The sequence below is a fragment of the Falco cherrug genome, chromosome 1, assembly GCF_023634085.1.
Source record: "Falco cherrug isolate bFalChe1 chromosome 1, bFalChe1.pri, whole genome shotgun sequence".
NCBI lineage: Eukaryota > Metazoa > Chordata > Aves > Falconiformes > Falconidae > Falco > Falco cherrug.
Genome location: NC_073697.1, coordinates 618,879 through 740,774, shown reverse-complemented (window position 1 = coordinate 740,774; position 121,896 = coordinate 618,879). Strand labels below are relative to the sequence as shown.

The following is a 121,896-nucleotide window of genomic DNA, read 5'->3' as shown; positions in this document are numbered from 1 at the left end:
ACAGTGTTGATTATCTCAAAAAATGTCCTAAATATTTAGAGTACTGCTTGTCTTCTGCAAACCCATTAAAAAAGTATTAATACCTAGTGTTTAGGATTATTAATTTCTTGTTTGTTAATCATCTCCACATGGAGGAGCTGTAGAGTTAGAAATGGTCCAAGAAAAACATGAAGTTTTGAAAGATCGCTATAGTCAGAGACACTGACTCTTGGTTAACTCTTGGTTAACTAAACAAACCCCAGATCTGTCATAGATGCTGAGGGATGTGTGTCCTTTCAGCTTTTGCCAACCGTAATGAGTTGCACTACAACTTGATGGGTCAAGAAACCTTTTTCTTTGTTAATGGTTTCTAGTCACTGTATACCTAAACATGCTCATCTCAGTAAAATGAAAACGGCAGATAAGATTTGTCCATTCCCTTTGCCCTTTCTCTGTGCCTTCAGAGACTTATGTCATGTGTGAAAATGCTGAGAGCTACCAGCCCAAACAGTAGCTATGAAATGCTGACCTTTATAGTAATTCTTCTGACTTGATGAGCTTTCAGCAAGTGAGCTGAAACATGTGAGCTCTTGAGCCTTACAGCCCAAGTGCATTTAAAGGATGCTTATACTATGTTTCAAGGATAACCCCAAGATTGTGGCCTTTCCTGGCAGTGCGTAAGTCAGGCTATGGTGGCTGACATGACTTGTGGAGGCGTAGCTTGTGTTGGCCCAAGGCCACTTTTTCCATGTAGCTGAAGTAGTTTTGTCAAATGTAGTCACCTAAATCAGCAAAGGAATTGTCACAACTGTGGCTGTGTGTTCTTGTTGTGTTTGCTGTGATAAATGTTGTGGGTTAGAAGCATGGAGCCAAGGCGGTATCAGCATAGCTTAGCCACTGGTACTTTTAGCAAAAGGGAAGTTCTGCACACAGACTGAAATCTGTGTTGGTTTCTTTCCAACTAGAATCCACTGAAATAAAAATTTCTGTTAGTTATTTGCAGGATTGAAGTCTTTGTGGTAGGCTGAGTCCAAACAGCAATGAAACACCCACCAGCCACTCGCTCCTCCTCCCCAGTGGGATGGAGGAGAGAACTGGAAGAGCAAAAGAGTTAAAAAAAGTGGGTTGAGATAAAGACAGCTTAATAAGTGAAGGGAAGAGGGGGGGAAAAATCACCAGGTGGTGCAGACATTCACTCTTCACCTCTCACAAGCAGGCTGATGCCCAGCCAGTCTCCAAGCAATAGCTACTTTAGAAAAATTACCCTGTTTTATTGCTGTGTGCAACACCGTATGGTATGGAATATCCCTTAGGTCCCTTTGGTCAGCCAGGGTCAGCTGTCCTGGCTGTGTCCCTTCCCAATCTCTTACACACCCTCAGCATGCTTGCTGGAGAGGGGGCAGAGTGAGAAAGAGAAAAAGCCTTGATGCTAAAAGATCCATGTGTTATTAGCACTGTTCTAGTCACTAATTTAAAACAGAGCACCATATGGGCTGCTATAAAAAATTAATTCCATCCCAGCCAGACTCAGCCCAGTCTCCTACACCATGAAGTCCCTGGTTTTCCATTCCTGGTTCATTATTCCTTTTTCCTGGAACAATTTCTTGGTTCCTGTTTCCATTTTCCCACGATATTTAAAAAGCGTACTTGAAATGAATGTTTATTCCATAGAATGGAATGCTAAAACAGATGCTAGAAATGTCTTGCTGTGCTTGGAACCAGTGCTAAAACCCACAAAATTGCCAGGCACTAATAAACTCGCAAGAGTTTACACAATACACTTTCTTAGTCAGGGTAGATACATATATTCTTCTCTCTCCACACATATATATGCACCCCTTACTTAAAAAGATATACAAATAAACCGACTAATATTAATGAACTGTAATGGAAGGGAGAAAACTATTCAATGCTTACTGTATTGTATATAAATCTGTGTATATATGCACATGTATATTTATTGGTACAGCTTTAAGCTTTCTGGAAAGGATCCTGAGAACAGACAAAGACCAGAGATATCACTGATATCAAAACCAGACTTTTGAAAGTCCATCTATTCTGACCAGAGCTACATCAGAGGTGAACTAGAAAGGAAATGTAATTTGCTTTGATTTTTTAACATAAAAGGCAGAAAAGATAATTGCCGCACCTTCTGTAAAAAAAAACAACTGTTGATTATATCAGTTCAGATTAGATGTGTTTTACAGAAGCCCAGACACAACTCCAAAAAAAGTGGCCAGCAGCTAGGAAAGAATGTCTTTCTAATGCACCACATCCTGGCTGTACATACTCTGTCTTCAACTCCGTTCATGTTCATCCTGTATCACTCTGCTACTGCATCAAGGTGTGAAAGAATTTCACCACTAGTCTAGTCAATATTTGAAATGTTCCGAACCTTCAGCTGATCTTTGTTACCTTCACTTACGCAGGATCCATTAGTGTTTTTGCTGCCTGTAAAGGAAGTAATTCAGTGGAGACCACTGTGTATACATCAGAAAAATACAAGTGCCTCAGTCATCTAGAATTCCCACCAAGAAAAAAAAATCTTACCTTTATGAGAAGGTGGATTAGAACTAGAAGAGGGCTGAACCACATTTCTTACCCTCGTCCAGCTGTAGTAACTCCACCAGTATTGCCTTAATGCAAAGACTTTTTTAAGCTATTCATCTGAATAAGCATGTGGGGAATTTTTTACTGTAATGCTTTAGCAAGAGACATGACAGCCAAAAGAATATTTTGATTGGAGTGTTCAGTGCTTATGGCAAACAGCAGTGCCCATAAAACGGTCCCTTGTGTTCTAGCAATAGGTGTTTGATGATTTTGTGTAATGTGTTAGATTATTCCTCCTCATAGATATGACTTGCCGTTACCCTGAATAGACTCCAGTCTAACAGCAGGCGGCAATTTACAATGGCATCTTTCTATTATTTTATAATTTTATCTTTCCCAAAGAGAGCAATCTTTTTGTCTGCATTTCTGAAGCTTTTCTGGTCAGACAGACAGGCTCTTGAATTGCTCTAAGCTATGAAAGTCTTAGCAGACTAAGATGGCAATTAGTTAATAGTTGTTTTCCCTGGCTGCCAAAACAACTTGAGTACGCTCTAAATATAGTGAATCTGTGCTAACAGATCAAGCAGCCAGCCTGCTAAAACAAAACCACAGGACAACGAAATGATTGTGCTTAGAGAATTTTTAGCTGTGATTGAGATAGAGAAGTGATAACTCCCATTATAACCAAAATTAAATGACAATATGTAAAATTCAGATTTTGAGGTGAAGTTCTTCCTGACTTTGGAAAAGTCAGTATGAAACACACGTTTCAGTGTAGTATCCCTCTATTTTACATGGGTTTTTTTCTGGGAAGAAATTTTTCTCTTTTTAAAATATAGCCTTTGCATTCTGTGTGAGCTAAATCCTGAAGAAGAAGGGGAAAAATTTTATTTTTTTTTTTTAATCTATCAAATCCTATCTCTTGTTTGGTGATCCTGTAGCATTATCTAATGCAAATAGGTAGGGAGCAAAGTCTTCAGATCTCCACCAACTCTTGTATAGTAACAATTATCTTTATCGTGGTATCAGCATTCAATCCTGTATAGAAGGCGGCAATCATGTTTCATTAGCAACGGCAATTATTTATACTTCTTTGTCCTTGATTTTTTTCAAAATCAAGGCAAACTTTCTTTAAGGTTGGTTCAACATACTTTCACAATAAGATTAAGAGAGAGGAGGCATCTCAAATTTTCCTGTCCTTGTTTGAATTCAAAAGGACTCCTCCTGCCAAGGCAAAACACTCTGTAAACTCCATTTGGCATCAAAGTTTTCTGTCTCCTCTATACAAGTGGTCCACAGAATTTTCCTGTGTATTGTCTAATGAAATAAGAGGAATTTCCTCATCATTTCAGAAACACATTCCTAATGGTCATGCTCCACCACTGGCTTGGATCTCCTTTGGTTAATTAAAACCACTTGTATTTTTCTAAAAACACTGCTGTCCTTGCCTACCAAGATAAAGCAATACTCTTGTGTTCAGTAAGCAGCCAGGTAACAGATTAACAGCTGCTGGCTGGCTGGGAGCCAAGAGGGTTATAACCCCTGCTGAAAAGACACTACATCTTGGCAGTAAATGATTATCAGGATATTTTAATCAAAATGTTGCCAACATAATGCGGCAAGTAAATGAAGAATAACACTACACGTAAAAACTACTGAGCTCATAGATGAGGCAGGTATTCAGTAATACTAGGGCTACAAATGATGGATAAAATTTTAAGCTGTTAGTTTCACTCACAGATAACTGGTGTGTGAAGGAGCAGTCTTCATTTACTAGTGTTTCAGGAATTTATTTCTTAATGGCAATGGCTGAGCATCTGGAAATGGGAACCTCAACATGAACTGCAGTTTGCTATAAAGAAACCTCACCATTTAGTCTTGTAAGGTGGTCTTCTTTTTGTTGGCTTATAATTAGTGTACAGCAGTCATACGGGTTCTGTTGTTCTGGGATTAACTTAAAGTTAACACTTGTTTGAATTAGCTTTCTTATTTGGGTTTCATGATATTGGTTTTCACTTGGATGCTGTTCTGCCAAATTCAGTTGTCAGTTTTGGCCAGTTTGTGAAATAATTGGACACGTTAAAGACTCAATAAAGAAAGAATCTGGTGCTTTTTTATAATATTTATTTAACTAATATGAATTTAATTCCAGGTCAGAGGTTACTAAAAATTATTGTTAAGTGATGGGTTTTCTTCAACCTTTCTTCAAGTTATTATGTTTCAATGTAAAATAGTTAGTGAACAGATCTCATTGCACTGAAACCATCAGCGCATTTTAAATTAACTAGCCTCTTCCAGAGAAACATCAGTAGGCTATGGATATCTTCTGAAGTCTTTGGCACAGGCAATTAGAATACAGAAAAGTTGGCATTGATGCCATTGCCCTTGTGGCAACTTTAAAAATGTTACATTAAAGGGCTTGAACATTTAGGGCTCTCAGCTTATTGTCTTTTGTAGATACCAGATTCAAAGAATCAAGAAGGAAATGAAGTTATGAGTTCCTTGCTTGAAGCTTTTTTACCTAGGGATGGAAGTGAGGTGCCAGAGAACAGCTGATCACCACAGTAAAAAGAGTATTGCACTTGGAGGTGAGGGTATAGCTGCCACATTTGTTAACATACTTAAGTCTTTCAGCAGGTATTTTCAGCAAAATGTTGTACACCTACAGCCTGTACATAATTATATTTCATTAGTGAACAGTACATGAACAGGCTCGTCTGTTTTAATTGTAGTAAGAGTTGCACATTAACAGTGTGTATCTATGCACTGAAACTGCCTGTTTGAATGCTAGTCACATTAAAAGCAAATGAAAAAAAAAACTCACAACCCCTCTGCTCCCTGCCCCTGAAAGTACCTGCAGCTTGACATCATCCATTTATTCAGACTGGTAATTTTTAAAGGAACTCTAGATGTAGAATGCTGAATATCATTCTTTCTTCAGGTCTTGCAGCAAATATGTATTCACTTCTAGTAACAGTATAGTAGAAAGTATATAGAAAAGTAGAAAGTGAGGTTTATAGTACATACACCTGATCCTGTTCCTTTAACAATGTTTGCAAACTCACTCCAGAGAACTGGTGAGGTATGGTGTGCCAGGTGACATGGTTTTCAAGGAAGCCTATGTGCAAACTGTTTAAACGAAGAGGAATGTTTTGACAGAGGGACTGATTCTACACATGTCCCTGGAGTCCCATTAAGATCAAGTCCTCCTTTTATATCCTTGGAACATTACCTGCTGCAGTGGGTCACTCCCCATAATCATGACTGCTTGAATGGGTCAGGATGGTACTCATTGACATTAATTTGAAATGCAGCTGTTCACTGATGCTGGATCTGTTTTAATTTGCTCTGCCTGAGCATTTGCACAGAGAACATCGTTTTGGTGTCTATGCATATGACTGACAAATTGCTGATATTCTTACATGGAGCTGTATTTGTAGGTGGTCAAGGAAACTAACTGATGAATTTCTACTTGTAAATTAAATTAACTTCTTACTGTTTGTATATAAAATGAACTTTTTATTCTGGGTGGGAAAAACTATAAATGAACAGGAGCCTTACAATGTCACATAGATGATACCACAAGCAAGCTGCAGTTTGCAAATAATGCACCAATGCAACTAATAGTTTAAATGATAATAATTTTATATATATATATATATATATCTGTGGATAATATAAGCAGCAATTAGTGTTAACTTAGAAAATACTGCACTTCTTCCACATCAATGAATCATAGTTAGCAATAAGGATAAAACTTCTCCTCTCTTTGCTTGAACAACAGAAAGACATCAGCTAGGTTTAGTTATAACAGTTCTAATGAAAATTTTCAAGTGCTGATTAACTGCCTCAAGTTTCAGTCAAAAGGCTTAAGATTTTCAATACACAACTCACATTGAGATTTGGGTGTCCATGTTTGTAATTCTCAGTGATTACTTTGATTTGCTAGTGTTTCCAAATGTTTTCTGTGCCTTTCTATTTTAATAACGAAATAGCTCCCCATAAATTTGACCTTGCCAAATTAGCTGTTCAGGTTTGCCATATGTTGCATAGATCAAATTGTCTTTCGATTATTAGTTTGCACTGTTTGTTCTGCAGCAAAACTATGCCTGCAGTTTACAAGTGAACAGTGTTTTCGCTCAGCAAAGGGCAAGACTAAGGTATATTTTAAAATGTGCATCACAAAAATAAAAAAACAACAACAGCAAAAAACCCCCACCAAAACCTCAACTTTCTTGGAAATTATATTTTTAAAAGTTTTTGCAGCATTTTTTTGTTGACAGTTAGGTACTAATTAAACACCTAAGAAATGGAGGTCCTACTTTAATTTTGTTTACTGTCTCTTCAAGATGATAACCAATGTTCTGATCACTTGATGAGGCAGCTCCCAGCAGGATTATTAGGGTACAGTATGAATATGCACCATATGCCCAGGTAGGTAAAAGGCATCCATAAAAAGTCAGTGCATGTCTACTTAAAGCAAAACAGAACAGAAAGATATTCTTGGGGCATAGCAACAAACTGCAGAGTATCCAGGCCAACTTCCATAGACTGTGACTATATTTTATGTACCTAAGTAAGTACATCTTGATTTACTTGGATTTTGAAATCATCTAAGCAGGTTAAGCAAGAGTTCCAGCTGGCTCAAGACAGATCATCTGAAAGATGTAATTGCCCATGCCAACAAGCACTCAGCTGCAGAATTCTCTACGGAAGTTTCGGCATGCTCAAGATGGGAAGAGCTAATGTGGGTCCAGCCTGCCATGACCTCAGGGAAGGAATATCAAAGCAGCAGAAAGGCAGATCTCTTGGGCAGCCTTTTCTCTCCCCATCCTCCCCCATTTTTATGAAGTAGGAAGACTAAGTTGCTATGTCCCATTGGCAATGGGGCAGCTGAACTGAGGCTGGCACTGAAACCTATTTTGCTAGACAAAGTTGTCAAAATAGGCAATTTTGGAAGTGATAGATGGTGGGGGGCTTAAATATTTTCAGTGCATTGTGGTTAGTTTCACCAGTATATGGTATTTGGTAAACACCAACAAAAAAAAATCATTGCAACATAATCTACAAGGATATTCCCTTTGCAGGTAAAGAACATCTCGCATCTCCTGGTGAATACCTCCGAGACTCTGTGGCAGAGCTGGGACAGGAATGTTTAGTTCCTGACTGTAAACCTTGTGCTTGGTCCCACTGCCCATGTTTCTTTACATACTTTGTAATCTTCCTCTCCTCCCTATTTGTAGACGTTGTTCAGACACAGTAGGGAGGAGTGCAGTGGTGGTTTGGTGGCTTTGGGGTTTTTGGTTGTTTGGGGTTTTTTGTGACATGCCTGAATGAACCCCCTAATCTGTCACACAAAGACCAATTTATAGTATGCGTACACAAGGCAATGAGGCATGATAAAGCCATACCTGACTTAGTGCCAGAACCTGAGGTAGTGTAGCTGCTTTGGCTTGATGCTGTCCCCAAAGTAATTAGCCCTGCTGAGAGACTCATTAGGTAGGGCACATAGCCACACTAATGCAGCTGCTTAGGTTTGAGGATCCTTGCTAAATACTAATACTCCAGATGATACTGTGCATACTATGTAGTGTTAGTTTAGGATTCCTGAGCAAGAGTCCCTTAATTATCTCTTACATTGTCTTCTTTCTCTCATTCCCATCCAACCTGACACATCGTGAAAGGTTTTCTGATCCCTGAGTCATCCTTACCTCTATTCATTAGCCCTTGCCAGTGCTAACCAAAATCTTTCACATTTAATGGACTGTTGTACACAGCTTCATACAAACTCATTCCAATCGAAGGTGCACAAGGCAGATCTGGTGGCTGAACTCAACTGGAAAGCATCAAAGGGAGCTGAACATACACAGGTTGGGAGATAGTCCTGGCACACAGATCAGACCCTTAGCATCTCAAGTAAATGAATCCCTTTCCCCACATTTCTGTCCTGCACTCACTGCAGAATTACACTTTTTCTTTCTTTTTTGGCTTCTGCTTTTTTTACAGAAAGTTAGCAGTCGTGTCATCACCAAACCAAACCAGACAATGCCTTGCCTATAGCTTTGTCCCTTTGTCTCATTCCATTTATGTCTGATGTGAAAGAGTCAAAGCCTGTATCTTACACCATTTTCTACTTTATCTCTGCTTGCATCCCACCTTTTATTCTTCTAAGTAGTTCCCAAGCATATATAACAAATGTCCCACTTACTTTTCTCCAGTAAAACCACCTGAAGCAACCGAGCTACAAAGGCACTAGCTGCTCTATCTATTCTTTAAGAGACAATTATTCCCAACTCTGAACACATTTTTGGATTTGTCTAATGCTTGTTCTTTCACTGTCATAATCTTTTTCTGGTTAATATGCATTAGATGTGGTCCCGTAATGAAATCTCACAGTGTACCCCACTTCTTTACATACACAAAAGCTGCATGCAAAAGCTGCAGAGGGCGGAGCGTAGAGCAGTGCTGTGCAGCTGATCCGAGCTCTCAGACCCCACACAGCCACTGATTCTGAGGGAGCCTGACCTTGTGTCGGAGCTTTGGGCTCAGAAACATGTGAATGAATGCTGTCCTTCATGCAGAATTATTAGTTATTTTGATTTTTAAATGTTTTCCAATACATTTTTATGACAGGAGGTAGTGAAATGCTCAAAAGGTAACTTTAAATTGCTTTGTGGAATTATTTTTGTTTCCCAAAGAATCACTGAATACTACTACCCAAATTTTGCTAAACACAATGGTAATGCAGCTTGTTGAGGGTGTTGCAGGATATGTCCCTCAATGGCTGGGAGAAGCTCTTTTAGAGAAGCTCATGACCTAATAAAGTTCTTAATGCTGTTCGTGAAGAGGGAAGGACTTGGCTAAAGTAGTATCTAATTTAGACAAACACACCTTGTCACCCCACCATAGCTGGCTTTGGTTGGTTGTTTTTCGGGTGGTTGGTTGGGGTTTTTTTGTGCTAAGAATGAGAACTGGCGCTTTTCCAAGGAGGTGTGTCAGAGGTGTAAATGAACATGGCACTGAAGTACCCTATTGTGTTGTAATAGTCTTGCTGGAGACCTGAAGGTGTGTCTCTGCCTTTATAAATACCACGCTGCTTTTACAACTGGCTCTGATTCTTTTGAAAGAGACGAGTTGCAGCAGGAGTTGCGTTTGGGTGTCCCCAAGCCCTATGCAAGGTATGTCTTTTAGTTATCTTACTTTCGCGCTGTTCCACTTGCAACAGGTTACTGTTACATCATTATTCATTTTAGTGTTATTAGTTGCTGTATTTGCAACAGATCTGTAGATACTACATGATGTTCTCTAAAGAGGGTTTTATGGAGTGAAAAATCTCTGCAGAGCAAAAGGCATGAAGCCAGTCAAGTATAAAAATCTCTGTGTATGGTGTAAGGCTTGAAGCAAGTCAAGTAAGAACTATGCAAAAGTAGAACCTGCTCACATCTCCTGCTACCTGTGTATTCTAGATTCTAAGTTTATGCAGCTAAAGATATTTGCAGGTCGTTTAATGTTGAAATAGGTTCCTTGTTAGCGTGCCTACACATGAATTTCTGCTTTCTAACATGGAAACCTGGCTACAGAAATGGCTGTGATGGGAACATCTGAAAAATACATTTAGGGATTTAATTAACTAAATGCTAGTTTTAAACCCTTTACTATTATGGTATGCTCTGATCCTAAAAGCTGCTTCATAACGAGAAAGACCTACTGAAATAAATGTGCTCTGTGCAGACACAGGGAGTGGCTTGGCAATAATTTGCTAACTAGCTACACATCAAAACTGAAGTTGCATATTTATCCCTTGAATTTGGTAGCTTTAGACACAGTGCAGTACACTGCAGGTGTCTTCAAAAACAGAAAGGTAGTTCTGTTTGTTTAGCAGTCAAGGCAGCAAAGAATGCATCAATAGTTACTTTTTGGTTTCTGGAAAGACTACTCTCATATTTCTTTTCAACAGAAAACTGAAATACTGGCATGACCAGCGAATTAAGGCAATTAAGAAATAATTTTGCTCAACTTGAACCAAATGGTTTCCTTTCTGTCTGGTGTATTTCTGAAAAATAGCTGGAGGCTAGAGTCAAAATTTCTTACATGCCATTTAGAAAATGGGAGACCATGGGAATAACTGCTTACTTGTTAGAACTTATAACTCGTAAACTTATAAACTCAGATATCCATCTGAGATTGACAAATCCCAAGTTCAAATTCCTTCTTTGACTGCAGAAGAGATTTTAATTAAGGTACTCAGTCACTGGGCAGTAGCATGTCCTGGGAGTGACTCTTTTCTGTTCCACATTGCATAGTTCATTAATTGGATCAGAAGGACTTGATAGCCATCTACCGTTCCCAAGGATAATACATAATGGTTCTAGAAACCAGGTATTATTCACACAAAGGACAAAGGATTTGGCTGGCAACATCATTTTAAAAGGTATCAAAGAGCAGTGCAGTACCATGTCTGAAATACTGCAACTGTCAAATGGATTCCAGCATTAAACGAAAATATTTTTACATTTTTGCTTGTTTGTTTGTTTTGAAGGCAGATAACAAGCAAAACAGAGACCATGAAGATCAAAAGCTTTGGACTTCTTTGTGTGTTGATTCTGGTTGCCCAGATGCTACTAGCCAACTGTGAAAGACAGAAGGAAAGAAAAAAGGGAAGACAAGGCATAGAAGACAGTGGGAAAAAACAAACTGAATCTAACGAAGGCAGTGAAAAAGGGCGGAAGTCAAAAGGAGGAAAATCATCTCCTAAAGGCAAGTTTAAAACCAAAGAAAATGCTGAGTGCACCTGGGCAGTGACTGACACGAATGCTGCTGCTGTGCACATAGAGTGCAAGCATGGGGACAGCAAATTCTGGTGTGAATTCTCTGGAGACCCTTCCACCTGTGCACAGTACGCAGCAAACCAGAAATCCTACTGGAAACAAGTCTCCCGATCCCTCGGGAAGCAGAAGCAGATCTGTCAAGACCCCAAAAGTGTCCTAAAATCTAAAGTATGTAGGAAAGGCCCACGAAGTGCTCATCTCAAGCTGACCCACTCAAGCCTGCTAACATCAGTGGGTCCTGCAGAAGGGACAATTCATCATGCAAAAGAAGTTGTTCAGACTCCAGCAGCTGCCTCAGTGACTGAAAAAAAGCTAGAACACAGTCGTCAAGACTGTGTTGAAGATATAGATTATATTGATCAGAAAAAGGTGGCTGAGGAATACTGTCCAGAAAGCTTGCTTTCTTTCTGCAACTTTTTTATCACAATGGTCCAAGACAAAAAATGCTGAGGAAGTGTTTCTAAAGCTCTGTATCATCGAAGTCCGGTCTCATCCAAGTTAAAGCACGCTATTCCAGATTTTATTCTTATGTTATATAGTGTATATAAGAAAAAAAAGGAATATATTTTTCTGGTTTTGTATATACACAGCAGACTACACTCGACATAGTTGAAGATGTTATTGATTTTATTTGCACATACACTGCTACACAGATGTTACCAATGGATGTTACATACTCTACAGAGAAGTGTATAAGTAGTCTCCTCGCCCCTTTTTGAGCTGTGCTAGCCAAAATGAATTTAGCACTATGCACTTCTTGGTTATGTACAATAATTTTGACCTAAAGATTATTAAGAAAAATAAACTTCAAAATATATTCAAAATATTATCTATCTCTCTCCCTCTCTCTCTCTTTAACTAGATTTTTCTGTAAGTGCTAAGCCTTTGTCTTAACACTTTCACAGGATCTAGCCAAAGTGTTGCTTAGAAAGCAGTTTTTAAAAAACTTCTACAGCTTTGCAGGCTTCAGGTTTCTCAGCCAGTGCAAGCAACATTTCGGCAGGGAATTACATTACCTTTATTTTTTTCATCATCGTGATAATGAAGGGCAACAAGATTTTCAGATTTTTCCATAATTTTGCAAAACTTCAGTTTTCCAATTTCATCAAAGGATGTCAGAAAAGTATGCAGACTTCATTCTTTCTTTTCTCCTATAGTATGAAGCACATTATAATCATTTTCTGGCAGGTAAACAGAGATGCAGAGATAAAAACACTTGTAAAATTTCGCACATAGGCCCAAGACTGGACTCTTACTCAAGCAGCTAAAGCACTTGTGCTCCACTGCCTGTATGTTCCTTTGAAGTTCTATTGCCTGTTATTTTGTGTATGGACAACACTAATAAATACTTTTTTATTCATTAAACTTCATCTGTATTTTAAAATAAAAAAATCCAAAATCTACAAGACTAGAGATTTTAGAAAATGTAAAGCTAAATAATGACTATTGACCTTTGATAGTTTTTGAAACTCCAGCTGGAAGAAATAGAATATACAAGTTATATTTTTCCAGTGGCTCTGGGTTAGGAAGGGTGGTCTTCTAGCACAGTCGCCCACTTGGAGCAACTTGAACTTTCATGAGCATTTCTAGCAAATTAAACTAATACTTGTTTCTTGCGAAAATATAGGCTGTTCCCTTCTGCAATTATCTCATTGTTAGGTTATTTGAGAGGATATTCTTAAGATGGGTAGTTATGAGTAACTCACCATCTGCCACTTCTCTTTTCCTTCATTGTCACATATACTCACTTTTTATTTAAATGAGTATGTCTGGGGAGAGCATTTTAATACTAGTCTGTCTTGTTGGTACAGCAATAAAGGCCCTTGCCATTATTTAATATAATTATTTTATTTGCAATGAAGAATTAACTTAGCAAAAATGCTTAAATGTAGATGGAAGTCCTCGATAAGAGGAACATATGCTACTAAACACACAGCTTTTTTTTTTTTTTTCTTTTAGTAAGTGTCAAGTCTTCTTACACAGGGTTGAAATTATTTTGGCAGAGTCAGTAAGAAGGTATGGTGCCAGCTCAGGCATTAGCCACAGTATTTTAAAGAGTATAGTATTCTGACAGCTCTCATAAGTACTTCATATGATATTTGTTTACTTTTTTTTTCTACTTACAATATTGTGAACTCTATGTGACTAATAAAATCCTCAGTGTGGGATGTAGCTATTAGTCCGGCAAACTGTGTTTGAGAAGGATTCAGCTGTATTTTACCAAGTCCGAATGGCAAAAAAGAAGGAGATTCTTCTTTCTGAAGTTCCAGCCTCTGCACGCCCTATGGAAACACTGGGAGTCACCAGGCTGCACAGAGTAAATTCTGTTGGACTAATGCCCACTCCAGAAAAAAGGGGCATCAGCACTAACTCCTGTGGAAGCTGGAAAACACAGCCATTCTGATGCCAAGCAGGGTGGAAGCAGGGTGCCAAGCTGCCAGCTCCCGGCTGTTAAGGCAGATAGATAAATACTGAAAGTGCAAGTGAGTTCCAGCTGCTAGACACCTTCTGTGTTGGCCTATACCACTTGGCATTAGGAGGTCACCGAGATAAGACAGTCAAAAGATGCAGAGGAAGGATAAGCAGTGCACATTTGGCTCAAGCAATCAATGTAGCAATTAATTATTAGTATCTAATCTTGTATACAGACACCTGTATTGTAGTCCCAGATCACAACCAGAGCACTGGGCAGGCCTGGTTTAAAAGGCTCAGTTGCTCCAGATGTTTTGGAAAATGTCCAATCCTAGCTACCCTTAGCTGCTGTTACCCTCACAAGTACTATGTTAAGTACTTTGTTGCCTGGAGTGTGAGTTGCCACAGGGCATAGCTCTCCTTGTGGCTGCCGGCCAGCCAGGAACACCCAACCAGTTACATATCCCAGAACAAATTCCAGCCTGGGATTCCAGAGTTGGGAGTTACATCTCCATGTGCAGGACTGTCAGCACCTGGATCCACATGTTAGAGCTGCATGCTCCTTTCCAGGGATGCATTATATTTCTGCTGCCTCATCATCTTGGGGTTTTTTTCAGCACTGACTTTTCTCTTCATGCATGGCTCTTTGCAGGACGAAAACATGCTCAATCTCAACAGTTCCTGGGTGCATTTCACCTGCGATGCACACCGTTGAGCCGGTATCCTGCAAGAACAGTGTGGAGATCTCTGAGCAGCCTTTTTTTGGAAGGTGGACTAATGTGAGAGTGCCGATCTCAAAACTATCTCAGCTAAACAATGGGATTTTTAACTTCCATGAGTACATAGTTTTGGCTGTTCTTCAGAAGGGCACATTTCAGAATACAGGGTCTGAGGCAAATACCTCTGGAGTCTAACTTCATTAACAGCTCTTTCCATAACTGCACAGACTACATGTGTACAGCTAAGTGCATCTAAGTTCTCATTGCATTTATGAAACCTTGTGTTTCTGTCCTATATCTACAAAAAAATTACTTGACAGCAATTTTTCTTTCTGGGCATTTACAGAGCCAGTTAGGTCAGCATAACTTTGGTATTTCTGGAGTCAAGCTGGTTAGGATAAATAAAACATTTCCTGGCATTCTTCGTCTTAGTATCTGTGGTCATTATGAGACAGGTCACAGCTGAGGTCTGTCCTGTGCCTCTTTTCCCCAGGTGCACCAGTTGTCAGAAAGTCACGTTGGCTTAACTTGGAATAATGGTGGTAGTGACTTTTCTAACACTTTCTATAGCAGGGCAAGCAGGAGCACAGTGCAGGGAAACAATAACAAATTATTTCTGTGCAGCCCAAGTCCTCTGTCCCACCATTTTGAAAACATAAGGATCTCAGCTTTCTTAGCATCAACCTGAGTTATGGAAAAACCAGCCCCTTTTTACACCTGGGGAAATTAGGTATAGAAAGACCAGATGACCTTGACAGTCATGGAGAAAAAAGCAGTATCTGAATCAGGAACCAAATAGAGATTTTCAAATTTCCAGTGGTCTCCTTCTTGTGCCTTGTGATTAGATCATTCTGCACAAGAACTACATGTGTGTTCTTGAAAATATCCAGCTAACTTCTAGCTATTTTAAAATTATTAGGAATATTCTTGGGAAAAAGTAGCTTACTTTGTAGGCAATACAGTTTGTTTCTCCAGATACTCTGGCTATTATAGTTTGAATATTTACTTAGAAAGAAGGATGGGGCTTTTGAAGATAAGAAATTCATTGTAGCTTCAGAGATAAAGAAGTTTCAGGGAGTTTCCCTGCTCTTGCAATATGGAATAAAGATACATTTGGTAACTGCTTTGGGCTATGGATGATCTTTTTAGATGGACCCAACCTTCACACACTCCACAAACTCTCCAAACTTTGGAGAGTAAAAAAATGGATTTTTTTAAAAAGAGGAGAGAAAAATTTGGAAGATGAGAGGTTTTCTAGTTATCTCCTAATATATGACAGTCTTATCTAGAAAATTTTACATGTATCTTTGTATTCACTAGGAAATGGAGCGACATTGCTAAAACCCAGCAAATAGCTCTGCTAATGCAGTACTACTTTAAAAATCTCTAAAATTTCAGCTCCTTTAACTGTGAAGTTTTATTCTTCTGTCATTTTCTGTAGTGTGTTTTCAACTCACTTTCACACACAAATTCCTTTGAATGAGTTTCCATTCCTTTTGCAACCTCGTTTATTCATTTACCACTTTAGCAACAGTCCAGATTACTTATCTAATCTCCTTTGTTGCATGACTACTTGTAGGAGAATAGAGTTGAGTGACTCAACCTTCCTGCTTCCAGGAGTGCCTCACCCTCCTCCTCCCCCGAGGGGGCCAATGAGTACCTACCGCCCCATATCACCTCACCTGAGTTTGGCCAACCGTAGTGGAGAGCGAGTGTTCAGACAAGACATATTTTATACTGCCGTGCTCAATCCATTTAGACGTAGCTGAACCTAGATAATAAATTCCACTCCCTTACCCACCTTTACCTTATTTTTTTTTCTGATGCTGCCCTGAGCAAGGCAGCTCAATACTTGTTGGGAGCTGCTTCACCTCACCTGTGCCTTTGCCTGGTTTTCATTCCATTTCAATATAGTACATTTTTTGTTCCTTTAGGCTATTTCCAAGAGTTATACAACACTGGGAATTGATCAAATGGAAAAATCCAGCTTCAATATGAGAAATTCAGCAGGTTCCAGCCTGCAGAGGTTCCTTGCAAACTTGTCACTAGGGTGGTAGTATCATCCCATCCCTGGCTGGAGGATGCATGGCTTCTGCTTGTCAGCACCATAAATGGTATAACATATCCTATGGATCTCAAGACCGCTGTAGGTATTACTGTGTTCTAACATCTTTGAGCTTCTTTCTGCTCCCTCCCTTGAAAGAGCAGGGGGACTTTGAACCCCAGCTGCAGTCATCATCTCTCTTCAAAGAGCCAGAGAGAAGGCAGAGTGCAAGAACCCTAGCAGGGTTAGAACTAGCGGTCACCGAACCCCTAGAGGTTTCTAAAGGGTATCCAGGTGCCTCGCTTGCTCCTTCCATTGACATTACTGCAGTGAGACTCTACAGGGTCACACATAAAGAGAGGGCACTGGCCACGTCACAAAGATTTTTACCTGCTTATAAAGTTAATCTTAGCAGAAAAGGATGCATTAGGGCCCAGCTTATCTCTTTAATGAGTATTCTTATAGATTTCTCCAGAAACATGCTCCTATCTATGTAAAGTACATGTTTTACTCAACAGCTAGAACTTCATTCAAAATTGCTTATTGATCCCACTGGAAATAGCTGGCCTAAGACAAAGAAATGATAATGAGTAGGTGGAAGAACTGTGAGGACTTTCCCACCAAGTTGTTGCTTCCTGACCGCCTCACTCACTAATCATACCAGGCCCCATGTAGAAAGGGTATTCTTAATTAATCTGAAGCTTTCAGTGGACCATGGAAGTCTCACACTGATTTCCAAGCAACAAAGAGACACATCAAAGGGACTTTGTTATGTAATGAGAGCCTGCAACATGTTCAAAACTGTCTGCGAGTGTGCACATATGAGCACTCTGTGGTGCTTTGGGTATGCCAAGGAAGAGGAGAGTTGTTCCAGTCAGCCAGAACGTTTGATGTTAAAATGAATCTTAAAATCCAGGAATTACAATATAAACTGTAACAGGAATGTATTCTATATATCCATAATACATGCACAAATTATATGTAATGAATGTGCTTAGATAATAGAATTTTATTTAAATAATGCAAGATACCTTTACATCTGTTGCCTGAAGGTGCTGCGGTTTCTAGAGTCACTCTAGAGGTGGTATGATTCCCTGGAAAATCTTAAGACTGCTGTTGGGCTGCTCCACAGCAGCTGAATCCCTACAGATGTATGCGCCGTGGCAGCTCTGTTCCTACTCCTTGTTCCAAAGGGCTCTCCAAAGGATAGCTGCAGTTCCTCCCTGCAGTGCAAGCTTCCGGGGAATTTTGTATCTTGCCTCTTGTGCCTGCAGGCACGAACATGGTTTTTATGCTATATGTGCAGCAGCCTATAGTCCTTACTGTCCTATAGGGAGGACTCTAGTTAAGTGTTGATCTCATAGACTGTATTCCTCATTTACATGTGCAAATGACACAGAAGTGAGCTAAAGAGGTCAGTTTGTGGATAGAGAAAAGTTGGGACATTGAGGATGCTGGTTTGTGTGTGATTTTAGATGAAATCTTGTCTCCAAAAAAATCCTCATGCAAAGAATTAGGGTCTGCATGTGCTGCTGCAGATGGGGTGTTTGGGTTAACAACACTCTGCTTGGGTTAATGATCAGGTTGCTGGTTGTACAGGGTCATTAGAGCTCTCAGGTCACTACCATTGTAAGAGTGAAGATGTTAGCTGATGAAGTCCTGGCCAATGTCCAGCTAGGTAATTACACTCTGCTGCCCAAACTCTTCTCAGAATTTCAATCAGATGCAGCTTTCTTCACCATCTTGAACCGCTTTGTGCTCTGCCCGCACAGATATTTCAGTGTGCCGGATTTTACTTCAGCAGGAGGCTGGAAAAGTATTTACTGAAGTCCCCCAAGACTGAAGGAAGACCAGTTGTTAGGGCAATTTCCAACTGTAATTTAGAGAGAAGGTGAAAGAAAAATTAGAAGTGAGGCTGTAAAAACAAAAGCAGGAAAACACTGATTTCAGAGGCAGAGTTAATGTTAACAACTAGAATCAAAGTCTTCGCATCCAGCGTTTTTATCTTTAACATCCTTGTGCTTGATGTTTCTTTTATGCTATCCTATGAAATCCTATGAATCCTATGAAAAAGTATCTTGGCCTCCCCAGTATGAGTAAGGCTTAAAAAAACCCTCCACATCAGCAGTTCAAAAGCCAAATACCAAATACAAAGAGACCCCTACTTATTTACTCCCTTAATTGCATTCTAACCTAACCTCATAAGGGTGACCCATAACTTTGGAGTGTTTCAAATTGGTAAAAAGGAGGGAGAGGTTCCAGGCAATGAAATGGGAGCAGCATTAATAGAAATTACATTTGTAAAGTTGACTTCTTTTTCAAACTGAAAGGAGAGAAAATGTACACGTAAAAGAAATACTAAGAAATAATCCCATTAAATTCTGTAGCTGTGATGCTTAGCGATGATTAAAAATATAATTCACAGAAAACAGACACTGGTAATTTACGTCTACTTTTATTTCAGTGTATTTTATTCAGAGTATAAGGAAGGCTCATTAAAAAAAATTATGTCCCCACAATTAAAAGGCTTTGAAGAATAGACTGTTGCTATGTTATGCAGAAGAAAAAAGAGGAAAGACCTATTTTAATGTACAATAATTTTACTACCAAAAGTAGAACAAAGCCCAGTCATGGTATTAAAAACTCTTCTCAGAACCTGAGTATGTAGGTTTTCCTCATCCAGCTGGAGTATATTGCCAAGCATTCCGGTGGGGTTTGCCTTTTCAAAAGCTGGCAATGTTTAGCTGGATGCCTTTGCTACCTTTTATATATCTTCCTTGACATTGTGAGCCTACCCCTTATCTTCAAGTGGATTTTCAAGTACCAACTTGTTTTACAGGCTTTTGTGGTGATGAAAGAACAGAAGAAGACATACACAAACCAGGATCATTCCAGAAGCACATCACACAAATTTATGTCTCCTTCCTCTCCAAGAAGAACAGATTAAGTACAAGTCAGGGACGAATGAAAAACAAAAAAAAACCAAACCCAAAGCAGAAGTGTATTAGAGCAGGTTTAGTGAGGTTTGATGAGTCATGACAAACTCCTGAACTGGCAGGTGCTCGTTGGCTGTTTGAGCCCTTCCCCTTAAAAATTGTAGGCTTTTTTTTTTTTTTTTTTTTTTTTTTTCCCTCTAGCATTGCAGCACAAAGGTTACCTTAATGCCTGAATTTAGGCTGTTATTAGGAGCTGATGATACCAGATCATGCCTGCATGGCTCATCTGAATTTGCCCCATGCTTCCTGCTGGAGACAGTTCTGGCAAGAGTATGGCTGACATTTCTGTTAGTATATTGGGCGCAGTCTTTGGAAGCAGGGCGAGATTTATTTAGAGATGAAAACTAACTCACCTCCCTACAGAGCACCAGTCTTCATATCACCTTTCCTCTCTCTTGCCAAATGAATGTTGAATTTGGCTTCTCTGCATTTGAAAGCTTTGTATTTGTATTACCTGAGAGGCCCAGTGGTTTCCCCCTGAGATGCACCCCTTTACACAAGAACACTGTTTTCAGGGACATATGTCTATTCAATACTAATGGAGCTCCTCTAGACTCACGTAAGTATTACTCAGAAGTAAATTTGGCTTATACCCTGCTATTAGGATTAATTTTACTCTTTGAAATAGCTATTGTAATTCACTATTGACCAGTAAGTCAGAAGCAGCCAAATAATTAACTGCTTGCAAATAGAATTAATTGAACAACTGAAAACCAGACTGAAGGAGAAAGCAGCGAAGGCACAAGCGATGTCTACCAACAGCTCTCTCTTTCCACACTCCTTTAGGTCATGTCTTTTAGGCCACGTCTTTTAGGCTTCTTCATGAATACAAGACACAAATGCCGCACGAGTTCAGCAAACACTTCAGTCAATATGACCCCTCCGATAGCCAGAGGTGATGTATCTGACCTAACAGATATGAAAGTTCTTCAGTTTCTAAAAATATGCAGATCAAGTCTCCTCATGGTGGCTACCATCATACTCAGCAGTGCTTCTAGGCAGTACATCTACTTTGATAACGGGGTATCAAATCATGATTGATTTTTAGTATACCTTTCTCCCTTACATTTACGTGAAATACCCAGTTCAAGAGGATTGCTGAACCATGCAGCACAAAGCACTGACTTCCTAACATTGTCTTGTTAGATAGTTGTGTGACACAAGGAGTTGCTCTCAGCTCTTCACCCAGACAGCTCATGGAATTAATGCAGAATAGTATTTGTACAGTCGCTAGCTTTGTTCTGCTGAGATAAATAGCACACTTACTTTTCCTGGCAATAATTGTGCCAGGAAATTTTAGAGAAAGGTAGAGGCTCTGTCTTTATGAATTCAAATAGCATGATGAGAGGAGAAAGAGAAAACGGGCATTGCTGCAGGAACAATAGAAACTTCCCTATTGCTCAAGTTTGGACAATGGGAACCATTTGGGAGCTTTCATTGGGGAAGCAGGGAGGAAAGCAGACTCAAGAGAACTGACCAATATCCTCTTTTTAATGTCTTCTGATTACAGAACTACAAGTTTTGAGAAAGTTGTAAGCTCTTCAGGATGTGATATAAGCAACGGACAAGATCAAAACCCTGGAAAGCAGGTGAAGCCATCACATCACGTATGTGGTGTTGTCCTTGGAGGTTCTAATTGCCTTTCATGATTTGTCTAGAGCTGAAATAGGTTCTGCTACATATCGCAGGAAGATTTACTTTCTTAGAACATGCTAAACAAAAAATAATCATGTTCCATACATTTGCATATATGTCATCGTCACTTGTAATAACCACTTCAGATTTTATCTACCAATTGCAGGTGTGCAAGAGACTACAAATAAGTGCTCTTTGTCAGAAATGTCTTTGCGACTAGACAATCTTATGGTCCTATTTTCTGTCCTTTATTTGGGATGATAAGTGTTTCCAAATGCCTCTGGTCCTCAGAAGTCAATCAACAGGATCTAAAACTTGACCTCTGAATGTCGTAAGAAAAGATACTTCCATGGAATCTGGGAGTCTTTGGATTTGATCCATCAGCTGATGAGTTAGAGGTAGCTGAATTAAGCTTCAGAGCTCTGAGGGAGGATGTGTAGTGCTCTTTCTACTGTGTGCCATGTTGTCATGTGGTACTAAATCACCAAACACACATACTGCTGATGCACAGGGAACAGTGAATAGTGGGCCAAATCTAAGCAGGGCATTGCGGTGCAGACTGTTCAGGGGCCTCAGGAGCTCCAGACTGGTGGTATTAAAGAAATCTCATTTGAAAATCATTGTAGAAAAATAATTACCAGTGTTCATCTTCTACCAAGTTGATTTATTACACATTGGATATGGATCTGTCTGGCAACAAACAGCACACATAAGCAATGCTTTCTTTGCTCTTTCCAGAAACCAGCTTGCTTCCCCAAGATTTGAGGAGACCTCACACTGCGATGCTAGTATGCACTGAAGTCTGTCTGATGAAGGCATCATTACCGGTGAGCTGTCAGGTGAGATTTAGCTTGGAAAAAGAATTCAAAAAACATCCTTTTTCAACCATGAGGAAATCCATGTGCCTCTTTTGTGGACAGGATTTCATAAGCTATGAACAATGGATGTAGCAAATGAAACAAGCTGGCAATCCCAGTCACCATTGTGTGCAGACTTTTAAAATGCACATGCAGTGACTCCCATTTTCTGTACAATTTGAAAAGTTTAATGTCTTCATGTCGTCTACATCCACGTTTAAATCACTTAAATCTGTATGTTGCACTAAAGAAATAACTTCCTTGGCCCCCACCTTTGCTTTAGATTTCTAGACCATGCTGACAGCTGAGCAGGTTTGCAGTATCCATCCTGCCTTAGAGACAAAAGAGCACGCTCCAAGGAAGCTCCCATAGATGGAGGTGAATCCCCCTCATATGCCTTGTAGCTGAACTTCACTCATGCTTGCCACTGTAGGGAAAACATGAACTCAGGTAAAATGCTGTTGGAATACTCCACAGTTATCAGAAAGGTGCACAAAGGAAAAAATCAGCCTTTGCCCAAAATTTTGGAAGCTCAAAGGGCAGTAATAATATAACTGTAATGCTGCTAGACATTTTCTTTAATGGCCATTGTTATGAAGAGGTGGACCAAATGTGGAATGAAATATTCAAACAGTCATGCCTATAACTTCAGTTTATTCAAAAGCCTACAATTATTCATTATTCATCCATTATATATCATCTGGTAATGAAGAAAGGTCAAGTGCCTCAGGATACAGAAGGGATGTGTTTGACTGCATGTAGTGTACTAACCAGATCTCAGCAGTGCTTAGTTACAAGCAGCAGTGCAGAGTACCCTGATGAGGAAAGCTGTTGGCATTGTGCATCAGCAGCGTCAAGACCTTGGACAGGAATAAGGTGAGAAATAAGCAGCTGCAGAGCAACAGTAATGGTCATGCTGAGCAGTGTTGCAGAAGGTATGGGTTGGGTTTAGCTCACCAGCAACCCTGCACAGTCATTCTCAACCACAAGGGCTGCATGGCGATGGTGAAGACCGTGTTTGCCAGTAACAGAGCAGAAACCTGTTATAATAAGTACTATGAAGCCAGGGGGAAAGAGGAACGTGTTGCAGCTTTGCAACACATTTTTTCCTCTGGGGAAATAAACTTTAAGAGCAATGTGCTTGGCCTTGGCCGGACTTCATCTCTTTTTTTCATCAGGAAGTGTTGTCCTGGACTTCTCTGAGGATTTCAGGTATTTACCTAGGATTCTGGACATGTAGTAGTTTACACAGAGCCAAAAGAAAGCAGCACACACATTGTATGTTAATAAATTCTGGACATACTGATGTCATTTCACATGCCATCTGCAACCAGAGTCAAGTACAGTGGTTTTATTAGAGGAAACAGAGAGAGCAGTGACAAGTCTGCACCAGCTCTAGGGATCTGTGACACTGATGCTGATCTTACCCCTGCTACGTGCAACTTAGACACATGCCTTTGATGTGTGCTGTTGTCCAAGGGCCTGCAGGTCACAGACTGAGTTTCTGTTATGCCTGTGTTATGTCCACAAATGACTTATCCAAAACACATAAAATAACCCCATGGTTTACAAGCAGCATATTGTCCACAGAACCTGCTGATGTTGATCCCGTCTGCAGAAAGTTAAAAAGTTAAAGCTGAAGCTGACAGGTGAAAATCTAACATTACTCAGCCTTTACTTCCTCAGTAGTATTGCCAGAAAATAGCTGGTAGTATTTGCTGGAAAAGAGCCTTTACCCAGGGCTATCTGGTGAATTTTACAGGCAGAAGCATCCCAAGAAACAATGTTTTCTATAGGGAACAGTTTGTTCTGTTTCAGTTGGTAACAAGAGCCGTAGTTTTGTTGAGGCCTGTGCTGAGACAGGGAAAATTATAATTACAATAATACAAGCTCTTTATATTTTTGTTATGCTATTCTGGCATCATAATTAGTAATACATGAATATTACCAATAAATTTGTATTATTTCATTTAAACACTGGATTTGTATTTGAATTCCCTGCATCTGCTGAACATCACAAAAATGTGGGTGTTTGGAGAGCATTGCTGTGTGCTGAATGAGAAAGCAGTCAGAGAAGCTAAGCCCACCCTTCTCTGGCTGCCGTTTTGACTGCAGCATACACAGTGAAACCTTCGAGGGATTACCTACTTTTTTCCAAGCACTGACCTTTTCTAAGGCTTATGTATTCTTAGGGGTAACCAAAAATCTTGCTAATCACACACCAGGAAGAAAATTTCACCACTGCCCATGACGCATCATATTTCTTCGTTCCTCCTCCAGCTTTTTATTTTTGGGAAATGTTGGCTTTCTGGAAACAGAGCTCCCATCCAGCTCCCAGGGGATTTTTTCCTGCAGTGGTTTTCCTTTCTCAGGTCTGAGGAGGCCCAAGGAATGGCTAACATTCTCCTTCTCTGGGTAGTGTTGCACTGCCAGCACGACTTTTGGAAACGGTGTCCCTGCTGCATGTGTGCCATGGGCTGGGCTGCTGTGGCACAGTTACTGCACTGAGGGTGCTGCTCCATCCACCGCAGCGGGGCTGGACTGTTCGCTGGTGGGCACCAAACTGGGGACAAAGCAGCGCAAAAGGCTGGGTTCTGCCTCAGTAATGATCAGCTGGAATATCCTTGTCAATACTAAGTAGAGATTTAACCAAATTCAGGTCATAGTAATAACAACATTCTTATCTCTGGCTAGGGACATTTTGCAATGGGCTCTGCCATGGGTTTATTGACCGGCCGGTGCCTATCAGCTCAGGAGACAGTCCAGGCACTTCCTACTTTTGCTGCCATCTAGTACAACTCATCCGCTGCTGAAAATAGTACAGGAGGAGATATATAAATTATTTCCTATCCATTTTTAATTTACTACATCAAACTTTTATCATGCCAAGCCTTGGCCACAGTAACCTTTTGTGAGATAACTGAACATAATGTCAATGAAAAGAGTGAAAATTTTAGAAATGCAGACTGGTATATTTCTGCCGTGGGACTGTATAATTTTTGACATTGTAATTAAAGAGCAATTACTTTTGCACTGATGCAATTTGTCATGCTGTACATTCCCAGATCAAAATCAGTCATCTCCCAGTAAATTATCTTTGTGCCACTTATTTTAAGGTGATATTGTGAGACTGTGAACACCAGCAATCCAAACCAAAAGGACATCGAATATTAAATGATTTTTCTCCTCTTCTTTGAAATGTTAATCATCTCTTTTTGGCTTCAGTTCAGTTTGGCTTTGGTTCAGTTATATCCCACAGCCCATGTGCTTGTGCCTTCCATCTAGTTTACTTTCAAGCATCTCTGTTTTCCAGGAAGACTGAGTAGAAACTAGGCATAAACAGGAAAAATTAGTAGAATTATGGTCAGATGGAACATGTGTGGCACTCCAGCAGGGTTGGGGGGTTAAGGAGGACTATAAAGCATCAGCAGGTTTACAGTTACGCTTCTATGACTTTCTGTGCTTCAATGTAGTATTTAGATTAGGAAAGAACTCAGACATTGGTGAAGAGGTCTTTGCATTGCCAGGATTGTTGCTTTTCTCTTGGTAAATTGAAATAGTGATATGTTGATGCTGGTGACAGCTTTTTTGGCTTTCAGGAAATGTACTAAGTAAAGCTTGATACACATAATTCATATTTGCAGCTATATTGTTAAGTAGAAATTATTTTTCTCAAGAAAGTTAAAGTGACAAAATGTCTGGATCAGAAAAGAAAAATCAGCTTGTTAGAGTTCTGTTATAGCTAGGATATTTGGGTTACTAATTAAAGGGAAAGGTTATTTTGTAATCAATTAACCATAGTAGAATGATAAGAAAGTGTTTTGGTGTAAGTCTGAAAAAAAATCTTGCCTACTGTAGTATGTTAATTGATGCAATGATGTTATGTTATGAAATACAGTGTGTGAAATAGATTAAATGAAAGACATACTTGAAAGAGGTTCCCTGAAACTTCCCAGCAGCTGAGTATTTTGACCACAACATTCACCCACTTCAGCTGGTTGAAGTAACAACTGAGATGGTTTTCAGTAGTAGAGAATGTGCCTCTCGACTTTGTTCCAACAAACCTGTGAGTACTTTCTGTAATCATTTTACTATGACTCATCAGTGATAAAGACAATAAAAGCAGGGATTGAATGTCAGGTTAATCTTATAGTCAACATGCTGCAGGGTGTGTAAGGTGTCTTTTTGCACTACAAAAATAATAAGGAATGGGAGTGGGTGAAGTAAAAAGTCACAGCTTCTAGCAAATGTATCATCCTGAAATGTTTATAAAGTTTAATCTCTTCAATTGACAAAAAAAAAAAAAGAGAGTGAGAAGTGTCTGGATTACGAATTCCTTTCAGAAGGAGAAGCTACACTTCTCCCCAAGAAAAAAGATCTTTAGCACTGTCCTGATTTTGGTTGGGATAGAGTTAATTTTGTTCTTAGGATACAAGAAGTTGCTAGAACCTGAATATAGGTGAAGTATAAATCAATATAAATAAGTATTATATACATGTAAAATATAAAAAAACAATAAATAAGTGATTACTGGAACAACTTATGATGGGAAGAGTGGATGTTTCATTGCCTTATCAGAAAGCATGAGGCTGGTGCCTCTCTGCATTAGCCTAAAGCACAATTTGAGGACAGAGTAGAGGCATGGTATAGAATGAAACTAGAAAGCTGTAGTATTCATAAGATCAGCTTAGCTGTTGTGATGACCCTCATGATCTTAAAATTTTAAAATATGAATTTATCATTCCTCCCATTCAGGCAGGACATCTCAAATCTAGAGATATAATTGTTTGCCCAGTGTCACATAGCAAGTCCTTTATAGCCCTAGAAATAAATTTCTATCTACGTAGTCCATTCAATACAGTTACAGCTTAAAAAAAAAAAAATAGTAGTTCATTAATGAAAAAAAATATTCAAGCACCTCAGGACTTGTTTACACTTATCAAGCCATATGAAATTGCCCCATGTATCACATATCAGAACTGTCTGATGTTACTCATGAAAGCTATAGGTCTCTGATAAAAATTTGTGGAAACTGTCACTGACTTCCTGCTCCCTATTTTAGTATAAGAAATGAGCTATTATCCATATTACTATTTTGTTTATTTCTGACTAGACCACTTCTTAATCTTTGTTTAATGTTTTCCTGCTGTAAACCAAACACAGCCACGTACTGATGTTGTTGAAAGTCTAACTTCAGGGGCAGCAAAGCTGGCTTCTTCTGGTCACCTAACATTGTATGTAGCATGTTACAGCACAAAAATATGACTCTGCATAAGGTCTCACTGTCAAGAAGTTTATTATCTATGCCAATGCATTTCCAACTGACTGTTTAGCAAATTATACATCCCCACTGTGTCTGGCCCACAGAGAATGTAATTTTGCTAATGTTCTCAGACAGCAGACCTTTTGCTCCAGCTCCTAAGGTTCAGACCTCATCTGCAGAAGTCCCAGGTCTAATTACTATACAGTGCCATTGATTTTATTATTAGTATTTCAGGAAAAGTAGGTATGGGAAAATATTTTTCCCTGTAGCTTGTTCCAGTCGTGTGCAAACCATTGGTGTAACTATCCTTTATTTACTGATTTCTGGATTTTCAGTTTCAGTAAGAGAAAAAAAACATTCAAACTACCCTTTAAGCTCTTTAAGATATAAATATGATTTATACCTGTTGCATTTTTACTCCATTAGGCAACAGGAAAGAAACTGTTAAGATTTTTGTCATGGTGGCATTGGGCAATTTTGGCTGTGCTTATCAAGTAAACTGGCCAAAAAAAATAAATATCTAAGGAAGTACGGCATATGCACAAAAAGTAAAGCCTAAAGCAAGTAAATGTGGTCTCATGTAGGGGAATGAGGGTAGTGGGGTTGATTGACATTGATAATATGCAGCGGTGGCCTTGCTTTGATGATGTGCAGCTGTAGCTCATCCGCAAAATGGTTAAATAGCGCCGAGGAGGGTGGGAGATGAGCTTCTGGGTAAAGTAGAGATGAGGAGGAGTGTGGTCTGGTTATTGGAGGATGGAGAAACAGCATGGACAGGGGAGTCTGACCAGTGGTAAAGCTTTCTGCTGTTTGCTAGTTTGTTTGTGTTGCATTATTTCCTGACCAACATGACACAAATTGCAGCAGTCTGTCTTGCAAATGGAGGCAGTCAACAGAAAACATATGAAATAGATGCAGCAGATTAATAACAGCATTTTTTTTCTCTAGTGGAATACTAGATTTTCTAACTGACTGCATTTGATATGCTTGAAAGAACAGTCAGTTCCTGAAATGATCAGCAGATTTTTAGAACTGTGGCTGTATGTACTCAGAAAGCGGATTGTTAAATCACAATTTTTAAATGTTTTGCAAAAAACTCTTATCTGCTTTATGTAAGAAGGTGTTTTGATGTCCTTTTCTGTTTAGGGGTGTTTCTTGCAGGGAAACTTTTTATTTAGCCACTTGGAAGCTAATTTTATAAATTTGAGCTAATCATCTAGACAACTTTCATAGTCAGTAGAGAAAGAGAAGAAGCTTCTGTTGGAGCACACATCATCCTTGCTGTCTTATCTCACCAGTGCAGAGCAGGATAACTGCTTTTAGGGGGTGCCTGGTTTGTCCCTTTGACTATAAAGTCTACATAATCAGGTGACTAATTGTAAATAATATCAATCCTATCTAAAGTATTTAGTATCGGTTTTAACCCTCTCTACTTTACTCTCCCTCAATGCACACCCAGATCCCAGCAGTGAAATGAATCGGGGTTAAGGTAGCTGTATTGCTGCGAAATGTGGTGTTGTGGAGCAGATGCTGCTGTATGGGCTGCTGCTTGGGCTCTTCTGATCTGGGCAAGCAGTGCCACGCGGGAAAGGAAGGACAACAAGCATGATGAAAATACACATACAGTTTGAAACAAAAACCTCCTATTGATTCACATATTTTTTTTTCAGCTAGATATAAAATCTCTTTTTTCCAGAGGGAGTAAACCCCCATACTATGTCTGACCATTTGCCGGTCCTGGTTCATCAGGAGTTTTATGAAACATTTGTGTTGGCAGAACAGAGGGATGCTGCTGCAAGATAAAGGAGTGACCTGGAACAGCTGCTTGGGGACTGCTTAAGCCTGCACAGCTCTCTGTGGCTTAGTCAAATGCTGAGTTCAGCCTCAGGCTTGAGGACAGGTACATGTACACCCCATGGCCATAGGTATGTGGGCACTATGGTTGTTACAGTCCAACCACAAAGCTGGAGTTTTTATAGATCTTTTTTCTTCTGCTACTGCAGCTCCTGTTGTATTTACTGTGGTTTTCCTTCTGTCATTCTGCCATGCTATTTGTTGTGGGGGTTTTTTTCACCAGCCTTCAGGTTTTACATGCAAAGTGTTTTCTTTGGATTAGTCAGTACCCTACTCTTTTTAAACTATTTAATAGGAAGGATCAGCCTCTTAGCACATTTAATTGTTGTCTTAAGCCTGTAAATGATGCTGCTATTATGAGTTTCTGAGAGACAGCCTATTCACAGTGTTTCCTATGGGAAGGCTTGCCGATCTCATTTTTCTACTCTCTCTACTGAGCTCTTTTATGGAAGATGATGTCTGGGGGTCACCGGTTTGAGTATCAGGGTATCTTCCCAGGTAACACATGAAGGGTAGACCAAATCAAGTGAAGGGAAACCTCTGCCTCTGACAGAGCCTGCAGTGCTGCAGCTATATTGGGTCCCATCCAAACCCACTGCCCTATTGCCAGTGTTCAGGGGGACCCAGATCCACTGCACTACACGCTGCCAATACATATACAAAAAAAAAATCAGAACCCTCTCTCCAAAGACTTTTACCCATAGATTGTTACAGCCACTGCACTAAGAATTTTGGACTCCAGAAAAAGCAGACAGTAACTTGAAAAAGAAGATTAAAATAAAAAAAAATCATGATGTTGAGAGTAAGGTTTATTTGCCCTGCGTGTTTTTCAACCTTTATTTCCAGTTTTCAGATTTTTCTCTTAACTTGTAAGGCTTGTTATTTGAAATGAAAGCCTGTAGTCCCAGTCCTTAATTTCACCCCCATCCCTACACCTAGGCAATGGAGGGAGCTAGTGGTTCCTGACAGGTGACTGCGGGGAGATGCAGGAGGCTGAAGTGATGCGTGGGGGCAGCTACCCGGGATCAGCCAAGAGGAAACACGAGGCATACGGGGCTAGGCGGGATTCAGGCTATCTGCATACCATCGCATTGAGCCTCCTGACACTAGGAGAGGCTGATATTTTAATTTGAACACAAGACCAAACGATGGCTAGCAAGGAGAACAAATCTTTCTGCATTTCATTTGTTTCCTAATCTTAAAAACAAATCTAATAATTGCAGGCTCTTGTCAGGTTGAGTACATCAAAGACTGGGGAGGCAGCAATGCGGTGGTACTAGTGCAGCGGTCCGGTCCTCAAACTTTTTAACTAGGGGGCTGGCGCGCAGATGAAGTGGCAGGCAGTCATCTGTGGCTGCTTAGTTTCCCCACAACCTCCGGCAGGGGGGTCTGTAAATACCAGGGGCTGGATTGAGGACCCTGGGGGGCCATATCCAGCCACGGGCCGTAGTTTGAGGACCCCTGTACTAGTGTCACAGAAGTAGCTTTCCCCACACAGTGTGGTCTGGGAGTGCATAACATTGATATCTCCTTATCACCCAGTAACTCTGATTCCTCTCAGGTTTCTGGACAGTGTTCTTTGGCAGTGTTTGCTAGGGGCCTGGGGCGCAGGTTAGCCAATTTATCTTAATGAAATTGTGACAGAGGTTAGCTTCATCAGGTTGAAAGTATATTTTCAAAACCCAACGTGTTTCAAACCATATTAAGAAATACTTCTTCCATGTAATGGAAAAAAGCATCAATTCTGCTTCATTTTGTCTGGTTTTCTGTGAATTTGGGATACTTTGTATTGGTTTGGGCGTTTCTTTGGTTTATAATTTTTCAGCAAAGCAATAGGATTAGGAATCATACTTGTCTGGTAGGGCATGTCTGCATGGCATTTCAAATGTGTGACTATGAATAACAAAAATGCTAGTTGTAAATGAGTTCACTAATGTTCTGTTATGCATGTAATCCAAGCACAGACCTGAGTGTGTCTCAGTGGGCCAGATGTACACCTACAGTGCATCTGTTCTAGTAAATAAAGTGGGCCAACATTAATGCTGCTTCCCGAAAGGCAACGAGCAGAACACAGTAGATGACACCAGGCTCTGTGGGTCTGGGGGGTGGTACTGGGGAAAGGAGCTGAAGGATATCCAGAGTGTGCCACAGCTGCTGTACTTGGGCTGACATCTCCCTTTGCAGGTGCTAATGAAGGGAAAAGCAAATGAGCCATTGTGTCCTGCACCCTCTTCCCAGCACATCCACCTGCAAATGCAGAAAATTTGCAACCCCTCTTGGCAGCAGAATAACGAGTCAAAATTAAATCAGGCAATTGGAAAGTTGATTATTTCCCTAAGGTTAATTTTGTTTATTGCCCTTTTCTCCTGTAAATGTGTGTCATCTTACATACCTTTAAAAGAAAGACTTTTTGCCGGGACAGTGTTCACGCCAACCACCTCTGTTACAAAGCTGTTATTTACTCCAGCACAGTTGCCTGTGTTAGGTGTAAACATCAGCTTTCAAAACCACGGATGTCCTTCTTGGCATTTTACTACATAATCAAATAAGAACAGTCACCTTTCTTAATTAATATGGCTGAGAACAACATATATATATATGGATGGATGTGTTCAAGATAAAGACACGGGATGTTTCACTGCCAGCCACCTACAGAGACATGGACATTTCTGTTTAAGATGGAGAGTGAGACAGAGTGCAGCCTAGGGAAGATGTGTGCTGTGACTTTTCTCTGCTTTCCTGCGTGGGTATATGTAGGGTTTCATACTTTGAATGAATTTCTGAGTTATTTTTAGGAAATGCTTATTTTTATGTTCAGTCGGAGGTTTAAATAGAATGTGAAACTGAATTAACCATGTTTGCCATCTGCAATTTTATTCTAGATCCCAACTTTACAGTCAATATTTTATACTATAACAGAAGAGGTACAAAAGCAAGCACAAAGACAAACTCTTCACCTATAGTCAGAAATAATCTATTTCAAAGTATTGGTATGTGTCTGCATTGATGCATCTAAGAAGTTACATAACAGAGTGCAAACAAAAATATTTTCACTTAATGTAAACATTATGGGTGAGGTCTTGGGAGTGGTCCAGCTACGCTCAGTGCAGGCTTGTGCATTACAGAGGAAAGGTTTATCTAGAGACGCGCAAAATTACACCAGCTTGTGTAGTTCCATAAGGATGCTTCACACTCTGGGTAACTGCAATAACATACGGCATTATAACCTCCTGCCTGTGGGATCATGGGAGCTTCAGTCCGCCTAATCTGCTGGTTACGGTGGCACAGCAACACCTAGGAGCATCTCTGTAACAGGGCTTGCTCTGTTCTCTTACTGTCAATGGCACTGCATGAAGGCACTACAGCCACGGCCACAAGCTGCCCTCAGATCTTTGCTTTGTTATAAACACTGCACTATAAACTATGCATATGAGGCTGGTGAAATAGCAATCCAAGGAAATCAATGAAATCTGCTGTTTCAGTGTACTATGGCATGCCCGTGCTTCTGAATTATGCACTGCAAGGAATCACCTTTCACCTCAGAAACCAAGGTCAAGAGAGACTCTTTATTGTGGCAACCTTTTGATGCTTGTCTCTGTTCCAGCGGATGGCCAAGCTGTGGCCTGAAGAACCTTTTATGAGAGTTAGAAGGCTTACGCTTACTGCTATATTAAGAATAAAATGTAATCTGAACTGCAAGAGTGTTTCCAGTAGGATGTTAATAGGGCAGTCTGAGTCAGTCTTGCTATTTTCTCTCCCCAGCTACATATTTGATGTGTTCTTACAGATGCTGGCAACCCCCTGAGTGGTTTCTGGTCTTTTCTTAGCTCAGCTCAGCCATTTCCCCAGCAGCCACTTGCTGTGATGCCCAATAAAAGGTAAGAACCATTCTGCCTCTTCCATTACTTGCTTCACTTGCTTGGGGGTGCCACGGTCCCTAGGAGAAACATGATGTATATATACCGTGTGCCACTGGGCAGTGCTCCCCTCTGGGGGATGTTGCGCTGGGATGCAGGGAGAGTGTAGCATGCTCCAGTCACTTCCCATCCAGTCTTCCAGCAGGGAAGTAGCAGAGCGCTGAGCCAGGCAAGCTCTGCCTCCGCCAGAAAGTCTCTCTCTTCTCTATGCATGCCCCAGGGAATACCATGCTCTGAGCCTGTGGGCACAAGGGGAGCTGTACAGGCGGGAGCAAACAAGGGCAACCATCTGCCCTCAACCACTGAACATGCCCCGGCCCCTTTGAAATAATGTTTGTGTGCATGTGTGTACAGTAATCACACCTAAAGTATCATCTCCTGTTATTTGGTTGTTAGTATCACAGCAAGGATTTCTGGTTATGGACTCTGTACACACCACACTACTATTTATCGTTCTAAGCTATGTAACCTCATCTTTTCCAGTTTTGCATGCAAATAATGAGAGTCCTCAGCAGTGTGTAGGACTGCATTTCATGGAGCTGCCGTGGCGTTGGTGCAAAGTCTGCAGTCTGAGTGGTCAGGATTATGCACACACTGAAGGAGCTGAACTGGCCTGTGATAAGACACAAAACCAAACAAATATTTAGTAACCACTTTGCAAGTACAACAGAGTAACTCCCCAGGTACTAAACCCAACATGAAAGTCACAGTGCATGTTACATCTGTGCTTATAAAGTAGATGTCTTTTCTTAGGTTATTTTTCAGATCTTGCTGCAGAAAGATAACTGGTGTTTCTAGGGGCTAGGGACAAGAGCAAGTGAGTATGCAATAAAGTATGATGTGAACTCACAGCATGTCAGCTACGCTGCATTAACAAAAATAATTATGAAAAAGAAGATCTCTTGCACGGGCTATGGAGTTGCTGCCATGCTGGGAAATTTACCATCTTGCTTAGTCAATGGTAACCTCTAGTGCTACAATGTAAAGCTGTTGCTAACAATGTCAGATATGATTAGATTTTTTTTGCTGCAATCACATCCAGTGAATCTATTTTGGGGTTTACTTGTGGAGGATGCTGTTGACGTGGACAGAAGCAGGAGAAAATGACCAGCATAAATTGCTACATGGCATGAAAAGCGAAATGCTCATCTGATATGGACCCACACAGTCCTGTTTGCAATGACTTCAGTGGAGAGATGCTAACTTGCACAGTCTATCTTGAAGAGTTTTACTGTACGTGTAAATTGCTTATTTTATTATTGCTCTGTATATAAAATACTAAAATTAATTGTCCATATTGCTCTACACAGTTGTTCATGTATTAGTGGAGCTCTGACAAAAAGCCACACTTGTTACTGTGTCTGAGGAGAGTTGTGAATCACAGCAATGAGTGTATCAGCGCTCAAGCAGATCACTGAATGCTGTTATGTGGCGTCCAGCCACATATGACAGCCAGGCAGTCAGGCCCAGCAGCAGGGGTTTACAAAAGGCGGGTCTTGCCTGACTGACCTGATCTCCTTCTATGACAAGGTGACCCGCTTAGTGGATGAGGGAAAGGCTGTGGATGTTGTCTACCTGGACCTTAGGAAAGCCTTTGACACTGTCTCCCACAGCATTCTCCTGGGGAAACTGGCCGCTCATGGCTTGGACGGGTGTGCTCTACGCTGGGTAAAATGCTGGATGGGTGGCTGAGGCCAAGGAGTGGTGGTGACTGGAGTTATATCCTGTTGAGGGCTGGTCACAAGTGGTGCTTCCCCAGGGATCAGTACTGGGGCCAGTCCTGTTTAATGTCCTCATCAATGACCTGGACAAGGAGGTCAAGTGCACTCTCAGTAAGTTGCAGACACCACCAAGCTGGGCAGGACTGTTGCTCTGCTTGAGGACAGGAGGCTCTGCAGAGGGGTCTGGACAGAACGGACCGATGACCCAAGGCCAACTGTGTGTGGTTCAACAAGGCTCAGTGCTGGGTCCTGCACTTGGGTCACACCAACCCCACACAGCCCTACAGGCTGGGGGAGAGTGGCTGCAAAGCTGCCCAGCAGAAAAGGGCCTGGGGGTGCTGGTCAATGGCCATCTGCATATGAGCTGGCAGTATGCCAAGGTGGCCAACAGCATCCTGGCTCGTATCTGAAATTGTGTGGCCAGCAGGACCAGGGCAGCGACCATCCCCCTGTACTTGGTACTGGTGAGGCTGCACCTTGACTACTGTGTTCACCTGTGGGCCCCTCAGAACGAGGAAGACCTTGAGGTGCTGGAGCATGTCCAGAGGAGGGCAACGGAGCTGGTGATGGGTCTGGAGCACAAGTCTTATGAGAAGTGGCTGAGGGAACTGGGGCTGTTTAGCCTGGAGGAAAGGATCCTCATGAAGGACCTTACTGCTCTTTACAACTGCCTGACAGGGGCTGTAGACAGCTGGGGGCTGGTCTCTTCTCCCAGACAACAAGCTATAGGATGAGAAGAAATGGCCTCAAGTTGCACCAGGGGAGGTTTAGATTGAATATCAGGAAAGATTTCTTCACTGAAAGGATGGTCAAGCATTGGAACAGGCTGCCCAGGGAAGTGGCTGAGTCATCATTCCTGGAGATATTTAAAAGATATGTAGACATGGTCCTTAGGGACATGGTTTAGTGGTAGACTTGGCAGTGTTGGGTTAACGGTTGGACCTGATCTTAAAGGTTTTTTCCAACCTAAACAATCATAGGATTCTGTAACAACTCTTCATGATGTGTTACGGGTTTCTCCTGTGCTAAGCCATGAGGGATCTAAGCTACTACTTATTTCCCCTTCCTTCCTGGCCCCTTAGTTTATTCATCTTAATCTAAAATAGTCTGTACCTACTCACAGGTCCTGGGAGCATTGATTAAAGGCTGCATTTACCCAAAGAGAAAGTGAGTACATGATCTGGCAGATTTATGCACTGCACCAGTGATAATTTTTTCACAAGGTGCAGAGTACCCGTTAATCAGGTTCAGCAATACCTAAACAGGAATATATTGCTCTGCCTTCAGGATTAAAGTTCTATCACCAGATAAGGCATTTGTCTCCTTTGCAGACCAACACTTCCATACTTAAAACCGATGTTACAAACACAGCGGGTTTTAGAAATGTTTGTTTACTTTGGAAATGTTATCTAATTAAGAGTTCTTCACTCTGAAAAGCTGTTCCTGACAGATATGAGTAATATTGAACTTTTGCTGCTTTTCTAATGTCACTAAGAAATAGTTTTGCTCTGTGTGAAGGTCTCTAAACCTACACAGAGGGATAAAGCCTCTCAGGCTTCTGTATCTCCTCAGCAGGCAGCTGGAGATTTCAGGCAAGTCAGAACTTGGGCTGCTGTTTCCCAGGTTCCTGTTTTTCTCTCCTGACAATGGTAAATTATAGTAATTAATAATGCTTATCATGTCTCATGCCTTATTCTCTGACAAAGCAGCTGGACAGAAAGTAAGCTTAAACTATAGCGAAGGAAGTGAGGACCATCCTTGACATACTGCGCTATCTGCATGCCACGGGGAGGAAAGCTGCTTACGTGGTTCTGATTATTGTAGGTAAAAAGCCCAGTCAGATGAAAATCTGTTGAAGATTGCTCCTTCTCTGAAAGCAATTGAACAAGCTTAATGGCAAGCACGAGGCAGAGAGCAAACCCCAGACCCAGCCAACACTTGCAGCCCAAGTGGAAGCCCTTGAGAAGCACACAGACACTGAAGGCATGTGATGGCAGTAAGAGGGGAGTCTGCTCTAGCTTGCTGTAAACCCTGTCAAGAGGGAGATGCAATTTCAGGTTTATGTTAGCAAGGCGTTACCAATAACAGCAAGTAATTACCTGTAATTGTCTTCACAGGTGATCTTAAAGTTTCGCTCTTCTAAGATGCTTTTTAACCTCTTTATGGAATGACCTGAGCAGGATTCACTGGAGAGAAAAGTCTTTCATTATTTGTGTTCCTTACGTGTACAAGAAGCTAAATTCCATACTATGTCACTTTGCTTTCTTTCAGGTAAGATTCTTTAAAAGCTTGTTTGCTAATGTGCTGTAAATTCCATTGGTTCTGTGGAGTTTTTGCTACTATTGGGCCTTCGCTGGTAGGAACTGTGATATTCGGCTGTGTACCTTGCACAAGAACTTTGTGCAGGATGGTGTTAGTGGGAAATAATTCAGTTCCATTCATAGTTCAATACGCTCTAGAACTGCTCCAGAGCTATTGGTGGCCTCCATCCACAGGAGTACAATATAAGGCTGTGGAAGGACAAAGGGATCGAGTCCTCTGTGAGATGAGAAAGGACCAATCATGAAAATGAGCAGCTAAGCCCCAGGCAGAACATAAGACAGGAGTAAGCAGGTAGACAACATGGGAGAAAGCATGCTATGAGCAGCGCCTGTCTGTTTGATTCAGTCTGTGGGTGCTGCTGCTTTGTTTTGGCAAGGGGCTGTTTCAACCTCTTTTCCATTGGCAGGAACCCTAACTTGTGTGTTCCTTTTCCATCCAGCTGATGGTTTCATGAAGCATGTAACAATGTCGTGCCTTTGAGATATTTACGTCTATGCTGAATTTGCTTGAAATAGCCCGAGGGGCCCCAAAGCTGAGTGAGAGGACTGACAAATGTCATAGGCAGAGATACTGCAAAAGACTTGCTACCTTGGGATAAAAATAATTACCTAGTCCAGAACATAGGACACACACCAGGGCAATAATACAGTAGCAGATCGTATCCAGTTCCTAACATATGGCATTAGTGGAAAGCAGTTCTCCTTTGTTCACTAAACTTGCCAGATCTATCAGTGACTCATCATGGAATACAAATCAGAAGATAAAAAGAATATCTACTATTGGAGCTAATCCTCCCTCTTTCTCCTTGGAAGGAAGTCGAAAATAAAAAGGAAACTGCTGTGAATGTGGCACAGGAGGAGGATGTGTCAAGAAGGTTGGCAGGGCACTGGGTTGTTGAAGCTGTTTAGGAGGAATGTGATGGCTTTTCTGATGTAGGGGAATCGTGACCGAAAGGATCAAGTGCTATGTCTGTTAGAACTAACGCACAGATTACTCAGTGTCCTTTTCTTCAGCAAACCTCTGTGCAATGGGACACAAGAGTATGTCTGGCACACTGACCACAGGATACATGCGTGCCTGTGGGCTCCAACAGATATGTCAGCTTGTGTGGCAGAGACACTTCAGGTGTCTGGGCTAGGGAAGCTGTTGCAGCACTGGAGCTGGTACTGTGTCAGACAGTGAGGCTGGCTAAGCAAGGGTCTCTGCTGGGTCCACACTCATTCCTGAGTGGCAACTGCATCATCACAGCCTGCTTCCTGACCCACAGGATCAGAGCTGCTGCCTCTGTCATGGGGATTCCTTAGGAATGGGAGAAACCATGGCAGTGTATTATAACCACAGGAACCACAGAACCAGCTCTGAAGGTAGGGGTCAAAGGCCTCTTTGACTGAGCCTCATGCTCAGTGCTTGAAATGTGATAGATCTGCAAATGAATCTGACCAGGATGGAGAAGGTCACTCAGAAAGGCTCAGATGTGATTTGAGGTCACTGTTCTTGTATCAGTAATTCCATGGTAAGCACTTAGACTCCAGATCTGTTATTAAAAATCACATAATCACTTAGGTTGGAAGGGACTACTTCAGATCATCTAGTCCAACCAGTATCAGCTAGAGCAGGTGTCCCAGGACCCAGTCAGGTTTGGGGAATATCCACAGTTGGAGACTCCACAACCTTTCTGGGAAACCTGCTTTAGCATTCAAAATTATTTTATCAAAAATAGTTTTGCTCAGCATAATTATACTATTACTGCAGACAAAGATATTTTCAGCCGTTCACCCTTGCAAATGTAGCCTGCTCTGTGACTTCAGTGCTGCACTCATAATAAAGGTCTGTAGAACTCAGTGGGGTTGGAAAGAACGTAAAGGTCATGGGACCTCTTGAAAGCAAGAAAAATGTCATTTGTCTTAGCTACAACTTCTCAGCAGTACCTACAAAAAATACTAAAGAAAACAACAGTACAGATGTTTATCTTTCCAGTAAACTTAGCAGCTAGGAGAGTGAAGGTAGAGCAGGTATTATGTGCAGGTTTAAGGCAGTGTCACTGTTAGTCACTTGTTAGAACTAAGCTGTGCTGTTTGGCTTCTACATGCTTGTTGTTTCGTACTGGCATGACTTACCTTTGAGGTCCACCGATGTCATGCATAAGCCAAATGTGTACTGCAGAGACTTTATCTGGATTTAGGTTAAAGATCTCAATACTTCCAAAAATGCTGTAAGAATGGGACATGAAAAAGCAAAACATTCTGTTATCTGAAAAAGACGTACAGAGTATGTTCCCCAAATACTAGTGCTTATTAGCGCTGCTGTTATTCTCAGTGAAAGAACGCTATCTTGCCAATGGATTTTCATAGAGTATTTAATCACCTTATGGTAAAATATTTTCTCCCCATTACTTCAATTTCAGAAGGACTTCTGAACCTGTCTGCAGACTGAGACAAGCTGAAGTTTTTCCATCTTTAGTACCTTTGCACCTGTTTGGTTTATTGGCTATTGATTTGGTCCAGTGCAAGGGAAATGAATATGGCTGTTCCCCTGACCAGCACATTCTGCATCTTTCAGTATTATTAAAGACTGCACTTCCAACCAGATGACCCAAGGAAGCACAGTCTGAAAGGGTAAAATCCAATCAGCTCCATGAACGGTTAGAAATGTGTCATTCAAGTGTAATGAAAAAATAAACTGCTATGATAAAGTTACTCTCTGTAGCAAGAGCATACTGGGTACCCCACCCTCATACCCTCTGAAGGATTTCAATTACAGTCACTGCATAGAAGGAGTTAAGTGAATCAGCTCTACCACAGCCAATGGTTTAGACCCCTATATGAGTTTCCCAAAATCTGTTCTGCACTGGGACTCGCTGGCAATGACATGCTCACCAGCGTGCAGGCCCCACAGAAACATGGGTGGTAGCACGCTGAGTAAGTACCTGCTGCTTCTGAAAGCCCCAGCTTCTACTGATCCATTGAGCATCACCTGAACCACACCACATGCTGCTTCTGCAAACTGAACAAAACAAATGGACATTACACTCTGACACTTCATGCAGTGCCGTGTCAAACTCAGGGCTAGTAGAAATTACTGTAGCTTCTTTGATGTCATCAGAACTGATGGATACAAGTAGAGGATCTGGCCAATATTTTTGCAGAACATATCAGTGCAAAAAAACCCAAAGCAACCCCAAAAAGCCTCTAAAAGCTATGGCAAAACAGTGACAAAGGTACATTAGCCAGCTATGAATTGGCTGTCAGAGGCTGCATGGGATTGGTACAGCAACTTTGCTTTCACTGCTGTTTTCAGGTTTTGTAGGGCTTTTCAGAGTCCCAGCAGCTACAGCTATCTGATGGGGCTGTAGTAACTTGCCATAATCCTCAGACTACTTTAACTCAGGTGGTGATGACGAGAACAGAGATGCCACACTAGTTTTAGGACATGCAAACCATCGTGTATTTGTTACACCGTGATTCACCCTCCGTGTTCTTTTGTGGCTTAGGATTTTTCTCCCCAGTGGTTTTCATAAAGCTCATCACTGAGTTTCATTTAATTTGATTTTTACATTACTGGATCATGTAATCACTGCTCTTTTAGTCTTTAAAGCTCACGGCCAAATATTTAAAGACTACTAAGGTTACAACATAAAGTAACCACTTTAGATACATAATGCATTGGTAAGACAAAGAATTTTTAAAAAGCTTGATGCAGGTGACTGTACTTATCAAATCTTCCAAGTCCTCTTACATCTAAACAATGTGGCTCACACTCACATCTTGAGAGCTGTGAAACTGCAGGAAGATTTCATTAAGTGTAACTTGCTAATGTAATACGCGTGAGTTTTAATAGATCTTAAATTTATTTGGACTGGAAAGCCTGCAGCTGAGCAAGACTGACTGTACGGTTGTTTATACCTCCCAGATTCTGGAACTGAAGGGATTAATAAGAACACAGAATCTATTCTGACCTTGGAAAACTTATGTACACCAGTTTACCCACAAAATTATTTTTTTATGGTGAGTAGACTTTTTCTTGGGTACGCGAGAGCTGAAGCATACAGGAATGCCTGCTTTCCACCTGGGCAGTCATCTACTAATAGCCGTATCAAGGATGAAGTCTTGAGAGACATGTAAAATCAAACTGATACAGAACAGGTTTTTTTCTGACAGTTTTTTTCTGTAAAGTGCTGATTCAACAAACCCAGGCTAACTGCTTAACTTGGACTAGCAGGGTCTCATTGCGTTGACAGGAGTTGGCATGTGCATACGAGTGGGTACACCCTAGGAACCTGGCCAGATGCTGCTGTAGGAGGACATGCTCTTCAGGTTTATGCCAGGAAGGTGCAAGGGGATTCTCAGCTGCTTGGAAAAATTCTGTGCCAATTTAGGCACTGCTCTCAATATTTACATGCTAAAATGTGTTTTATTTTAGCAATTTCAGTCCTCTGATTTAATTAAGGTGGTGATTATTATTAGTGTAAGCATTATTTGCAAAGTTCCAGCTGTCTGCCAAGTCTTGCTCTAGACACCAGCACACAGTCTCAGCCCACCCATAAGAATGCCCAAGCTACAGTGCTATTAAATCCTGTACGTAAAACATGGGACCTTGGAAATACACATTTCCAACACCATGATTTTTAGCACCTGAAGCTAAAGCTCATGTGAACTTTTCTGTTGTGTGTTTTAAGTCAAATCTGCAAACTCACATTTTTGGCAGTGTCAAGAACTTAGTGCCTTTCAACATTCTTGGATTCAGGGAGATTTGTTCTAGATCTTACCATCTTGGATGCCATTTTCCAGAACACAGAGCTAGGATTGCTCTCACATTCACTTCGTTTTGGACAGGATTCATAGTTGATTCCTGAGAAGAAATAAATTTATAGAATAGCTAAGGTTAGAATAAATATCATTGCAATGTTTACATGGCTTTGAGAGATGACTAACGATGGCAAAAAGATCTGCCCCCTACCAAAGAAAGAAGGCTACACGACGAAAGGGGTCTAAGAGGGAAACGAATTTGCATGTCTTCAAAGGTCTTCCAGTTTGCTCACACATGTTTTGGGGAGGCAGCTGCAGGCCCTGCATGCAAGTAATTCTCAGAAAACTGATTTTCTCAAAAAAAAAAAAAAAATTGAGAAACAGGTGGCTCTTGACAAATACTGTCCAATTGCATTGAAAAATTAAACTTTGCCCAACATTTTCAGTAATTCCAGCCCAGTTTAGAGGTTGCTAGCCTTAAGTACCAACCCAGGGGTCCTGTGGGCAGCAATTGCCCCAGGGTACCCACATAGTGCCCCTGACACTTTGACTGGCCTATGGCCAGGACCTTTTTGAATGGCATTCCTGTTTCGCAAGGGTTTGTACTACAAAGGTCACAGGAAGGCAGCGAGTAAGCTAGATAAAGAGAGCTAGATGTGACCATTAGACCAAGCAGCAACTTTGTGTTTTAATAAAAGCCAAAGCTGTGGTTTTAAAATTAACCCGAGAACTAAGTATTATTTTTGGTTTTCCATAACATGGGACAGAAACACAGTTAAGGTTTTAAACTAAATTACAAGAAAAGAATATGATAAAAGGATTGTGTTTAGGTTTAGATACACAAGAGGAAAGAATAGTCTAGAATTCCAGTGTTTATGTTTGTTTTGTAAAAAACCGGACTCATTACCTGGGGCAGAGGGGTCTCCACACCATGAAACCCTATCAGCCATATAACCCAACAAGGTGTCCTCCAAGGTAAGGAAATTTTGATTGGATTTTGTATAACGATGAGCGAGGTCACTTGTCTTGCTCCAAAACAGTGACTGTGAAATAAGGTACAATGTCTAATAAGTGATACTTATACTAGAGCTGCTCAGGAAATTTTCCTGGAGAAAAACAAAACCAAAAAATATCATGATAATGAAAGAGGTTTAGTTTTTATTGAAATGCTGCAAGTTCACCTTAGTGGGTCAGTTCTTACTCCTGCAGCCCATGCTCCCATTTCCAAAATCTTTTTGGGTGGTTACTTTTTTGTGGAAATGGATGCGTTCAGCCTATAAAGCATTTTGAAAGAAAGGTTTTGACTAGTTCTCATAGGATACATAACTAATTTGTTGTGTGCTTTGGAACTGCACGTGGAGGAACAGCTTTTTGGAAGCAGTGTCCCTTTAACAGCATGATGGGATGCTCCTTACAAAAAGCCACCTGCTCAGGGAACAGGGACATCTCCCTCACTTCACCAGGATGACCCTGGTACTGGTGTTTGAGGCAAGCCTCACACAGGGATAATCTGCAGTGACAGAGAATGAACAAGGTCACTGGGGTCCAAAGGTGATAACTGCAGGACTATTGCAGTAAGGGCAAAAGCAAAATATCACCCTAGTCGACCTACAGACCCTCACAGTCATTACGGACAAGATCCCATCGCTCAGAGCACTGCGCAGGCATGCCATTGCACAACAATCCTACCTCAGCAGTCCACCATGCATCGTACTGTTACCTTGTTACAGGGTATAGGATGACTCGCTAACTCCATTAAAGGCTGATAATCTTCTGATGTAATATTACAGGGGTTCTTGTAAATGAACGCATGTTTTAATGATTCCCATATTTCTAGGCAATCCTTATCTCTGCTGAAAGATTAAAACATAGTTAATTAGTATTTATGAGTATTTATTGCTGTGATAGGATGTCCTTCTGTTATGGTTAAAAGCTTTAGAAGAGTTCTAACTGTCCTTAGGCACCAAAGTACATTATCCATTACAAAAGCAGAGTATCTCAAGCAAATTAAGTAAAAACGGAGGAATCATAGGATCATTTAGGTTGGTAAAGACCTTTGAGATCATCAAGTCCAACCATTAACCCAGAACCGCCAAGTCCACCACTAAACCGTGTCCCTAAGCACCACATCTACATGTGTTTTGAACGCTTCCAGGGATGGTGGTTCCACAACTTCCCTGGGCAAATGAACAGTTTTAAAACATCTTTCTCTCTATCCTGCATTTTGAATTTCTGATTATTGCAATATCTGAATGTCCTCTATGGTTTTGTCCCTTAAAAAGAGCAGTGCTGATATCACATAACCAGAAGATCAGATTTCTTGATTATTCATACCAAATCATGTGAAGCAAATGTGGCAGGCTATAGGTTGTAATTTTAAAAGTATGGCTGAAGGATACTACCTTCTCAGGTACGGTGAGCCAAAACTATGCCCATGCATCTCCCTGTACAGAAATAATATCTATATTTTTATCTAAAACAAAAGCAGGTGTCTGGCTGTTTTGGACCTGATATGATTTTCGCTTATGCACTCATTTGTAGTTACTGACTTTGCTGGAGCCACAGCTGATTTGCACACGTATAGCCAAGATCCAGATCAGGTGCTTGGTCGACAGTGGGTTTTTTCAGTCCCCTCCTGATCCTACACCCAGTTACAGGTTCTGGCACTTTTGCTCTCACTGGCATGAGTCAGAGGAGCTCCACTAAATTTACATGGTGGGGAACTGCTTCTTGCCACAACACAACTCTGTCACCGCAGCCTGTGCTTGTTTCTTAAGACACTGCTTCATCAGCCTAGGAAATTAAAGCACCTCTCTGTTGACAGGAGGGCTCCTTTCGGACTACCAAGAGGAACTCTGTTGCACAGTGTGGGCAAGCAACTGTGTCTCTGTACTGATGTAGTGCCATGCTCCCTTCCTGAGGCTGCAGCATACAATACCATTTGGGATGGCTCAGGACATTTGCTTTCTTGTACTTGAGATAATGAATGAAAACTTTGTATTAAGATAATTTGCATTTATTGCCTGTCCAGTATGGGTTTTCAAGGCTGTGCCCCATGGGTGTACTTCCTTTCCTCTTCCTGCTCCCACAGTTTCAGGCCCCTGTGGAAAGCCAGCCTCTCTCCTTACAGCAGTGATAAAAAACTCTCTTCTCGATTTTAATGTAAATTTAAAATGTTGACTGCCTTATCCTGCTGTCTGCATGTCTGAATGGAGCTCTTCTGTCTTTGACTCATCTGATCTTTCTTCACCATTTGCAATCATCTTCCAGAGTGTTCCCACTAAAAGCTGTTTGAAGAATGGACTTTGTCTTGTGTGAAGAAATTAGAGCCTTCAGAGCACTATAAAGCCAGCACTGATCAATTAGTACACGACAGACCCACAGCTGCAGGCTTTGTTACCAGCTGGCACATCCACGTGGGATGTGGAATCTGATCACTTCCAAATAGTCCTAAAGGGATTAAGAAAAGCAGTAGCAATTCATTGAAGATTTCAAAGCATTTTCAAGTTAATTGTCCCTACAGCTGCGTGATCTCATTCCTACTGCTGAACCTGATCGCAATTTCTACACGTTTAAGCATCAGGGGGCCAAACTGGAATGCTGAGCTCTCTGTGTGACGTGGGCTGCAGGAGCCAGAACCACTGAGCTCCTGGCCGTCTCCTTGCTGTCTGGGCATGAGCTCCCCTCCTTTCCTTCCTCAGCCTTATGGAAAATAATCAGAAGACAAATAGGAGGCCAGACTCACTCTGTGGCCAGAAGAAAGCGACAGCACCTGACAGCACTGTGTACCAGAGGGAATGTGTCCACCAGACGCACCGCAGGGGCTTGGGCCGGTATCATGCCAGGAAGGACCAGGCAATCCACAACAAGATGTCCCTGGCCTTCCTTCTTTTCTGCCTTTATTTATGTAGTAGCAAATCTAACTGAGTATTGTATATGATATTAGTTATGGGGAGGTCATACCACCAAGGTGGTTACTACAGCAGGTTTCCATGCCCCGGATTCTTCCAGCCCTCTGCAAAGGCTCCGCGGTGGGTATGTCCTCAGCTCTCGCTCCCACGGCAGCCAAGCATGTTACACTGCAGAGCTCTAGCTGGGCTGCAGATATGCCGCAGCCCAACCTGGCAGATTTCAAGCAAGCTTGGGTGCTGCTGCTGCAGAGTGCTGTCCGAGACACAGCCTGAGCCTGGGGCAGGGCACAGGCAGGTCAGCCTGGAGCGTGTCCGGCCGGCCAGGGCAGCCTGGCTGCACGCCCCATCTAACGCCTCACCGTGCAGTCTGGTACTGCTGTGTTAGGGACCACACCTCTTGCTTATACCAACCAAATTTACCTCCAGGTAAGGAAAGACTAGTAAGAATGATGATTTTTTACAGGGCTGTTGCCTTTTATCTGGGAGCCTAAATGCACTTCCAGTTACAGTCACCGTAGAAATCAGAAGCCAAACTGCAGATGCTCTAGGGAGCACAGTCAGTGCACTGTCATGTCAGGAAGTTTTCACATGTTTTACTTAGCAGAATTTAACTTGAGTGTATTAAATTTTCTCCTGGAGGAGCCTGTCCCTGGCTGCAAACTGTGTAATTAACCTGCAGAGACCATCCTTCTAGCTTTGGTATTTCATTTAGGAGTTGGGAAGTTGTAAATACCTCTCACTGCCACTTAGGATTACAACATGTCTGCACTGAATCAGCCAAAAGAGAGGGCTCTGGGTGATGGAGGGCAGAATAGGCAGCTGTCCCCTTTGCTTTGCACAGTCAACAGTATAATCAAGAGAATTTGTAGGGCTTGGCTATGAGCACTGGTACATCTCACAGACATTTATATGGCTCACACCTTCTCATCTGTCAAATGATTTGTGCTCCTGGCAGAAGCTTTTTTAAAATTTTTTTAAGCTACTCCTGAAATCTGTTATATGTAACAGTGTTAACAGCCACAGATGACAGCTGGTTACCTGGTCATTTACTCTTTCATATTACAAAGTTTTTAAACTTGGTCTCAGAAGACAAAATATTTTTCAAGGAATCATAAGAAAAATCTGGGGGGTTTATTTCCAAAGCAGAAAGGTAAGCAATACACACAATACAAAGCAGTTCTGCTGCTGGACTCAAGTCATGGCCATAAAAAGCACAAAGCAGCAACCATCCAGGTGATTAACAATCCTCCCGGGACAGCTTGCTGAGTCACAAATTCAAAGCATCAGCTCTCTAGCATTTCAAGACACCAAGCTCAGTACTTGGTGATGTGCATGGATGTCACTCGTGCCCAAGAGAAGAGTCTTTATATCCATGGTCCTGGCAAAGCTGAGCAAAACTACAAATGTCACAGAAGTGGTATGGCTTAGACTTCAAATGGGGGAAGGTCATCTACAGCTGCTAATTGGCGTGGTACTTTTAATTGTATAAACTAAAATGATAAGGCATGAAGATGGGCTTTTATAGAAATTAGGTAATTTCAGCATTGTTTTAGAAATCAAAATACAGATCTTCAATGTAAAAAAATACATGCAAGAGCTTAACAATATTTCATTTTTGCTGTCCTCACCTATCAAGGTGGATTAAAATAATTCATTGATATGCCATTGGAAAGCTATTTCTCTGATACGAAATACAGGTTTCGCCTCATATCTCAAAGAGATTGCCAGTCATGTAGAACTGTGATTTTGATTGATATATGGAAAAATAAGTCATGACAAGTCTTTTGGACTTGTTAAAGCCAGCTCCAGGGAGATATGCCACTCTTTCCAGCCTCACTGTTGAGGTAGACACTTTTCACCTCTCCCTTTTTCCAGCACAGCGAGAAAACATTTGTCTGGTATGCAGCGTTTAATTCACGCTGAGCAGAGGTAAAGGCAGAGACCTGCTGTAGCTCTGGGCCTCCTGAAAACAACACGAGAAGTTCGCTGGCATGTGGTATGCTAAAAATTCCAGCAAGAAGTTTCAGGTTGAAACAAGCACATCTGCCCCACCAAAAAATGCCTGAGAAACAAACTGTCCTCCCAACTTCTCATTGGGAAGTTCTCAGTCACAGAATGGGCTCATTTTGTTTTCTTTCTTGGTGTACAAAAGAAAGGAAGCATGCAAAAGAGATCACCAGTCTACCAGTCACATTTATCTAATCCAGATACAGAAATCCATGGTGAATGCGTTACATACCACACTGCTGGGAGGCTCATGTGATCTCCTTCTCTGGTTTTCGTTTGTATGTTTTGGGTTGCATATTAATTCTGCATCATATCTGCAAATATCATATATTTGTGCATAACAGATTTCTTCCTTTGAGGTTAACTTTGTTTATGCTTAAATATTTAAGGCCTTTTATTCTACTGCAGAATCTGAAATATTTAATCCAAATTCAGTGACATGTAACATAAACACACTCTAATGTTATGTTTAATTTTTTTAAAACTTTTTTTTTATGAACAGAGTTTGGGAAATGCTGGCACGTGTGAAATAATAACTAGCTTACTTAGAAGGAACACTGTGAAACCTGCTGTAAACTCAAGAACTGAACTTACAACCCTTTCTCCTGAATGTGAGGACTGCAGAACTTGCCTCATGACCTTCTGGAGACAGACACTATATCCTGTACTCTGTAGAGTGTTGAAGAAGGGCTGGGATGCAAATAACCATTAAAACCACATCGCCTTATTAAATCCAAATGTTATACATACTGCAAAGCATATCCTGCCTTTGTCCTTACATTTGGGTAGAAGTTGCATTTTCCAATGAATTTGAGTATTTCTACCCATTTACCTTTTATATGAATATCACACTAATTTATCAGACAGAAGCTGGAGCCAAGAATAGTTCCATTAGCAGCTATCCTAGCAGCCAAACTTTAATGTGCTTATTAGAAAAACGGACAGCTCCTGCATCATTATCTCTTGCATATCAGTACACTGGTCTGGCTAACCTTGAAAGAGTATCCTTTCACTTAAGGGAATGGGATGGCATTGAACTATCTGGAAAATCACTATTAATATAGATCTCCTTTTTCTTTACTTTGTAATTTTCTTTAACTGGACATGACAGAGCAAATTCATCCCCAACTGAAATCTATTTAATTGTTATAATATCATGAATAAGTTTCATCCCTGCAGATTTCAGTTACACCATGAACAATGTCTTGCTTTCAGTTACTTGGGCTGTGTTGCTTGTACATTTATACTCAAAGATTTGAGAGAGACGCTTCAAGTATGGGACCCATTTTAAATTTGTAAGAAATTACTTCTGGGCTTTGTTCTGGAGAACTCAGTCAACCCTGCCTGTATTGTTCAAATCGCTGTGAGGCACAGATACTTTCCTGGTGAGACGTGGTCTCCCCTGCACCCAGTAGCGGCTTTTCCAAGGTCTCAAGTTTTCTTTCTAAAGCACGCAATGTCTTCAGGCCACACTGAGATTTTAATTGTGGTTCTGTGGTGAGGCTCTGAAGTTAGAGCTGGAAACAGTCCCCTGAGTCCTTTACGTAACTGGCCTTTGCAGGCACCAAACCTCACCAGCAACTGCAATTTGTATAAGAAAACCCTTCTCATTTGCTACCACTGTTAGCCAAAACTGTAATGCAGATATGCAAATAAGCACTCGGAAATTTGGCTTTTTAAAAAAATCAGTGAGAAGTTTGTGGTTATTATGAAGCTCCTTAAAGGCTTAAGGTCAATTCACACTCTGCTGGGAGCCTAAGGTATCGTCTTCACCTGTGAAAGCCCAGGCATTTCAGAAGGAGAATGCATATTGAAGGATCTAAATGGTGTAGCAGTATTTCTGCATCTAACAGACCCGTCTCTGCCTGTGTTTTAGTTTATCTGCCTCCTTTAGGTGAACTGTGATGGCTGTAGACAGTGCTGCAATTTACACATCCATATTCAATTTGTTTTTTCATGTAAACTTGTGAGTGGCTATGTCTTTATGTTGTCAAAAACCTTTATGCCTGTGTTGAGGAAGCCCTCTGTAACCCAGAATCCTTTTGCTACCTTTTTTGCCCTAAATATTTCTGGGTTTTCTTCCGCTGTCCCTTCCCTTCTCCCAGCCTGCTGCTGCTTTGGAGTAGCTTTTTGGAGCGGCTGCCAAGCCCAGCCCAGGCGGCTGTGGTTGCGCTTCTCTGCAGCCAGCTCGAGCAGCAGGTGTGAGGAGCTGGATGCCGGGAGAACACTGCCACCAGGAGGGAGAGGGGGCTTCGCAGGAGCCCCAGCTGAGGGCAGCCCCAAAGGTGTGCGGTTCTTCATGCCAGCTGATGGCCAGACCCATCTCCAGACCACCTGTCAGAAGATGGGTACGTGCATGCAACAGATCAGCTCCGTGCCTATTCTTCCAGCACCTAAAATCTCCCATCAGGTATCTTTGTGCTAAAAATCAGACAGATATGATTTAAGAGAGGTCAGCCAACACGCTGTCATCGCTGAGGATTTGATGAGATAACTGTCTGCTGTTGTTAGCATTAGGATAATAGAGAGGGGGGAAATTACCAAGGGAAAGGAGGAAGGAAAAAAATCACGGAAGACCTGTCAATCTCAATGTTTCCAATGAGCACCAGCCTCTCACTACCCACTTAGTTTAATTATTGTAAAGTGTCTGCCACCATAACATTTCTGACTAACTTTTTTTCAATATGAGAATGACATACTCTATTTTCTTGGCAGCTTGATTTTGTAGGTATTGCTCTCTGTTAATTAAATAGTTCAAAAGCCAGTAAAGAAAATGTTGGAGGAACTGACTGGGGATACAAGATCCAAAACTCTGCCTCAGAGAAAGATGACTTCTGGAAAAGTTGCCTGCAGGCAGGGCGATTAAATTCCCCACAGCAGAGGTGGGGAGTCTGGAGGTCTGGAAAAAGAAGTACAAGGTGAGATTTCCACTGGGTGCACCTCAGGGCTGTGTACATTCATTTACAAGTAACGACTTGGAACGAACGATAGCTCCTCATTACATCGGTCCTTCACCTTTGGCAACAATGAGAAGGTTTTAATGGCAGGTGTACTTGTGGCTTTGGTTTATAGTTCCTAGAGTGTTTCACGTGTGTTGTGTGCTCCAGGACAACAGTAAGCCTTACCACCCTTCCTGGGAAAAGTTGAGCCAAGAGGTGGCAGCTATAAACCAGTGAAGGGTTCATCTACATAAGCAGATTTTTTTGCTGGCTAGATTTCAGCTTTCCTGGGTCAAAACCCAAGCTGCTAAAGCAGATGGTGTTTTCAGTGATGCTCTGTAAGTGGGACACAGTGTCTAGAAGGGCAGAAGCTTCACCTGGACTGCATTTTGACAGAGGGTCATAGCTGCTTTACAGTTTAAGCTTCCAAGTGAGGGCCATGTCATCAACAGATAGAAGGGGAACAAATTTAAGCTGGAATCTTGCCACTTGATTAGAAAGTGTATTTTTAGTATTGCTTTATTTTTAATATGAAACTTGGAAAAACACTTCTATAAGAAAGATCTAAATTAAAGTATGTTATAGCAGGGAATCACTCAACAGCTTAATGCAGCTGCGGACTATCCCCCCCCCCCCCCCCCCCGAAAAAAAAAAATAAATTGCAGTACATTAGGTTTTTTTATAGAACTGAAACTGCTGGGATGTGGCATAAATGCAGTAAGGAGAAGTCCCTGCTTCAAGGGTGGCATGTGTCAGCAAGACAAGGACAAGGGAACAGATCAGAGATTTAGTACAACTGTGAGTGAGCTACTTGCTAATACCTGATTTGGGTGACATCTCCTGGGAAGACAGCCCGCATCTTCAGCATCTGTTTTTACCCTTGGACACTTAAGGGAGATTTTCATTTGACCCTAGAGAGAAAAAGGATGCCCCTACAGAGAAGCAAAATTATATTTCCCCACAGTGCTCTGAAGCGTTAAAATTTCTCAAGTTTTAACCATACCTTAGCAATGACAGCTGAACAGTATCACCTCTAAGCACAGCTGTTTTCACTGACATCTCTACAGATATTACAGGAGAACTGAAGCAGGGAGAGGTGGGGAGGAAAAGGATTTCCCCTTTCAGCAACAACATGCTCTTTGACTGGCCTATCCAAACATCTAATAATTTCAATTCTAAAACAGTGCCATAATTTAGACAGCCCCAGCCATTGCTCTGTATAGCCAATTCTATAAAATCAATGAACAAGAGAGAAGGCAAAGAACAGGCACTGACTGTATATGACTAAATAGCTGCATAAAGTTGCAGTAGAAAAGTTGGACAGTATTTCATCAACAAATATTTCTGATTAATGTATAGAAGGCCAGTACCGACAGAATGATATTCTCTTTGGTATCTTGGATTAAAACCAAAGGAAACTTTCACTGCAAGCAGATTTATTATATGATGTGGGGTAAGTGTGATGCAGTATGTGTAGGCTAACCTAAATGTGAAAAATTATTTGAAATCCTACAGAATCTTGCAGTAAGAGCCATTAAATATCTAACCACTGTTAAATAAATGTAAGAAGTTTGAATATATGAGACATACATAGTCATTTAATATCAATTTTCATATGATTATAACTCAATATAGATGACAGAGGAGTTGACATATGGCTGCCAAAACAAGAGATAAGTTCAGGTCTCAACAGCATCTCTGTACCTCAGAAGTACATTGATGTTGGCCATGGAGAAAAGACAATGCAACTTTTGACATCTTCCCCTTAAATCTGCAGGAAACTCTCAGGCTTGGGTTGCTCTTGTCAGTGGAGTTACAGCCTGGGAGGGTAAATTTTAGGCGCAGAAATGAGTATGAGCTTTGCCCAGAATTGGATGGCCTTTCACAGCCTAGCATTGATGTTTATACTCAAGAAAAGCAGAAACAAATGTTGGCGGTTAATTATCTCAAGAACAAATAAATGATAGCTACTCACTGCCACATGAACTTGTCTCTTGCTAAAGAGAAAATGAATTCTTTCTAATAAACCTCCTCTCCGAAAAGATTACAATGACACCCAAACAGAACCCTATCTTACAGCCAAGAATAGTTAAGAAACTAGCCCTGTATAGCATGAGGGCTCATTTGAAGGACCAACTATAGAACCAGTGGCCCCACCTCTAAATCTTAAAGTGCTAATAACTGTCCATTTGTGCCTACTAAATGTTATACTCCAGCTTCCCATTAAAGCTCAATACAGCATATTTTGATGGAAGTGTATCTTTAAGTAAGACTCAAGCAATTCTTAATGTTTATATCTTAGTTACCAAGAAATTACAAGAACAGTCAAAGTCACTCACATACAAGTCAGGGGAAAACAACTGTAAAAGAAGACCTCGTTATAAGTATTGAAGGACAGAATACATGAAAAACAGCTATGCATGCTTCATGTAACAAAGGCTAACAGAGAAAAGGTATTAAAGTCATCATATTGGCATATGAAATAGGGAGAAGAATATTAAGAACATACACTGAAGCATTGTAGCAAATGTTCTAACTTGGGCGTTCTAATAAGCAGTGTGTTATTATGATGATACAGTGCCCACCTTAATACTGAGAGACAAACTGAAAGTAGCAACAGATATCAACTCCATTGCCATTACAGAGGAGCCAAAATGTTGCTGCATCACTGTCCTAGTTAGTCAGCGGACCTCTTGCAGTCTAAAAGCATTTTCTAAGAAACAGGAGAATAGAAAAGTACCTCTGGAGACTGTCTAGTCCAATCCCTGGCTCAAGCAGGTTGCTCGGAGCCATGTCCAGTCTGGGTTTGAATATCTCCAAGGATGGAGCCTCCACAAACTCTCCAGACAACCTGTTCTCCTCTTGGACCACCCTCACAGTAAGAAAAGGATTTTTTGTCTGATGTGTAAATGGAATTTTAATTATTTTCTTTGTTTAAGTATGAACAGAAGTATTTTAATTAGTGCCCATTGCCTCTTGTCCTGCAACTGCATACTGTGGGAAACCTCGGCTGGTCCGAGGGATCGGAATGTGAGCTTAGCCTTGAACAGATACCCGTGTATCCATGAAGAGTCCGAGAAGTCCTGAGAAGAGCTGAGCTAACAAGATAAAGGAACTGACAGCTGCGCAAGTAAAAGAAGCGTATTAAAGATGTGTCGAAGAAAAGATCATCCAATCATGAACTGGCGGTCTCTAATTAAACCAATCATGTATAGACACATGTTCTTAAGAAAAATATAAAAAGGCTTGTAAGAAAAATAAACAGGGCCTTTCATCGCCAGGTTTTTGCATTGTCAGACTCAGTAGGATTGCTGGGCCTGGAGAGTCACGTACGTTACCAAAGTGGCTCCCTCTCTGCATACTTGGTGCTCTCTCACTGACAGAGGTTAGACAAAAAATAAGCTGGTTTGATTTCAGCCATTTCCAAATAGCAGGTCCGTGCAAGCTTGGCTTAGCTTGGGTGAATGGGAGACTGAGAAGTGACTGCAGATCCGAGGGGGATACTCACTGCATGGGAATGAAAAATTTCTTGGGCTGCAAATTTAAGATGAGTTTATTTCTAGACTGAAAAAAAAGCATTGTTTATGCTTTGGGGATCAGTGACTATGACCTTTTAGAATATATCTTCTCTCCTCCTTTCCCAGGGCACAAGGTGTCGATCCGTGCCTGACCTCAGCCTGCCAACCTAGCCACGGTGGAGGAAAATGAAATCCGTTAACTCCGTCAACAAGTTCCGTGCTACACCTGTTACTGCCGGTTTTCCCCCTGCAGGCATCAAGGCACAAAGCCATCACAAACAACATCCCCCAGCCATGGTAAGTTACCAGGTGGCCACAGCTGCTCTCGACCAGCCCTGACCTCCCAAATGACCCGGCCTTGCCCCGGCACAGGCTGGTGCTGGTGGGTGCCCCGCTCTGCTCACCCCTACGCCTCCCTCCTCCAATTATATCTGCGATAAATTCCTGCAAGCTCAAATTTGTGTTGCATGAGACCCGGAGTATGAGAAGGGTGAGTTTCCGATAGCCACGAGGGAGGCCGCACCGCTGGGAAAGAGGAGACTGAGTAATCTGAGGTCAAATCCTTCCCTCAGCCTTTGGCCCCTACTCAGACAAAACTACCGCGCGTACCAACAGCCACGGTCGATGACTTCGGCAAGACTAGTGAAAGCAGAACTTGCAGCTTTTGTTAATGTTGAAAAAATCTCAGACTGCTGAGCTGTGGCAAGCTATGGCTCTAGCTCCGTCTCCTGGCAGCTGCCAGTATCTTCCAGGGAAGTCAAAATGAAACACTGCTCTTTAATGTCAGCATCTGGGTGTGCAACCCTGTGTGCGAGGAACAAACCCCCTAAAACCTGCTGCTAGACCACCCACATTTTCTCCTAAAAAATGGGGCTAATATTGAAAATACCCTGTTTAAGCATTTGGTATTCCCTGCCTCCTCGCAAACTGTGGCATGGTGACAGTTCTGTGCAGGAAGATGAACCGAGGAAACTGTGGGTGTGCAAGTCAGGCAGCCAGCAGCAGAGACAAAACTGAGGATTGCATTGCACACAGGTACTTCAACAATTTTTTTTCCTCAGGTGCTGCATACAGTACCTGAGAACTGCCCTTTAGCAAGCAAGTTCAATACCGCGCCTGCATGTTTTGATGGCTGAGGGGGATAAGCACATCGACAGGGTAATACCTGATTGCATGAGGCAATTCTTCAAAACGCGACTGCAGACAGCAGCAGCCTTTCCAGTGGCCTCACTGAGCTTGGGTTCAGCCCACAGACCATGTCGCAACAAAGAAGAGCATGACCAGAGTGTACTGACTGTGTACGGTGTCTGGGGCTCCAGGAAAATGAGGAAGAGTGCAAGGAGGTATCCTCTAGGATTAAAGCAGCCATGATGGTGGAGGTGTGTACGTTAGCATGTCCCTGGCCTTCTCACATGATTTATAGCATGCAGTTGCAAAAGCAGAGCTAAAGGGGGGCTGTAGACTTGTGGCCTTTGTTAAATCCATCCATGATATCCAGAAACATTATGAAAGTCCATATTCATATGTCAACAATCCCCCTTTTTTCTAAAATCTGCCAGCTATTCCAATTTGAACTATGGCACTCCAAAATGTAGTAGTCACACTCACTAACTACTGCGGTGAATAGATTGCTATTTTTAAAAATATAAAATAAAGTATCACCAAAGATGGAACTTAGTGGCTCTGATATAAAAAGGTAAACGTATGAGGAAATGCCCATGAGTTTACTAAAAGGAGAGTTTTTTAAACAAATGCGCATGTTGGTGTAAGATTAAAAGGGCAAGAAGAGATTGTGGGCAAATTTATGAGGAAATGAGAAGATGTCTAACCAAGGCACCAAGGTTCCCATGGTGGGATCGGTGGCAACAGAAGTCCTGATTCAATATAGACCACAGCTTGCTCAGCTCATAAACCTGCCCAAGTTTCTGCAGTTCCTTGTTCCTACTCCTTTACTTTGATTGAGTGCATCAAAGATCTCACGCAACACAAGATCCAAGGCCTACATTAACGATGAAAGAGCATGGGATGAAAGATAGGGGGTGCTCTGATGTGTCCTAAAGGCAAGCATTTTGTTATTGCAAAGTGCCAGCAACACAAGTGGTTGCATACACGACAAACTGCACCAAGGTCAGCTGGATCAGAAATGAGGAATCTCGTGTTGGATTCCCAGGAAAGCACCTATGTTTAATCCTTTGTTCAGGAACCTCCTGAACATTTCAGGTGTGTGTGAATGAGCGTATTTTTCCTTTCTTCAGTGTTCTACGTCTTGGATAGATTTGTCTCTTAAATAAAATAAACCAAAAAGCGTCCCACTATACAGAAGTCATTTAATCTGAAAGAAAGTGAGCTCACAGCCATGAAGCTGTTAAACATTGTTGGATTATGAATAGCACAAAATGTTATGCCTTGTAAAAACAACCTTCCTAGAAAATTTATGATCATGAGTTTGTGATTTTTTAAAAAGTGTCTTTGAAATAATTGCTTAAATAAATTATTCCCAGTGCTATTTGTGGTTCAGATTCAGCCTGTTGTTATGAATGAAAACGTAGGTGACTTTGAAAACGTGTTCACACAAAACTGGTTTTCACATCTTCAGCACCCCAATTTGAACGAAACAAGCATAAGTACTAAAGGTTATCAGGCTTCAAAATAATTTCAGATTTAAATACGAAGTGTATTTAATAAATAAGCTTCTTTAATAAATTCGTGTGTGCCTTTAGAAATATGTACATGATTTTGCAAAACCTTCAGGAGCTTTTTAATTTTATTTGAAAAAGAATCCCCCTTCCCTCACTAAACCCACGTAGGTGTTTAATGTAAAGCATGAACTTAAGTCTCTGCATGCTTGGGCCATGATTTTCAATGTGACAGTTTCCCTTCAGATGCTGCAAATCAGCTTTTAAATATGGCACCAGACATCCAGGGCCAAGAGAAGTCCAAACACAAGCAAACTATGTACAGCTTTGTTCTCATCAGCAAAATGTTATGAAAACGAGAGGTGGCAATTGCCTTTTGTAAGACAAAGACCAGGATGGTTCTGTCACCTGGCCAAGGTGTGGGGCAGCCCCACAGCTCTCAGCCCAGGGTGGTGGAAATGGCTGTCAGAGGCTTACTGCGGACACAAGATCGGGTGACTGGAGCCACAGAAGCGATGGATGTGTCCCTGCTGAGAGACCCTGGCTGCTCTGGATCCTGTCCTGAGGGTCTGTGTGTCCCCAACACTTGCAGGGGGCGGGGCTGGGGCACTCCTTATTTCATACTCTGCCTTTCCCTGTGGTGAAGTAGATCAGAAAATCAGTTCTCAGCCTTAACAGACGTGGGCTCAGGGGATCCTCTTCTGCAGCAGAGGAGAGGTGGGCTGCTCGGGGTGTCACACCACCTGCTGCCATGGGCTGAGCAGGGACCAGCACTGGGTGAAGGCTTTGCCTGGGACTGCTGTGCTGGCAGTTACCCATCTGTACTGCTCCGTGCGAGCTGTCTGTGTGCTCATCGCAAAGTCTTACCCACATGCTAAAAACACCTGTCTTGGCTAACCCTGAGATATTTCTCAATGCTTTTCTAACACCTTTGTCCATCCTTTAAATCTGTGCTGAACCTTCTCCTTTTCCTCCCTGCTGTGTGGGTTTGGTTACACGAATGCAGGATTTTTGGCAGATCAGCTTTATAGCAAATTGCTTACCTCCACGTACATAAACCTGTTAGAATGCAGCTTTTATTTCAGCTGGCTTTAAGGAAGTTTCAAAACCTGTTGATGATTACGTTTTGACCTAGGATTATTGTTCATTACACTGGCTCTGCAGGTAGTTTCCTTAAAGAGCCCCCACTCAGGTGCTGATGGTCGCTGTCAGAGTCTGAACATTTTGCTACAAAACGGGGGTCTTACCCCCCTGACTTCTCTCTGCCACTGCAAAGAGTGGACACAGCCAGGTGGAGGTGAGAGCCAGCTCTCTTTGGATCACTTTACACACCTGATGCACACCCGAGACCACTACTCACCCCAGTTCAGGGTACCGTGCCGTGATGTAGTTATAACATCTTCCCAGGATGACTTCCTGCAGGTTCCTAGTGGTCCCTCTGTCCTTCCACTTCAGCATTTGGGGGCTGAGCTCTCGCTCCCCGTGAGTCAGGACGGAGGCCAGCACCACGGCGAGGACGAGGGCGGCCAGCAGGACCGCGATCCCCACCAGAAGGACGGTGCGCTGCCGCGTCCGGGCAGAGCCCTGCTGGAAAGGCATCGTGCCAGGGCTCGGTGAGGAGCAGCACCAACTGCTCTCCCAGCGCGAAGGGAAAACAGCTTTCTGGGCTGCCACCCGCGCCGCCCCCCCGGCTCGGCCCCGCCAGCGGGAGGCCGGGCTGACCCCCGCCCGCCCCGGGGTCACCGGCCACCGCCATCCCGGCTGCGCGGCCTGGGGGGGCGCTGAGCCGGGAGCGGGTGGGCGCTGGGCTGGGCTGGGCCGGGGAGGGCCGGGCCCGGCTGGGCCGGGCTGGGCTGGGGGCCCTTCCACCGGCTCCTTCCCGGCAGGCTCGGGCCGGCTCCGTCCTTTTTAAAGCCGAACAGTGGCTTGTCGGGGCTGGACGCAGGACGGTGACAGCCTCGCTATTGCAAGCCTCCGTTTCCCGCTTTGCCGTGCTTAAACTTTGCAAAGTTAAACTTTGCAAAGCTGCCAGCGGTAACTCACACAACCGAATTACTTGCGAAACTCCTAAAGCCACTGTTCAAGTAAGGAGCTCATTGCAGAAGCACGCTCCGGCTAATGTGTGAGTACAAACTGGGCTCAGATAACCCCAGTCTGTTTTCTATAGATCGATTTGTTTCTAAACCGTAGGTGTCAAGTCCTACTTACCAAAGGAAATTATCAACTTTGCAGTAGTCCCAAAAATACAGCTCATCAGCACACAATGGGGTATTTTCTTTCCCTTGCCAGGTATGCTCGGATTAGTTGTCACATGAATTTCTAAGACTGGTGTGTACATTGCGGGTGTTTGAGTCTGGGTGAGATCATCTAACGAAGCATTAAGTGTTCCCAGCAAGAGGGAAGCCAGTTCCTTATTGTCTTCTCCAAACAGGGTGATTCTGCTTCCTTAGTCAAAAAACTAACACGAAATAATACTCCAGCCTCAAAAGCTAATCATCAATCAAAAGCAATGTCAGAATAATCTTAACCATAAATTATTAATAAATTGTTAAGAATTGCTTACCAAGCATCTGCCTTGAATGCGAGAAAGGGCATTTGCAGCACATCTTGGTTAGGACTAGGCAGTTCAGAAAGACCTGAGAAATGCTGCGCTCTGACCAAAGCCTTCACCGGGAAGCAGTGAGTTAAGCACATCATCTGAATTTTTCTGAACCTGTTGTCTGAGAAATGATGCAAACGTTGGCAGGGTTTTACTCAGAAATGAAGCCTCAGTTGTGGAGTGGCATACCAGGCTGTTAGCCCGGTGGTGGTGAGGCGGTTGGACTAGATGACAGTTGTAGGTCCCTCGCAGCTGAAATTCTCTATTCTCTATCTCTTCCTAACAGTATCAGACCTTCATAAGGGAGATAACAGTGTTCTCTCTTCATGACACTGCTTGTGTCTCCTCCACGGTCCCTGTGGCAGCTTCTGCAGAAAGCACAGGCAGCTCTGTAGGAGACAGTTCAGTAAGAACTAGCTCAAAAAGGAGGGTTTTTTCCCCATACTCCTTCAGTTACCATCCTGGTTTTGCCTTGGCAGGCTGGGATGATTGTTCTTTATTTGTTCCTTGTTTTCACCAACCTGTAAATAAGGATGCAAGGTTTTTGCAGCTGAACTTTCTAATCCTTTATGGTACGCAAGAGAGATTATTGAACGTGGTTTATTTTTCCCTTAGTGTTTGTTTGCATGTGTTTTCAACTTGCTGCTCTTTAGTTTCATTAACTAAGTGAACACCATGTTGCAAAAAACCAACTACCTATCCTAAGCAGTTTATGCAGTAAACCTGCAAACTCTGCTTGCTCTGGGTGTTGAAGATACATGTCTTCAGTGAGTCTAAGAGTCACTTGCAGAGTGGAACAATGGAATAGTTACTTAAAGAGTTTACAATTTTTTTAAATAATATTTTTCAGTAACCTGATATGTGAACATTTTCTTCTGTTCAGATATGACATCGATTCATCAAGAATAAATACATAAGGTGAGTGCATACTCAGTGGCCCTGGAAGGTGTCCTTGTTGCTGATTTTGTAACACCTCGAACTACATAAGGAATGTCAAAGACAAGTAAATCTCAAGCCTCATTTCAGCAAGTCGTGGCAGCCTGATCAGGATGAAAAAATAGGACGAGCAGAGTTGAGGGGGCAGCAAAAAAGGCAGTAAAAGCACATATTCCCAGTGTTTCAGAAGGTGGAAATTTCTTTCCCGGTATGAATGTGAGCATGAACTCACTCCTTGCAAATGTTCTGGCCCAAGAGTTTTTCCAGGAGAGGTGTAAGATGGTAATGGTGCCTTAGTGAAGAAGGGATGAAACAGTATTCCCTGAACAGGATGGTGGGAGGGGAGCATAGATGAGAAAGTGAAATGAGGAAGGATGAAGGGAGGTGAAAATCAGTGTGTTTTACAAGGGTCTTGCACCCCCTTAGGTCTGTGGAGCAAGCTGGATTTCACTTCTTTCCTAAGCAGTTTTCCCAAACAGAGGACCATAAGCTGACTTGACTTTATTCCACAGGAATTCAGTACCTTCAACAGCACACTAAGGAAATGCAAATGTAGGGTTTCCCCTGAGACTGCAGTGAAGTGCTCATGGGTCTGTAACGTTCTTGAACTGGTTTGCTAGTGGTTATTTTGCCTTCTATAAGGAAAATTACAGTTTTTAAAAGCACCATGTCTCATAAACCGATAGCCAACTTTTGGAGCCCTCTGAGCTATGTGAATTTGCAAGACAGGAAATCTAAACTAATCCTGGTCTTATCAAGATGTGTCCACTCTTCTGCCATCATTTACACTAGATCTTTGGATGGGGTGATTATAAAGTGGATGTGAGAGACCAGAAGATAGAAATACTTTGGGCATGTAATTGCCAGCCTCTGCTTTGATACCAGGTATTGCAGCATGGGACTTCTATAAGAATGGAGCTGTATTGTGTATAATTTACCAGCCTGCATGGGTACTGCTGTAAGCACTGTAAGAGAAAAGCAGCTACCTCGCACTACTACCTGCAAGTTGTGCAGATGGTGTTTTGAGACAGCAAAGGATAACAGATCACCCCCCAGCCATTCCAAAGGCCAGATCACTCAAAAGTTTGATTTATCCTTTTCTTTTCTACTCACCGCCAAATGTAGATAGTTCTGGCACCGAAAACATGGCTGAGTACACAAAGAATCCTTCATGGCAGAAATGGCTAGTCAAAGGTGGTATGCAGCAGGTGGGACTGAACCTGTCCAAAAGAAGTGACCTGCAAATGTAGGTATGTTGTGCATCTTTTCAGTGCTTCTAGGAATCTCTGGAAATGTTTCTTCCCCTGAGTAAAATGTTTGTTAGAAATATTTTATGATGTGTGTGGTTTCCCTCTGTTTTGGTCATTCCTCACTGGCTGTGTGGCCAGCCCTCTGGTAGAAAAGGAAACAACGTCCCTGCTTTTAATGGAAGCCAGCTCAGCTACACTAGCAGTGAAGTTGTCCGTATAGTAGAAAAAAGGCTGCCTCAAATGCTACATGATTTAGGAGTCATGAAGGCTCATTTTATTGTAATGTCTAGATTACAATACCACCACAGTGCCGCTAATCACTCACAGTCTTGTGGACCCCTGTAATTACTGGCTGCCACTTCTCAGCAGAACTTACCAAGGAGAGAATTTGAACTGAAAAGAGCAGAAGCTGTTATAATAATTAAAGAAATTATGTCTTTCTTGGCTTTTGTTGCAATAGCAGCAGCTCCCGTCTTCTCATTGCTTCCCACTTTCACAGGGTAAATGCTGTCATAACATTTAGGGAAGGTTTGAGATGAACACTGGAAATAAAATGACAAATGGGTTGGGATAAGAAAACCAGCTAGTACAAAGTGACAGCTGTAAAAAGCTGTATGCCATCCAACCACACACCAGCTCCTGAGAAAAATGCATTTGTAACTCAGTGTCTGGGCATCCCATTCAGCTCTCCTTTCTTTCAACTCCTCTGCCTGCAACAACATTGAGCTTTCCTGGAGAGCTGCGCCCTGGGCCAAGTGCGTGAGTGCTTGCAGGGTGTAGGACAGTTATTTAACCTGTAGGTTGCTCTGTGTTCTCCTGGTGGCAGCCCCCAGTGCACCCACCCTGGAGCTACAGGTGACAGCTGTAAAAAGCTGCATGCCATCCAACCACACACACAGAGACCAACAGACAACGGTGCCTTAACTATGAGCCTGCACTGGTGGCCATCTAAAGGACATGAAAAATGTCCCATTTGTGTCTTCTGCAATGCCATATCCACTGCTGGGGCCGTGTTATGCTCCTGTTTACCAGAAGAGCTGTCTGGAGATGATCTGAGTACCAGCATTCCCTTCCCAATACCAAATATTATTTTTTTTTCTCAGCTGGTTGCTGTTGCCCAGTTGTTTTCTTCAGCATGGTGGTATCGTCTTGCTCACTTTATTGTTACTTGACACAAATTTCTACTCTGATTGCATTTTCTTCTCCCGTAAATACTTTAAGTTTATTTCTGATGGCAAAATGCTTCATTTTATGTTAAAGTCTGAGATTTTAAGGAAGGTTAATCTCCTCAGAAGAGGACAGTGTGGTTCCCACCCACAGACATAACAAGGACATCAGTTCTGCAGCCCGGTCCATGAGATTTTGGTTGAAATTGGTGAATTAATTCACAAGTTTTTGGGAGGGAAAAGGCTGATGGAGGAAGGACAAGAAAACCAAGTGATTGGGTAGGCCTCCTTTCAGTTGTAAACCAGGCCCGGGATAAATTATCTTCCTGCTTATAAGGGTGCAAATGAGTCTGCAACAGCAACAAAGCAAAGTGCTGTCTTGTGGTCAATAACTGTCATCACTTACTGCAGCTCCAATATAGAAACTAGCTGATTAACTAGGTAATTGGCTTTCAGACATCTGTCAGGTAATCTGATATTGTAATGTTTCATCATCTTTTTAATTATTTTTTTTATATATCTTCAGCATTTTCTCAATTCTTTGAAAGGATATTAGATGCTTTTCTCTCTCTGCCTTGTTCTGTACAGAAGCTGTTTGAAAGTTCATAAGCCTTTCCTGATTTTCCTGTGCAGTTTGTACATAGAGGACAGGGCTCTGCTGACATAAATCAAGAACACTTGCCCTGCATCAAGTTGTGTGGCGAGTGCAGAGATGGACATTGCTTCCTCTGAGCAACTAAAGCTGAGGTTTTGGTGCATTTGCCTTACAACTTTGGACTATTACATTAAATTGCTGTCTCCTTTGAATGGTGATTTCATTTGTACCTGAACTATGTGTAAGTAGCTCACTGAAGCAATCGCTAATGTAGATGTGAAACTGACTGCTGAGTTTAAAGATGCATGTATCTGCATTTTCACCATTTTATTTCAGACATTTGCAGCTTTTCAAAGCTATAAGATTTCAGTCCTGAATTCTTCTAATTATCACGAAAAATTGTAGAGAAATTAGTTTTGCAGCAGTCCTCAAAAGTAAAAATGCTTGCTGTGTGTATGTGTGAGCATGTGCATTGATTAATTGTTACCAAATTTTGTGTAAGGAGATGCCCCTGGACTAATTTGTTGGAAAAATTGGTGTGGATAACTGGCTAGCTGAAAAAGGTCTCATAGACATAGTCCAGCTGGCTGAACAAAAATGCACATCGCTCTCAGCTTATCTGAAGTAAAGCAAAATACACTGTCTTTGGCTGTATTTGTTACACAATAACAGGAAGATTTTGGTGGGAAAAGAATGTTGCAGGTGGGAACAGAAAACTACAGAAGAGAAACTAGGGGTGGGCTTGGTATTTAGGCAACTAACCAATAATGAGCTTAACTTTTGTAATATGTATGAGCTAATTATAACAAGGCATAAAAGGTGACTGTAAGGTACAAAAAACAAAAAGTCTGCTGATCACTCATATTAAGTGACTGTGTCTTCCCTCCGTCGCGACAAATTGGTAATGTCTTAATTGCTATATGCCTCTGAGTTACTAATGGATGCTTCTGAACTTTTTAATACAACCATGTTTAACCACCCAGGACTTTTCAGTCCAAATGCAAACACCATTACATCTTAGGCATCCTTATGTTTAAGAATTATAGGATAGAAAGTGGTGTGAAATTGCTTTCTCAAGCCCTGATACCTATATTCCTCATGAAAGTGACTTGGTGCTCTGTGGGTGTTCTGAGTATGTCCACTTTTATGTTATCTTTGCTGTGAAGATGGTTATCATGATCAGTATTACCCTTCCCTAGGAAGGAGGAGAGGGATGCAGATGGACCATTGCCATTACCTGCTGCTGTACACATTACCATGTGGGTAGGAGACATACCACGTCTCCTCACTGTTGCCGCTGTATCTAGCTGCAGATGCATGCACGTTGCTCAATGCTGATAGCATGTTTTGGGGTTAACTTGCAGCATGTAAGCTTGAAACTGCAAAGTCATCTGGGCTGCTTCAAGCACAGGTCTTCCCCCGAGTGCTGCAGGCGAGAGCATGGCCACCTGGCAGCTGGGCAACAGGCTCAAGCTGCCAGACCCTAAGCGCGGGAAATTATCCTGGAAAACGGCACCCGCAAGTCATTATTTGCAGTTTGCCCGCTACAGGCTGCTGGGGCTTTCCATCTCTTTCATCTCTATCACTTGTAAGCAGCCTGTTTTTCCACATGGAAGTTATTCATTTTGTTTCATGTGCTGCTGAGGGGTTTAGGTGGGGAAATGAGAGTGCTAGATCAGCCCGTGCTGACAAGCACAATGCCTGTCTCCTCTCAATAACGCAGCCTGCTCTCTCGACCGGAATGTACTAATTTTTTCCTATGCATTCTCAGACATGAAGGGAGTGTGGGAAGACCAAATGTCACCACTGTCCCTTGTAGCTTTGTTGGTGACCTTTTTGTTACCCTACACGCACTCCTGGCTATACGGGCTGTGGCTGCTTCTCAGCCTCAAGGCTTGTGCAGGACGCTGAGGGTTAAGGAAAGAAAGAAAAAACAATGCAGACAAAATCTTACAAAAATTACAGCGTTTTTGTTCTTTTGTGTAAATACTGTGAAGAAGCATGCATACGAAGGGCTTAACGCTGGACTGTGTCCCGAGGCTGATGCGCTATGTTGAACTGTAGAGCCAGAAAGAGCCAGCACAGCAGCACATGACAAAGCGACATTAAAATGAAGTGCCTTCATTCAAGACAAAACCTTCCTATACTTCAGCTGCTTGCACAGGCTCACCCGTCTCCCTCCCCCACCCATTTTGCCTCCTGTCTCGCAGACACATTATTTGTGCACTGCTGAAGGGCAGGGTCGGTATGCCTTAAGGCCGCCAGCGCAAAGCTATTTCTTTGCTGTGTGAGTCACTGGGCAGACTGGTCCATCTGTCCGTCACCTGTCAGATCGGCCATCGGGAATAAGCTTAGATGGGCATGGGGCAGCGCCCAGCAGACCTGCTGGGGTTGCTCAGGGAGATCCCCCCTCCACACTCTGAGCTGCTCCTGGCATCTTCTGCAGCTCTCTGCCTCTGCCCCACTCTTACAGTTCGCCTTTGTCCGTGCAAAATCGACTTCCCAGGATGGATCAGCCCAATGCTCTGGTGCTGGGCTGTCTTTCAGTGCAGCAGAGCAGTGGTGTTACACTGTGTTTCACTAGGGATGAGCTGATCAGGTAGTAGTTTTCTCACAACCCATGGAGTGTTAGTAGATGTTCATCAGCAGGATGGGGAATTTTATGATCAGAACAATTAGTCAGGAATCACTGCTTAGGAAATGTTGAAAAATGGTCTTATGAAGGAAAACAGATACAGACCTGTAGATGCACTCAGTTTGGTGTGACCGAAACATTTGTGACTGAAGGACTGTGGCTTTTCAAGGGACCTGGTAGGTGTGACCCCAGGGGACACTGAACATCAAAGGAGCCCAAGACAGCATGTTAATTCAAGGACAATCCCCTCAAAGCGCAAGCGTGGTCCATCCTGATGGGCAGGAAGGGGAAGCTGTGGCAGGAGGCCAGCTTGACCAAATCAGGAATTCCTGATGGAGCTTAAATGTTGGAAGAAAGTGTAGGGTGAGATCAGAAGCAGGGATGGACTGTCTGGAAGTCATGTAGAAGCATTGCCCAGACTGTTAAGCTAGGTCATAAAACTCATCTGCAGGCCCACAAAGGAACTCAGAGAGACAACGGAAGGGTGGGAAAACCGAACAGAACCGTGCCTGGCTTCTCCCAGGCCCATAGCAGGGCCCATCTGCCCATCAAAGGCCCACGTGCACAAGCCCAGAGGAGCACAGGGGCACAAAGGCAGGCAAGAACCCAAATTTAAGGACTCCTGAGGAACAAACACCTTGTCTGCGTTCCCCTAGGGCTGTCCCAGCGAAGCTTTAGTCCCAACATCCAGACGCGACACATCACCATAAACATTGAGAGCAGCTCTCTGGATCACCTTTTGGACTAGGGGGACTGCTGCCTAGGAATTGTGTATGTTGTGGGATGCAGGGGGAAAGCAATTCATGATCACTTATTATAGGATGTTTAGGATGGGAAGCAAAGGTGGAACAGGAGAGGAGTTTAGGTAGTTTGGAGGAACAAGAGTGGTAAAATAAAGGGGCAAGGAAATAAAGAGGGAACTGCATGTAGCTGGCTGGTCAGTTCACTTGGCTGGCCGTACCCAGTGCCTGACCAGGGCAAGCTGCCCTGTCTTCTTCTTTAACTCCTTTCCAGCTCTTCCCTGGTCCATACCTCTCCATTCTGTGTGTGCATAGGTGTGTAGAGGGGTGTGAGTGCAGCAACAGGTCAGACCATGGGCTGGAGGGTCAGTGTGTCCCTGGTGTCAGTGGCTGGAGTGAGTGCAGGTGTGTGAGCAAGTCTGTGAGTGCTAGTGGAGATCAAGCTGGATGAGCTGGTGAGCAGGTGATACGACTTGGGAGCAAGGGGGTGAGTGGGTCTCTAAGGGTCAGCTCTGACAGAGAGCACCTGGGTGTCTTCAAAAAGAGCACGGGGTGGGGGGGTAGCTGTGGGAGTTTTGGCTGGTTCTGTGTGTATGACAGACATGTGGGGAAGGAATTAAGAAAGTCAGATCTGAATTGAAGTTAAAACTTGTGAGGTGTGGAAGGGCACCAAGAATGGCTTCCACAGGCACATCCACAGCAGGACAAACACCAAGGAAAATGTGGATCTTCTGCTTGATGGGGTAAGTGACCTAGTCCCAAAGGACACTGAAAAAGCAGAGGTGACTCAAAGCCATGACTTACTTTTCATTGGCAAGGTCTGTTCTCAGGCCTCTCAGGGTCCTTGTGCCTACAGTGCCCAGTAGGAGTTTTGTGGAGAAAATTACTACCCATAGCAGAGAAAGATTGAGTTATGGACCATTTAAGCATGCTTGTTGAACACAAGTGCCTGTGTCCAAGTGAGATGTGTCTCAGGGTAGTAAGGACAAGCTGACTCGCATCACTGCTGAGCTACTCTTGTCTTTGAGAGGTCCCTTCCAGCCTATATGATTCTCTGAAGGTACAGTTTTGTGATGATGATTTGCAGGATGCAGACAAATCTCCATGCTTTCTAGTGAATAACTAGTGGAACTAAACCTTAACAGACAGGTCTCCAAAGATATTGGGAGTTAGGGAATTGAAGGCTGCTGGAAAGCTAGCTAACTTTTCCTTGAGGACAATAGCTGAAATCAATTGTGTGTGAGAGCAAATCTCCAGGAAGCTGAAGGCTGACTGAATGCAACATGATGTGGAATATTATTTGTGCTACCTAAATTAGAATTTTAAATGTCCTTGATAAAATTTATTAGTCATCAGATTTGAAAATAAACACACCCAGTATGACTGCCTACTAACATTCTATGAACAGCTAAAGATGTCATAAAAAATAAAGCTGTTTTTCCAGTTACACATCTGTGTTATGAAATGAACTAGGGACAGCATGACAGGTCCTTCCTGCCATGAAAAGAAAAAATATTTAGCAATTGTTGTTCTTGCAAAACTCACAGTACCATTGAACAACGTAGCTTGAAAGGCACTTCTGCAGGTTATCTGGTCCCACCACTTGCTCAAATCATGGCTAACTTCAAGGTTAAATTAGGTTGTTCAGGTCGTTCTCCAGTGGAGTTTTGAAAACCTCCATGGATGGAGATTCCAGAACCTCTCTGGGCAGCCATGCTTATGGTGATTTTTTTTTTTTTTTTTAAGTTTAATCAGAATTTCACTCGCTGCGCTTTTTGACCACTGCCCCTAGTCTTTTCACTGTGTATCCCTGAAAAAGAGTATGGCTCCATCTTCTCTACAATACCCTCTAGACAGCAGAAGAAACTAGCCTTTCTGGATAACTTTATGTATCTTCTTTTGGAAGATTTGTTGCTATAGCATACAGAAGTGTCACATGGAGAGCTGTGAGATGTTCAGGCTTTTACAATGTTTCTGACACCCATCCACCAGTCATTTTGAAAAGATTTTAAGAAATACTTCCTCTTATATGAGGGTTTTTTTGAAGAAATAAATGAGATTAAGGGAAGCTGTAGTGAAGAGTTACAGTATGGCTGTGTCAGGATCAATTCCTATGCTGGCTTTTTCCCAAAATTTTTTCCATTAGGGATTTAGTAAAGCAGAAAGAGTTGTGGACTCTTCAGATCCTTTGAGTCCTAGAATACAGTCTGTGTTTTACCCTATTCTGTCCTTTCAAATGTCCTTACTTTTAAATGGGAGATCACAATTGGAGAAATAAAGGAAGCAGTGGTTTTTTTTTCCTCTGATCAAACATTGTGTTTTAGTATGGAGAAGTCTTTTTATCAGTAAGTGCAAAATTTTCCTGATCTGTAAATGACCTTTCCAAACCTTTCTGATTGCCTGGATAGGTAAGGTTTATTTGTCTTTGTATGGATAATTACTCCTGTTTGCCTATTTTCCTGTGAAGTCCTTCTTTAGAGTAATGATTCTAGGATGTTTTGAAAGGCTTTTTTAGTTGTATATATATTTTAATTTTTCCACAAACCATTCCCACCAGGGAACTCCTATCAAACACTGCCTAGCTCCAATCTTTTACACATTATTGTTTCACAGTAGGCTACAGTAGGAGACAACATAAGGGATGAGAGCTTTTCAAGGCCCACAACAGAGTTTATGATCCCTAAATTAGTGGCCTGCTTCTTCTGTTAGTGTTGTGCTCTGCTGAAATAGCACTGGGACGACCAGATTTTAAGCTTCTTGTTTCTAGGATGTGATTTATGAACAGTCAGATTATTTCGGTAGGATCAAGTATCCAGTGAGATCCACTGACAAGAATACAGATGTACCCTGAGCTTTCTCTGAAGTCATAACATCTATCCCTAACTGTAAGGCAGTCAAAACTGCAGGGAGGTGCATTTAATGCTCCTGCCCAGGGAACTGGTGTTTGAGAACAGCTATTCCTTAATCATTCTCCACGCAAACATGCACAGTCTAGTTCCTCTCCCGTTGTCTGTCTGGTTAGCACTTGCTTCTCGGCTTGTTGCTGTGTGAGCTTGCTCATAGCCAGCTGGAGCCCTGACAGAACTGACTGAGACAGGGTAACAGACACGAATGACTGATTTTTTTCTCTTTGTTTATTGCAAACAAAAATCCCAAAGGGTCCAAAACATTCTCCCTCTTTGGACCAAGCTTCTTCCTCCCATCTCTGTGCTTGTTTCCCTTGCTGGCTCTCCTTGAGTGTCAGGCCATCTGCTCATTCTCCTTTCCTTGGAGAGCCTGGCACTGGCACAGTTGCTTCTGAAGCTTTGCTGTTGCTTGAAGAATTTCTTGCTGTCACCAGTGCTGCTTTTTGCATTTTGCAGTTCCTAATTTCTTTCTCAGCCGAAGTGGTGAGCTTGTAGCAAAACAAAGTCACAGCTGGAGTTTGTGCATTGATTTTTCTCATGGAACAAGGCAACATGCTGAGAGATCCCCTACATACAAACTCACTGCTGGTGGGGAAGGAGGTGGAGTGGGGACACAAGCTGTGGAGTAGCTCCAGAACAGTTTGAAGGAACAGGTTGCTTCATTCTTCTGTATTGCCTTTGCTATTTTTTTTATGCTTTTCTAGTTAGACATGTCAGAAAATGATGTCCTAGACAAATTTTAAAAAACATATTCAAGGGTATAGTGTTTAAAGCACTGGTCTGCAGAGTGGGAGACCCATGTTTAATGAATCATGTGTTCAACATAAATCGGGCTATGAAGAAAATATTTGTTACTCAGGACGTCTTTAATTTATACAAAAGAGAACAGCTGCAATTGAAGAGTTTACAAGTGAATAGATATACCAAAGCTATAACCTAGCAGCGAGGCATCTTAACCATGATTTCTGATGAGGCGCATCTACTTTGTGCAAAACATTTTTCAAAGTTTAGTTGTTTTAATGCAGAGGAAAAGCAAATGAAGTAGCCTCACCAACTTTCATGAAATCAAGTGCTTGTTTTCCACCCAGTACTAATTATCATGCTGCTCACACATTCTGTGAAGGGAAATACCCAGCAGGCTCCCATCCCACTGAAGCAGCCATGGAAACAAAGTTGATATAGAAGTATGCTCTACAAGTCCAGGAGTGTGTAAATAGCAAAATTTCTCCTGAAAGAACTATATGGAGCAGATATGCCACTTGAAAAGTATTCATGTGATGGTTCAAAGGTCAAAAACAAGGAAGCACAAAAAAAATCTTTCCTGGTTGCCAACTATGTAAAATATGCTTTTGTATACATGTGTATAAATATATGTCCAGGATTTGATGCTGTGGCTTCCAAGTTTATTGATTGTGCTCACTATCCTTAACTTCTTTTCACATGATATATGCCATATACTTGTCATCGCTCCTTTTTCATATTATTCTAGCAGCTCTTTTTTTTATTTAACCCCATGCTAATGGGCAGCGGTGTCAGAAAGTTCAGGGTGAAAGCCCAGAGCATTCATTCTGCTTTGTGGAAATACCAACTCTGGATTTTCTGGTACCTTGTATTAAAACAAAGGGAAAAGTAAGAATGAAGCACACCACAGGCCAGCATGTCCTAAAGTTGGGGTTTGATATCGCAAGACTGAAATGTCCATGGAATAGTTATTTCTACTCATTTGCTTCTTTGCTTACTGCTCTTCAAAATGGCATGGGGTGACCTAGCTTTTCCACACCTGTACCTTGATTTAGTGTAACATATAGAATACCTGTTATTTTCTTAGCACTGCTCTCTTGATGTTACCTGCTGCAAATGGGGAAAACAAAAAAAAGCTTCCTGCAGCTTGGTGATCCAGCATTTGCCAATTTTTGACCTATAATTCTGGTTTCTTCCTACATTCCTTTTTACTTACTTATCCAAGCACTCATATACACCAGACCATATTGGGTGTAATCACTAAGAGGTGCCCAGGCAAACACAGTTACTGAATTTAAAAATACCATGTCTTTGTTAATATTGTAACTATGGTATAACTTGAGTTACTCCAGGTACAGTTAGGAAGATCGCCTCTGCCTGCTTTTTGGGAACTTAACTCTTTTACTGCTTACATAGCACAGAGGTATTTCTCGTCAAATGGCCACAAATAAGACTACTCTACTTCGCTGCCTGCTACTGAAAGGAAATGCAGATTATAATTTCCTCCTTCATTTTCCTTCTATAAAGCTTCCAACATCATAATTTTCTGCTCACATACTCTGCTAAAAATATAAAGCAATTTGTCTGAACTGAGATGAGGTTCACCTTTGCTGCAGTGGCAGGGAGGAGAGGAGGAGGCAGGCGAAGAGGTGGGTGCTCTGGCACGGGGTGAGGGTAAATACGTGCCATGCTCCCGGGATCCAGATTCCTGTGCCCCTCTCCCTGCCAGCCGGCACTGGAACTGCGCTGCTGCAGTAAGGGAGCGGGGGGTCTCCTCCGAGCTTGCCTTCATACTTTGCAGGAAACTGTAGGAAATCCCACACCTGCAGGTTATAAGCAAATTCTGGCAGAATCTATTCTCCACCTCTTAAATAAAATGGCAGGTAAATTTAGACTGGGCAGAAGCTGGAATTGGGAAAAACCTGAAAATCAGGAAAACATTTGTAAAGTGCTTGAGCCACCCTAACATTTGGCTAAATTAAGACACTGTGCCTGCCCATACTGAGCTATTTTAAACAAAACTTCCTGGCTCTGCTAAAAGGACCCTTCTTCCACTTTACACTCTCTATTGCTGAAACAGAATACATCAGAGCTACTTCTAGCTAATCCAGTTGAAAAGAAAACTACCAGAGCAGTTAGCTTTCCTTGAACAATAAGTATTATGCAGCTTCTTGAGGTTTCAGATCAAGTTTCACTACATTTAAGATTGCTGATCGGAAACACAGTCATGACAGCTGAATATCACATCAAGGCCAATATGACAAAAATAAAACACCAGCGGTATAAAAAGGGCAGAGGTAAACAAGTTGTCCTTGGTTTATTCTCACAACTTCTCACTCCAGAGCACTTGAGAGTTTGTATTTAGAAGTAGTCAGAGCAGGTATGATCAGATGTATATGTGTGCATGCACACACATGCTGAAAAAAGTAATTACTCTAAATTAGAGTTTGGCTTTTGTCGGAGACAGTAACTAGAACACATGCAGCATTTAAAAAAAAAAAGAGTAGGTGAGATTTCATTCCTATATAGAAATAAATATAGAGCGTGACCTAACTGACGTCTTAAATGGTCCACAAAATGGGACAAGACTACCTTAGCAGCAGTAGCTTCCGCAGGTCTGCCTGCAGAAATGCAGAGCACCTTGTAATGCTCCTGTACATCATGTTGTCACTTGCCACAAGTGGCTGGATAGTAACAGGTCTACACAGGATTGTGCCACCTAACTGGGTTCAAATGAAGTGATATGCATAATGTTTTCATATGAAACATTCTCCCCCTTGAATTCAGGTCTGGAGACAGCTGGTTTTGCAGTACTGCTAGTACAATTGTGAATGACTGAAACATTTTGTATCTATGTTGAAGGAACCTGCTGAACATTATTCAGGATTACATCATGGCTCAGGAAACATGTTAGGAGAGTGGACAGCGAGGTGGATCGAGAACTGGCTGAATGGCAGAGCTCAGAGGGTTGTGGTCAACAGCGCAGAGTCCAGCTGGAGGCCTGTAGCTTGAGCAGTGTTCCCCAGGGTCAGTACTGGGTCCAGTCCTGTTCAACGTATCCATCAGTGACCTGGGTGACGGGACAGAGCGTACCCTCAGCAAGTTTGCTGGCGACACAAAACTGGGAGCAGTGGCTGACACACCAGGAGGCTGCGCTGCCGTTCAGCGAGACCTGGATGGGCTGGAGAGCTGGGTGGAGGGGGTCCTAGTGGAGATCCACAAAGGCCAGCGTAAGGTCCTGCACCAAGGGAGGAGTAACCCCATGCGCCAGTACAGCCTGGGGCTGACCTGCTGGGAGGCAGCTCTGCGAAGAAGGACCTGGGAGTGCTGGTGGGCAGCAAGTTGCCCATGAGCCAGCAGTGTGCCCTGGTGGCCAGGAAGGCCAGTGGGATCCTGGGGCGCATTAGGAGGAGCGTGGCCAGCAGGTGCAGGGAGGTGATCCTGCCCCTCTGCTCTGCCCTGGTGAGGCCGCACCTGCAGTGCTGTGTCCAGCGCTGGGCTCCCCAGTTCAAGAGAGAGACAGGGAACTACTGGAGAGGGTCCAGCAGAGGGCTATGAAGGTGATGAGGGGACTGGAGCATCCCCCTTGTGAGGAAAGGCTGAGAGAGCTGGGCCTGTTTAGCCAGAAGAGCAGCCGGAGGGGATCTTACCAACGTCTACAGATGTTTCAAGGGCAAGTGTCAAGAGGCTGGGGCCAGGCTCTTTTCAGCAGCGCCCAGCGACAGGACAAGGGGCAGCGGGCACAAACTGTAACACAAGAAGTTCCATTAGAATGTGAGGAGAAATTTCTTTACTTTGAAGGTGGCAGAGCACAGAGACAGGCTGCCCAGAGAGGTTGTGGAGTCTCCTTCTCTGGAGACATTCAAAACCCACCTGGATGGGATTCTGTGCAACCTGCTCCAGGAGAACCTACTTTATCAGGGAGTTGGACTGGATGATCTCTAGAAGTCCCTCCCAACCCTGACTATTCTGTGATTACCAGGCTTGCACAAGTTTATGGAAAATGGCAGATGCCTTTTGGACATTATGATTTCTCGAAATTTGTCTTAGCTGTTACGTAAGACAACAGTCATTCTACTCAAAGCATTTAACGAGTGTTCAAGACAAAGCACAGGCATACCTACCTAATTCTCACCACATTTGTGTAAAATACATGTGTAACTAGCACTATTCACATCCTTTGTAGATGTAAAAATCAAAAAGAGATCTAAGGGATTATCTTGCGCAACTTTTTTTTTTGGTCTCTCTCTCTCCTTCTGGGAATAACAAATGACCTTATTGTTTCTTGCTCTGCTGACACTTCTTCTGCCCCTCTGCTTTCAAGATGCCAGTCACACTGTTCTTCTGCACAGATTAAAAACATTAGATTAAATGCACAACAAATGATCCACACTGTTTGAAATTTACTGCCTTTAAGATCTTAGGAAGTCTATGCATCTAAAACTTTGCCTTCTTTGTTTTCCCAGCTTTATTGGTTGGTGAGCTAAAAATCTTTACAGATCTTTCTGAGCTTTTCCAGGAAGTCTGAGACACTTTATTCAAAAGATATTGGAAAATGGATTTGCTACCAAGTTGAAGTAATGGGAAAAGAGAAGAACATTAGAAATAAGAAAACACTGCAAGAGGGTCCTGACCGTGTTCTTGATATAAGATTATGCAGTAAATAACCTCAAATATTTGAATCTTATCTATTCTACTTTGTATTTTACTTTTTGTTTGTTTGGGTTTGTTTTTTTTTTTAAATAGACTTATTTAGAACTTCCTATAGTCTGTTTGGTACCATATGTAATGTCCAGCACTGACTGTGCTGCTGGACTGGATTGCATCCAGAGGCTGCAAAGCTTTCACAGGCTGGAAAGCTGAAGTTGGCCAGCTAGGATGCTTGGCTTCTGGATGGAAGTTGCCTAAGAGGCATGTGGCTTGTTGTGTATTATGCTATTCTTTGAATCCCACACACACTATAATATACAGGTCAGCGGGTAGGACAACACTAGACCAAACAATGGCTTAGACACCTATCTGTGAGCCTTACATGCACTGTCTCTACTGCCTGTGCTCCAGAATGTGTCACTATGTGATCTGCTGTGGACAACTAGAACACTGAGCAAAATTGCTTGAGTTTAGTTATCTGAGCTGTGTCTGTGTCACAAATGGATACCTCTATTCTGGCAGCTGCTGTTAAGGACAACAAAAATGAGATGTTGAAGGAACTAAAGGACTAGTGTTTCAGCATAGGTAGGGAACAATTTTGAGGCATATTAGAGCGCAGATCTTCAAAGGTCTGTGACTTCTGATTTCAGTACTTTTGCAAGTGTCTGAAACGGACATAAAAATCCTTCAGGCCAGAGCCTAAACCCAGCTGTGACACAGGAAAATGCAACTATGTGTGTAATGTAAAGGAATTTGCAATAAAACCAAATTGAAGACTGTTACAGGAATGGAAGCCAGACAAATAAGCAACAACAACACATTTTAGATATTTTATCTTTCAAACATACAACGTGATACAGTTGTACCAGGGACTGAAAGGATGCAAACCTACTTTGGAGTCCTAAATCAGATGCACTGAGGTAACAGGAACATCCTATCCCAGCTTCCTGACAACTAGCTGATACAAACAAATAAATAATACAGAAGCTAAAAGAGAATGTGCAATGAAATTCTACTTAAAGTTGTTTTCTAGAAGAACTACTACATTTTCCCAAAGATTTATGTGTCATCTTGGTAGCTGGATGCCCTGGTGCTTTAGAGGAGCATCTAGCTGGAACACTTTGATAATTCACAAAAGTAATTCAAGAGATATTAGAGATGGCAGTTGCTCTCTCAATACATTCTGAAGCATGCTTAGTTCACTGCAAGCAGACAGATGTCTGACTTGGCAGGTTTTTGTCTGAATTTGATAGGCCCTAAATCACATTGTGATGATCAACCATCATATTATGGTGGAAAACCTGAGGAACCTTCTAGACCTGGTATTCCTGACTATTGGCTATCCAGTGGCCAGGAAACAGCCAGCTGAGGAACAGTCATGTGGATGATGAAGCAATCGATGTGTGGTAAAATAGTGTATGTGAGTATGCAGGCCAGAATCTCGATGTATGATAGTTTCAGGTAAGTTTGGCCCAAGTATTGGACCACTTATGAAAATGAGTTTCATTTTTCCACTGTCTCACCTATTCTGCCTTGTACCAAGTGAGCAATCTAAGCTCCCTGCCATCTGTATTCATATTTCCTTGTGCCAAAACACAATAATAAGTTAGTTTCCAAGGCCAAATGATAGGACTTTTTTTACAAAAAAGTGAGCTGTGTAGAGATATATGACAGGCATAGTTTCACTTTTCTTTCTGAAATAAGTGTTCTAGGAAGTATTCTCAGTTTAATTATGGAGAATAAGATAAGTGGAAATAGCAATGGATTTCTAGTCAAGAAAAGGAAACGAAGGGTAGTAGCAGTAGAACAATTTTTGATACTAAAAGTAGTTTCTATCTAGATAAAAGTATGCAGGGGTTTAATAGGCAGGTTTCTCAGTCCCAGAAGTTGGGCGAAATTGCAGATAGAAATTAGTTGAAGCCAAATTTATAGTCAGCTAAGACAGAGTATGGATTCAATTGATTAACTTAGTACACTAAACGAATCTGAACAAAAGGCCTACACATGAGCCTGTTCCATCTGCCTCCTCTGTCTGTAGATATAGCTCCTCTTTGTGCTGCTGGTGCAGATCTGAGGAAAAGAAAACAAACAGGATTTTCACAGCACAGAGCTGAGTTTGGATTCTTTTAAATATCAGGGGGCTGTTGCCAAGGGTGAAGTTTGCAGTCCAAGTGCTAAGCTAGAAGTTTCATTACAAGAGCTTGCCACCAGATTCCTTTTGGCTGTCATGATGTTATAAACAGGGTATCTGTTCAAAACCTTCAAAACCCTGGAAGCACTCCGTTCTACTTTAATACCTAAGCTTCCTTGTCTCTCCACGTCCATTTACTGTCTCTGGCCTTATGCTTGAGATTGTATAGAGCATTTCTAGACAGCAGTGGTCCTAGAGTTCTATATATATTTTTAGAGCACTTGATACAACGCTCTCCAGATCCCCTTCTAAGTCTCCCTGACACTGCGATAATGCAAGTAATAAATACCACTGCTAACAGGTTGCATCTGGCTGCCCTTCTGCTTGCGTTTGTAAGTCATCTGTGCCATCTAGTGGGCATTTTTTTACATGCAAGTTTTTTTCAAACCGTGTGTCAACAAGCCCGTTCAAATTTTGGCTCATGTCACGTGCCGGTCTGAGACCGAAGCGCGGCTCTGTTTGTATTCTCGGGAACAGAATTAAGACTCAAAACGAAGTCAAGAGCCAAGGAACTTTATTTGCCCAACAATAAATCTGCGAATGCAAAGGGGGAGAGAAAGAGAGAGGGAGAGAGAGAGAGAAAGGAGGAAAAAAGGAAAGAAGGGAAGAGTTCAAGGCAATAGCTACCACCCCGGAGCTGCGGAGTCCCGACGGTCCGATTTGTTTCCCAGTCCGGTGGGGGAACGTTCCGTCCCATGTTACTTAGTTCTGTTTTTTATAGAGTTGTTACAAGCTGTTCTGCTTAACTACACCTTCCACCCGGCAATGGTGTATATGCCTAACATTCCTCAGGGTCCCCCAGGCACCCTGACCCCCCTGACCCCAAGTCTGGGCACACGCACAGGGGTTTGGTTGGGTTGTGCAGGATCAGCCTCCCCCGTTGCTCCATGGCGTCTGTCGGTTTCCTCCTTTAACAATGTATAGACCAATCTCTGCGGTGGCAGTGGTGTTACCCTCCTGCCTTAAATCCCTTCTGTGCCAGTGGTGTTATCTTCCTGCCTTAACAATGTATAGATCATTCCCTGTGGGGATGGCATGAGTTTCCTGCCATAGTAATGTTGAGGCAACACATCTGCTGTGGCAATGGTGGGTCTCACCGGCGCAGTCTCTTACACCCAGTCAGAAGGGGTATCTTGAAATTTAATCTAGGGCCCAATATGCTTTTAAAAATTATAAAATTAAATTATAGCCTTGTGAACATACAGTAGCTTTTTAATCCATAGGGGATAGCTAGGTCCCTGTATGTATGTGGTAGAAAGAAAGCACTCGGGAAAAGTACTTAGTTTCAGGCTGGTTATAATTCAATAATGCATCGTTTTCATTGAATCAAATCTGTAGTGCAGTCCAGCTAAAAAATAGGTCATCCCTGAAAGTTAATATTTTTTATGTCATTAATTTACTTTGACTCATTTTATTAAAGTAGGAAAAATAAATGGGATTGAAACCAGAAAGTGAACATAGAGTGATGGCCTTGTATTAGTGATACTAAAACAGAAAGCTAGAGGATGTTAGTCCCCGGAGGAGGAAGAGCCTAGGGTGGGAGCTCAGCAGGTGTGAAGGCTGCGGATGTATCTTGACTCTAGACCAGATGTCCTCAAACTACGGCCCGCGGGCTGGATACGGCCCCCCAGGGTCCTCAATCCGGCCCCCGTTATTTACAGACTTCCCCGCCCCCCGCCGGGGTTGGGGGGAACCAAGCAGCCTCAGATGACTGCCTGCCACTGCATCTGCGCCGGCCTCCACAGCCCCCACGCACCTGCCGGGACTGGGCTGGAACCAGTGCCTCGTCCTCGACCTGCCCCCGCCAGGGGGCGCCTCTCGGCCCAAACCGCGCCGCCTCCTCCCTCCCCCCTCCTCCCCCTCCTCCTCCTCCTTCTCCTCTGCGGTGCGCGGCGGGCGAGAGGCGCGGGCATCTCCTCTGCCGGGTAAGCTCAGCCGGCAGCCTCTGCACTGCGAGGCCCAGCCAACTCGGGCGAGTCGCCAGAGCCCCGGCGCGGCAAAGTCCCTACAGTCCCTTCTGGCCACCCTGTCCGGACTGCGCGGCCGGGCTGAGGAGGGGGGCGGCTCCCCCGTCTCTCCCTCCCTCCAGCTCCCGGGCAGGACAAGCAAGCCAGCACCAGTGGGAAGCGCGCACACCATCATGTCAAAAAAAAAAAGAAAAATTGACTCCGAGTGCGGGGTGTTCCAACAAAAGTGGACTTTGATTATTTTTTCACGGAGTACAAAGAGCGAGCTATTTGTCTGATATGCCAGAATTCAGTGTCTGCGTTCAAGGAATACAATTTGCATCAACACTACGAAACTCAACATAAAGATAAATATGATTCTTTGGTCAGACAAGTGAGAAAAGATAAAATATTAATACTGAAACATGGATTGACAACTTAGCAAAATACTTTTGTGAAGCAAAAGCAGCTCGATATATCATCACTTCGAGCAAGCGATCAAGTTGCCAAGCTCATAGCACGCACTGGCAGAGCATTCACAGAGGGAGAATTTGTTAAAGAATGCCTTCTTTCTGTGGCCAAAGAAATTTATCCAGAGAAGGCGGATTTATTTAGTACAGTGAGTCTTTCAGGACCTACAATTGCACTAAGGATTGGAGAAATGGGGTAAAATTTGAATCTGCAGTTGCAAAACTCCCCCCAAAAACTTTGCTATTTCTCATTGGCACTCAACGAAAGCAATGATGTTCGTGATTCTGCACAACTTCTAATTTTCATTTGTGGGACAAATGATTCTTTTGAAGTCACAGCTTGCTGCACTGAAAAGCATCAAAGGAGAGGATCTCTATGAGAAAGTTTGCCAAGCTATGAACGATTTGGAGCTTGACTGGGATAAACTATTCAGTGTGACCACTGATAGTGCTCCTAGCTTGGTGGGGTCCATGAAAGGAGTGGTTGCACGCATTAACAAACAGATGGACAAATGCAACCATTCACATCCAATAGCCATATACTGCATCATCCACCAACATGCACTGTGTTGTAAATCTGAAGATTTAGATCTTCAGATCTACAGAAAAAATCGGGTTTTATACACCCCTGTATAAAAACTGAAGCTGGACTCTGTCATGAAAATTATGGTTTCTTGTGTTAACTTCATTATAGCTCATGCACTAAACCACAGACAGTTTCAGGAATTTCTGTCTGTTTGGGGGAGCTAAATGTTGCCGATGAAGATATTCTGTACCACACAGAAGTCCATTGGCTGAGTCGAGGGAGAGTTTTGAAATGATTTTATGAATTACTTCCACAGGTTTATGATTCTGTGCTTTCTAAAAACAAAGAAGTACCAGAGCTCAGAGATGCAGAATGGAAATGGCACCTTGCGTTTCTGACAGATGTAACAGAGCTACTCAACAATTTCAATGTCCAACTTCGAGGAAAGGGGAAGCTTGTATGTGATATGTATTCACATGTGAAAGCATTTCAAGTCAAATTAGACCTGCTCATTAACCAAGTAAAGGAGGAAAACTTCTGCCATCTCCCCACAACTCAAAACCTGTGGGCAGAAAAAACAGCAGTTGCATTCCCAAACAAAACACGTGTGGATGTACTAGAAATGTTGCAAAAGGAGTTTCAAATCAGATTTAAAGAGCTTTGTCTCCATGAACAGGACATACAGCTTTTCCAGAACCCATTTTCTGTTGACATTGAAACTGTTGATCTGATTTACCAAATGGAAATGGTCGAACTACAGACTTGTGACTCGCTCAAAGATGCATTCAAATCAAGCAGCCTTACTAATTTCTGTGCATCTCTCCCCTCAGAGACATAATATAATCTCAGGAACCATGCACTCAAAATTGCAACCATCTTTGGCAGCACCTATGTCTGTGAGCAGACTTTTTGCTGAATGAAACATCTGAAATCTCCAATCAGATCCAGACTAACGGATGAACACTTGCATCACTTGCTACGACTATCAGTGACAAATATGGAACATAACATTGACCATCTCATTAGCCAAAAGCAGGCCCATAGTTCACATTGAAATATTATTTGGTTTTGTTAATTACAATTGTTCTTCATTTTAATTATTGCATTCTTTTTCCTGTTTTTTGTGCATTACTACAAATAAAATATGTGCAGTGTGCATAGGAATTCGTTCATTTTTTTCCAAACTATAGTCCGGCCCCCGACAGTGTCTGAGGGACAGTGAACCAGCCCCCTGTTTAAAAAGTTTGAGGACCCCTGCTTTATACCATTTTATGTACACAGACCAGGTTTGGGGGTGTTTTGTTCTGCAGCAAGTTGCAGTGCTGAGCAGAAGCCAGGGCAGGAAGCGATTATGGCTAAAGAGCCGATGCTGAGTGATAGTGTGTGATGCTGCAGAGGAAATGTAGCACCGTAGAACCTCAGCTGGTTTGGAAACAGATTTCAAAACCAGGGAACATTAAGATGTAAACAGTCAATAGGACTGGGGCCCACCTTTCTCCTAACAATCAGGTCATTAGCAGTAGGAGTGTGCAGAATGATTTCCATGATTAAACTGCAAGTGCAAAATGCATGAAAGTGTGTGTTCATCAACGCCGAGTGGAAACAGCCTTGCTTTTTGCCATGTTTCTTCTCCTGCTTGTTCTAATTCATCCTGGATACAAGAGTCAGGCGTAAGGGCAGCTTATGTCTAGCAAGTGCAAAGAGGCCTTTGAAAAGGCTTAAGATTCCTCTGTGTAACTATACTGGGGCAGCATTGCTCTCTGGAATTGTGCTTCTGATTTTCAAGACTGCTTCCCTGAAAAGTCATCAGCTCACATTCAATTAAAATTGCCAGGATCTGAGTGGAAAGTGTCTCTGACGAGAAATGGAACAGAATTCAAATATTTGGTGGAGTTAGCTATTGTTATAATGTAAGTGATGATTGTTATATGGGTGAAGGGGACAGCTTCCTTTTTATCTAGATCTTAACATCTGGCGTAGTTTATAGTATCCATTAAGTAATTTTGAGTTTTATGCTCTAACTCCTGATTTCCACCATTTTTTAGAAGTCCGGACAGTGTAGAAAGGAATAAGAAAGACAAACTCCAACCTGGGAGCCCTTGCCTTTTATTTTGTTGTTGGTTTTTTTTTTGTTGTTGTTGTGTAGGTTTTTGTTTTTGTTTTTTGGTTTTGGTTTTTTTTTTTTATAAGGTGTGTGTGATGCTCTACAATCACATTGTGTATGTCAGCAGTTTTGCTTTTCTGCAAAGTTCATGTGCCGGCAGAATTTCTCATAGCCGAAAGGGAATTGCCAGGCTACCCTACTGCTAATGCCATGCTTCAACACGCAGATGTACCCAGGGCAATGCCCTTCATCACACTGGCCCATCACCCTGAAGGCCATCACACCTTCAGACCTAACCCTCAAGCTTAAGCCTAGCTCTTAACCCGAGGGCTGAACCTTCAGACCTAACCCTTAGGCTTAAGCCTAGCTCTTAACCCGAGGGCTGAACTTTCAGACCTAACCCTCAGACTTAAGCCTAGCTCTTAACCCGAGGTTAAGCAGCTGAGCATTATTTATGAAAACACTGAAGTTTCCCTGCACTTTTCCATGCACCATCTGAGCCATAGGAACTTATTAAAGTGAGAAAGTTCTAGAATGACAAAGGTTCTACTACAGCACCAAGAAAGGCTTAATCAGCGAAGATAATCTAGACATAAGGATGTTTAGGTAAATTGCAAAAGCCAGTGATCCATCATTTTCCCCCTGCACTTCTGGTACATACTTTTCTCTGTTTGTACCTGTCTGTATGCCCATAACATCTACACATCTTGTCTTCCATGTCGAAAAGGAAAGCTGGTCTTTCTCACAGTGGCTTGAGCCCCTCATATGACAGATGGCAAAATACAGGTGCAGGATTTTGTTGCAGGGATGAAGTTGGAATGTAATACAGCCAGTCATTATTACAGAGAAGATTAAATTCTGCCCATGTTCAAAGTAATTTCTTCCTTGCCCCAAAATAGATGAGTCAAAAAATTCCCCAGGTATGTCCTTTTCTTGATGGAAGAAATCTCAGTGCTATTGTGGATACCAAGAAACAAACCAAGTTTTAAATCCCAGCTTCTCTGAGATATTGAAGAATTTCTGGGAAGCAGCCCTGCAACTCTTGAAAATTAGAGGACAGCACCAAACCGGTTAGAGTTTATGAACAGTAAATACAAAGACACATTGTTGATTAGATTGCTCTGAAGAATTATGTGGAAAGGGGAGCTCGAATGGGCCTGTGTGATTTAGGATTCCTTTGTATATAATTTCTACTATGGCTACATAGATGCTGTGAAAGGACTATTAGCTTTGTACAGGGTTATTTTTGCCTTGATGCTCTAGAAATAGGTAAGCATGATGCTGTTTCATGAAAAGCCATTAAAGAGGAGCATTTGAGCTGGGTAATAACTGTCTATTCATTCTTGCAACAGGGAACGCAGTTTTATACGCAGGATTTTGATAATAGAGCCAGAGGTTAAAAGTGAACTTTCTCTAAGGCTGTGGCAATTGGCACTTCACCAGCAAGAAGGTGTTCGTGTAGATGCCATGGGTGTTTATAGATGTGAAGGAAGCTTGCTTGTTTGTTTGTTTATAAAGGTGCCTAGAGCTCCATTCTACATGAAGGTATTCCTGTAGACATCTGGGGATGGGCCTGTGAGGTGGGAGCAGAACTTGTACTCAGTTGCTACAAATAGAACAGAATTTGCAAGGAAGATAAAAAGTGAATATTATCCTTGTTGTTTGTGATACACAGCTGTGCTCAAAAGGCCCAACTAGGGAGTGGTCCAGATTATCCTGAATACAACATGGACTGTGCTGCTTGTCTTCTTAACAGTCACTGTCCTTGTTGTGCTTATAGCAGTGATTAATAGTAATAACTAATCATTAATAATTCATCATAGTTAATAGGTAGTACAATGATCAGCTGTCACAGTAACCTCACCTAAAGTAGGGCTTAAGCTCAGGGAAAGGTGGTACTATCAATGAAAAGAAATTTGCATATTCAAGGTTAACAGTGTCAAGAAAGACAATTATAAAATCAAATTGATTTGCAGGTGCAAACAGTCAGCACGATCTGCTACTGGCAACACGTAACCAGCGGGTGAGAGGAGGCATAAATCAAAACGATGGTACAGTAGAAGCTGAAAAACTGGTTGTACAACACTTGTCCTAAGGTCCTTCTCTAGGTACCGTGATACCTCCCAAGACCTCAACCAGGTAGTCCAGCTTTTGTGGTGCCTTTCATCTGGCTACTGGGGCAGTGTGAGAACTATCAACAGAATTCCTTCCTGGTACCTTCCCCGGTGGAGTTGTGCATGGGGTGTGCCTTGGAGCAGTTTGTCTCCGGCTGAGTCCAAAATTCAGCTGTTCCCGATCTCAGCCCAGAAAGCAGGTAGAACAAGTTTTGTGGTGCCTTTAAGCTGCCTACCGGAGCAATGAAAAAGCTACCAAGAGAACTCCTGTCTGGCACGTTCCCCGGTGGAGTTGTGCATGGGGTGTGTTTGAAACATTTTGTCACCAGCCGAGTCCAAAAGTCAGCCTTTCCCCATCTCAGCCCAGAAAGCAGGTAGAAGAAGTTTTGTGGTGCCTTTCAGCTGCCTAAAGGGGTAGCGTAAAAACTACCGACGGAACTCATTTCAGTCACCTTCCCCGGTGGAGTTGTGCATGGGGTGTTTTTGGAGCATTTTTTTCACCAGCCGAGTCCAAAAGTCAGGCTTACCCCATCTGAGCCCAGAAAGCAGGTAGAACAACTTTTGTGGTGCCTTTCAGCTGCCTACCGGAGCAATGTAAAAACTACCAAGAGAACTCCTGTCTGGCACCTTCCCCGGTGGAGTTGTGCATGGGGTGTGTTTGGAACAGTTTGTCACCAGCCGAGTCCAAAATTCAGCGGTTCCCCATCTCAGCCCAGAAAGCTGGTAGAAAAAGTTTTGTGATGCCTTTCAGCTGCCTACCGGAGCAATGTAAAAAGTACCAACGGAACTCCTGTCTGGCACCTTCCCCGGTGGAGTTGTGCATGGGGTGTGTTTAGAACACTTTGTCGCCAGCCGAGTCCAAAATTCAGCCTTTCCCCATCTCAGCCCAGAAAGCAGGTAGAACAGCTTTTGTGATGCCTTTCATCTTCCTACCGGAGTAATGTAAAAAGTACCAAGAGAACTCCTGTCTGGCACCTTCCCCGTTGGAGTTGTGCATGGGGTGTCTTTGGAACATTCTGTCACCAGCCGAGTCCAAAATTCAGCAGTTCCCCATCTCAGCCCAGAAAGCAGGTAGAACAACTTTTGTGGTGCCTTTCAGCTGCCTACCGGGGTAGTGTAAGTAATACCAATGGAAGTCTTTTATGGCACCTTCCCCGGTGGAGTTGTGCATGGGGTGTGTTTGGAACATTTTGTCACCAGCCGAGTCCAAAAGTCAGCGGTTCCCCATCTCACCCCAGTAAGCTGGAAGAACAACTTTTATGGTGCCATTCAGCTGCCTACCGGAGCAATGTAAAAAGTACCAAGAGAACTCGTTTCTGGCACCTTCCCCGGAGGAGTTGTGCATGGGGTGTGTTTGGAACAATTGTCACCTGCCGAGTCCTAAATTCTGCTGTTCCCCATCTCAGCCCAGAAAGCAGGTAGAACAACTTTTGTGGTGCCTTTCAGCTGCCTACCGGGGTAGTGTAAAAAGTACCAACAGAACTCCTGTCTGGCACCTTCCCCATTGGAGTTGTGCATGGGGTGTGTTTGGAACATTTGGTTCACCAGACGAGTCCAAAAGTCAGCCGTTCCTGATCTCAGCCCAGAAAGCAGGTAGAAAAAGTTTTGTGGTGCCTTTCTGCTTCCTACCGGGGTAGTGTAAAAACTACCAACAGAACTCGTTTCTGTCACCTTCCCCGATGGAGTTGTTCATGGGGTGTGTTTTGAATATTTTTCACCAGCCGAGTCCAAAATTCAGAGGTTCCCCACCTCAGCCCAGAAAGCAGGTAGAACACCTTTTCTGCTGCCTTTCAGCTGCCTACCGGAGCAATGTAAAAACTACCAAGAGAACTCCTGTCTGGCACCTTCCCCGTTGGAGTTGTGCATGGGGTGTGTTTGGAACATTTTGTTCACCAGCCGAGTCCTAAATTCTGCTCTTCCCCATCTCAACCCGGAAAGCAGGTAGAACAACTTTTGTGGTGCCTTTCAGCTGCCTACCGGAACAATGTAAAAACTGCCAACAGAACTCCTGTCTGGCGCCTTCCCCGGTGGAGGTTTGCTTGGGGTGTTTTTGGAACATTTTGTTCACCAGACGAGTCCAAAATTCAGCCTTTCCCCACCTCAGCCCGGAAAGCAGGTAGAACAACTTTTGTCGTGCCTTTCAGCTGCCTACCGGACCAATGTAAAAAGTACCAAGAGAACTCCTGTCTGGCACCTTCCCCGTTGGAGTTGTGCATGGGGTGTGTTTGGAACATTCTGTCACCAGCCGAGTCCAAAAATCACCGGTTCCCCATCTCAGCCCAGAAAGCAGGAAGAACAACATTTGTGATGTATTTCAGATGCCTACCAAGGTAGTGTAAAAACTAGCAAGAGAACTCCTGTCTGGCACCTTCCCCGGTCGAGTTGTGCAGGAGGTGTGTTTGGAACATTTTGTCATCAGCTGAGTCCAAAATTCAGCTGTTCCCCATCTCAGCCCAATAAGCTGGTAGAAAAAGTTTTGTGATGCCTTTCAGCTTCCTACCAGAGTAATGTAAAAAGTAAAAACAGAACTCCTTTCTGGCACCTTCCCCGGTGGAGTTGTGCATGGGGTGTGTTTGGAACATTTTGTCACCGGCCGACTCCAAAATTCAGCGGTTCCCCACCTCAGCCCAGAAAGCAGGTAGAAAACCTTTTCTGCTGCCTTTCAGCTGCCTACCGGAGCAATGTAAAAACTACCAAGAGAACTCCTGTCTGGCACCTTCCCCGGTGGAGTTGTGCATGGGGTGTGTTTGGAACATTTTGTCACCATCCGTGTCCAAAATGCAGCGGTTCCCCATCTCAGCCCAGAAAGCAGGAAGAATAACTTTTTTGCTACCTTTCAAATGCCTACCAAGGTAGTGTAAAATCTATCAAGAGAACTCCTGTCTGGCACCTTCCCCGATGGAGTTGTGCCTGGGGTGTGTTTGGAATATTTTGTCACCGGCCGACTCCAAAATTCAGCGGTTCCCCATCTCAGCCCAGAAAGCTGGTAGAACAACTTTTTTGGTGTCCTTTTGATGCCTACCGGAGCAATGTAAAAACTACCAACAGAATTCGTTCCTGGCACCTTCCCCGGTGGAGTTGTGCATGGGGTGTGTTTGGAACATTTTGTCACCGGCCGAGTCCAAAATTCAGCGGTTCCCCATCTCAGCCCGGAAAGCAGGTAGAACAACTTTTGTGGTGTCTTTCAGATGCCTACTGGAGCAATGTAAAAACTACCAGGAGAACTCCTGTCTGGCACCTTCCCCGGTGGAGTTGTGCATGGGGTGTGTTTGGAACATTTTGTCACCGGCCGAGTCCAAAATTCAGCGATTCCCCATCTCAGCCCAGAAAGCAGGAAGAACAACTTTTGTGGTGTCCTTTTGATGCCTACAGGAGCAATGTAAAAACTACCAACAGAACTCGTCCCTGGCACCTTCGCTAGTGGAGTTGTGCATGGGGTGTGTTTGGAACATTTTGTCACCGGCCGACTCCAAAATTCAGCGGTTCCCGATCTCAGCCCAGAAAGCAGGTAGAACAACTTTTGTGGTGCCTTTCAAATGCCTACCAAGGTAGTGTAAAAACTACTAAAGAGAACTCCTGCCTGGCACCTTCCCCGGTGGAGTTGTGCATGGGGTGTGTTTGGAACATTTTGTCACCAGCCGAGTCCAAAATTCAGCGGTTCCCCATCTCAGCCCAGAAAGCAGGTAGAACAACTTTTGTGGTGCCTTTCAGCTGCCTACCAAGGTAGTGTAAAAACTACCAGGAGAACTCCTGTCTGGCACCTTCCCCGGTGGAGTTGTGCATGGGGTGTGTTTGGAACATATTGTCACCAGCCGACTCCAAAATTCAGCTGTTCCCCATCTCAGCCCAGAAAGCAGGTAGAACAACTTTTGTAGTGTCTTTTTGATGCCTACCGGAGCAATGTAAAAACTACCAACAGAATTCGTTCCTGGCACCTTCGCTAGTGGAGTTGTGCATGGGGTGTGTTTATTAAATTTTTGTCACCAGCCGAGTCCAAAATTCAGCTGTTCCCCATCTCAGCCCAGAAAGCAGGTAGAACAACTTTTGTGGTGCCTTTCAGCTGCCTACCAAGGTAGTGTAAAAACTATCAAGAGAACTCTTGTCTGGCACCTTCCCCGGTGGAGTTGTGCATGGGGTGTGTTTGGAACATTTTGTCACCAGCCGAGTCCAAAATTCAGCGGTTCCCCATCTCAGCCCAGAAAGCAGGTAGAACAACTTTTGTGGTGCCTTTCAGGTGCCTACCAAGGTAGTGTAAAAACTACTAAGAGAACTCCTGTCTGGCACCTTCCCCGGTGGAGTTGTGCAGGGGGTGTGTTTGGAACATTTTGTCACCGGCCGACTCCAAAATTCAGCGGTTCCCCATCTCAGCCCAGAAAGCAGGTAGAACTACTTTTGTGGTGTCTTTCAGATGCCTACCGGAGCAATGTAAAAACTACCAGGAGAACTCCTGTCTGGCACCTTCCCCGGTGGAGTTGTGCATGGGGTGTGTTTGGAACATTTTGTCACCAGCCGACTCCAAAATTCAGCTGTTCCCCATCTCAGCCCAGAAAGCAGGTAGAACAACTTTTGTGGTGTCCTTTTGATACCTACCAAGGTAGTGTAAAAACTATTAAAAGAATTCCTGTCTGGCACCTTCCCCGGTTGAGTTGTGCATGGGGTGTGTTTGGAACATTTTGTCACCAACCGAGTCCAAAATTCAGCGGTTCCCCATCTCAGCCCAGAAAGCAGGTAGAACAACTTTTGTGGTGTCTTTCAGATGCCTACCGGAGCAATGTAAAAACTACTAAGAGAACTCCTGTCTGGCACCTTCCCCGGTGGAGTTGTGCATGGGTTATGTTTGGAACATTTTGTCACCAGCCGACTCCAAAATTCAGCTGTTCCCCATCTCAGCCCAGAAAGCAGGTAGAACAACTTTTGTGGTGTCTTTAAAATGCCTACCAAGGTAGTGTAAAAACTACCAAGAGAACTCCTGCCTGGCACCTTCCCCGGTGGAGTTGTGCATGGGGTGTGTTTGGAACATTTTGACACCGGCCGACTCCAAAATTCAGCGGTTCCCCATCTCAGCCCAGAAAGCAGGTAAAACAACTTTTGTGGTGTCTTTCAGGTGCCTACCAAGGTAGTGTAAAAACTACTAAGAGAACTCCTGTCTGGCACCTTCCCCGGTGGAGTTGTGCATAGGGTGTGTTTGGAACATTTTGTCACCAGCCGAGTCCAAAAATCACCGGTTCCCCATCTCAGCCCAGAAAGCAGGAAGAACTACTTGTGTGGTGTCTTTCAGATGCCTACCAAGGTAGTGTAAAAACTATTAAGAGAACTCCTGCCTGGCACCTTCCCCAGTGGAGTTGTGCAGGGGGTGTGTTTCGAACATTTTTTCACCGGCCAAGTCCAAAATTCAGCGGTTCCCCATCTCAGCCCAGAAAGCAGGAAGAACAACTTTTGTGGTGTCCTTTTGATGCCTACCGGAGCAATGTAAAAACTACCAACAGAACTCGTCCCTGGCACCTTCGCTAGTGGAATTGTGCATGGGGTGTATTTATTAAAATTTTGTCACCAGCCGAGTCCAAAATTCAGCTGTTCCCCATCTCAGCCCAGAAAGCAGGTAGAACAACTTTTTTGGTGCCTTTCAGATGCCTACCAAGGTAGTGTAAAAACTACTAAGAGAACTCCTGTCTGGCACCTTCCCCGGTGGAGTTGTGCATGGGGTGTGTTTGGAACATTTTGTCACCGGCCGACTCCAAAATTCAGCGGTTCCCCATCTCAGCCCAGAAAGCAGGTAGAACAACTTTTGTGGTGTCTTTCAGATGCCTACCAAGGTAGTGTAAAAACTATCAAGAGAACTCCTGTCTGGCACCTTCCCCGGTGGAGTTGTGCATGGGGTGTGTTTGGAACATTTTGTCACCGGCCGACTCCAAAATTCAGCGGTTCCCCATCTCAGCCCAGAGAGCAGGTAGAACAACTTTTGTGGTGTCTTTCAGATGCCTACCGGAGCAATGTAAAAACTACCAGGAGAACTCCTGCCTGGCACCTTCCCCGGTGGAGTTGTGCAGGGGGTGTGTTTGGAACATTTTGTCACCGGCCAAGTCCAAAATTCAGTGGTTCCCCATCTCAGCCCAGAAAGCAGGTAGAACAACTTTTGTAGTGTCTTTTTGATGCCTACCAGAGCAATGTAAAAACTACCAACAGAATTCGTTCCTGGCACCTTCGCTAGTGGAGTTGTGCATGGGGTGTATTTATTAAAATTTTGCCACCAGCCGAGTCCAAAATTCAGCTGTTCCCCATCTCAGCCCAGAAAGCAGGTAGAACAACTTTTGTGGTGCCTTTCAAATGCCTACCAAGGTAGTGTAAAAACTACTAAGAGAACTCCTGTCTGGCACCTTCCCCGGTGGAGTTGTGCATGGGGTGTCTTTGGAACATTTTGTCACCGGCCGAGTCCAAAATTCAGCGGTTCCCCATCTCAGCCCAGAAAGCAGGTAGAACAACTTTTGTGGTGTCCTTTTGATGCCTACCGGAGCAATGTAAAAACTACCAACAGAACTCGTCCCTGGCACCTTCGCTAGTGGAGTTGTGCATGGGGTGTATTTTTTAAAATTTTGGCACCAGCCGAGTCCAAAATTCAGCTGTTCCCCATCTCAGCCCAGAAAGCAGGTAGAACAACTTTTGTGGTGCCTTTCAGCTGCCTACCAAGGTAGTGTAAAAACTACTAAGAGAACTCCTGTCTGGCACCTTCCCCGGTGGAGTTGTGCAGGGGGTGTGTTTGGAACATTTTGTCACCGGCCGACTCCAAAATTCAGCGGTTCCCCATCTCAGCCCAGAAAGCAGGTAGAACAACTTTTGTGGTGTCTTTCAGATGCCTACCGGAGCAATGTAAAAACTACCAGGAGAACTCCTGTCTGGCACCTTCCCCGGTGGAGTTGTGCATGGGGTGTGTTTGGAACATTTTGTCACCGGCCGACTCCAAAATTCAGCGGTTCCCCATCTCAGCCCAGAAAGCAGGTAGAACAACTTTTGTAGTGTCTTTTTGATGCCTACCGGAGCAATGTAAAAACTACCAACAGAATTCGTTCCTGCACCTTCCCCGGTGGAGTTGTGCATGGGGTGTATTTATTAAAATTTGGTCACCAGCCGACTCCAAAATTCAGCTGTTCCCCATCTCAGCCCAGAAACCAGGTAGAACAACTTTTGTGGTGCCTTTCAGCTGCCTACCAAGGTAGTGTAAAAACTACTAAGAGAACTCCTGTCTGGCACCTTCCCCGGTGGAGTTGTGCATGGGGTGTATTTATTAAAATTTGGTCACCAGCCGAGTCCAAAATTCAGCTGTTCCCCATCTCAGCCCAGAAAGCAGGTAGAACAACTTTTGTGGTGTCTTTCAGATGCCTACCAAGGTAGTGTAAAAACTATTAAGAGAAATCCTGTCTGGCACCTTCCCCGGTGGAGTTGTGCATGGGGTGTGTTTGGAACATTTTGTCACCGGCCGACTCCAAAATTCAGCTGTTCCCCATCTCAGCCCAGAAAGCAGGTAGAACAACTTTTCTGGTGCCTTTCAGGTGCCTACCAAGGTAGTGTGAAAACTATTAAGAGAACTCCTGTCTGGCACCTTCCCCGGTGGAGTTGTGCATGGGGTGTGTTTGGAACATTTTGTCACCGGCCGACTCCAAAATTCAGCTGTTCCCCATCTCAGCCCAGAGAGCAGGTAGAACAACTTTTGTGGTGTCTTTCAGATGCCTACCGGAGCAATGTAAAAACTACCAGGAGAACTCCTGTCTGGCACCTTCCCCGGTGGAGTTGTGCATGGGGTGTGTTTGGAACATTTTGTCACCAGCCGAGTCCAAAATTCAGCGGTTCCCCATCTCAGCCCAGAAAGCAGGTAGAACAACTTTTGTCGTGCCTTTCAAATGCCTACCAAGGTAGTGTAAAAACTACTAAGAGAACTCCTGCCTGGCACCTTCCCCGGTGGAGTTGTGCATGGGGTGTGTTTGGAACATTTTGTCACCAGCCGAGTCCAAAATTCAGCGGTTCCCCATCTCAGCCCAGAAAGCAGGTAGAACAACTTTTGTGGTGCCTTTCAGGTGCCTACCAAGGTAGTGTAAAAACTACAAAGAGAACTACTGTCTGGCACCTTCCCTGGTGGAGTTGTGCAGGGGGTGTGTTTGGAACATTTTGTCACCAGCCGACTCCAAAATTCAGCAGTTCCCCATCTCAGCCCAGAAAGCAGGAAGAACAACTTTTGTGGTGTCCTTTTGATGCCTACCGGAGCAATGTAAAAACTACCAACAGAACTCGTCCCTGGCACCTTCGCTAGTGGAGTTGTGCATGGGGTGTGTTTATTAAAATTTTGTCACCAGCCGAGTCCAAAATTCAGCTGTTCCCCATCTCAGCCCAGAAAGCAGGTAGAACAACTTTTGTGGTGCCTTTCAGGTGCCTACCAAGGTAGTGTAAAAACTACTAAGAGAACTCCTGTCTGGCACCTTCCCCGGTGGAGTTGTGCATGGGGTGTGTTTGGAACATTTTGTCACCAGCCGACTCCAAAATTCAGCTGTTCCCCATCTCAGCCCAGAAAGCAGGTAGAACAACTTTTGTGGTGTCTTTCAGATGCCTACTGGAGCAATGTAAAAACTACCAGGAGAACTCCTGTCTGGCACCTTCCCCGGTGGAGTTGTGCATGGGGTGTGTTTGGAACATTTTGTCACCAGCCGAGTCCAAAATTCAGCTGTTACCCATCTCAGCCCAGAAAGCAGGTAGAACAACTTTTGTAGTGTCTTTTTGATGCCTACCGGAGCAATGTAAAAACTACCAACAGAATTCGTTCCTGGCACCTTCCCCGGTGGAGTTGTGCATGGGGTGCATTTATTAAAATTTGGTCACCGGCCGAGTCCAAAATTCAGCGGTTCCCCATCTCAGCCCAGAAAGCAGGTAGAACAACTTTTGTGGTGTCTTTCAGATGCCTACCGGAGCAATGTAAAAACTACCAGGAGAACTCCTGCCTGGCACCTTCCCCGGTGGAGTTGTGCATGGGGTGTGTTTGGAACATTTTGTCACCAGCCGAGTCCAAAATTCAGCGGTTCCCCATCTCAGCCCAGAAAGCAGGTAGAACAACTTTTGTGGTGTCTTTCAGGTGCCTACCAAGGTAGTGTAAAAACTATTAAGAGAACTCCTGTCTGGCACCTTCCCCGGTGGAGTTGTGCATGGGGTGTGTTTGGAACATTTTGTCACCGGCCGACTCCAAAATTCAGCGGTTCCCCATCTCAGCCCAGAAAGCAGGTAGAACAACTTTTGTGGTGTCTTTCAGGTGCCTACCAAGGTAGTGTAAAAACTACTAAGAGAACTCCTGTCTGGCACCTTCCCCGGTGGAGTTGTGCATGGGGTGTGTTTGGAACATTTTGTCACCGGCCGACTCCAAAATTCAGCGGTTCCCCATCTCAGCCCAGAAAGCAGGTAGAACAACTTTTGTGGTGTCTTTCAGGTGCCTACCAAGGTAGTGTAAAAACTACTAAGAGAACTCCTGTCTGGCACCTTCCCCGGTGGAGTTGTGCATGGGGTGTCTTTGGAACATTTTGTCACCAGCCGAGTCCAAAATTCAGCGGTTCCCCATCTCAGCCCAGAAAGCAGGTAGAACAACTTTTGTGGTGTCTTTCAGATGCCTACCGGAGCAATGTAAAAACTACCAGGAGAACTCCTGTCTGGCACCTTCCCCGGTGGAGTTGTGCATGGGGTGTATTTATTAAAATTTTGTCACCAGCCGAGTCCAAAATTCAGCGGTTCCCCATCTCAGCCCAGAAAGCAGGTAGAACAACTTTTGTGGTGCCTTTCAGCTGCCTACCCAGGTAGTGTAAAAACTATCAAGAGAACTCTTGTCTGGCACCTTCCCCGGTGGAGTTGTGCATGGGGTGTGTTTGGAACATTTTGTCACCAGCCGACTCCAAAATTCAGCGGTTCCCCATCTCAGCCCAGAAAGCAGGTAGAACAACTTTTGTGGTGTCTTTCAGATGCCTACCGGAGCAATGTAAAAACTACCAGGAGAACTCCTGTCTGGCACCTTCCCCGGTGGAGTTGTGCATGGGGTGTATTTATTAAAATTTTGTCACCAGCCGAGTCCAAAATTCAGCGGTTCCCCATCTCAGCCCAGAAAGCAGGTAGAACAACTTTTGTGGTGCCTTTCAGCTGCCTACCCAGGTAGTGTAAAAACTATCAAGAGAACTCTTGTCTGGCACCTTCCCCGGTGGAGTTGTGCATGGGGTGTGTTTGGAACATTTTGTCACCAGCCAAGTCCAAAATTCAGCGGTTCCCCATCTCAGCCCAGAAAGCAGGTAGAACAACTTTTGTGGTGTCTTTCAGATGCCTACCGGAGCAATGTAAAAACTACCAGGAGAACTCCTGCCTGGCACCTTCCCCGGTGGAGTTGTGCATGGGGTGTGTTTGGAACATTTTGTCACCAGCCGAGTCCAAAATTCAGCGGTTCCCCATCTCAGCCCAGAAAGCAGGTAGAACAACTTTTGTCGTGCCTTTCAAATGCCTACCAAGGTAGTGTAAAAACTACTAAGAGAACTCCTGCCTGGCACCTTCCCCGGTGGAGTTGTGCATGGGGTGTGTTTGGAACATTTTGTCACCGGCCGACTCCAAAATTCAGCGGTTCCCCATCTCAGCCCAGAAAGCAGGTAGAACAACTTTTGTGGTGCCTTTCAGGTGCCTACCAAGGTAGTGTAAAAACTACAAAGAGAACTACTGTCTGGCACCTTCCCTGGTGGAGTTGTGCAGGGGGTGTGTTTGGAACATTTTGTCACCAGCCGACTCCAAAATTCAGCGGTTCCCCATCTCAGCCCAGAAAGCAGGAAGAACAACTTTTGTGGTGTCCTTTTGATGCCTACCGGTGCAATGTAAAAACTACCAACAGAACTCGTCCCTGGCACCTTCGCTAGTGGAGTTGTGCATGGGGTGTGTTTATTAAAATTTTGTCACCAGCCGAGTCCAAAATTCAGCTGTTCCCCATCTCAGCCCAGAAAGCAGGTAGAACAACCTTTGTGGTGCCTTTCAGGTGCCTACCAAGGTAGTGTAAAAACTACTAAGAGAACTCCTGTCTGGCACCTTCCCCGGTGGAGTTGTGCATGGGGTGTGTTTGGAACATTTTGTCACCAGCCGACTCCAAAATTCAGCTGTTCCCCATCTCAGCCCAGAAAGCAGGTAGAACAACTTTTGTGGTGTCTTTCAGATGCCTACCGGAGCAATGTAAAAACTACCAGGAGAACTCCTGTCTGGCACCTTCCCCGGTGGAGTTGTGCATGGGGTGTGTTTGGAACATTTTGTCACCAGCCGAGTCCAAAATTCAGCTGTTACCCATCTCAGCCCAGAAAGCAGGTAGAACAACTTTTGTAGTGTCTTTTTGATGCCTACCGGAGCAATGTAAAAACTACCAACAGAATTCGTTCCTGGCACCTTCCCCGGTGGAGTTGTGCATGGGGTGCATTTATTAAAATTTGGTCACCGGCCGAGTCCAAAATTCAGCGGTTCCCCATCTCAGCCCAGAAAGCAGGTAGAACAACTTTTGTGGTGCCTTTCTGCTGCCTACCAAGGTAGTGTAAAAACTACTAAGAGAACTCCTGTCTGGCACCTTCCCCGGTGGAGTTGTGCAGGGGGTGTGTTTGGAACATTTTGTCACCAGCCGACTCCAAAATTCAGCGGTTCCCCATCTCAGCCCAGAAAGCAGGAAGAACAACTTTTGTGGTGTCTTTCAGATGCCTACCAAGGTAGTGTAAAAACTATTAAGAGAACTCCTGTCTGGCACCTTCCCCGGTGGAGTTGTGCATGGGGTGTGTTTGGAACATTTTGTCACCGGCCGACTCCAAAATTCAGCGGTTCCCCATCTCAGCCCAGAGAGCAGGTAGAACAACTTTTGTGGTGTCTTTCAGATGCCTACCGGAGCAATGTAAAAACTACCAGGAGAACTCCTGTCTGGCACCTTCCCCGGTGGAGTTGTGCATGGGGTGTGTTTGGAACATTTTGTCACCGGCCGAGTCCAAAATTCAGCGGTTCCCCATCTCAGCCCAGAAAGCAGGTAGAACAACTTTTCTGGTGCCTTTCAGGTGCCTACCAAGGTAGTGTAAAAACTATTAAGAGAAATCCTGTCTGGCACCTTCCCCGGTGGAGTTGTGCATGGGGTGTGTTTGGAACATTTTGTCACCGGCCGAGTCCAAAATTCAGCGGTTCCCCATCTCAGCCCAGAGAGCAGGTAGAACAACTTTTCTGGTGCCTTTCAGGTGCCTACCGGAGCAATGTAAAAACTACCAGGAGAACTCCTGTCTGGCACCTTCCCCGGTGGAGTTGTGCATGGGGTGCATTTATTAAAATTTTGTCACCAGCCGAGTCCAAAATTCAGCTGTTCCCCATCTCAGCCCAGAGAGCAGGTAGAACAACTTTTGTGGTGTCTTTCAGATGCCTACCGGAGCAATGTAAAAACTACCAGGAGAACTCCTGTCTGGCACCTTCCCCGGTGGAGTTGTGCATGGGGTGTGTTTGGAACATTTTGTCACCAGCCGAGTCCAAAATTCAGCGGTTCCCCATCTCAGCCCAGAAAGCAGGTAGAACAACTTTTCTGGTGCCTTTCAGGTGCCTACCAAGGTAGTGTAAAAACTACAAAGAGAACTACTGTCTGGCACCTTCCCTGGTGGAGTTGTGCAGGGGGTGTGTTTGGAACATTTTGTCACCAGCCGACTCCAAAATTCAGCTGTTCCCCATCTCAGCCCAGAAACCAGGTAGAACAACTTTTGTGGTGCCTTTCAGCTGCCTACCAAGGTAGTGTAAAAACTACTAAGAGAACTCCTGTCTGGCACCTTCCCCGGTGGAGTTGTGCATGGGGTGTATTTATTAAAATTTGGTCACCAGCCGAGTCCAAAATTCAGCTGTTCCCCATCTCAGCCCAGAAAGCAGGTAGAACAACTTTTGTGGTGTCTTTCAGATGCCTACCAAGGTAGTGTAAAAACTATTAAGAGAAATCCTGTCTGGCACCTTCCCCGGTGGAGTTGTGCATGGGGTGTGTTTGGAACATTTTGTCACCGGCCGACTCCAAAATTCAGCTGTTCCCCATCTCAGCCCAGAAAGCAGGTAGAACAACTTTTCTGGTGCCTTTCAGGTGCCTACCAAGGTAGTGTGAAAACTATTAAGAGAAATCCTGTCTGGCACCTTCCCCGGTGGAGTTGTGCATGGGGTGTGTTTGGAACATTTTGTCACCGGCCGACTCCAAAATTCAGCTGTTCCCCATCTCAGCCCAGAGAGCAGGTAGAACAACTTTTGTGGTGTCTTTCAGATGCCTACCGGAGCAATGTAAAAACTACCAGGAGAACTCCTGTCTGGCACCTTCCCCGGTGGAGTTGTGCATGGGGTGTGTTTGGAACATTTTGTCACCAGCCGAGTCCAAAATTCAGCGGTTCCCCATCTCAGCCCAGAAAGCAGGTAGAACAACTTTTGTCGTGCCTTTCAAATGCCTACCAAGGTAGTGTAAAAACTACTAAGAGAACTCCTGCCTGGCACCTTCCCCGGTGGAGTTGTGCATGGGGTGTGTTTGGAACATTTTGTCACCAGCCGAGTCCAAAATTCAGCGGTTCCCCATCTCAGCCCAGAAAGCAGGTAGAACAACTTTTGTGGTGCCTTTCAGGTGCCTACCAAGGTAGTGTAAAAACTACAAAGAGAACTACTGTCTGGCACCTTCCCTGGTGGAGTTGTGCAGGGGGTGTGTTTGGAACATTTTGTCACCAGCCGACTCCAAAATTCAGCAGTTCCCCATCTCAGCCCAGAAAGCAGGAAGAACAACTTTTGTGGTGTCCTTTTGATGCCTACCGGAGCAATGTAAAAACTACCAACAGAACTCGTCCCTGGCACCTTCGCTAGTGGAGTTGTGCATGGGGTGTGTTTATTAAAATTTTGTCACCAGCCGAGTCCAAAATTCAGCTGTTCCCCATCTCAGCCCAGAAAGCAGGTAGAACAACTTTTGTGGTGCCTTTCAGCTGCCTACCAAGGTAGTGTAAAAACTACTAAGAGAACTCCTGTCTGGCACCTTCCCCGGTGGAGTTGTGCATGGGGTGTGTTTGGAACATTTTGTCACCAGCCGACTCCAAAATTCAGCTGTTCCCCATCTCAGCCCAGAAAGCAGGTAGAACAACTTTTGTGGTGTCTTTCAGATGCCTACTGGAGCAATGTAAAAACTACCAGGAGAACTCCTGTCTGGCACCTTCCCCGGTGGAGTTGTGCATGGGGTGTGTTTGGAACATTTTGTCACCAGCCGAGTCCAAAATTCAGCTGTTACCCATCTCAGCCCAGAAAGCAGGTAGAACAACTTTTGTAGTGTCTTTTTGATGCCTACCGGAGCAATGTAAAAACTACCAACAGAATTCGTTCCTGGCACCTTCCCCGGTGGAGTTGTGCATGGGGTGCATTTATTAAAATTTGGTCACCGGCCGAGTCCAAAATTCAGCGGTTCCCCATCTCAGCCCAGAAAGCAGGTAGAACAACTTTTGTGGTGTCTTTCAGATGCCTACCGGAGCAATGTAAAAACTACCAGGAGAACTCCTGCCTGGCACCTTCCCCGGTGGAGTTGTGCATGGGGTGTGTTTGGAACATTTTGTCACCAGCCGAGTCCAAAATTCAGCGGTTCCCCATCTCAGCCCAGAAAGCAGGTAGAACAACTTTTGTCGTGCCTTTCAAATGCCTACCAAGGTAGTGTAAAAACTACTAAGAGAACTCCTGCCTGGCACCTTCCCCGGTGGAGTTGTGCATGGGGTGTGTTTGGAACATTTTGTCACCGGCCGACTCCAAAATTCAGCGGTTCCCCATCTCAGCCCAGAAAGCAGGTAGAACAACTTTTGTGGTGCCTTTCAGGTGCCTACCAAGGTAGTGTAAAAACTACAAAGAGAACTACTGTCTGGCACCTTCCCTGGTGGAGTTGTGCAGGGGGTGTGTTTGGAACATTTTGTCACCAGCCGACTCCAAAATTCAGCGGTTCCCCATCTCAGCCCAGAAAGCAGGAAGAACAACTTTTGTGGTGTCCTTTTGATGCCTACCGGTGCAATGTAAAAACTACCAACAGAACTCGTCCCTGGCACCTTCGCTAGTGGAGTTGTGCATGGGGTGTGTTTATTAAAATTTTGTCACCAGCCGAGTCCAAAATTCAGCTGTTCCCCATCTCAGCCCAGAAAGCAGGTAGAACAACCTTTGTGGTGCCTTTCAGGTGCCTACCAAGGTAGTGTAAAAACTACTAAGAGAACTCCTGTCTGGCACCTTCCCCGGTGGAGTTGTGCATGGGGTGTGTTTGGAACATTTTGTCACCAGCCGACTCCAAAATTCAGCTGTTCCCCATCTCAGCCCAGAAAGCAGGTAGAACAACTTTTGTGGTGTCTTTCAGATGCCTACCGGAGCAATGTAAAAACTACCAGGAGAACTCCTGTCTGGCACCTTCCCCGGTGGAGTTGTGCATGGGGTGTGTTTGGAACATTTTGTCACCAGCCGAGTCCAAAATTCAGCTGTTACCCATCTCAGCCCAGAAAGCAGGTAGAACAACTTTTGTAGTGTCTTTTTGATGCCTACCGGAGCAATGTAAAAACTACCAACAGAATTCGTTCCTGGCACCTTCCCCGGTGGAGTTGTGCATGGGGTGCATTTATTAAAATTTGGTCACCGGCCGAGTCCAAAATTCAGCGGTTCCCCATCTCAGCCCAGAAAGCAGGTAGAACAACTTTTGTGGTGCCTTTCTGCTGCCTACCAAGGTAGTGTAAAAACTACTAAGAGAACTCCTGTCTGGCACCTTCCCCGGTGGAGTTGTGCAGGGGGTGTGTTTGGAACATTTTGTCACCAGCCGACTCCAAAATTCAGCGGTTCCCCATCTCAGCCCAGAAAGCAGGAAGAACAACTTTTGTGGTGTCTTTCAGATGCCTACCAAGGTAGTGTAAAAACTATTAAGAGAACTCCTGTCTGGCACCTTCCCCGGTGGAGTTGTGCATGGGGTGTGTTTGGAACATTTTGTCACCGGCCGACTCCAAAATTCAGCGGTTCCCCATCTCAGCCCAGAGAGCAGGTAGAACAACTTTTGTGGTGTCTTTCAGATGCCTACCGGAGCAATGTAAAAACTACCAGGAGAACTCCTGTCTGGCACCTTCCCCGGTGGAGTTGTGCATGGGGTGTGTTTGGAACATTTTGTCACCAGCCGAGTCCAAAATTCAGCGGTTCCCCATCTCAGCCCAGAAAGCAGGTAGAACAACTTTTCTGGTGCCTTTCAGGTGCCTACCAAGGTAGTGTAAAAACTATTAAGAGAAATCCTGTCTGGCACCTTCCCCGGTGGAGTTGTGCATGGGGTGTGTTTGGAACATTTTGTCACCGGCCGAGTCCAAAATTCAGCGGTTCCCCATCTCAGCCCAGAGAGCAGGTAGAACAACTTTTCTGGTGCCTTTCAGGTGCCTACCGGAGCAATGTAAAAACTACCAGGAGAACTCCTGTCTGGCACCTTCCCCGGTGGAGTTGTGCATGGGGTGTATTTATTAAAATTTTGTCACCAGCCGAGTCCAAAATTCAGCTGTTCCCCATCTCAGCCCAGAGAGCAGGTAGAACAACTTTTGTGGTGTCTTTCAGATGCCTACCGGAGCAATGTAAAAACTACCAGGAGAACTCCTGTCTGGCACCTTCCCCGGTGGAGTTGTGCATGGGGTGTGTTTGGAACATTTTGTCACCAGCCGAGTCCAAAATTCAGCGGTTCCCCATCTCAGCCCAGAAAGCAGGTAGAACAACTTTTCTGGTGCCTTTCAGGTGCCTACCAAGGTAGTGTAAAAACTACAAAGAGAACTACTGTCTGGCACCTTCCCTGGTGGAGTTGTGCAGGGGGTGTGTTTGGAACATTTTGTCACCAGCCGACTCCAAAATTCAGCAGTTCCCCATCTCAGCCCAGAAAGCAGGAAGAACAACTTTTGTGGTTTCCTTTTGATGCCTACCGGAGCAATGTAAAAACTACCAACAGAACTCGTCCCTGGCACCTTCGCTAGTGGAGTTGTGCATGGGGTGTGTTTATTAAAATTTTGTCACCAGCCGAGTCCAAAATTCAGCTGTTCCCCATCTCAGCCCAGAAAGCAGGTAGAACAACTTTTGTGGTGCCTTTCAGCTGCCTACCAAGGTAGTGTAAAAACTACTAAGAGAACTCCTGTCTGGCACCTTCCCCGGTGGAGTTGTGCATGGGGTGTGTTTGGAACATTTTGTCACCAGCCGACTCCAAAATTCAGCTGTTCCCCATCTCAGCCCAGAAAGCAGGTAGAACAACTTTTGTGGTGTCTTTCAGATGCCTACCGGAGCAATGTAAAAACTACCAGGAGAACTCCTGTCTGGCACCTTCCCCGGTGGAGTTGTGCATGGGGTGTGTTTGGAACATTTTGTCACCAGCCGAGTCCAAAATTCAGCGGTTCCCCATCTCAGCCCAGAAAGCAGGTAGAACAACTTTTGTGGTGCCTTTCAGCTGCCTACCCAGGTAGTGTAAAAACTATCAAGAGAACTCTTGTCTGGCACCTTCCCCGGTGGAGTTGTGCATGGGGTGTGTTTGGAACATTTTGTCACCAGCCAAGTCCAAAATTCAGCGGTTCCCCATCTCAGCCCAGAAAGCAGGTAGAACAACTTTTGTGGTGTCTTTCAGATGCCTACCGGAGCAATGTAAAAACTACCAGGAGAACTCCTGCCTGGCACCTTCCCCGGTGGAGTTGTGCATGGGGTGTGTTTGGAACATTTTGTCACCAGCCGAGTCCAAAATTCAGCTGTTCCCCATCTCAGCCCAGAAAGCAGGTAGAACAACTTTTGTGGTGCCTTTCAGGTGCCTACCAAGGTAGTGTAAAAACTACTAAGAGAACTCCTGCCTGGCACCTTCCCCGGTGGAGTTGTGCATGGGGTGTGTTTGGAACATTTTGTCACCGGCCGACTCCAAAATTCAGCGGTTCCCCATCTCAGCCCAGAAAGCAGGTAGAACAACTTTTGTGGTGCCTTTCAGGTGCCTACCAAGGTAGTGTAAAAACTACAAAGAGAACTACTGTCTGGCACCTTCCCTGGTGGAGTTGTGCAGGGGGTGTGTTTGGAACATTTTGTCACCAGCCGACTCCAAAATTCAGCGGTTCCCCATCTCAGCCCAGAAAGCAGGAAGAACAACTTTTGTGGTGTCCTTTTGATGCCTACCGGTGCAATGTAAAAACTACCAACAGAACTCGTCCCTGGCACCTTCGCTAGTGGAGTTGTGCATGGGGTGTGTTTATTAAAATTTTGTCACCAGCCGAGTCCAAAATTCAGCTGTTCCCCATCTCAGCCCAGAAAGCAGGTAGAACAACCTTTGTGGTGCCTTTCAGGTGCCTACCAAGGTAGTGTAAAAACTACTAAGAGAACTCCTGTCTGGCACCTTCCCCGGTGGAGTTGTGCATGGGGTGTGTTTGGAACATTTTGTCACCAGCCGACTCCAAAATTCAGCTGTTCCCCATCTCAGCCCAGAAAGCAGGTAGAACAACTTTTGTGGTGTCTTTCAGATGCCTACCGGAGCAATGTAAAAACTACCAGGAGAACTCCTGTCTGGCACCTTCCCCGGTGGAGTTGTGCATGGGGTGTGTTTGGAACATTTTGTCACCAGCCGAGTCCAAAATTCAGCTGTTACCCATCTCAGCCCAGAAAGCAGGTAGAACAACTTTTGTAGTGTCTTTTTGATGCCTACCGGAGCAATGTAAAAACTACCAACAGAATTCGTTCCTGGCACCTTCCCCGGTGGAGTTGTGCATGGGGTGCATTTATTAAAATTTGGTCACCGGCCGAGTCCAAAATTCAGCGGTTCCCCATCTCAGCCCAGAAAGCAGGTAGAACAACTTTTGTGGTGCCTTTCTGCTGCCTACCAAGGTAGTGTAAAAACTACTAAGAGAACTCCTGTCTGGCACCTTCCCCGGTGGAGTTGTGCAGGGGGTGTGTTTGGAACATTTTGTCACCAGCCGACTCCAAAATTCAGCTGTTCCCCATCTCAGCCCAGAAAGCAGGAAGAACAACTTTTGTGGTGTCTTTCAGATGCCTACCAAGGTAGTGTAAAAACTATTAAGAGAACTCCTGTCTGGCACCTTCCCCGGTGGAGTTGTGCATGGGGTGTGTTTGGAACATTTTGTCACCGGCCGACTCCAAAATTCAGCGGTTCCCCATCTCAGCCCAGAGAGCAGGTAGAACAACTTTTGTGGTGTCTTTCAGATGCCTACCGGAGCAATGTAAAAACTACCAGGAGAACTCCTGTCTGGCACCTTCCCCGGTGGAGTTGTGCATGGGGTGTGTTTGGAACATTTTGTCACCAGCCGAGTCCAAAATTCAGCGGTTCCCCATCTCAGCCCAGAAAGCAGGTAGAACAACTTTTGTGGTGCCTTTCAGCTGCCTACCCAGGTAGTGTAAAAACTATCAAGAGAACTCTTGTCTGGCACCTTCCCCGGTGGAGTTGTGCATGGGGTGTGTTTGGAACATTTTGTCACCAGCCAAGTCCAAAATTCAGCGGTTCCCCATCTCAGCCCAGAAAGCAGGTAGAACAACTTTTGTGGTGTCTTTCAGATGCCTACCGGAGCAATGTAAAAACTACCAGGAGAACTCCTGCCTGGCACCTTCCCCGGTGGAGTTGTGCATGGGGTGTGTTTGGAACATTTTGTCACCAGCCGAGTCCAAAATTCAGCTGTTCCCCATCTCAGCCCAGAAAGCAGGTAGAACAACTTTTGTGGTGCCTTTCAGGTGCCTACCAAGGTAGTGTAAAAACTACTAAGAGAACTCCTGCCTGGCACCTTCCCCGGTGGAGTTGTGCATGGGGTGTGTTTGGAACATTTTGTCACCGGCCGACTCCAAAATTCAGCGGTTCCCCATCTCAGCCCAGAAAGCAGGTAGAACAACTTTTGTGGTGCCTTTCAGGTGCCTACCAAGGTAGTGTAAAAACTACAAAGAGAACTACTGTCTGGCACCTTCCCCGGTGGAGTTGTGCAGGGGGTGTGTTTGGAACATTTTGTCACCAGCCGACTCCAAAATTCAGCGGTTCCCCATCTCAGCCCAGAAAGCAGGAAGAACAACTTTTGTGGTGTCCTTTTGATGCCTACCGGTGCAATGTAAAAACTACCAACAGAACTCGTCCCTGGCACCTTCGCTAGTGGAGTTGTGCATGGGGTGTGTTTATTAAAATTTTGTCACCAGCCGAGTCCAAAATTCAGCTGTTCCCCATCTCAGCCCAGAAAGCAGGTAGAACAACCTTTGTGGTGCCTTTCAGGTGCCTACCAAGGTAGTGTAAAAACTACTAAGAGAACTCCTGTCTGGCACCTTCCCCGGTGGAGTTGTGCATGGGGTGTGTTTGGAACATTTTGTCACCAGCCGACTCCAAAATTCAGCTGTTCCCCATCTCAGCCCAGAAAGCAGGTAGAACAACTTTTGTGGTGTCTTTCAGATGCCTACCGGAGCAATGTAAAAACTACCAGGAGAACTCCTGTCTGGCACCTTCCCCGGTGGAGTTGTGCATGGGGTGTGTTTGGAACATTTTGTCACCAGCCGAGTCCAAAATTCAGCTGTTACCCATCTCAGCCCAGAAAGCAGGTAGAACAACTTTTGTAGTGTCTTTTTGATGCCTACCGGAGCAATGTAAAAACTACCAACAGAATTCGTTCCTGGCACCTTCCCCGGTGGAGTTGTGCATGGGGTGCATTTATTAAAATTTGGTCACCGGCCGAGTCCAAAATTCAGCGGTTCCCCATCTCAGCCCAGAAAGCAGGTAGAACAACTTTTGTGGTGCCTTTCTGCTGCCTACCAAGGTAGTGTAAAAACTACTAAGAGAACTCCTGTCTGGCACCTTCCCCGGTGGAGTTGTGCAGGGGATGTGTTTGGAACATTTTGTCACCAGCCGACTCCAAAATTCAGCGGTTCCCCATCTCAGCCCAGAAAGCAGGAAGAACAACTTTTGTGGTGTCTTTCAGATGCCTACCAAGGTAGTGTAAAAACTATTAAGAGAACTCCTGTCTGGCACCTTCCCCGGTGGAGTTGTGCATGGGGTGTGTTTGGAACATTTTGTCACCGGCCGACTCCAAAATTCAGCGGTTCCCCATCTCAGCCCAGAGAGCAGGTAGAACAACTTTTGTGGTGTCTTTCAGATGCCTACCGGAGCAATGTAAAAACTACCAGGAGAACTCCTGTCTGGCACCTTCCCCGGTGGAGTTGTGCATGGGGTGTGTTTGGAACATTTTGTCACCAGCCGAGTCCAAAATTCAGCGGTTCCCCATCTCAGCCCAGAAAGCAGGTAGAACAACTTTTCTGGTGCCTTTCAGGTGCCTACCAAGGTAGTGTAAAAACTATTAAGAGAAATCCTGTCTGGCACCTTCCCCGGTGGAGTTGTGCATGGGGTGTGTTTGGAACATTTTGTCACCAGCCGAGTCCAAAATTCAGCGGTTCCCCATCTCAGCCCAGAGAGCAGGTAGAACAACTTTTCTGGTGCCTTTCAGGTGCCTACCGGAGCAATGTAAAAACTACCAGGAGAACTCCTGTCTGGCACCTTCCCCGGTGGAGTTGTGCATGGGGTGTATTTATTAAAATTTTGTCACCAGCCGAGTCCAAAATTCAGCTGTTCCCCATCTCAGCCCAGAGAGCAGGTAGAACAACTTTTGTGGTGTCTTTCAGATGCCTACCGGAGCAATGTAAAAACTACCAGGAGAACTCCTGTCTGGCACCTTCCCCGGTGGAGTTGTGCATGGGGTGTGTTTGGAACATTTTGTCACCAGCCGAGTCCAAAATTCAGCGGTTCCCCATCTCAGCCCAGAAAGCAGGTAGAACAACTTTTCTGGTGCCTTTCAGGTGCCTACCAAGGTAGTGTAAAAACTACAAAGAGAACTCCTGTCTGGCACCTTCCCCGGTGGAGTTGTGCAGGGGGTGTGTTTGGAACATTTTGTCACCAGCCGACTCCAAAATTCAGCAGTTCCCCATCTCAGCCCAGAAAGCAGGAAGAACAACTTTTGTGGTTTCCTTTTGATGCCTACCGGAGCAATGTAAAAACTGCCAACAGAACTCGTCCCTGGCACCTTCGCTAGTGGAGTTGTGCATGGGGTGTGTTTATTAAAATTTTGTCACCAGCCGAGTCCAAAATTCAGCTGTTCCCCATCTCAGCCCAGAAAGCAGGTAGAACAACTTTTGTGGTGCCTTTCAGCTGCCTACCAAGGTAGTGTAAAAACTACTAAGAGAACTCCTGTCTGGCACCTTCCCCGGTGGAGTTGTGCATGGGGTGTGTTTGGAACATTTTGTCACCAGCCGACTCCAAAATTCAGCTGTTCCCCATCTCAGCCCAGAAAGCAGGTAGAACAACTTTTGTGGTGTCTTTCAGATGCCTACCGGAGCAATGTAAAAACTACCAGGAGAACTCCTGTCTGGCACCTTCCCCGGTGGAGTTGTGCATGGGGTGTGTTTGGAACATTTTGTCACCAGCCGAGTCCAAAATTCAGCTGTTACCCATCTCAGCCCAGAAAGCAGGTAGAACAACTTTTGTAGTGTCTTTTTGATGCCTACCGGAGCAATGTAAAAACTACCAACAGAATTCGTTCCTGGCACCTTCCCCGGTGGAGTTGTGCATGGGGTGCATTTATTAAAATTTGGTCACCGGCCGAGTCCAAAATTCAGCGGTTCCCCATCTCAGCCCAGAAAGCAGGTAGAACAACTTTTGTGGTGTCTTTCAGATGCCTACCGGAGCAATGTAAAAACTACCAGGAGAACTCCTGCCTGGCACCTTCCCCGGTGGAGTTGTGCATGGGGTGTGTTTGGAACATTTTGTCACCAGCCGAGTCCAAAATTCAGCGGTTCCCCATCTCAGCCCAGAGAGCAGGTAGAACAACTTTTGTGGTGTCTTTCAGATGCCTACCAAGGTAGTGTAAAAACTATTAAGAGAACTCCTGTCTGGCACCTTCCCCGGTGGAGTTGTGCATGGGGTGTGTTTGGAACATTTTGTCACCGGCCGACTCCAAAATTCAGCGGTTCCCCATCTCAGCCCAGAAAGCAGGTAGAACAACTTTTGTGGTGTCTTTCAGGTGCCTACCAAGGTAGTGTAAAAACTACTAAGAGAACTCCTGTCTGGCACCTTCCCCGGTGGAGTTGTGCATGGGGTGTGTTTGGAACATTTTGTCACCGGCCGACTCCAAAATTCAGCGGTTCCCCATCTCAGCCCAGAAAGCAGGTAGAACAACTTTTGTGGTGTCTTTCAGGTGCCTACCAAGGTAGTGTAAAAACTACTAAGAGAACTCCTGCCTGGCACCTTCCCCGGTGGAGTTGTGCATGGGGTGTGTTTGTAACATTTTGTCACCAGCCGACTCCAAAATTCAGCGGTTCCCCATCTCAGCCCAGAAAGCAGGTAGAACAACTTTTGTGGTGTCTTTCAGATGCCTACCGGAGCAATGTAAAAACTACCAGGAGAACTCCTGTCTGGCACCTTCCCCGGTGGAGTTGTGCACGGGGTGTATTTATTAAAATTTTGTCACCAGCCGAGTCCAAAATTCAGCGGTTCCCCATCTCAGCCCAGAAAGCAGGTAGAACAACTTTTGTGGTGCCTTTCAGCTGCCTACCCAGGTAGTGTAAAAACTATCAAGAGAACTCTTGTCTGGCACCTTCCCCGGTGGAGTTGTGCATGGGGTGTGTTTGGAACATTTTGTCACCAGCCAAGTCCAAAATTCAGCGGTTCCCCATCTCAGCCCAGAGAGCAGGTAGAACAACTTTTGTGGTGTCTTTCAGATGCCTACCAAGGTAGTGTAAAAACTATTAAGAGAACTCCTGTCTGGCACCTTCCCCGGTGGAGTTGTGCATGGGGTGTGTTTGGAACATTTTGTCACCGGCCGACTCCAAAATTCAGCGGTTCCCCATCTCAGCCCAGAAAGCAGGTAGAACAACTTTTGTGGTGTCTTTCAGGTGCCTACCAAGGTAGTGTAAAAACTACTAAGAGAACTCCTGTCTGGCACCTTCCCCGGTGGAGTTGTGCATGGGGTGTGTTTGGAACATTTTGTCACCGGCCGACTCCAAAATTCAGCGGTTCCCCATCTCAGCCCAGAAAGCAGGTAGAACAACTTTTGTGGTGTCTTTCAGGTGCCTACCAAGGTAGTGTAAAAACTACTAAGAGAACTCCTGTCTGGCACCTTCCCCGGTGGAGTTGTGCATGGGGTGTGTTTGGAACATTTTGTCACCAGCCGACTCCAAAATTCAGCGGTTCCCCATCTCAGCCCAGAAAGCAGGTAGAACAACTTTTGTGGTGTCTTTCAGATGCCTACCGGAGCAATGTAAAAACTACCAGGAGAACTCCTGTCTGGCACCTTCCCCGGTGGAGTTGTGCATGGGGTGTATTTATTAAAATTTTGTCACCAGCCGAGTCCAAAATTCAGCGGTTCCCCATCTCAGCCCAGAAAGCAGGTAGAACAACTTTTGTGGTGCCTTTCAGCTGCCTACCCAGGTAGTGTAAAAACTATCAAGAGAACTCTTGTCTGGCACCTTCCCCGGTGGAGTTGTGCATGGGGTGTGTTTGGAACATTTTGTCACCAGCCAAGTCCAAAATTCAGCGGTTCCCCATCTCAGCCCAGAAAGCAGGTAGAACAACTTTTGTGGTGTCTTTCAGATGCCTACTGGAGCAATGTAAAAACTACCAGGAGAACTCCTGCCTGGCACCTTCCCCGGTGGAGTTGTGCATGGGGTGTGTTTGGAACATTTTGTCACCAGCCGAGTCCAAAATTCAGCGGTTCCCCATCTCAGCCCAGAAAGCAGGTAGAACAACTTTTGTCGTGCCTTTCAAATGCCTACCAAGGTAGTGTAAAAACTACTAAGAGAACTCCTGCCTGGCACCTTCCCCGGTGGAGTTGTGCATGGGGTGTGTTTGGAAAATTTTGTCACCGGCCGACTCCAAAATTCAGCGGTTCCCCATCTCAGCCCAGAAAGCAGGTAGAACAACTTTTGTGGTGCCTTTCAGGTGCCTACCAAGGTAGTGTAAAAACTACAAAGAGAACTACTGTCTGGCACCTTCCCTGGTGGAGTTGTGCAGGGGGTGTGTTTGGAACATTTTGTCACCAGCCGACTCCAAAATTCAGCGGTTCCCCATCTCAGCCCAGAAAGCAGGAAGAACAACTTTTGTGGTGTCCTTTTGATGCCTACCGGTGCAATGTAAAAACTACCAACAGAACTCGTCCCTGGCACCTTCGCTAGTGGAGTTGTGCATGGGGTGTGTTTATTAAAATTTTGTCACCAGCCGAGTCCAAAATTCAGCTGTTCCCCATCTCAGCCCAGAAAGCAGGTAGAACAACTTTTGTGGTGCCTTTCAGGTGCCTACCAAGGTAGTGTAAAAACTACTAAGAGAACTCCTGTCTGGCACCTTCCCCGGTGGAGTTGTGCATGGGGTGTGTTTGGAACATTTTGTCACCAGCCGACTCCAAAATTCAGCTGTTCCCCATCTCAGCCCAGAAAGCAGGTAGAACAACTTTTGTGGTGTCTTTCAGATGCCTACCGGAGCAATGTAAAAACTACCAGGAGAACTCCTGTCTGGCACCTTCCCCGGTGGAGTTGTGCAGGGGGTGTGTTTGGAACATTTTGTCACCGGCTAGGTCCAAAATTCAGTGGTTCCCCATCTCAGCCCAGAAAGCAGGTAGAACAACTTTTGTAGTGTCTTTTTGATGCCTACCGGAGCAATGTAAAAACTACCAACAGAATTCGTTCCTGGCACCTTCGCTAGTGGAGTTGTGCATGGGGTGTATTTATTAAAATTTTGTCACCAGCCGAGTCCAAAATTCAGCTGTTCCCCATCTCAGCCCAGAAAGCAGGTAGAACAACTTTTGTGGTGCCTTTCAAATGCCTACCAAGGTAGTATAAAACTATCAAGAGAACTCCTGCCTGGCACCTTCCCCGGTGGAGTTGTGCATGGGGTGTGTTTGGAACATTTTGTCACCAGCCGAGTCCAAAATTCAGCGGTTCCCCATCTCAGCCCAGAAAGCAGGTAAAACAACTTTTGTGGTGCCTTTCAGCTGCCTACCAAGGTAGTGTAAAAACTACTAAGAGAACTCCTGTCTGGCACCTTCCCCGGTGGAGTTGTGCAGGGGGTGTGTTTGGAACATTTTGTCACCAGCCGACTCCAAAATTCAGCGGTTCCCCATCTCAGCCCAGAAAGCAGGTAGAACAACTTTTGTGGTGTCTTTCAGATGCCTACCAAGGTAGTGTAAAAACTATTAAGAGAACTCCTGTCTGGCACCTTCCCCGGTGGAGTTGTGCATGGGGTGTGTTTGGAACATTTTGTCACCAGCCGACTCCAAAATTCAGCGGTTCCCCATCTCAGCCCAGAAAGCAGGTAGAACAACTTTTGTGGTGTCTTTCAGGTGCCTACCAAGGTAGTGTAAAAACTACTAAGAGAACTCCTGTCTGGCACCTTCCCCGGTGGAGTTGTGCATGGGGTGTATTTATTAAAATTTGGTCACCAGCCGAGTCCAAAATTCAGCTGTTCCCCATCTCAGCCCAGAAAGCAGGTAGAACAACTTTTGTGGTGTCTTTCAGATGCCTACCGGAGCAATGTAAAAACTACCAACAGAACTCGTTCCTGGCACCTTCGCTAGTGGAGTTGTGCATGGGGTGTATTTATTAAAATTTGGTCACCAGCCGAGTCCAAAATTCAGCGGTTCCCCATCTCAGCCCAGAAAGCAGGTAGAACAACTTTTGTGGTGCCTTTCAGCTGCCTACCAAGGTAGTGTAAAAACTATCAAGAGAACTCTTGTCTGGCACCTTCCCCGGTGGAGTTGTGCATGGGGTGTGTTTGGAACATTTCGTCACCAGCCAAGTCCAAAATTCAGCGGTTCCCCATCTCAGCCCAGAAAGCAGGTAAAACAACTTTTGTGGTGTCTTTCAGATGCCTACCGGAGCAATGTAAAAACTACCAGGAGAACTCCTGTCTGGCACCTTCCCCGGTGGAGTTGTGCAGGGGGTGTGTTTGGAACATTTTGTCACCAGCCGACTCCAAAATTCAGCGGTTCCCCATCTCAGCCCAGAAAGCAGGTAGAACAACTTTTGTGGTGCCTTTCAAATGCCTACCAAGGTAGTGTAAAAACTACTAAGAGAACTCCTGTCTGGCACCTTCCCCGGTGGAGTTGTGCATGGGGTGTCTTTGGAACATTTTGTCACCGGCCGAGTCCAAAATTCAGCGGTTCCCCATCTCAGCCCAGAAAGCAGGTAGAACAACTTTTGTGGTGTCCTTTTGATGCCTACCGGAGCAATGTAAAAACTACCAACAGAACTCGTCCCTGGCACCTTCGCTAGTGGAGTTGTGCATGGGGTGTATTTTTTAAAATTTTGGCACCAGCCGAGTCCAAAATTCAGCTGTTCCCCATCTCAGCCCAGAAAGCAGGTAGAACAACTTTTGTGGTGCCTTTCAGCTGCCTACCAAGGTAGTGTAAAAACTACTAAGAGAACTCCTGTCTGGCACCTTCCCCGGTGGAGTTGTGCAGGGGGTGTGTTTGGAACATTTTGTCACCGGCCGACTCCAAAATTCAGCGGTTCCCCATCTCAGCCCAGAAAGCAGGTAGAACAACTTTTGTGGTGTCTTTCAGATGCCTACCGGAGCAATGTAAAAACTACCAGGAGAACTCCTGTCTGGCACCTTCCCCGGTGGAGTTGTGCATGGGGTGTGTTTGGAACATTTTGTCACCGGCCGACTCCAAAATTCAGCGGTTCCCCATCTCAGCCCAGAAAGCAGGTAGAACAACTTTTGTGGTGTCCTTTCAGGTGCCTACCAAGGTAGTGTAAAAACTACAAAGAGAACTACTGTCTGGCACCTTCCCTGGTGGAGTTGTGCAGGGGGTGTGTTTGGAACATTTTGTCACCAGCCGACTCCAAAATTCAGCGGTTCCCCATCTCAGCCCAGAAAGCAGGAAGAACAACTTTTGTGGTGTCCTTTTGATGCCTACCGGAGCAATGTAAAAACTACCAACAGAACTCGTCCCTGGCACCTTCGCTAGTGGAGTTGTGCATGGGGTGTGTTTATTAAAATTTTGTCACCAGCCGAGTCCAAAATTCAGCTGTTCCCCATCTCAGCCCAGAAAGCAGGTAGAACAACTTTTGTGGTGCCTTTCAGCTGCCTACCAAGGTAGTGTAAAAACTACTAAGAGAACTCCTGTCTGGCACCTTCCCCGGTGGAGTTGTGCATGGGGTGTGTTTGGAACATTTTGTCACCAGCCGACTCCAAAATTCAGCTGTTCCCCATCTCAGCCCAGAAAGCAGGTAGAACAACTTTTGTGGTGTCTTTCAGATGCCTACCGGAGCAATGTAAAAACTACCAGGAGAACTCCTGTCTGGCACCTTCCCCGGTGGAGTTGTGCATGGGGTGTGTTTGGAACATTTTGTCACCAGCCGAGTCCAAAATTCAGCTGTTACCCATCTCAGCCCAGAAAGCAGGTAGAACAACTTTTGTAGTGTCTTTTTGATGCCTACCGGAGCAATGTAAAAACTACCAACAGAATTCGTTCCTGGCACCTTCCCCGGTGGAGTTGTGCATGGGGTGTGTTTGGAACATTTTGTCACCGGCCGACTCCAAAATTCAGCGGTTCCCCATCTCAGCCCAGAAAGCAGGTAGAACAACTTTTGTGGTGCCTTTCTGCTGCCTACCAAGGTAGTGTAAAAACTACTAAGAGAACTCCTGTCTGGCACCTTCCCCGGTGGAGTTGTGCAGGGGGTGTGTTTGGAACATTTTGTCACCAGCCGACTCCAAAATTCAGCGGTTCCCCATCTCAGCCCAGAAAGCAGGAAGAACAACTTTTGTGGTGTCTTTCAGATGCCTACCAAGGTAGTGTAAAAACTATTAAGAGAACTCCTGTCTGGCACCTTCCCCGGTGGAGTTGTGCAGGGGGTGTGTTTGGAACATTTTGTCACCAGCCGACTCCAAAATTCAGCGGTTCCCCATCTCAGCCCAGAAAGCAGGTAGAACAACTTTTGTGGTGTCTTTCAGATGCCTACCGGAGCAATGTAAAAACTACCAGGAGAACTCCTGTCTGGCACCTTCCCCGGTGGAGTTGTGCATGGGGTGTATTTATTAAAATTTTGTCACCAGCCGAGTCCAAAATTCAGCGGTTCCCCATCTCAGCCCAGAAAGCAGGTAGAACAACTTTTGTGGTGCCTTTCAGCTGCCTACCCAGGTAGTGTAAAAACTATCAAGAGAACTCTTGTCTGGCACCTTCCCCGGTGGAGTTGTGCATGGGGTGTGTTTGGAACATTTTGTCACCAGCCAAGTCCAAAATTCAGCGGTTCCCCATCTCAGCCCAGAGAGCAGGTAGAACAACTTTTGTGGTGTCTTTCAGATGCCTACCAAGGTAGTGTAAAAACTATTAAGAGAACTCCTGTCTGGCACCTTCCCCGGTGGAGTTGTGCATGGGGTGTGTTTGGAACATTTTGTCACCGGCCGACTCCAAAATTCAGCGGTTCCCCATCTCAGCCCAGAAAGCAGGTAGAACAACTTTTGTGGTGTCTTTCAGGTGCCTACCAAGGTAGTGTAAAAACTACTAAGAGAACTCCTGTCTGGCACCTTCCCCGGTGGAGTTGTGCATGGGGTGTGTTTGGAACATTTTGTCACCGGCCGACTCCAAAATTCAGCGGTTCCCCATCTCAGCCCAGAAAGCAGGTAGAACAACTTTTGTGGTGTCTTTCAGGTGCCTACCAAGGTAGTGTAAAAACTACTAAGAGAACTCCTGTCTGGCACCTTCCCCGGTGGAGTTGTGCATGGGGTGTGTTTGGAACATTTTGTCACCAGCCGACTCCAAAATTCAGCGGTTCCCCATCTCAGCCCAGAAAGCAGGTAGAACAACTTTTGTGGTGTCTTTCAGATGCCTACCGGAGCAATGTAAAAACTACCAGGAGAACTCCTGTCTGGCACCTTCCCCGGTGGAGTTGTGCATGGGGTGTATTTATTAAAATTTTGTCACCAGCCGAGTCCAAAATTCAGCGGTTCCCCATCTCAGCCCAGAAAGCAGGTAGAACAACTTTTGTGGTGCCTTTCAGCTGCCTACCCAGGTAGTGTAAAAACTATCAAGAGAACTCTTGTCTGGCACCTTCCCCGGTGGAGTTGTGCATGGGGTGTGTTTGGAACATTTTGTCACCAGCCAAGTCCAAAATTCAGCGGTTCCCCATCTCAGCCCAGAAAGCAGGTAGAACAACTTTTGTGGTGTCTTTCAGATGCCTACCGGAGCAATGTAAAAACTACCAGGAGAACTCCTGCCTGGCACCTTCCCCGGTGGAGTTGTGCAGGGGGTGTGTTTGGAACATTTTGTCACCAGCCGAGTCCAAAATTCAGCGGTTCCCCATCTCAGCCCAGAAAGCAGGTAGAACAACTTTTGTCGTGCCTTTCAAATGCCTACCAAGGTAGTGTAAAAACTACTAAGAGAACTCCTGCCTGGCACCTTCCCCGGTGGAGTTGTGCATGGGGTGTGTTTGGAACATTTTGTCACCGGCCGACTCCAAAATTCAGCGGTTCCCCATCTCAGCCCAGAAAGCAGGTAGAACAACTTTTGTGGTGCCTTTCAGGTGCCTACCAAGGTAGTGTAAAAACTACAAAGAGAACTACTGTCTGGCACCTTCCCTGGTGGAGTTGTGCAGGGGGTGTGTTTGGAACATTTTGTCACCAGCCGACTCCAAAATTCAGCGGTTCCCCATCTCAGCCCAGAAAGCAGGAAGAACAACTTTTGTGGTGTCCTTTTGATGCCTACCGGTGCAATGTAAAAACTACCAACAGAACTCGTCCCTGGCACCTTCGCTAGTGGAGTTGTGCATGGGGTGTGTTTATTAAAATTTTGTCACCAGCCGAGTCCAAAATTCAGCTGTTCCCCATCTCAGCCCAGAAAGCAGGTAGAACAACTTTTGTGGTGCCTTTCAGGTGCCTACCAAGGTAGTGTAAAAACTACTAAGAGAACTCCTGTCTGGCACCTTCCCCGGTGGAGTTGTGCATGGGGTGTGTTTGGAACATTTTGTCACCAGCCGACTCCAAAATTCAGCTGTTCCCCATCTCAGCCCAGAAAGCAGGTAGAACAACTTTTGTGGTGTCTTTCAGATGCCTACCGGAGCAATGTAAAAACTACCAGGAGAACTCCTGTCTGGCACCTTCCCCGGTGGAGTTGTGCAGGGGGTGTGTTTGGAACATTTTGTCACCGGCTAGGTCCAAAATTCAGTGGTTCCCCATCTCAGCCCAGAAAGCAGGTAGAACAACTTTTGTAGTGTCTTTTTGATGCCTACCGGAGCAATGTAAAAACTACCAACAGAATTCGTTCCTGGCACCTTCGCTAGTGGAGTTGTGCATTGGGTGTATTTATTAAAATTTTGTCACCAGCCGAGTCCAAAATTCAGCTGTTCCCCATCTCAGCCCAGAAAGCAGGTAGAACAACTTTTGTGGTGCCTTTCAAATGCCTACCAAAGTAGTATAAAACTATCAAGAGAACTCCTGCCTGGCACCTTCCCCGGTGGAGTTGTGCATGGGGTGTGTTTGGAACATTTTGTCACCAGCCGAGTCCAAAATTCAGCGGTTCCCCATCTCAGCCCAGAAAGCAGGTAGAACAACTTTTGTGGTGCCTTTCAGCTGCCTACCAAGGTAGTGTAAAAACTACTAAGAGAACTCCTGTCTGGCACCTTCCCCGGTGGAGTTGTGCAGGGGGTGTGTTTGGAACATTTTGTCACCAGCCGACTCCAAAATTCAGCGGTTCCCCATCTCAGCCCAGAAAGCAGGTAGAACAACTTTTGTGGTGTCTTTCAGATGCCTACCAAGGTAGTGTAAAAACTATTAAGAGAACTCCTGTCTGGCACCTTCCCCGGTGGAGTTGTGCATGGGGTGTGTTTGGAACATTTTGTCACCGGCCGAGTCCAAAATTCAGCGGTTCCCCATCTCAGCCCAGAAAGCAGGTAGAACAACTTTTGTGGTGTCTTTCAGGTGCCTACCAAGGCAGTGTAAAAACTACTAAGAGAACTCCTGTCTGGCACCTTCCCCGGTGGAGTTGTGCATGGGGTGTGTTTGGAACATTTTGTCACCAGCCGACTCCAAAATTCAGCGGTTCCCCATCTCAGCCCAGAAAGCAGGTAGAACAACTTTTGTGGTGTCTTTCAGATGCCTACCGGAGCAATGTAAAAACTACCAGGAGAACTCCTGTCTGGCACCTTCCCCGGTGGAGTTGTGCATGGGGTGTATTTATTAAAATTTGGTCACCAGCCGAGTCCAAAATTCAGCTGTTCCCCATCTCAGCCCAGAAAGCAGGTAGAACAACTTTTGTGGTGTCTTTCAGATGCCTACCGGAGCAATGTAAAAACTACCAACAGAACTCGTTCCTGGCACCTTCGCTAGTGGAGTTGTGCATGGGGTGTATTTATTAAAATTTGGTCACCAGCCGAGTCCAAAATTCAGCGGTTCCCCATCTCAGCCCAGAAAGCAGGTAGAACAACTTTTGTGGTGCCTTTCAGCTGCCTACCAAGGTAGTGTAAAAACTATCAAGAGAACTCTTGTCTGGCACCTTCCCCGGTGGAGTTGTGCATGGGGTGTGTTTGGAACATTTCGTCACCAGCCAAGTCCAAAATTCAGCGGTTCCCCATCTCAGCCCAGAAAGCAGGTAAAACAACTTTTGTGGTGTCTTTCAGATGCCTACCGGAGCAATGTAAAAACTACCAGGAGAACTCCTGTCTGGCACCTTCCCCGGTGGAGTTGTGCAGGGGGTGTGTTTGGAACATTTTGTCACCAGCCGACTCCAAAATTCAGCGGTTCCCCATCTCAGCCCAGAAAGCAGGTAGAACAACTTTTGTGGTGCCTTTCAAATGCCTACCAAGGTAGTGTAAAAACTACTAAGAGAACTCCTGTCTGGCACCTTCCCCGGTGGAGTTGTGCATGGGGTGTCTTTGGAACATTTTGTCACCGGCCGAGTCCAAAATTCAGCGGTTCCCCATCTCAGCCCAGAAAGCAGGTAGAACAACTTTTGTGGTGTCCTTTTGATGCCTACCGGAGCAATGTAAAAACTACCAACAGAACTCGTCCCTGGCACCTTCGCTAGTGGAGTTGTGCATGGGGTGTATTTTTTAAAATTTTGGCACCAGCCGAGTCCAAAATTCAGCTGTTCCCCATCTCAGCCCAGAAAGCAGGTAGAACAACTTTTGTGGTGCCTTTCAGCTGCCTACCAAGGTAGTGTAAAAACTACTAAGAGAACTCCTGTCTGGCACCTTCCCCGGTGGAGTTGTGCAGGGGGTGTGTTTGGAACATTTTGTCACCGGCCGACTCCAAAATTCAGCGGTTCCCCATCTCAGCCCAGAAAGCAGGTAGAACAACTTTTGTGGTGTCTTTCAGATGCCTACCGGAGCAATGTAAAAACTACCAGGAGAACTCCTGCCTGGCACCTTCCCCGGTGGAGTTGTGCATGGGGTGTGTTTGGAACATTTTGTCACCGGCCGACTCCAAAATTCAGCGGTTCCCCATCTCAGCCCAGAAAGCAGGTAGAACAACTTTTGTGGTGCCTTTCAAATGCCTACCAAGGTAGTGTAAAAACTACTAAGAGAACTCCTGCCTGGCACCTTCCCCGGTGGAGTTGTGCATGGGGTGTGTTTGGAACATTTTGTCACCGGCCGACTCCAAAATTCAGCGGTTCCCCATCTCAGCCCAGAAAGCAGGTAGAACAACTTTTGTGGTGCCTTTCAGGTGCCTACCAAGGTAGTGTAAAAACTACAAAGAGAACTACTGTCTGGCACCTTCCCTGGTGGAGTTGTGCAGGGGGTGTGTTTGGAACATTTTGTCACCAGCCGACTCCAAAATTCAGCGGTTCCCCATCTCAGCCCAGAAAGCAGGAAGAACAACTTTTGTGGTGTCCTTTTGATGCCTACCGGTGCAATGTAAAAACTACCAACAGAACTCGTCCCTGGCACCTTCGCTAGTGGAGTTGTGCATGGGGTGTGTTTATTAAAATTTTGTCACCAGCCGAGTCCAAAATTCAGCTGTTCCCCATCTCAGCCCAGAAAGCAGGTAGAACAACTTTTGTGGTGCCTTTCAGCTGCCTACCAAGGTAGTGTAAAAACTACTAAGAGAACTCCTGTCTGGCACCTTCCCCGGTGGAGTTGTGCATGGGGTGTGTTTGGAACATTTTGTCACCAGCCGACTCCAAAATTCAGCTGTTCCCCATCTCAGCCCAGAAAGCAGGTAGAACAACTTTTGTGGTGTCTTTCAGATGCCTACCGGAGCAATGTAAAAACTACCAGGAGAACTCCTGTCTGGCACCTTCCCCGGTGGAGTTGTGCAGGGGGTGTGTTTGGAACATTTTGTCACCAGCCGAGTCCAAAATTCAGCTGTTACCCATCTCAGCCCAGAAAGCAGGTAGAACAACTTTTGTAGTGTCTTTTTGATGCCTACCGGAGCAATGTAAAAACTACCAACAGAATTCGTTCCTGGCACCTTCCCCGGTGGAGTTGTGCATGGGGTGCATTTATTAAAATTTGGTCACCGGCCGACTCCAAAATTCAGCGGTTCCCCATCTCAGCCCAGAAAGCAGGTAGAACAACTTTTGTGGTGCCTTTCTGCTGCCTACCAAGGTAGTGTAAAAACTACTAAGAGAACTCCTGTCTGGCACCTTCCCCGGTGGAGTTGTGCAGGGGGTGTGTTTGGAACATTTTGTCACCAGCCGACTCCAAAATTCAGCGGTTCCCCATCTCAGCCCAGAAAGCAGGAAGAACAACTTTTGTGGTGTCTTTCAGATGCCTACCAAGGTAGTGTAAAAACTATTAAGAGAACTCCTGTCTGGCACCTTCCCCGGTGGAGTTGTGCAGGGGGTGTGTTTGGAACATTTTGTCACCGGCCGACTCCAAAATTCAGCGGTTCCCCATCTCAGCCCAGAGAGCAGGTAGAACAACTTTTGTGGTGTCTTTCAGATGCCTACCGGAGCAATGTAAAAACTACCAGGAGAACTCCTGTCTGGCACCTTCCCCGGTGGAGTTGTGCATGGGGTGTGTTTGGAACATTTTGTCACCAGCCGAGTCCAAAATTCAGCGGTTCCCCATCTCAGCCCAGAAAGCAGGTAGAACAACTTTTCTGGTGCCTTTCAGGTGCCTACCAAGGTAGTGTAAAAACTATTAAGAGAAATCCTGTCTGGCACCTTCCCCGGTGGAGTTGTGCATGGGGTGTGTTTGGAACATATTGTCACCGGCCGACTCCAAAATTCAGCGGTTCCCCATCTCAGCCCAGAGAGCAGGTAGAACAACTTTTCTGGTGCCTTTCAGGTGCCTACCGGAGCAATGTAAAAACTACCAGGAGAACTCCTGTCTGGCACCTTCCCCGGTGGAGTTGTGCATGGGGTGTATTTATTAAAATTTTGTCACCAGCCGAGTCCAAAATTCAGCTGTTCCCCATCTCAGCCCAGAAAGCAGGTAGAACAACTTTTGTGGTGCCTTTCAGCTGCCTACCCAGGTAGTGTAAAAACTATCAAGAGAACTCTTGTCTGGCACCTTCCCCGGTGGAGTTGTGCATGGGGTGTGTTTGGAACATTTTGTCACCGGCCGACTCCAAAATTCAGCGGTTCCCCATCTCAGCCCAGAGAGCAGGTAGAACAACTTTTGTGGTGCCTTTCAGGTGCCTACCAAGGTAGTGTAAAAACTACAAAGAGAACTACTGTCTGGCACCTTCCCTGGTGGAGTTGTGCAGGGGGTGTGTTTGGAACATTTTCTCACCAGCCGACTCCAAAATTCAGCGGTTCCCCATCTCAGCCCAGAAAGCAGGTAGAACAACTTTTGTGGTGTCCTTTTGATGCCTACCGGAGCAATGTAAAAACTACCAACAGAACTCGTCCCTGGCACCTTCGCTAGTGGAGTTGTGCATGGGGTGTGTTTATTAAAATTTTGTCACCAGCCGAGTCCAAAATTCAGCTGTTCCCCATCTCAGCCCAGAAAGCAGGTAGAACAACTTTTGTGGTGCCTTTCAGCTGCCTACCAAGGTAGTATAAAACTATTAAGAGAACTCCTGCCTGGCACCTTCCCCGGTGGAGTTGTGCATGGGGTGTGTTTGGAACATTTTGTCACCAGCCGAGTCCAAAATTCAGCGGTTCCCCATCTCAGCCCAGAAAGCAGGTAGAACAACTTTTGTGGTGTCTTTCAGATGCCTACCAAGGTAGTATAAAACTATTAAGAGAACTCCTGCCTGGCACCTTCCCCGGTGGAGTTGTGCATGGGGTGTGTTTGGAACATTTTGTCACCGGCCGAGTCCAAAATTCAGCGGTTCCCCATCTCAGCCCAGAGAGCAGGTAGAACAACTTTTGTGGTGTCTTTCAGATGCCTACCGGAGCAATGTAAAAACTACCAGGAGAACTCCTGTCTGGCACCTTCCCCGGTGGAGTTGTGCATGGGGTATATTTATTAAAATTTGGTCACCAGCCGAGTCCAAAATTCAGCTGTTCCCCATCTCAGCCCAGAAAGCAGGTAGAACAACTTTTGTAGTGTCTTTTTGATGCCTACCGGAGCAATGTAAAAACTACCAACAGAATTCGTTCCTGGCACCTTCGCTAGTGGAGTTGTGCATGGGGTGTATTTATTAAAATTTGGTCACCAGCCGAGTCCAAAATTCAGCTGTTCCCCATCTCAGCCCAGAAAGCAGGTAGAACAACTTTTGTGGTGTCTTTCAGATGCCTACCGGAGCAATGTAAAAACTACCAGGAGAACTCCTGCCTGGCATCTTCCCCGGTGGAGTTGTGCATGGGGTGTGTTTGGAACATTTTGTCACCAGCCGAGTCCAAAATTCAGCGGTTCCCCATCTCAGCCCAGAAAGCAGGTAGAACAACTTTTGTAGTGTCTTTTTGATGCCTACCGGAGCAATGTAAAAACTGCCAACAGAATTCGTTCCTGCACCTTCCCCGGTGGAGTTGTGCATGGGGTGTATTTATTAAAATTTGGTCACCAGCCGACTCCAAAATTCAGCTGTTCCCCATCTCAGCCCAGAAAGCAGGTAGAACAACTTTTGTGGTGCCTTTCAGGTGCCTACCAAGGTAGTGTAAAAACTACTAAGAGAACTCCTGTCTGGCACCTTCCCCGGTGGAGTTGTGCAGGGGGTGTGTTTGGAACATTTTGTCACCAGCCGACTCCAAAATTCAGCGGTTCCCCATCTCAGCCCAGAAAGCAGGTAGAACAACTTTTGTGGTGCCTTTCAGATGCCTACCAAGGTAGTGTAAAAACTATTAAGAGAACTCCTGTCTGGCACCTTCCCCGGTGGAGTTGTGCATGGGGTGTGTTTGGAACATTTTGTCACCGGCCGACTCCAAAATTCAGCGGTTCCCCATCTCAGCCCAGAGAGCAGGTAGAACAACTTTTGTGGTGTCTTTCAGATGCCTACCGGAGCAATGTAAAAACTACCAGGAGAACTCCTGCCTGGCACCTTCCCCGGTGGAGTTGTGCATGGGGTGTGTTTGGAACATTTTGTCACCGGCCGACTCCAAAATTCAGCTGTTCCCCATCTCAGCCC

The 121,896-nt window shown here is 44.4% G+C and overlaps 2 protein-coding genes across 2 annotated transcripts; one reads left to right on the top strand and one right to left on the bottom strand.

The window, feature by feature from the left end:
* Nucleotides 1–10,853: 10,853 nt before the first annotated feature.
* On the top strand, nucleotides 10,854–12,186 carry FGFBP1 (fibroblast growth factor binding protein 1). The gene has a single exon (XM_005441186.2). The coding sequence runs from the start codon at nucleotides 11,094–11,096 to the stop codon at nucleotides 11,805–11,807; it is 714 nt and encodes a 237-aa protein (XP_005441243.1). The 5' UTR covers nucleotides 10,854–11,093; the 3' UTR covers nucleotides 11,808–12,186.
* A 19,841-nt stretch (nucleotides 12,187–32,027) lies between these two features.
* On the bottom strand, nucleotides 32,028–58,488 carry LOC102048375 (ADP-ribosyl cyclase/cyclic ADP-ribose hydrolase 1). Its single transcript, XM_027808182.2, has 8 exons — nucleotides 58,214–58,488; nucleotides 43,563–43,695; nucleotides 42,750–42,885; nucleotides 41,863–41,945; nucleotides 40,024–40,100; nucleotides 39,215–39,307; nucleotides 36,875–36,961; nucleotides 32,028–33,667 (listed from the first exon to the last, which is right to left on the bottom strand). The coding sequence occupies exons 1-8, from the start codon at nucleotides 58,450–58,452 to the stop codon at nucleotides 33,586–33,588; spliced, it is 930 nt and encodes a 309-aa protein (XP_027663983.1). The 5' UTR covers nucleotides 58,453–58,488; the 3' UTR covers nucleotides 32,028–33,585.
* Nucleotides 58,489–121,896: the final 63,408 nt, after the last annotated feature.

Coding starts and splice junctions, on each gene's coding strand:
- FGFBP1 (XM_005441186.2), top strand. CDS start 11,094: ATGAAGATCAAAAGCTTTGGACTTCTTTGTGTGTTGATTCTGGTTGCC.
- LOC102048375 (XM_027808182.2), bottom strand. CDS start 58,452: ATGCCTTTCCAGCAGGGCTCTGCCCGGACGCGGCAGCGCACCGTCCTT. Junction 41,946..42,749: donor TGGAGACCCCTCTGCCCCAG/GTAATGAGTCCG, acceptor ATTTCTTCTCAG/GAATCAACTATGAATCCTGT. Junction 33,668..36,874: donor ACCTGTGAAGACAATTACAG/GTAATTACTTGC, acceptor GTCTTATCACAG/GCCAGTTCAGCTCCTTCAGT.